The sequence below is a fragment of the Prinia subflava genome, chromosome Z (genome assembly GCF_021018805.1).
Source record: "Prinia subflava isolate CZ2003 ecotype Zambia chromosome Z, Cam_Psub_1.2, whole genome shotgun sequence".
NCBI classification, from domain to species: Eukaryota; Metazoa; Chordata; class Aves; order Passeriformes; family Cisticolidae; genus Prinia; species Prinia subflava.
Window position 1 is genome coordinate 8,141,516 of NC_086283.1, and position 144,179 is coordinate 8,285,694.

The 144,179-nt window shown below is 43.5% G+C and overlaps 1 protein-coding gene across 6 annotated transcripts; it reads right to left on the reverse strand.

Moving 5' to 3' along the window:
• Nucleotides 1–2,344: 2,344 nt before the first annotated feature.
• On the reverse strand, nt 2,345–51,473 carry NPNT (nephronectin). 6 transcript variants are annotated; one of them, XM_063422251.1, is made up of 13 exons: nt 51,232–51,459; nt 49,769–49,869; nt 42,304–42,354; nt 34,114–34,206; nt 27,226–27,345; nt 26,304–26,423; nt 22,123–22,257; nt 20,825–20,947; nt 18,545–18,910; nt 10,062–10,157; nt 9,585–9,683; nt 5,782–6,038; nt 2,345–4,280 (listed from the first exon to the last, which is right to left on the reverse strand). In XM_063422251.1, the coding sequence occupies exons 1-13, from the start codon at nt 51,300–51,302 to the stop codon at nt 4,185–4,187; spliced, it is 1,728 nt and encodes a 575-aa protein (XP_063278321.1). In that variant the 5' UTR covers nt 51,303–51,459; the 3' UTR covers nt 2,345–4,184. The 6 variants fall into 6 exon arrangements, with proteins under 6 accessions (XP_063278321.1, XP_063278327.1, XP_063278323.1 ...); XM_063422257.1 differs by lacking the exon at nt 5,782–6,038 and having other exon boundaries at nt 51,232–51,468; XM_063422253.1 differs by lacking the exon at nt 27,226–27,345 and having other exon boundaries at nt 51,232–51,465.
• Between the last annotated feature and the right edge of the window lie 92,706 nt (nt 51,474–144,179).

Consider the following 144,179-nt stretch of genomic DNA (forward strand, 5'->3'; position numbering starts at 1 on the left):
TGGAAAGCAGGATGTGGCTGTGTCATGGAGAGAAGCATCCTTACCTTGTGTGCCAGATGGATCTTGGCTTCCTTGCTCAACCACTGAATACAGGTCTGGAAGAGGTCAAACAAATGCACAAGGAGAATTGGTAAGAGCAGAGCCCCTAGAATGTGATTGGATTAATTTCAGGATTTACAATCCTGAAAAATTATGTGGGATTGGTTTCTGAAATATAGAGGTGGTTCAGTCTGTACTGTTGAAAACTTGTCTTTATGCTGCCTGCCGGTCTTTGATCTGTTGGCATTTTAAATAAATGGAGCATTGCACACATTCCAAATGCATTTCCTCATGTATCGCTAGGTCTGCTTATGCAGTGGGTCTGACAAAGGAATCTCCTCAAGCTTTGGAAGTTAATGCAGTGTTCTTTCAAATCATTAGTGAAACCTACCACTAAAAAGTTTTGCATTTCTTTCTCAAGCTGCAGGTTTACACCAATGCATTGTTCAACTTCTTGTTTTAAATTGATGTGGAAAATCTGAAGTCATAAAATGCTGTGTGACTACAGGATGTCAGGATAAAACAGCAGGTAGCATTTTAAACATCAGGAAAACATCAATAATTTGAGTGTGTATAGATAAAAACAAAAATTTGCATCATATTTAACTGGACCTCACTTGCTAATTAATAACTCTGTATGTCTAACATTCACAATTCAAATTTTTAAGGCAGCTATAGTTTCTTGTTGCAAATTTTTAAAGGCAGATTGAACAACTTTCAAGGTGAGTGTCACAACACATTACTAAAATCAAGAGACTTTGGATCAGGCTGTCTTTCTGATAAATACTGTGCTTCATTAGTAAGGAGAAATAACTTCTACTGGGGTGTACATAGAGAGACACCTGGCACATGGGTTAAAGGCAGCTGCTACTGTGGCAGCTTTTCTCCAGCAGAACAGATCAGGATGATGGAGGCTGTTGTCATAAATGTTCTTTCCAGGTTGTCTTCTTATGACTATCTGAGTCTTATGAGGGCAATTACTGGGATCTCCACCTATGGTAAAACCAATGTTGACCTCCAAGTCTCAGATGATCTATTGAAGGAAACCTAGGGAAGATTTTCTTCAGAATGAATTGGCTTCACTAAAAGCACTCACTAGTGATCTAGTGACATGGCTCTGATGAGAGATGAGGGCATTGTATAGAATGGAATTTAGAACCAAAAATCTTGTCTTGGTCCCTTCCACTCTACCGATTTTGATATCAGCTAATTCATAAATGCACACTGCCACTGGTCCCAGTACCTGTCATTTATAAAGAATCTTATTTTCAATCTCCTTGGGGAAAAAGAGTTGAACATGTCTTTTAAGAACATTCAATTATAAACTGGCAAGAGGTTAAACATTTGATAAATATTTTCATGTAATTTAGTGTCATTTCTTCTGCTTGCTTAAGTTTCTAAGCAGGAATTTCTATTACCTATTTACTAAATCCAAAACTATAATCTACTCCATAGGAAGACCTCAGGCCATATCTGCATGCCTTTCTTGAGGCTCATATGGAAAGGGCAGTTTTGGCTGAGGAGTTTGACTGGAGGGAGCTGCCTGAAAAACACCTGGAGAGCAAGAACTGGAGAAGGATCCTTACAACTGAACACTCCTGAGTGACCTCACCTGTCTATTTGAAAAATGGAGAAAAGGCAACACAGAGTCACAGCACAGCTTTGGAGGTGAGTGACCTAGAAACACAGCAGCTCCCCCAGAGCTCAAAACTACTGCTGAGCTCCTGTCTTGACCTGCAGCTGTTTACAAGTCCGTGTTTTATTGTAGTAATGAAATACATTGATAAAACAGAGACCTGAATCCTCCTCTGTCACCTGAGTACTTATTGCTGTCTACCTTCTGAATTATTTCAGATTCTGGGTTCTAGAGACCATTTATAAAATGGGCAAAAAACTCTTGACAGTCTTGCATCGACAGGGGTTCCATTTTAACTGAGGAATCTCAATTTCAGAAAACTGTAGTAATATGATGAACCAGACTAAAATATGTTAATCTTATATTCCTTGGCATCTACCAGCAGTTTGTGCCAGTTGAATCAGAGTGAGGAACTATGGCAGCTGGTCCTTCTTGTAAAACAGACATCTAATAGTGCAGAAGCTCTTAAATTACCTGTGAGACTTGTCTTAAAGTTAGGTTGAAAACTGTCATTCTTCCTTCTAAATAATAAATATAGTGTTCACTTCATATTATAGTGAAATGTATTTTGATTTTTAAAACTGGTAATTAGAACTATTTCACTCTGGGATTGTCATTTTGCAAAGAAAATGGTGACTTTCAATCTAGAAATGAAAACAAGATTCCCAATTAGTAGCAAGTAACAGTCTTTTTTACTGATTACTTTAAAATAAGGACAAGGTATTTAACTATTCACAGACATTACTGACATATCACAAAATAACATACAAGAAAAAGATCATACTCATATTTGAAGTAAAATAGTTTAAAATTTAATGTTTACAAACACATTGCTTTTTTCCTTTTCAAAATGTTTGCTGACACAGTTTTGCAGGAAATTTTCTGTTTGATCAGATACATTTCTGCGCTACACACCATGTTTTGTCCTGCTGGATAAATAGGAAAAATATTTTCAGCCTGGTACTTTGTCGGGAAGAGGGATTTGGAATATGACCTCTAATGATCTTGCAAATTTGTCTGTGAACTTTGCACAAGACTGAACATGCCATGTAGCTGATATTTTACAATATATTTAAGTATTCAAAAGAACTTGTGTATATATATATATATATATATATACACACATGTACTTGTTGTTTTTTTTTTAAGCTGTACCACTAACAACATTTTACCAATCTCTGGTAATTTTCTTAACTGTTACAATTACTTTTAGAGTTGCTAGCAGTGATTGCTACAATTACAATGTTAGAGTTGCTAGCAGCCATGATTATCCCCACTTAAAACCAAACAGAAGAATTCCCGGGCAAAATGCACAGCACACACATGATAGATAAGTATAAAATTAGTCCAAAGTTTTGATAAATACTTAGTTCCCACTAGAAGTAATAGTTGTTCTAGTTCTAAAGAATAAAATGCTTATTATATACAGAAGGTTGGGTGGAGTATAAATGTTTGACAAAGACCCCTCGAGGCATTTCACGGTCTGAATTGTTTGTACAGTGTTAATGCAGCTGCCCATTTTCCTCGTGCCACCTGTGGGAAGGGATCACTCCTGGCAGTGTCAATGGGCTCAACCTTACAACAGCCAAGTAATCTTCTCCGGGCTGCTCAGTTTTCAGCTGAACCAGGAGTTTCTTGCAGGACTGAGAGCCCTTTAGGGCTTGCTTGTGAGCTTGATGCAAACTTGTACAGCATTTTCGGATGCCAGTTTCCATCAGGTGAGTGTTTGGTCTTTTGCCTTCAGGACGTTACAAGATGAAAAACTGCACCAGCATTTTTCAATGAGCACCATTAACTGACTTTCATAATTTGGCATGACCAGCAGTATTGAAGAAGATGCTGAACTCCTGTCTTGTACAGAAAGAAAGTACAGCTGCCAATTCCCCTGCAACTACAGCCTGTAAATACTAAAAACATAAATATGTTAACCATATACATATACAGCAGTAGCAGTATTACAGGTTGCAATGACTACTCTCTATAGCTGTTTTGGTTACTACAGATGCAAGAGCAAAATAAATGCTATTTCATATATGAAAAACCTTCAAAGGTCCCTTTCTTCAAAGTTCAGGGCCCAGACTGTCACCAATCCAATGTCACACAAATTAATCAATGAAGGACAGCACTATGGCATGATAATGGCTGTCAGCTAACACTGAAGCTTTGAGATGGTGCTTTCTTTTACCAGCATTTTTAACTAATTCTCCCTTTTTCACAAGTGTTCCTTCTGTGAGCACTCACCAGACTTAAAAGGGGACAAAGTAATTGCATACCAAATATGATTTAGGGGTAAGGATTAATAGAAAGAACCAGCCTGAGACTGGATTTCCTCCATCCTGGGAGGTGATCCCCATGTATTTAAGTGAAATTTCCAAGAGATTGCACTTAGCAGACTACTAAGAAGTTGTTGCTCTCCCACTTTTTCTTCTTTCCATGCAGTTCTGTTTCAAGGTTTGGTAGGAATTGCATGAAGGTGAAGAGGAGATAACTGGTGGTCTCATTGTCTTGGCTAATACTCTTCAGAGCAACGTCCTCTCCTCAAGACCACATCATCTAGTCCAATATCCCCAGTTCTTCCTTTCCCTTTCTCACCTCTGAAAATAACCTGGAAAGAGAAATAGAACAATTTGAGTGGGGGATTAAAAAAAAATAATCACACAGAGATAATTCATTAAAAAGTGTGATGAAGGATTCTGGTCTTCATTCAAATTCTCCTCAGGTTTCCAGTAGGTCCCTCAAAAATCACTACCATTTAGTTGTTTTTGGGTTTTAATTAGCTAGAAAATAAAACTTCCACATTTCTTCCTGATTTCTCATTGGCAGAGGCCTTCCCTACTTACTTAAGAGTTTGCCCTCACTCCCTGATCTTTGGGTAAGTGGCCCAGTGATTCAGGTCAGCAACCCCAGCTGTCCATGGTGGCTGGAAAAGATCCCAAGCTCAAGTGTAGCATGAGACAGCTCCTGTCAGTGGTGTGATGGATGGCTGCCCATGCTGACAGCTACTGCCAGGGGGTCAGGAGAGGCACGGGACACGCAAAAGGACACTGACAGAAGTGATAAATTTAGGAAAAAAAAAGCTAAGAATATAGCAGATATATTGTTCACCTGTTGCAAATGTCCTCATTCTCAGCCTGACATTCATTTACAGCTAACAAAGTCAGGTGTCTTTGCTACTGGTGCTGAGGTAAACGTTGTAGAAAATTATCTTCACTAATTACAGCCTTAATATTCATTTTAGAGCTAGACACTATGTGTGTCTTGTAGCCTGCTCCCATCATGAACATTAGGATGTGTGAGCTTTTCAGAGCACCTGGCATTTAAGTCAAACAGGCCCTGAAATACCCAAGCCACTTCTTCAGATCTGAAATAAAAACTACTTTCACAGGTTGAAGAATAACACTGAGCTTTTGATACCAGTTAATCACACAATGTTTCTAGAATTTCTAGGTATTGGAAGATTCTCCATGGCACTTTAGGCAGCCTCTTTTGCTTGCACTAAACCATTTTGTGTTACAGGCATTTTTAGGTCATCATTCACCTCCTTAGCCTGATCAGCTGCAGGGATGCTAATGGACATAAAACTACATGTGATTGCGCATGTAATCTCCCTGTTTTACCAAAAATTACTTATTTTCAGTACCTTTGCCCTGGTTTAGCCAGTTACTAATCCACAGGGGATGATTCTTCCTGTTTCATGTCACTGTACTATTCAAAGAATTATTCATGATGCATCTTGATAGAGGCTTTTTTTTATAAAAGTCTTTACAGTGTATATCTCTATCCATGAGGCTGTTCTTTCCTACGTGGTGATTCCCTTAAAATGGGCTGTACCAGGTAGCTCAGGAAATGATACAATAGCAGCCTGTACTATGAGTCTGTTTCTGTAGCTGGGATTTCTTTTTTGTGCATAAAACTAATTTTAAAAAATGCAAAATAAATGCAATAAAATGAACAATCATCTGTATTGTGATTCCACTGGCAGAGATTAAACTAGTAAAACAGAGTGAAACTGAACCCAGAAGATGAACACTGCAGTGCTGCACCATTGAAGTATCTTCAGCTTTTCATGCAAAACCCCCAAAAGCAACACAATCATCAGTACTTACACTCTTGATACCTAGTCCTCGTAAAGTTATGTCTGTGTGTCTCCAGCCATGGCCACCATTTCTTCCCCAAACAGCTGGGCCTTGAGCACCGTTTTTCCTTACAAAGACTTGGAGGGCACCAGAATGCAGCCCGGGCACCTTATGCCTGAAGGACAGGCACAAATCTCCAGCCTGAGACATGTGACCCAATGGCAGGATAAGGTGTGCTACTCTCCCTTCTTTGCCCTTGGGATCGGAGATGGTAAGGTACTGCCCCCCTGCAGTGGAAAAAGCAGTTAGCTGGGGGGGGTTCTTTAGTTTTTTTGACACTACTAGGCTGCAGGGCCAAATGCACAAGAGTTATTGAGAATAAATAAAGGGGTCCACAAGGTCCAGGGAGTGTGAAATAAGGTGTACAGAACCATGATTAGTGCATCTCCCTCTTACAGGGTAAGAGTTACAGAGCTGCTCTTTTGTATACATTACTACCAGCTTGGGTGTTGCCCATCTTTTTTTTTTTTGACAAAGTAAACAATACCCCTCTCAAAAACTAAATCCTTGTGTATTTCGTCTTTTCTGACGAAATGGTCACTGTATGATTTTAAACTCACTGTGCAAATTAATGCACCTTTCAAGCTGCAATGTTTTGCAGTTGGGTAGATAACAGAGACCAGAATAAATGATAAACTAAACTATGGCTCTTTCCCTTTCCTTTTGTTTGGGAACTGAGTTAACAAGGTAAGTCTCAAGGTACAACCATTTGCAACCTTGATAGCCTCTTTTATTTAACTTTAATTTAAACTCTTAATCTGGATTAGATAGAGAAAACAAGAAGCACTAATGATTTCAACATGGCTGTTAACCCCAAATTCTAACAGAAGGAAGTTGTCAGTGAACATACATACTCAGTTTAAAACCCTATTATTATCTCTTATCATGTATGAAGTAAAGGTGCCTTCCAGAAAACACGCAGAATATGAGAAGCTAAGGATCTCAGGTATGGCAATATCCATTAAACCTAAAAAGAAAAAAGGCACCAACACTCAGAACTACCCTAAATGAGATCTCACATCTTGGAGAAAACCCAGACCTATTTGAGATATTTGTACTTTTCATTAAAGCTTTTACAAGGTGAGTGAAAAACCTTTAAAATCTGAAATTACCAAAGAGAAAAAAGTGTAAAAAAAAAAAGAAAAAAAAAAAAAACCCAAACCCCTATCTTACACTGAATCTAAGAATATTTTTTCTTTATGTGATCAGATTTTACGTCTTTTTTGAATTAAAAAATGGCACCTCTACCTTAAGTTAATTAAGAAAGTGGCATTTTTAGGCTCCTTAGTTTGAACAAAAGATTTAGAAATACTGGGGGGTTTTAGTATTGTTGGCATACAGTTAAACAGGATAGAAAAATATTTTTAATTGTCTCACTGCTACTATTCAAACAGAGCTTTATTTTTTGAAAGCTTCTCTTTGCAAGTAACAATGATTTCCCTCAAAGCTGTAAGATTTAATTACAATGCACCAGGGCTTGTCATACACTTAAAAGGAAAGCCAACTTTGTCTTCAATTCACAACTTCTATATAAGTTTTTAAGTTCTTTGGTCTGAATGAGGTTTAACAAAGCAAAGTATTATGCTGCTGTCTGGGCCCCTAGAACAGCATCTAGCCATGAAGTGGGATCTATTTGTCCAAGGATCTGTTAAAGCCTTTTGGTGGGTATTTTCTCAGGGAGGTTGTGTTTTGGGGTTTTTTTTTGTTTGCTTTTAGGTTTTGTTTTTGGTTTTTTTTTTCATTTTTTTAAATGCACTGCTTTTGCAGGAAGGTCACAAATTGCTAAAATAAGCATAATAGAATTTAAATAACTGTACCTGTTTGCTGAAGATATAATTACTATGAAAGTACTGGCTTATTAAGTGCATCGTTTTCAGATAGTTACTGTGGCAGAATCCAATCAATAGGAAACAGATTTTGGTAAGCACAAAGCAAACATATCTGTAGGCAAGCCCCTGCAGGAAAAGATCCCCTCAAATCAGCATTTTCTGCATGCAAGATAAGCTTATAATGCTTCAGCACAGCACCTTTCAAAATGCAGAGTCTGATAAACCAATACATAACAAACTTTGCAAGGTGAAAGCAAGCACTCAGGAACACACTGTGAAAACAAATCCTTCCCACAAGGTATTCCAGACTGGAGGGGTAAGTGGGTGGGTGAGTTCAAGGGACTAGTTTTAACAGGTTATGTCAACAGCAGCAGAACATACACATGAAATAAAAAACTGAGCTTGTCCCTGACTACTGGGAAGCAATGCAGGGAAAAAGTGTGACAAAGAACAGCCAGTTAAAAGTCATAGTTCTTAAAAAAAATCATAGTTCTGGAATTTCGTATGTATTAACATACTAATTTTACATACTAATTTAATGTACTAATTTTTGAGTACAGAATGAATATGCTTTGAGTGACTAACTTAGAAAAAACGGACTTTTAAATCTGTTACTTCAAAAAAGGTATGAATTATGTGTAGTATTTTTTTTTAAGTGCCACCCTGCAGGCAGGAGACAGTGGCCTGTTTTCTCACCTGCAGGAAAAATGAACTCTGCTCTCCCATTCATTCCCAAGGCTTTCCAAGTGTCACAAGGAGCTCCTGAGGCACTAGAGTAGCCTGCGTGGGGGGACCACTGCCCGGGCAGTGAAGACAGCACTTCCACTGAGCCAGCCAAACAGCCTGGAAAAGGTGCCAGGTCACCTGCTGCAGTGCCAAATGACGGCCCCTGGCCATCAAGGCCAGGCAGCTCTGACAGGGTGGTGCATGAGGAAAATGGCTCTCAGTGCCCTCACCCTCCCTCATCTTAACCTGCACCACTGTCCCGCCTCAGAGAGGTTCTTTCCTTCCCCAGGCTGCCATCCCTCACATAATGTGAGCTTTGTGCACTTCAAAGGCTGCTCCTTGGGGATGCAGTAATCCCATCATTACTGGGAGCCAGGGATGTGTGTCTAATTCCCAGCACTGTGGGGCAGGCACTGCTGGGGGAAGGGCAGGCAGGCCAGGGCAGCAACCTCTCAGTGCCACACCACAACCAACAGGGGACAAAATACACCCCACCTCCTGGGACTGCAGAGGTGGGAGACAGGGAATGGGTGCTCCTGGTGCTGACACCAGTCTCCCACCCAGCAAGTAGCTACTACACACTCCCCTCAAATGTTTGGTGTAATGTCGCTTTTTATCATCCCAAATAATCCCATTTTCGGAAGTTCTGTGTTCCAGCATTTAACTTGTCTGCCTTCCAGTTACTTCCATTTTTCCTATATACAGATTGATTTTATTGAATTCTACTCCACGCTACAGCAATCTGAGAGGTTAAACTAGAACATTGTACCTGGCAGCAAAACAAAGACTATTTCCAGTACTTTCTATAATTTTGCCAGCGACAGGGAAATAATTATGTATACACGGTAGTTTGAAAAATAAGCTTTGCTTTACCATAAATAAAAGTTGTTCTCTAGTCCACATTTTTTTCAGATTCCTTTAAGACAAACTTCTGCTGACTACTTTTACTACTTTACTGCTGCAAACTTTTACTACTTCTTCAGAGACATTCCTATTTTAAAGATGTCAGCTGTGATAAAGTGTAAATTTTCAATTGCTCTTTCACATTGGGAATCCTCAATTTTGCTTGCTATACACAGAAGAGGCATCAGTGTGAAATATATCCTGGAATTTAAGGGAAGAGAAGCCATGTAATTTGTCCCCATGCAGGAACGGTCATCAGCCTCAAGCCTGGGAGGTTCTTCAACTGCAGGATGTGACTGTACACAGATCACTTACCTGATGCATCTCTCACTGGTTCCCAGTGCAAGTCATCATCTTTGTCCTTGATCCATCCACAGAGTCCACTGTCAAAATCACAGCTATGCACCAGCACACCTGGCAGAGCAGAGCATGAGGTCACAGAAAAACCCAGAAGTGATTCAGACTGTTTTGGTTTTCAATTTCCTGTGTGGCTGACACTAGCAAGTATGAAAATTAAATGTAGAAGAAGAAGCCCTAGGAAAAGAATCTGCAAAAATACTAAAACAATAAAAAGGACCCTTGTATTATTAACAATTCATGCTATTTTTGTGCTAAATATTTTAGGCAATAAAAGTGTTAAGGTTCACACAGGCAAAGGATTGGTTTTACATGGTTTTATAAAGAATAGTTAAAAAAGGCATAAGAGGTAGGAGTCCTAAAAAACTGATAAACCCCCAAGAAATCTCAAAAACTCCTAAACCCTAGGTCCTGAATAGGAGACATGGTCTTTACCTGAGTCATCGTTTGCTTCAAATTCATCAGCTGTAATCCCTCTTTCAATTTCAAGTATTTCAAACAGATTATTGCTCACTCCAGGCTGGCGTGGAACTGTGAGAAGAAATGAACGAGATAAGGAAGTAGGTCACTAACTAGTTTTATCTCTAACTAAAACCAGCAGAGCAGCTCTGAGCATTGTGCTTTTCCTGGAGATTTCAATATATTTAATTACATTCAACATGAAGACTCATAAACTTTATGCCTACGTGATTTATGATTTGTGTAGTAACATTTACCTAAGCACTGTAAAAGGGGATTCTAAATCTCCTAAAGGCCCTTTGAATGAAAGCTCCTTTTTAACCAGGGGGAAAGCTTTAACCTTGAAGCACACTATTCCTCTCCAAATGCATTTTCAGAGATAGTGGTTTCTCAATAAAGCCACATGAAAGTCCTCACTCAATCCTTCCACAGACGTTTATAGCAGAACCTCGCCAGGAGGCAGCAGCACTTGGAAGAGGCCCCATGTGCACTTAACCTTTGAAATACAGCTGAAGGTACATCCATCTATCTGCAAAGGATTAGAGCTCCCAAAACAATTATCAGGATTGTACTGGGAGTTGAGAAGGAGGAGCTCTAGTGGAAGCTGGAATTCAACTGTAATTATACTTTTTGCTTTGCAGCACAGCCTGCCCTTCAGCTGCTGCTCGCAGCTGCAAGGAGAAGGAACAGCTCTTGGTGATTAAAAAGCCCAGAGGTTATTAAACATTCAGCATCCAGGACAACCTGAAATTTATGAGGTCTTTGTGGGAGTGACGGCTGCCAAAGTCAGGTGGCTACAAAGATTTCCACGTATTTCTGAAGACGCTGTGCCAGTCTGTGTAAGTTTCACATAGATTTCTTGCCTGTGGATAGCTGAATAGAGCTGTCTTGTAAAATTCCTTTTAGAGCCATGTCTAATGCATCATTCATAACAGTAGTAATGTGCTTCAGACATGTCCTCAGATTTCATAGGCACCTCTGACACCTAGATATTTGTAAGGGTCTTATCTATTAAAAACTTAACATATTTTCCATTTGCAGTGCTAAAATAACTATTAATGTCTCTATAGAACGAGTGAGAATGAGAAATATGAAGATAACTGAAAGGATTATTGTTTTCAGAAAATCAAATCAAAGGTTAAGAAGAAACTTCTTTTGCATTAGGTCAACATGAAAATAGCACAGCTGCAAGAGCTCCTTTAAAGACAGAGGACAGAGAAGAAAAAAAAGTTGAAATTAGGACAAAATAAGAAAACTTTAATGTATTTTTAAAATACTATTCTAGGATAGAGGTCTTAAATAAAAATTTTATACAACAAAAACAAGTAGTTAAAAAGCTTACAATTTGTAGGAAACCAATGAACCCCTAAATATAAGTCATTATTTAAATCATTATGTGTTCCCTCTTTTGTTTTCTTTTTAATCCTTTGCAGATTTTAGATTAAGTCTATTTGCTGTCTAAGATATTAATGCTCAAAATAGCTTCAGACTTCAGGCTGACTTGGGTATTAGAGGACTGTTAGTTTTTAAAGATACCTTGACCATAAATAGCATTTTCACTGCTTCATTTCACCTGGGCTATTTTGCTTACATTATTAAAAACTTTGAGATTTAACAAGAAAGGAACCTTACAAATGTGCACAGTCCACACCACCTAGGCCAACAATTGTCTTGCAGTTCATCTACACAAAAAAATTATATCCAGGCATATAAACCTGAATTCACCCTGAATTACGTAGGTGGGGCAGTTGAACAAGCATATCTATGCTGCACACCCAGGGAGCACCACCTTGCCTTTCCTCACCTCAGACTGTGCCAAGGGAAGAAGACACTTTGTTTTCTGTGCCATGGAGAACAAGTCAGAAGTTTGCTTCAGGAGTGCTGAGCACAGCACAGCAAGCACCAAAGGCTCAGACCACAGGTTCACAGGCAGGTAATTGTAAGGTTCTAAATAAGCACTGTGGCAAAGAGCATGAAGGGAATCCTCTACTATGCCCTAAGGTTTGTAGGATACTCAGGGGTCACAGTTTTAATGTCCTGTGCACCCTCTTCCCATCTGTCATAGTCTTTGTTTATGGGAAATACTGCAAAAAATATTAGGAACTTATCTTGTAAACTACTTCAGTTTACTCCTTCAAGCACCATTTCTAACGCACTAATGTTTTCTACAAACCTGAGTTACATCTGTGCACACATACAAGAATTCTCCAAATTCAAGTTGATACATCTACCTGTAATTAAAGCTCTGCAGAAGTACTTTTTTAAAAAATTCCCTGAGAATCCTTTCCAAACACTTCATGAACTTCTGGAAGAATGTGTGCAATGCTTTAATACAGTCACTTCAGTGCTTGGACCTAATTACAGGAATGCACGCTCAATTTGAAACAAGAGTTTCCATAAGAGATGCAGGACTCTGCATATGACCCACATGCACACTTCTTTTTGCCACGACAACCAAGATGTTGAGTGGTGATCGTGAGAGAAAGTATTTGGTACAACTATTTTCTGCAAGCTTTCCAAGCCCTTTCTGTGTATTTTATAGTGTATCAGTGTGCTTTTCACTTAACTTCAATGGTTTGATAAAGCTTGTTAAATAGAAACTTGGCTTCTTTTACTTGGGAGAGTTTTATAAGCTTTGAGTGAGCCAATACATCAACACTTCCATATTCTCAAAGTTCACAAGCTAACTTCTTAACAGATGCACAAATCTGTGGGGAAATATTAAACAGCTGTGATTATTAAATATTGAATAAGAGTGATTTCTATTCGGATTTTTTAACCTTTGGGAAAACAATAGAGCTTTTTTTTTATTTACTTGCTAATTGCTTAGATTGAGAGTATAAGAAAGTACATGTACATATATCAGCTTGTTTGCAATAAACTGAATAATTGCTGTTTTGGTGTTACAAAACCAAAACATGGGGTGCAACTTCATGTTACTAGTAATTGTTATTACCATTAATAATGTCGTTCTCTGGTTTACAGAAAAAAATGGTTTTGCACTGTAAGTACAATTCCACTCCACACAGTAATCATGACTGAGTTTCCCATTCACTAAAATCAACAATAAAAAAGAACAAAGATTTTTTCACTGAATAGTTACGACTGAAAGCTGTTAAATCCCACTCGCAAAAAATTCCCACAAGTGATGAGATCTCACACACAACTAGAAGAAAACAGCTAAACAGCAAGGGTAGTCCAGAGGTCAGTCAGACTGAGAAAACAAGAATAAGTCCTGTTTTCCTCCAGGGAAGATTTTGATATATGCTGGGCTAAAAAGAAGGGGCAACAGCGAGGTACATTTCACCCTTCTGTTCAGACACCCCCAGTGCTCAGGATATGTTTCTTAAAACTCTACAGATTCAAATTCTGCAGTAAAAATTATTTCAGGAAGTGCTTTCATGGACTGTGCCATCCTCTCCAGTACTATTTACATATGAGGGGAGACACAAGTGTCAGCATGCCACCACTCAGAAGTCCAATCTTGCATTTCTTGGGCAGTTACAAGGCTCATTAAGTTTTACTGAAATCAAGCACCTTGGTATTTATCTTTGCAGGTTTTCTGCAAAGTGACCTGCCTGCTTTTGTATCCCTTCAGGAAGTGCAGAGTGCCAACTGAGTTTCAGGGAAACACAGCTAAAACAAGGAGTGTACAGAAGCTCGCATATCAGATGTGGGGACAAAACCTGCTGGAAGATTGATTGAGGGTGAGACTTGTAAGACTCTTAGGTTTCATGACTGAACTCCAGGGTACCAACAGGAACAAAGCACCTATCGTAAATGCTTAAATATAGATTTTAAATTTTTAAAGGTGCCAGAACAATGAGGACAAAAGAAATGCTGTTGTAAAATAATGCTACTCTAATGATATCATGGAATAACAAACCCTCTGTCTCTGGCTTTTATTATTCCCCTTTTTTCAACAGCTTCAAGGATCACAAAACTGCACTTACAGCACTAGGGACTTCGCAGTCACTGAAAGGAAAGAAAGAATGCAGTTTTAATCCAATCTTTAAATTTTTAATAGCTGTTACGAGAAACATTTCCTAACTCAAATCTTTTCAACTCTACTAAGGGCTAAGAAGGAAAACTGCTGAACTGTCTTTTAATACAGATAATGGGGATTGTTCTTGCTATGCTGATATCTAGTATTATGCTTTAAGTTTAGGCTTTTAGTGCTTATCAGCCAGATCCCAATGACAGCAGAAATTCACCGTCTTATTGAGAAGTTTGCTCTATTTGTTAGATACTTATAACTAGACAAGATTCCTCTGTACTTGACTGTAGCTTGTATCAGTCCTGAAATAGTTAAATATTAAGCTATCACTGCATTCCTGTCTCATTGCCATTCCCCCCATATCCATATCAGGAGATTATCCTTGGTGCCAGATTCCACTGTCTGCATCTGAGTAAGTGGTTCAAAGGCCAAGTGTAGGAATTTCATGTTAAAAAATACAAATTTTTTGTTCTCTAAAAAAGCAGCTCCCCACAGTCACTGCAGACTTTTTTAGAAAAGGGGTAAAGCATCTAAAGAACAGCAACAACCCAATGCCTTTCGAAAATTGCAATGGCATTTAAATAACATTATCAGCATTTTTATCATTTGTGCTCTTTGTCGCTGCTGAACAGAGCAATTTCTCTGGTCCTCAGCTCATTTCAAGTTGAGCAGCACATTCAGGAGAGCCCTAAAGTGAAATCCCATGTCAAGTTTACTTAGCATGTGGAACAGCAGGTCAAATAACAACAAAGGGAGCAAACAGGGAGCAATGATTCACCAAGGGTACCCCAGGAAAAGGTCAACTAAGAAAAAACTACAATTTGAGAGATGCTTGCAGAAAAAAGTACATTTCCCCTAGCATGTCTCCTCTCCTGATGTGGACCAATCCAGGATTTGGTCTAGGACGCCTGTGCAGCAGCCAATGGCCCCTTTGCCATGGATTGCCTGACAGAAGTACCACCTATTCCATGGCAGAAAAAACCAGTGCTGCTTCCTCCAAGCCTGGCTGAGGCTGCAGAACCCCACGGGGAAAAAAAGAAAGGGAAATGTCCATGCATCACAAGATAACCTAGCTGAAAACACAACTCTGAGGTCTTTAGCAGATGCTAATGGCTGGGAGCACAGAACTGCCAGTGGTTACTGAGTACAGTGCTCTCTATGCTGGGTTTTGCCCATCTCTGTGTGATAAACCCGTACATTTTGTGGCTCTTTGGAATACAACAACCCTTGGAGACACAGGAAGAAACAGCCACCTAAGATGACACAAATTCTTTTGAAGATTTATAAAACTGAAGTTAAATCCTACTCCAATCCTACTGAATGGATCTAACATCAATTTTATCCTCTATTTTCCAAGAAAATAAGAGTTCCAAGACTACTAATTTCTGCCTGTATTCTCTAGAGGGAAACAAAGAAAGGCAGCAAGAGCAAGACTTTTTCTTCTCTTTCCAGACAGGCATATGGGGACCACAGTGCAAATTAATTTTTGAGAACTGGCTTCTTTGCTGCCTCAACTGGAGACACAGTTGATGTGGGGAAATAAACCTAAAGAAGCTCAGTATAGGCAAAACAAAATCAGCTTACATCCACAACCCAGGAATATTGCAAAGATGTCTGATGTAGGTGAGAATGAAATAGAAACAGCTTTAAAGAAGCTGAAGGAAATAGTTCAAAACTCCCCTTACCTGAGGAAACACAGAGGCAAGAGAAAAATCCACAAATGTTTTTGGAGGTGGGGAGGGTTTGGCACATCCCCACAGCAGCTAAGAAGGAAGTCGAAGGTTATATAAATGTTACTAGTTATTCCAGTTTGACATCCTGTATTGTCTTAACACCACGGTTGTTAACACTGTGCCTGGCTGTGAGGAATGATTTTGGAGAGGCACTGGCTTACCCTCAGTGGGAGTGCTGCTGCCCTGAGCTTGCAGTGCCTCACAGAGCCAGACACTGTTCTCCCACATGCCCAGAACAGGGGCAGGAGTGGCCAGCAGGAACCTGAAGCTCAACACCCCATCTGTAAGCTAACGTGAAAGGTGTTTCAGCTAACGCACCTCACCTCGCATTTACTGTGGGCCAAGAGCACTCATGCAGCCGGGTCTGCAGCCCAGCTAACGCCCAGAAATGCAGCACCTGGCATAATGCTCCCATGCTGCTGAGCCCCCGCTGTGATGGCACCTGGGGATGTTCAAGTGTCTCTGTGCCATCCTTACAAGTGCAGTACTGAGGAGAGGCAGTCCCACACTCTGTGCATCCTGCTGTGGTAATGTATGTGGGCTATAACTTTTCTACCTGCTGTTCTAGATGTCCCAAATGAGGAAATGTAACTTCTGCTCTTCCCCACAAACTCCTGCAGCAACAGGATTCAACAGGTGAAGAAACACCTTATTCTTCCTTTGAGAAAGTAGCATATTCTTCTGAAATGGAACTGTTTTGCACTCGACTGTAGCTTTTAAATCCTTGAAAAATGCTTTTTGTGCACTCCTAACACAAATGCTTCTAGACAGAAAGTAAGAGAGGACTCCAGTGACCACTATCTAGATGATACTTCCAAAATGTCCAGAAGAAAAAAAGAGAAAAATAGAGCAGAAAGCAGAGTGGAAAGGAGAGAAAAAGATGAGAGAGGAGGAAAACAGACATGAGATCATTAAAAATCACACTACTAGTATCATCTGGAGCACAAGCGGAGTATATTTCAGGCACACAGTTACGTCACACACACATGTGTATCAAGTATGTCTCTTGCAGGGAATCAAAAAAGAAATTATATGGGATTGAAGAGAGACATCTGTTGACTTGATCTGAGGACTATGTCTTTTTGTTACCTGCTGAGACCAGGAACAGCTGGTGCTTAACCCATTTCAGTCCTACTGTGCACTGAAGCCTTTGAAGCTATGCATGTATATCACAAACCTCAGAGTGTGGTGGCTGACCTAAACCAATAGTTGATAAACACTTTGCAAAGGCCCTGTGTTTGTTATCTGTGCCATAATGTAAGCTGCAGTCAGACTAAACCAAACTTAAAAGGCTTTTACTTTTCCTATTTTCCAAACTCCTGTATCCAAAGCACATGTATCGAAAGCATTAGAAGCATTAGCTTCAAAACCCCTCTGGGGACAATACACAAAGACCAACTGTAAATAATAAGCTTTACACAGAGGATTCTTATGACTTCATGAAAATAGCTGAAAACTATTCCTCTGCTTTAGTATTCCAGAGAACACTTGCAACATGAGACAGACACCTGGGAAGCACAATGCTGAAGTCTACAGTAATTTCCACAAATCTGTATTTTTAACTGTGGGTTCCCATTAGATTAAGCTTCATAAATCTTTATTGTATTTCCTTTTAGAAATATCACTTAAACATATCTCTGTATTTTTAACTGAGTATGAAACCAGAAGTAGATTCTACTAAGCAGTACCAGGATTTGTCTTCTAACTTTTGTCAGCTTCACTCTCCATTTTCTAACAGTCTACAAAAGATAAAATGTCATAGGGAAAACTCTTTTACCAGGAATAAAATATTGCACTGAGTAATGATCTAGAACAACAAAGCCCAAGAAATCACCACACAGATGCCAAAGCAACCACAAAAAACACTCCCACATTGCTTGTGCACCTGCTCTGAGACAGCAAACTTTTCCTCCTACTACCCTGCTTCAGTAGCTTTATTCTACAAGCTGAAGAGCTGATCCAACATACCCTCCCTGTCTCTAAAATTAGCCGCAGAACTAAAGATGAAATCGGGTGTTGAGTATTTCTTGGCAGATATGCACAGCTCTGTAAGTGCCAGTAATGTCTCCTGTGGTATGCACTAAAGCTGGCACAATGGTGCTGCAAATTTCAGAGGAGCTCTTAAAGTTACATGTGCTCATGCTATCAGAATCTTTACTATCTTCAGCTTGTCATGTATCCCCTTCCACAGACATGGTCCATAAAATTACCCTTTATGCTATTTTTATACATTTTTAGTCACGAACATCTGAGACTATTTGAACCCATGCAAAAAAGGTCATAGAGAAGTCTTAAGGTAATCAAGCATGATCCATTTCTTTACCATTCTTAAAGGTATGGTAATACTTTGTTTAGGAGGGACTCTCAACTCTCTGAATTTAATTCCACTGACTATTTTATGAGCTATGTTGCACTTCAATACTTTTCAATAAAACATCTTTCATTTTCCTAAAACCTTCATCTGAAGGCATAATTAAGTACTTCTACAGGACAATATACTGAGTAATTTCAGGGGAAAAAAGAAACACTTTTTTGATTAATTGATTCAGAACTTCCATCCCAAACTTTGTTAGGTAATAAAATCACCTACTTGTGCAGCTTTACCATACAACCTTTCTCAGTTTCATGTCTCTGTTCTCAATGGTACAGTGTTCCAGAAAACCCAAACAGTATAGTGCATGCTTTCATTTACAGCTTTGATAAACCAAGACATATAGAAGATTACTTACTGAACACATCTCCTCGGGGTTTCTGAGGATCTGGCTGGATCCTGTTGTCATCTGTAACTCCTTGGGAAGATGTAGTTTCAATGGGAACATGTGATGGCTCTTCAGTTGTTACCAGAGGAGTTCTTTGTGGTGGTAGTGTAGCTCTTTCTGTTGTAGGCTGAGGCATTGTTGGAGGTGGAGGCTTCATCATCGGTGTCGTGACTGGCCTTGTCACTAGCACATATCTCGTGGTTGGCTTGGGTGTCAGTCGAGTTGTTCTAGGTGCGGGCTGAGTTGGCACAGGCGCCGGACGAGTTGTCGGCACAGGCGCCGGACGAGTTGTCGGCACAGGCGCCGGACGAGTTGTTGGCCTGGTCACTGGCCTTTCTGCAACACAAGCAGGTCTGATGTATCAACAGACCACTGTTGTGGTCAGTTGACAATCTGACGACATCACGTCAGCATCAACAATCCTACTCATTCTGCCACTGCCTCCCTCAGGGAGAGTGCAATTGGCCTTGAATATGTGATATGGTTCAATCGTAACAATAGCAATAACTGCAAAGAGAACCAAAATGGGACCAAAATTGACATCTCAGCCTCTCACTCCAGAAACTAAACAATCTATTTCATTATGACTCAGAGGGACTTGGATGAAATAAATTTTTCTTCCTCTGAAGGCTTCCATTAGTTAGAAACATACTTTAGCATCAGCACTGCTATATTATCACACCCCTTTAGGTTGTACTTGGCGCTGCAGCAGTTTAGAGATAATTTAGAGTGACTGAAGGTCAAGACACATCCCACCACCTCTCAAGCATCAAGCCTCTTTCAGAGTTGGCAAAACCTACACAAAAGCACTGCTGGTTAAAAAAGCGTGGGCAGGAAGCCATGGGTTAAGCAGCCCTCTAAACTCGACAGTTCATAATCAGGAATGGGAGTTTAGTAAGACCGCGATGTTACAACCATTTTGATCACAGATGGGCAGATACCTTTGGTTTAAGAAAGCTCTTGTAGACCTTTCCTTCTAAACGTTTTTCCTTGCCAATAAATACTAATCATTATAGAGACTGAACCAAGCCAGCCTTCATTTAGATCCTTCCTCTTACTAAACACCAGGAAACTAAGTAAATGACATTTTTCAGGCTTCACAGAAATGAGATGTTGGACTGAGCACCACTTTGAACCCAGTGACAGTGCCCACAGTAACATCTCCTCCAATGTTTCATAAAGGACAACAAATTTTAACTTCGTTTTACAAGGAGAGTTTCTGAAGACATAAAACACAAGAATATTGTGTTATGTTATTTTCTGTTGGTTAATAAGCGTTCTATATTTCACTGGAGATTTTGAAAGGTTCAGTAAGAACTCTAGTGACATATTTTGTGTACAAGCATTTCAAGTATAACACACTTAAAATGAAGAACTACTGTTTGCTAATCAGTGAACTGTTTGATGATGGCAGGTAAGAGGGTTTTTCCTCTTACCACTTTTTTATTACTATCCCTTTGAATACACTACAGTTTTGACATTTATAGTATATTAAAATATAAAACACTCCTTAGGACCACGTCCCAGTAAGACACATGAAATGTGCCCACATATACTTGCAAGCACTCAGGATGTGACAGAACACTCTTCACCATGACAGCTACAGCCGAAGGGAAACAATGCTGCTGCTCTTTAAAGAGATCAGGGAGCCACCACAGACCAGATCCCACAAAGGAATGCAGGATCAAAAAGATCCAACAGATGTCACAGACCCGCACAGTCCTGTGGGATGTCAAATATGGGAGAGCTCCAACACCTTATTCTGCACTAAGAGGGTGGCTGCTTCTCCCAAGAGAAAGGTGGCCAAGGGAATTTTCCAATAGCAAATCCTTCCAGAGAAATCCTCCCTCCTGGCTCTTCTCACATCTGGGAAGCAGCAGGGAGTGGATGAGGTGAGCTGCTGAAACAGGCCAGTTGTAGAGCATACATAACAACAGGGTATGAGTAATATGCACTGTTTGAACAGACCTACCCTGCTTACTCAGTTGTTCTCATCCTGAAGCAATCTCTAGAATCAAGCTGTGAATAGGGAGAGGTCAATTTCTTTCTAATTATGAAAATGTCTCAGGCAAAGGTATTTTTACCAAGGCATGCTAAGATCTAGAAAACTCCAATTACATTCCCTGGTCCCTTATTTAGCATTAAAAGTAGTTAAGAGAAACTCAGCCTGATAGTGCTGTACCTTAAAAACTTTACAAATTGGGACACATAAGTTTTCAGAATCTCTAGTTTAAAAGGAGCATTACATACGTATGCAGTTTGTTCCATTGTCTCTGAACCCTTCTTTACATTTGCATTTGTAGGATCCTGGAGTGTTGTAGCAGTGTGAAAAACTACCACACTGATGGTGGCCAAGGGAACATTCATCTATATCTGCAACAGAAAATTTACATTAAAAAAATCGTTTGCTTCAAAGAAACCTGACTTTATGCTTATCCCTGCAAAAAGCTCCAAACATTATTACAATTTCTATTATTTGAAAAAAAAAAATAAAGCTTTTAGCAGTGTGAAAAGGAAAATAGACAGTCACAAATCAATGTGGTGATAAAAACATTAGGGGAAATAGGGATTATTGGGCAACTTTAGTATTGCTCAGTTTTTACCTTAGCATCAGCTTCAGACATGCCTCGGGTAGATTGCAGCTGAGATCATTAAGATCACAATTTTAACAACCACTTCTTACAGGCAGCAGAATAAGAAAAAAACAGAGTGTAGGAATATACTCGTTTTTCTTCATAAAATTCTTCCTATATTATACATCTGTATAGGTGTTTCTACATCAAGTAGAAACTCCTGGAAACATTTCATGTGGCATAGCCACACTTATTGTCAGTGATGCAAGCAAAATCTCCAAATTCCGGTGCTCTGAATACAAATTTCTCTGAAAAAAAAACTTAAGCAAAAATAAAGCAATGCCTCATTATCCCCACATGATCTTTTTTTCAGAAAGAATCATAACCAGTTGAGACCTCGCAAAACTAAGGCAGAGAGACTTGGGAATATCATTGTTGAAGGGCATACACCAGCTGCATTCCAACCTCATTCCAACCAGACAAAAGCAGGTTATTTCTCAACTCCTGTCTCTTCCCCACCTGTCTTCAGAGGAAGGAAAGTTGGGCAGCCTGGGCTGGGAGGAAGTAGAGTGTGCACATTTTCTTATCTTGGATCTTAGGACATGCTATGGAGCACACCAGTGTTACATCTCAGACACAGCCTAAGCTCAGACACTGCTCCAAGCCTACAACTGCCAGTGACAGTGAACCTTGCAGACAAAACAGCTTTGGAAAGGAATTCCTGGGGTCATCAGCTCTGCTCTCCCCACTAGCTTCCACACAAGAACCAGTTACAAGAATGTGGGCCATATATAGGCCTTCACTTTCACAGTCTATTTCTATAATTCATCTCTTTCTTCCTGAAACACTGAAGCACTGTAAAACTATCTGCTTCACATTTCAGCCATAATAAAGAAACATTCCTCTTTGGGCCATTAATTTAGTTTTCAAACATGCAGCTCTCTTACATGCACGTGAGAAATAGCTTGTTATTACCATGGCATTGGTATTTGCCTCCAATGTACATCAGATCAAAGCCTTTATGACACCTGCAAATGTAGCTGCCGAAAGTATTGACGCAGTGCCTAAATCGTGGGCAGAGAACCCTCCCGGTAGCACATTCATCAATATCTGTGGAAACAAAGGAACTGTATTATTCTCAGTAACAGTTAAAACACAATGTATGCTGTCTAAATGAAACTGGGTTTGCATAATTAAAAGCTAAAGAATAGCCAAAGTATTTTTCATAAGGGCCCTTGGTCAGCCAGCAGTAATACCTGAGCACTTCTTCTGGCTGTGCCCTCCAGTTCAGCTCTGGGTCACAGGCAGATGCCCAGGGAGCAGCTTGTGCTCACCCACTGCTGCTCTCCCTGCCTGGGGAACTCTCAGACGAGGTCAGGCTGACACACAAAAGCTGCCTGCCTACCACTCACCCTGTAGCCCTTGGAGCTGAGGCTGCTGAGTGCTCAAACACTAATGCTCCACTGAGGCAGAGACCTGCCACGCACGGCTGCTCCTGACGCACGCAGCTCCTCGTGTTTGCTGGTTATCTACAGGGCACAGTTCAAGCCTTTGCTCTGCAGCTCTCTCAGGCTCTTGATCTACGGGAAAGCAAGATTTTGCTCTCCATGCAGTTCTTTTCCCAAAAGGAGCACTTCAGCTGCTGATGTCAAGAGCGCAAAACAAAGCCAAATGATTGATGCCCTACTGCTCTTGTGAAAGAGGCCCGAACAAGGCAAAGTCTCTTCCACTGCACCGAAAAAATGTTACCACAAAGCTGCTGGTTAGTTAGGGCAGCTACCTGAGGTGGGGGAGATGGAGCTTCAGCTTCTCTCCAAGCTGTGTTCCCACAGCCAAAAGAAGTGACTTAAAGCCATGAATTACTGGCCAGATGGGTTGTCCCAGTAGCTCCTGCTGGCACTGTCCCACTCCGCATGAAGAATTACTGAGGACAGGAGGGATTCAACCCCTGAGCTCCCACACTCCTGGCCTGCCTGACTGCTCTCTCTTTCCATCAAGAGCATTACTGGAATGGTGCAGTAAAGGCCTCAGTGAGAAAGAAAACAAGGCCAATACCGGGCAGCTCTCCATAGGTTTGAATCTTCCCATAAATCTGTCTCTTGATCTGAATTTATTGTTAACATTTTAGGCTTTTAATATGCTACTAAGTTTTACAAACTCTACCATGATTCCTATTATAAATTAATCAACAATTTTCTACTCTTTATTAGACTATTATTTCAAGGCTGCAAGCTTAAGACTCTTGATTACTAAGAGTTAGTTGTGTTCTTTGATGGTTTTGGTTGGGTTTTTTAATCTTTAAGCCACATCTTCAAAAGGTAGTTCAGTAAGAGCAAGATTAGCTACTGAATACACTTCGTCATGGTGTGGCTTATGATCTTTAAAAACTTAATGTAGCATGTCCTGCTTTTTCCTGTGTACATATTCATATTAATTTAGATTTTTGCAAATTCACATAAGGCAAAAATTACATTATATTGTGGCAGCAGTGTAGTGGTAGGCAGTTGTATGACCTAGAGATACAGGACAGAACTGTTCATGAATACAATATTCAAAACTGATGCAAAAATATGTTGCAGCCTTCCATTTGCATATAATGAGAGGTGTGTGGGTGCTGAGGGGAAATACACTTTTTGATCTGCAGCCACAAGATGATATGCAAGCAATTAGTTTCCTGCAGCTCTCAAACAGTACAGTGACTGTGACTTCTTTCAAGTCAATCCACACCTGGACCAGAAGTTGTAGAGCTGTTTCCCTTTGCCTGCTGCAATATGCTGTAGTTCATACTTGCTTCCTACGAAAAGCAGGGCATGGAGGGGTGATTTGGTGTCTCACCTCTGCTCCAGGGAGCTGCTCCAAAGGCACATGAGGCAGAGTGATGGTCAGCACCTAATAAGTGTGATGGTCAGTGTGCACCAGAAAAGCAGTATTGCTTCTCTCTCTTGCTGCAAGTATGACCAACTCAAGCACAAAATAACTGAGACTAATTTTAAAACAACAGGATTTTTAAGTCTACAGGGCTGTATTTTCAATTTTCTAAACACACACAGACAAAAAGAATTAATTTTATAGTGAAAAATCATTATTTGCAGCCCTCAAACAATTTCAGAACATCTGAAGCTGAAATGTGTATATGGCTCATTTTATTAAATAAAAATCCCAATACAAAAACCTGGCAAGACTGATTGCTTTATTGATTCAAGGGTCATTAATGAATTAATTAGCCATTTAATTCACACTTTCACTGAATACTTTGCTGAATTATTTTTTCACTTTGTTGTGGTTTAGTTTATACGATTTGCCTTTATAGTCAAATTGGTGGCTCTTTGCTGATTGTCTGAAAGGAACATTTTAAACAAGAGAATGATCAGCAAGTGTTAAGCTAATAATAGAATAATGCTGAGAGGAATTTCCACCTGTGCTAAAAATAGGCATTGCATTCTCAGCTGTCTTTCAAACTCTCCTCAAAGATTCACGAGCTGTAGCCAACGCACACTTCAATCTTCCTACCACCACCTACACTTCTATTTGTACTGCAGCATTATCCAGACCTTTGCTGGAGCCAACAACTTCCCCAACAGTGACAAGCTTGTACAAATATGGGGAAAAAGCATAGCCTTAGTCCCAAGTAGCTTCAATTCTTTGAGGTTTTTACTGCAACTCAAATTTGATAGTGACACAGAAAGGGGGCATGTCACAATCACTTCTTACCAAAAAAGGGGAGAACAGTGTGTTACGATGTGGGAAGAACAGACACCTCTTGCTGTAACTATTTTCTCTCTATTCTACAGACTGCTCTGAAATTCTTACGGAAATTTTAGAAATAGGTTATGAGGTCATTTGGAATGATGAATACCCAACTAAAATGTGAGTACACAGTTCTTAGCCTTTCTGGAGAAAAAAAAAGTGTTTTTTTGAAAACTGCACTGAAGAACTCCAAGAGCTTCAAGCAGCTTCAGTGTTAGTCTTTGGCATTAAAGTCCACTTTGTTTGTTTCAAAGTACGAAGCTTTCCTGAATGGAAAATTGCACACTAGAAGAACAGTGTAAGCATTTTTTCTAGCAAATTTCTCTACTTGGTGTACCTTTCTTGAATTTGAACTTAAAATCACTCAGCTCTCTATGGTATGGCACAAGTATCTTCTAAAGATCTCTCTGCCATAATATCCACAATGGGATTTATCACAGCTTCAGCATGTAGCAATGGTAGGTTTCATTTCTCCTGTTCTTTCCATTTTTTCCATACACAAATGTGCCAATCATGCACTTCAGAAAGCCTCTGACTTGGTTTGGAGCCTGCTCTTCTCATCAGAAGATCTAGAGTTTGTCCCTTCCTCTGCCAACAAATTCTTGGTCAGCGTGGGTCAGGCACTTGGAAAACCACCTACCCCATGGACAGCCAAGATACCCAAAGGGATGATTAGGACATCCCCATTTCCTTAAAGTCTTTCGGTGTTACTGGTTATGGAATTGTAGCACTTCATCGAATGTAAATAACAAAATCACTGGAGCAGGATGTATAGTTAACGACTGATGAAATCACACGTCACACTGTTCTTCAGACCGCAGTACAGTCTGATTAACCATAAGCACCTTTTCCATGTTCATAAACATGGAACAAAACATTTCACTTTTATACAGTTTAATTTAACTTGCAGTTTTCACAGTTTGGAAGAAGGACAACGCATTCAATCCCACTAATACTGGGAACATGCACAGACCTTCACCTTGCTCCACTATGATTTAAATGAATTTTACAAATTATCCCTCCACTCATTGAGCTAGGCATGACCTTGTTGGGTATGAGGGAAAGGTGATCTCACCATTCCTTTTTTTATGCAGGTATTTTGGAGTTAGCAATAGTTTAAAATGACCCAATAGCAGGAGTGGCAAGGGCCAAGGGCTTGGATACCAAGGAATCTGCATGGGCTTTAGGCAGACAATGAAACTTGTAGGACTGGGTGAAAACACTGGCAATCTCTGACACAAGGGCACCTGAGCAACAGCCCTATTACTACTCTCATTATTAACAACTTCAAACGGCCTGTTCTGTGCATTCTAAGTACATCTGAAACTCTCTTGAACTGCATTCTGTGTAAGGATAAAAGCACTCTGGAGAAAAAAAAATTGAAATTAAATCTACATTTGTTCACCTACCAACACAAGTCCTGCCATCAGGCCCAAGCTGCAGCCCTGGAGAAGGACAGCGGCAGCGCACCTCCCCTTTCAGTATGTCACAGCCATACTGACAGTTTGCCATCAGGCAAGAAAGGGCATCTGGAGAAAAATAGTTGAACATAGATAAAGACTGTGATCACTACTAGAAAATGACTGAAAACTTTGGAGAATTAAGACATCACATATTTACAGTAAAAATGGGGAAATGCTTGTTGAGCTTCACAGGTATCCTTCATGTAGGAAATACACCTGCTAGTAAAATTTTTTGTTCTACAAAGTACATCTCTAAGAAACTTAACAAAAAAGAGAAAACCACCACAATTGTAGTAAGTTGTGTTATTGAATGCAGTCCTCAGAACAGAAAGCCTAATATGCACTACAGACTCTCCTGGACAGTACTGCCATTTTAAAAATGGGGTATCTCTAATTGAAGGTAATTTCTCTCCCCTTCTCTCTGTCCAGATATTCAAAGTAACTGTTTTTATGGGAACAAGTAGGAACCTGATCTCCAGAGAGATGGCAGTACAATTTTTATATCAGTCAAACAACCAGCATCTGCAGTGTTGAAGATTTTAAGGCCATAAGGCAGCAGAAATGCAGATGACTTGCAGCAAAGAAAACTGCAAGCACTTGTACTCCAAGGCCAATTAACAGTGATTTATAGCGCTGAAGAATGCTTTGGGGGAAACTTCCAATAAAACTAATAAAACTAGAACAATTGCTCTTGTTTTTTTCAGCCTAATTTAACTAGAAAAAAAGGAGCTCATCTTGTGCAGCTGCCTGATTTCCAGCAAGATCAGTCTTTTACTTCAGGACTCATCCTCATTTTACAGTTTTCTGGGGCAACTCGAGCAGAGATTTTGAGGAGCTGGAAAAGAGCAAGCACCAAGGCTGGCCGTACTTGAGCATGTTCCATCTGGCATAAGCATGTAGCCATTCAGACAGTAGCACTTGTAGCTGCCGTAGGTATTCATACACCGGTGTTTGCACGGCCGCGGCTTTAGTCCACACTCATTCAGATCTGAAATGAAGGGCACAAGAGAAGAGGGTGGGAAAAGAAAACACACAAGGCATGCATGGCAAAACTACCAGTTCAAGCTGCTGGAGAGGGAAGGAAAAATACAGCAATTAGCTTTCTGTCTGCAGTTCAGCTGATAGCAAGTGTTCAAAACATCCTGCACAAAGCGCCGTCCATCTGTCCAGCCAAGCAGCGTATTTGGGTTGGTTTCACAGATATCTTTTCAAAAATGACAATATTAGCATTAGATGAACTGCCAGCTGCTTCATTAGGCAACACACAAGCTCAGGCTGCCCATATCTTGCCACTATTCATGTTGATGCCATGTCCAGGACCAGGCAGCACTTGGAAGGAAGAGGAGAGAGAAAGCAAATATCACGCTGCAGTCACTATCAGTGATTCTGATAGCAATTCAGTGATTCACTATCCTGCTTCAAAATTAGTGGCAGAGGAAAGCAGGAAAGATGATGACAACTTACTTTAAACAATCTCACTTAAACAATCCAACTTATTTTAAACAGAGAAAATTTATCCCTTATCATCTAGAAAATACTAAAAGAAAGCATCTGATATCAGCTATATTTGTCAAGGACTATCCATGAGGGCTACCATTTCTGATTTACAATTTAATAGAAAATTCATGGCTTGAACTGAAAATATTCAGCCTACAATTTCCATGTTAGTAGACAGAACTTCAAACAAGATGATTTCCTTCAGAATCCTCTTCCAAGAATATGTGTTGATTTTTTTGAGTAAACCAGAATAATTTGTTACTTATTACTGTACTTAGATATTTGTATAACAATGAACAAAGATGACAACAAAGATGAAAATAATAAACCTATTCACAAATCCAGCCAGCAAGAACTTTAAAAAAATGAGTTATCAACCTTCGTGTCTAATATTCTACAATGCTGTCTGGAGGTCTCTCGCAGACAGGGAATTGCCATTTTTTCCAGAAGTTTTCAAAGAGCCATCTCCCAGTACTAAGCATTATCTTATCAACTGTCACTCAATTCATGTGGCAGAAAAGTAAGCCTTGAGTCTCCCATTACATCATAAATACACACACAGAGCAGCCACTTCATAAAATGCCAGCTGAGGAGGTGACAGATGCCTCCTGTGGACTCTAGAGGCAAAGGCCCCAGGTTAAGATGCTGAACCAGAAAGATAAATACACCTCCGGTTACAACAAAGTCAGTAATTCATTGATTGCTTTTCAGAAGTAAAGCAGAAAACTTAGATGGGTCTATGTAGTAAATGGAGTGAGAAAAGGTATATTCACTGTAGAGGTAAAGTTAGAGAAAACATTGATTCTACACAACTACATCTGAAATTTCACCAGCTCTTAACGTTTGGATTTTAAATTTGTCGTGAAACTCTGTAATCCCTTAGGTTTTGAGTAACATTCTTCAGCTTACTCTTTTCAGGCAAAATATTTTTAAATGGTGTTATAAAACTGAGAAATCCATTCCCTTTCATTTTGACCTGTAAAATGCCAGCCATCAAGGAAAATACACATATGACACTACAAGTCACTGGCCTAACCCAAACTCAGCTGTGAGGATGTCGCCTGTTACGCCACTGCTGCTCCTGAGAGCTCCTAACAGTGTTTATGTGTATCATAAAACTTGCTGTCTTCTGACCTACTTTGTTTCCATCTTCATGGGGTCAAGGAATAGCAAGCATCATGTAGACATGGCCCTCCCCAGAACCCTTCCCCTTACTTCATTTTCCAAGGTCTTGGGAAGAACAGCATGTTTAAGGACAAGAATACCTCCTGCTCCCCTCTTAAGCAAGAGGGTAGTAATTTCCATTTCTTCCTGTGTAAGACTGAACAAGATATTTCCAGGAAACCTGAAAGGGAGTATTTTCTCAAGTAGTGAGGAAGATCAGGTGAGCCTAAGCAGGACTTCAGTGAGGAAAGATTCCCACAATAAAGGCTGGAACTGTGCATGATAAAGAAGGAGTGATGACCATGTCTGCAGTCCTCCTGAGGATTATGTGCTGCAGATACAGCAACCCTTTTCAGCTCTCACTCTTTGTCAGTTGGAAAAAGTTTCAACAGTTGCAAGGAAAATAGATTTCTCACAGCTGGCACCAATGCCAGACTCACAACAAAGTACCTGCTGGGTTTGCAAGGAAACAGCTGTAGAAGAAAGTATATTTTGCCCTGAAAGCAGAATCTTCTGCTAGGAGTTGTGACTATAGGTATATGCCTAGGCCAAATGGAAATGCAGCAGATGATTATGCTAGATGGCAAGGGCAAATTTTCATTGTGGAAACTTTTGTGTGAGAAAAACTTTACAGAAAAATCTCCAATAATAAGCAGATGAAAGCTCACATTTTGAAAGGCAAACTTCTCTTGGCAGCACAAAAAGAAAAAAAGTTGTTTTTTCTTTTTTCTGTAAAACACAGCCCAAGTAGGCAGTTCCTGACAGATGTTATAGTTGTATTAACGTATTTATTACACATGCAATGTGTCTGTTAAAAAAGTAATTGTTACATTCAAAAACTCTGTTAGCGTTTGATTTCAATTCACAAATGTATTCCCAAGGAACCCATAGTATTGAATTTACTGAGGTTCACTGACAATCATCATTTTGAAGTAAGAGGAAAAATAGTTCTCTTAGTCTAAAATATCTGTATTCTTCCTCTTTTCTATAAAAAGCATCACTTTACAAAATAAAGGCATAACAGAGCTAAGAATGAAATACTTAACTTCCCCCTAGAAGTAGGGAGAGAATAAGGAAAAGTAACACTGAAATTAAGTTGGCAGGGCAGATTTCAGCAGTGCCTTGTGTTAAGTTCTAGTGATTAAATTCCTCTGCACTTCAGCTCCTAAGTTTAGATACTCCTGATGACTTATGAACTGTGCACTTACTTCCAGAGTTATGACCACAGACTCAAAGCTGAAAATAAGAATTTATGACTGTTCTCAGTATATCACCCTGCATAGAGTATAGATTACATTATGAGTATTAAAATACTGGATCCTTCTATTGGACTCTGAATTCTACACCACCACTTAATACTAAGTATTCTTAGTACAGAAATAAAAGCTCTGGTACTGGCAAATAGACAGCTATTAGTAACATTCTATGAGAATAGTAACATACTATGAGAACAGTAAAAAGTTTAACAAATCCCTTGAATTTCTTTGTGGAAAGGACCACTCATTGTCCTGCCTTTGAGAATTTCATTGTTCAGTCTTTTAATTTCCCACATTGCCTATGACTGCATCACCAATGCAAAGCCAACATTCTTGATTTCACAGTTACACAAGGCAGTGGAGTACACAAAAGCAGATTGAGTGTTTTGGCCACTATGGAAAGCAGGTCTACAACAAATACAAGCTGCTGAGCACAGGTATTTTATATCTAAAGAAATGAAATGAAATGTGATTGCAAGGAAAGGACAAGAGAATTATGCTGGCAAACCCAGATGTGACTCCTTTGCTGCACTGCACCACACATGATCTTGGACCGACTTCAGTGCACACCCAACAATGAGCCACTTATTTCTAGGCAGATTCAATGCACTCTGCTTTTTTTAATTAGCTTCTGCAGACTTCAGCACTCAAGACTTTTTCTGCCTTTTCTTGCCTATCACCTGACTGGGATCAGGCAACACTGAAGTTAAATATCCAATATCACATTTACCCAACTCTGAAAATAGAAAGCCAAGGATCAGAAATCAAAATTAAACTCTTATTACCATACTATAAACAGTAGATCAGCTTTTATTTCCAGCAATTGCAATCACACTACCAGGTCAGCCTCATAAGAGATTTGTATCACCTGAAGAGTTTTGTTCACTTAGTCTGATTAATCAACAGCTGCCAAATTCAGAATTTTTTTAACCCTCATTTTCTACAACTTCCAACTCCATCTAAATCACAGTTTTGCCTTTATCTAACCTGAAAAACAATTTCTAGCACTATCCCTTTACAAAGCAACTTAGAAAACAGGCTCTGAAAGAAGAGCAGAGGAAATAAACAAAACATGACTTTGGTAAAGACTCAAAACTTTGCAGAATACATATAGCAGCACCAACGAAATACAACAAATTATTTGCTCTGCATGCTAAGGGCACGCTGCAGGTTCAGCTTTCACATCCCAGCCGCTGATAGGTCTCTGAGCCTCCATCTCCTTTCCAAGAAATTGTCAGCCTGTTCAAAGCCGTGCAGAAAGGAGGAGCACAACACCTGAAACACAGGACCCCCTCACCCCTTGCTGCTACATTTCTTGCGTGATGATCCAAGGGGTGGAATACAAGAGCTTCACTTCTCTGACCAAGTGGACTTGTGTACAGCTGCACATCTTCACAGGATAGAGAGAAGGCACAATAAAGATATGGCCATATGCATTACTTCATTTCTAAATTAATAAATATACATATATATCAAGTGCTGACTAGAATTTCAAGCACCGAACCTTGCATCATTTTCCTAGAACAAACAGAGTAAGAGAATATAAAGTTACAGAAAAGCAGCCTTGTATTTTTTTGGATAAAGACAACCTTTCCCAGACAAAGAAAGTTAACCTGTATGTGCTTCAGATTGCTAGTAAAAATTACAACTATTTGTAATTTGTCTTACTGAATATTATTTGTATTTTCTTCAAGAGCAGCTACCAATTTTCTGATGAACACATTTTGAAAGTGTGAGTTCTGTTATTATCACTATAAATTAAGGGAGGTGGCAGAGGGTATTTTTTCTCAAGTTGCTCTGTTTGTTTCTTCACTGCTTACAGCTGTAAAGCTGGGATCAAAAAGCTGGAAGGGAAATGCTAAAGCCATTCAGGAGATATGAATGCTGTGGGGAGAACACATGGTTAGCTCTTGTGCAGTCACTGCAATTTGATTGGTGATGAAACAACATAATTAAAATGTATCAGGTAGTCTTAACTTCTGAGTGACCTAAAGTGAGGTATGGATTGTCACAGCAGAGGCAGTGCCACCGGAAAAGGACATCCAGCATCATCACACAGTCAGGGCTGAACAGTTCTGCTGTGAGGTGGGGTTGATCTCTTGGATCAGTCCCAGGAACAGAGCCTGATCCATTGGGCACATCAACAGATGAGATGTAAAGCCTATTTATCAGAGCTTGTACACAAAGAACACATTTCACCAAGAATATGAGCATACTTTACAGCCCACAAACATTCACACATCCTAGGAAGACTTCCATCTCTGCAGGGAACTCCAACATTTCCTCTGCCAACACTATTACTTCTGTTACTATTCTAGAACAGGATTGAGAAAATGGGCCACAGACTGAACAGGGCAGGTGCTGCCTTAAGGTGTAACAACATAGGTCAACATTTATCCTGTGCCATTTCAATCTCCTCCCAGCAAAAGCGGACTCTGCATTCACTGTGCACTTTCAAGTCTCATCCAACCACTGAATCAGCACACGGCAAGAACACAAATCATGACCCCAGGAACAGCTTAAGGGTGTCACCATGTGAGCAGAGTAGCAGCAGCCACCTGAACTTCTGGTTCACCACATTTGGGGCACCACAGTCAGCTGGCATCAGAACCTCATCTACATCTGCCAGGACAGCTTTGTCACCAACACCATGCAAGAATATTTCATAAATACTGCCTTAAAGTGCTTCTTTTGATAACCTATCACATTTTTTCCTTTCTCAGGATTTACTGGCAAGTAAATAGTTTAGTTCAAGACTGAAGCTTCCAGTAATTTGCGAAGCATTCTTTCGAGATTTGTATTTACTACAAATAAAAACTGTTACACATACGTGTAACTTTTAGTTCACTGCACCGTTATCTAAAAAAGTTTTGGATTGACTAAAACACATGGTTTAAAATGTCAGCCCAGAATAAGGGGGAAAAAAACCTGGGATAATATACGATACGATAGAAACTTTTGAGAAACTGAAAAACAACACACGTTTCTACATCAGTTCGGGAAGGATTAGTAAATATGAAAATAAATATGTATCTGTTTTTAAAGAAAATAACTCAGTCTAAACATCCACATGTCATAAGAAATTGAGCAGCATCAGGGTACATCCTTGAAGAAGAAAGTAATTCTGAAAATCCCATTTTTCTACCATATTTCCTCAGCATTAGAAAATGCACACATTCGCCTGTAGGCTGAGACAATTGCAAAAGAGATATAATTGAAATATCTTTGTATGTGAACATGTCTTAGCCTTCAAAGCCTAAAAATCACATATTAAAATTGTCTAACTGTTTATACTCTATGATCTTTATGACATTACATGCTCTGGATGTAACTTTTGACAAAAAAATCCAAACAATGAAACTTGATAATCCAGTAAGAGAAACTTCATCTTTGCAGCAACCCTTTAGTAGTTTAATGAAACCTAGTTAGTTCAGGATTAGAAACATGAAAACGAGAATGTACGAATTATGAGGTTTTTAATTAAACAAATATTATTTCACTATTCAAACATAAAAACTGTGACTATAAAAAACAACAATTTTGACCATAAAGTTTAAATAAATTGTTTGCGATTAAGGAGAGCAGATAACTACAATCCTATATACTAATCTCATTGATTTCTTCTGAATGGATGAAACCAACTTTTCCCCTGTGTCATCCCACTGCAGACATCAATCCCTCTACAATCGTCAGTCCAAATATCAGACTTGCTGCAGCAGCAACAGAGCTGGTATATGAGTTCATTACTCTATAAACACAGGCGACACACACAGCTTTGGTGGAAGAGGGCAGAGAGATCAACAATACTTCCATGACTCCAAAAAGAAGTTCTTTCTTACCTTGGTTGCAAGTTTTTCCAGTGTATCCTGGGTGGCACTTACACTTGTTTGGCCCAATGCATTCACCGTGTTTGCACCCTGGCTGGCATATAGCTGCAAATAGAGGAAAACTCATTATCTCTCCACTCCAGTCACAGCTGACAGTGCTTTACTTTGAAATAAACACCAGCTACCTCATAAATAGTAGCTCTATGTTATATTCAGAAACTAAATACAAAATTCCAAGAAATAATAGAAAGCCATTTTTTGATACCTCTCTCAATAAGACACACAAAAAAATTCATAAAACAACTCTCAAAGCTTCAATAACAAAAGCATTGCTCTTGAAGAAATGTAAGAATTGATGCACAAATATATTTTTGCTGATGCAGGTTTAGCCATCAGGAATATTTTCCTGCCTAACTGAAAAACGTGTGACAGAGGAAGATTTTAAACAGCATTTCTAAGTCTTCTGAATTTAAAATGTTTTTCTGTTATTAAACCTACTTGAAAAATGCAGTATTTACTATGCTCCAAGATATTAGTATATAACAAAACGCAGATACGCAATCCTGCTGAGCTCTCTGCGAAAGCAGGATAGACACAAAATAGACAGAAATCAGATGGTAGCATAACTTGAATACCCTGTAATCAGGATATATCTATTTACCCCAGCTTAAAATTCATTTTCTAAAGTAACAGTATAATTTGGAATTTGCAAGTAACTGACTAGATCCAGCTGCAATATTAATCTGAAAAGAAGGGGCTGTATCATAAAACTGGATGTATCAAGGATGTAATTTAACAGAAATCTGCCAGAATGCACTCAAAAATGTAATTTGCCTTCTAGCCAAGCTGTTTAACAGGGTTGAATTACATAAAATTTAAAAAGAAACAAGATATTTGTTTTCGTTGTAGAAGAACTATCCAAATACATCTTTGATGTTCTGAAAATCTTCTCCATAAGTCTCAAAGCATCCAGAACTGACAATTCCCACAAATATATCCAGAGAAGTAACTGTTAGCATAGAATGAGTTTGCTTGATTTTTAGGACTGTCTTTATTTAGGACTGTTTTAGGACTCCCTTTATTATCGGGCATGTTTTTTGTTTAGGCATAGTATGTATAATCAGTGATATATTCTTACACCATAAAACCTTGTTTTATATCTACAGCTCTGCTCCTGATGGATCTTCCTAGCATGATGAAGTCTCCTTCCAAACAATTGTTAAGGAGTATTTTAAAAGGCAACAGAAATGCAAGATTTTTATTCCCTCCCCCCCCCACCCCCCGACCTCCTCCTTCCCCCAACAAACACTGTCTGGAAACAAAGAAATGAGACTCCTATCTAGAAACACCTCTCAGTGGAAGTGTTAGGGAAAGGAGCTTCTCAGACTACTAAAAGAGTATGTTTAAGGAAGTAAATCCTTGGGTAATGGACAGGTCTGACTGAAGAGCAACTGATCCATCATGAGACACTTCTGGAACACTGTCCTTGAAAACACATACTGCATTTTTAGTCACTATGGCCATAAACAGGAAAAAAGGATCTCCTTTGTTAAAAGTTCATTTAGATGCTGAGATTCTTATCTTCCTGGCATCACAGACCCAGGTCTAATCAGAGGTGATAGTAGCAAACTGAGAACTAAGAAGACCAACTTAATGACTTCAAGGCCACCAGGAAAAAAGAAAGTTGCGATCTAAACTACAGCAAAAGGAAATTACTATAAATGTTTTTGAAAACTTGTTTGTATTTTTAAAGTGAAGTGGGATACACTTATTTAAATCAGTACTTCTTCAGAAGTAAGAAGTAACATGGGATCACTTCAGTAGCTGAACCTGTCGCAACTTTAGTTTAGCTGGGTTTTTTAAAGTCTTGGCCTCTCCCTCAATTGCACAGATTTCACATTAGCAGCAGCTCAGAAAGAAAAAAAAAATCTCTTACTTGAAGACAAAAATCTCTACTACTCCAAGGAAAGCTTCCTAATGACTAGCAAACCACTATCCATAAAGTCAAAGCCATCATAAAACACTGGGGGTTTTGCACATTAAATGGGTATCTGGAAACCTTTGTTTGCTGCCAAACACTGTTCTTGAAAAAAACCTGTTTATTAAAGTACATTCTAGGAACTTGGGCTACTTCAGCATTATGAATCTTATTTTGGCACAGCTGAAATTCAATGTATTATCAGAACTGAAGAATTTCTATACACAGGAGAAAAATGCTTTGCAGTAGGCTTAACATCTGTAGCTCAGCCAACACCACAGATAAATCTGATGGCGTTTCCTATCAGGAATCAAGCCACCCGCAGGATAAAACTTGTGTATCTTCCTATTAACTTTATCAGGGCTTTGCAGGGTGCTCAGGACTGAAGAATCATTTGGTTCAGCCAAGTCTGCATGCCTGGCTGGGGTCCCCACTGAGCCCTACCAGAATAACCAGGCACAGAGAGGTGGGTCACTGCCACCTCTGCCATCTCCAGCACAAAAATCCTTATTCAAAGGAGAAGTTGCCCATACAAGGCAGTAAATCCACTCCCAATGAACTCTATTTGAACACTGGCAACAACTAGATGCAGGTACAAAAATAAGCTTAAGCCAAACTTTCAGCATTTCTTTTAATAGCAGACAACTATTTCAGCTGTTTGGCATGCGTCTGAGCATACACTATATGTGCTCATGTGACTGGATGTTCTAATTCTCCACTCTACTTGTTTTCTTGCAAAGCTCCAGATAGAACAGAATAGAATACTTCAGTCACTCCATTCAAACGTAGACAAATGGAGTTTCTGCCTTTTTTTGAAAACGAGTAGATTCACAAGTAAGGGAGGAAAAAAAGTCTCCCAATTACTATTTTTGCCAATTCTCCCAATTTTCGTCTCTTGAAAATTTAAAAATTTCTCCACAGGCAATAAACCATCATTTGTTTCCAAGTCACCCACATTTACAACGACAGAAATAACCCATGTCCTGGGATTTCAGCCTGTTATGTAACACTTGTTTCCCTGCTTGAGAAGAAGGAAATGTAGACGGAAGAGTTACACCAGGCTGAGAAAGTCACTCTCTAATGAACACAGGGCAGTGAAATCCAGAAGAGTCTGAAAAGGGCTGCCAAAAATCAGTAAAAACTTTCTACTCTTTATAACAGTAATTGTTGTAAACAAAAGTTAAAATTATACTTGCATAGACAAGTGCCACTCAAAATGAAACTGCTAATTGACTGTTGAATCAGTATCAAAACAGACCTACCACATCTCCAAGGACTCCTCTCTGAAAGCTATTAAGCTCCACTTCCCATTGGGTAGGAATGTGAACTGACACAGACAGAAAAAAAATCCTAAGCACAGCAATTTTCATCTTTAGTCAAGTCTTGCTTTTTTATCTGTGCCATAGAATTAACTATACCTAAACTTTCCTTTTCACTTTATTGACCAATTTGTGCAAGAGATAATCAGCAAAAACCCCTCTGTCTCATGATTATTCATTTTAGTTGGATCATTTTAAATTTCTTTTTTTGGGTCCAATGTGAAGATTTGCTCTCAGTTCCCATTAACTTCAAGGAGGTATCCTAGAGCCTTTTATTTGGCCATAAATATGAGTACCTATTTCCACAGCTGGCAAGAACTGCCTTTTTCCTCAAAAAATAAGGTGACGAATACCACATTTTGTCTCACTTAAACTTCAGGACAAATTAAGCTCCCTGTAAAAATAACACAAGAAATTGAAACGTGAATGGGTAGTTTGGGTTTATGATTGGTTGTTTGTTTTTTCTTTTCTTCAAGTGTGAGAGAGTGGAAGAAAGAATTTCTGGTGAAATGCACATGCTGTTAGCACATACAAAATCCACAAGCCACAATCTTGTGAGCCGCTGCTTGCTGTTGGTGGTATCCAGACATGACTCAATCATTCTGACTTACTCTTTTTTAATTGTTGCAAAAATACAACAAACGAAAAACACGTTCAACAAATTCATTATGGGTTTGTAATGCTGGGTTGTTTTTTTTTTCATTTCATCTGTATTTTCTCACTGCACACAGTTCCCTCAGAAGTACCCTTCCCTCAGTGCTTTGGAAGTACCCCTCAGACTCAGTCAGTTCCTCTGCACTAAGCTGCTCACTTTTGAGGGCATGGTTGACTACCACATGCTGTCCCCTCTATTCCTTCTCATCTAGAATCAAACCATTAATGATCTATTTGTTGACTACCAAATACTGTTTGGTGGAGACGTAACCAGAAGATTGCACTGTCTGGTTCCTACCTAATTCCTCTTCATTTGTGGCCAACAATGGAAATCCCTGGGCTTTCTTAATGAACTATCTCTGGTGATCAAAATTCTCTTTGGTTTTCCAACACTTATGGTTATATTTTTTCATTAAAACAGCATTGGGTATAATTCATATATTCTTTTTCTTTGTTTTGCCTCACAATTTCTGATTTTTTTTCATCTCACTGAAGTATAAAATTATGCACAGAAATACCTGTAACTGAAACAAACTATGCTAGCTATCTGCCTGAATGGCAGTGTTTCTGCCCTCTCTTCCAGAGTAACACACAGTCCCCTCTTTACTCTGACTACAGATCCCAGCTCCTTAAAATTCAATTTGCTCAGACACAGCAAGTAGTTTGTGCAGCAGCCCAGAAATGATTACATAATGTATTCAGCTTCACAAACCTTTGCTGGATCCTCTTACACTGCTGATTGCAGAACACATTTCCCATCTTCAGACTGTTTCTAACATTCCCCCCAGTGCCAGCTTTCTAACAAGACTTGTATTTTGGTGAAAGAAGTTTCCTCTACACTGCCTCCTTCACCTGAACCTGGCTGCCTTTCTCCTGTGGTGCTCACAGACCACAACACCAAGTTCTCCCTCAGGGTCAGCTGCAGCTCACATCTCTCTCTGTTTACTTTTTCCAATTCTTTGTAAATTATGCAATTACATAAACATGCTCAGGAAAATGAAACTGCCTTAATCACAGCAATTCTGGTCTAGGATCCCAAAGGTATGAGCTAATTTGTAAAATAAATCTTTGTAGATCTTTCAGAGTTACATGTTTCTTTTTTGTTCAACTACATACTTCAATTACAACTGCACAAAGAGAATGCACAAAGCTTATCCCACCTCAAAGTTACTAGCAGGTGGTAAAAACACATCATAGCCATAACTCACATTAGAGAATTACTTCTGCAAAAATGACTTTGCTTCCCCAGTGAGTGTATAAATCACAGAATATATCTCTGCAGAGATTAATGGGCCTGACTGGGCAACTGGGTATTAATTTTCTGATAATTTCATCTGCACAACACTTCTTACTCTTTTTTTTTTTTTTTTTTTTGGAAGATAATAAATGTCCTTGACCAACTTCTGTAAGTAGAAACTGACAATAACTTCAGACAAAATGGTAGTATCTAATCCCTGAACATTTTTTTAGAAATGTTTTGCCTTTATTTGTGACATTCATTTTGTCAAAATGCATGCTCAAGTTTTTATCTGAAACATTCCTTCCATTAAGTAAGAGGCTCCTTATTTTTCATGCACAACTCCAACACTCACCCGAGTAAATCAGTTACTCAGTTTGCACATATGATTCTGGTAACAGCACATTAACATGACAAACTGCAACCAGTGTGGGCCATTCACTGCAGTGAATTCTTGGCTTGGCTATGACTGCTGCCAAATGTGTTTCTAAACCACACAGAAAAATCCAGACCCTGGTTTATGAATGTCTTGCTATTCAGAACAGCACTACACAGCATGCATAACTTAAGCATGGGTAACACTGAAATCAATAGAATTTAATGAAGTCAGTAGAATTTAATCTAATGCTTATACACTTAAATACTCCTTTTTAAAAATCAGCAAAAGTCTGATCTAACACATGCAAAATTAGAAAAGCAAGAAATATTTCATTCTTTGTCAAGCTTTGTGTTTGCATTTTAAGTGGTTCACTAAAACTGCTTAAAGAATGGTGCTTATCATCTCAAATGCCTGTTTGTTACCTGAATTTTTCTGTGTCTATGGAATTCCAACAGGTAGAAACAAGACAGCATGAGTGTCTCTACCTGGTGACTGAAGACAAACTGGATCCTACTGATATTTTGTTTATTTAAATATAAAACATCCACTGGCTTCAGCAGAGTAACTTCTGTATGATAGTAACGAAGCCAATTTCACTTGGACAGATGAATGGCTGAGTGCTTTGCTCCTCCCTGTCTGAGACCAGTGTGTCTGCCACAGGAATATGCAAACAGAATCACAAAATCACACAGAATCATTAGGCTGGAAGAGACCTTCAAAATCATCGAGCCCAACCCATGCCCAAACACCTCAACTAAACCATGGCACTGAGTGCCACATCCAGTCTTTTTTTAAACACATTCAGGGATGGTGACTTGCAGGGGAAAATTTCAGTGATTCCACCACCTCCCCAGGCAGACCATTCCAACTTTTTATCATCCTTCCTGTAAAAAACTTTTTCCTAATATCCAACCTGTATTTCCCTTGGCACAGCTTGAGGCTGTGTCCTCTCGTTCTGTCAGCTGCTGCCTGGGGAAAGAGACCATCCCCCACCTGGCTACAGCCACCTTTCAGGAGATTGTAGATTGATAAGGTCATCTCTGAGTTTCCTTTTCTCCAGGCTAAATAATCCCAGCTCCCTCAGCCATTCCTCACAGGATTTGTGTTTCAAGCCCCTCACCAGCCTCGTTGCCTCCTCCGGATGCGCTCAAGAGTCCCAAGGTCCTTCCTAAACTTAGGGCCCAGAACTGGACACAGCACTCAAGGTGTGGCTTCACCAGTGCCCAGTACAGGGGAAGAATGACCTCCCTGCTCCTGCTGGCCACACCATCCCTGATCCAGGCCAGGATGCCCTTGGCCTTCTCGGCCACCGGGGCCCACTGCTGGCTCATGTTCACTGCTGTCACCAGAACCCCCAGGTCCCTTTCTGCCTGGGCACCGTCCAGCCACACCATCTCCAGCCTGTAACAGTGCAGGAGGTTATTGGAGTCAAAATTCAGGACTCGGCACTTGGACTTATTAAACTTCACCTTGTTGGACTCTGCCCATCCCTCTAACCATTCCAGGTCTCTCTGCAGAGCCCTCCCACCTTCCAAAAGATCGACACACGCTCCCAGGTTACTGTCATCTGCAAATTTACTAATGAAAGACTCAACACCCTCATCCATGTCATCAATAAAAATATTGAACAGAGCTGGCCCCAGCACAGCCCCCTGAGGGACACTACTGGTGCCTGGCCCCAGCTGGATGCAGCGCCATCACCACCTCTCTCTGGGCTTGTTCCTAACCCAGAAAAGCCAGTTCCTAACCCAGAAAAGAGGACTCCTGTCCAAGCCATGGGCTGCCAGCTTTTCCAGGAGTGTGCTGTGGGAGACAGTATCAAAGGCCTTGCTGAAGTCCAGGCAGACAACATCCACAGCCTTTCTTGCATCCACCAGGCGGGTTACCTGGTCATAAAAGGAGACCAGGCTGGTCAAACACGACCTACCCCTCCTAAACCCCTGCTGGCTGGGTCTTATACCCTGGCCATCCCATAAATTTTGTGTGATGACACTCAATATAAACTGTTCCATTATCTTGCCAGGTACTGAGGTCAGGCTGACTGGTCTATAATTATATAATTATAATTTAATTCCTAAGCAGCAGCAGATTACAGCCCTGGGTAGCAAAGTAAACTATGTTGATTTCTTTTTACGCTAACATGCTAGGTTCTACACTTCTGGAGAGCATGGGCCGTAAAGCTTCCCTGTTCTGGGAAGGACAACCTGCAGTGGAAGTGCAAAGCAGGCAGCGGGGGGGAATAAGTGCCTCAGCCACCCCAAAATAACTTCCCACTGCACATGATTCAATGCCATGAAAGCAAATTAGGCCTCCTGACAGCTTGTAAATGCATTGCTGGGAGTACAATTTGCAGAAAGGGAAAAATATTGCCAAGGGCTTGAGGGTAAAATAATGAAAACGAGCAAAAAGGGGAAAAGTGTAGTATTTTAGAAAATACATGTATCATTGTACAGGCATCTGGGATAAAATAGCCCTATTAATTTCTTTCCCCCCTCATTTTCCCCAAATCAAATGCTTAAAAAAATAAAAAATAACCAAAAATTATCTTCTTGTCACATATTATAATTTCTAGGTAAACTTATGACTTCAAGTCATAACCTTGCCAAAATTACTTCAAGAAATATGTTCAGCTAACCTTTGGGCTGGCACCTTAGGCTGGCTATTCTCTGCCTTAAGACGTAGAACGCTGCAAAACAAATATCCAAAAGAGAAATTCCAGCTTTTTTTTTTTTTTTTCTCTGCAAGGAGGATGGACTTGGCTGTGGTTTTTTATCAACTTGTTACATTCCTGGAGAATTACATACATTCAACATTCAGAGCTTCTCTGAAATAAAAAAAAAACTGGTACACATTTAAAAATGGAAATACATCAGTATTTCATTATGAGAATTAACAAACACATTTTGATACAAAAGAGTAATTAAATATAATGACGTGATGCTATTCTTATTCAATCAGCTAAGGAACTACACTTTGTCAAGTTTCATACAGTAAGTAGTTGTAAAAATTCTCATGTTTCATGGTTCAGGTTCAAAGTTTCCATCAAGAGAACACAAATGCTTTTCTTAAAGACACAGTATCCTTTTATGTCAGTATGAGTATATATTTTAAATTTAATGCTGTGTCTCCACAGCTCAAACACAAAGGCTTAGCATCTGGATGTTAATTTGAGAGCAATTAAAATTACACCCATTTATATGTATCTGAACATCTTCAATCAATAAACATTTGGCATACAAATTTACTGGTCATTTTTATAATGTTTAAAAATGTAATGTCATCTAAATTAAAAGTAATACATACAAACCTTTCCAGCTCTTGCTACCACATGAAACAAGATATGCAACAAAACTTAAATAAGATGAAAACACAGATATATGTTCAGGCTATGTGAAATCAGTTTAGTTGCCAATAAATTTAATGTTAGCAGCATGGCTTGTTAGGCTACACAGCCTTGTGATAGCAGGCTGGGACTTGAGCAACAGGAGCTCTTTGTTTCTTAAGCAGTGTGTAACACAACACTTAGGAGTTTTCTATGATTGCAACTTACACTAGTTTAAGTTAGTTTTAACTAGAAAACCCCTTAACTTTGGTTACAGTGGAAAGAAGCTCCTCAGGTTGTTACTGGGCTTTCAAGGATGATGTAATTAAGAATACACTACAGTTGTAATTGGTCAAATCATGTTACTGATGACATTTCTGTAGAAAAAAGTGGGCTGCAAAACTACTAACCTGCATATGAAGTGCATGAGGAATGCAGTAGTGAAATGGAAAAGGATACTGTATCTTTAACACAGTAAAGTCATGCTTTAAAGGCATAAAGGTTCTAAACTGCAAAAAAATCTGAATAAAAATAGCAAAACCTCATTTTTATTCTTGAATAGCGGTGTAAAGCAGTATAGCAATTCTGTATAAAATGTCTTTTCTTTGAAAAGTACCAGGGATGCACAAAAATATCAGTCATTTTACAAGAAGCAGACATGCTTCATATCAGTATTTATTAAACACTGCCAACAAAACGCACTAATTCAGACTGTGATCTTGCAACCACAAATTCAGTAGCAAAACTCTTACTGACTTTAGGGATGCTTCTGATAGCGGATCAGCCTCCTAGAATCCAGTATTTCCACAGCTTGGTATTGACACAATCACGGTTTTATTTTTGTGCATCATGGACTATACAGAATTGCCATTTCCACTGAAAGCAATGTTATGTGCAGGAAACAGAAGTCCTAAGCAGCCCATGGCCTTTTCTCCCATTGATGTGCTGGATGATTTATATGGGAAAACTCCCATCAATTTCATTGTTAGCTCTACAAAATCTCCTTCTCTACATCAGTGAGAGCACAGCCACTGCTTCCTCCCCCTCCCACCACCTCACACCCCTGTAGGAGATGGCACAGAACAGGTATACAGCCTTAGAGCTCATTAGGACAGGAGCAGCAGCACAGACACTGCAAGAGCCTTCCCAAGGGTTGTGAGAAGGCAGCAGCATGCAACAGTTCCCAGCAAAGCACTGAGTCATGCCTGCATCTGCTGTACATCAACTTGTACAAGTCCACTTTAGAACTTCTAGAAATCATATGCTTTCTACTAGGTTTGGCTGAATCTAAACGTGAGCCTGACATCCTTCCATTAACACTTTTTTAATAATGCAAAGCTAAGGGCAGGTGTAAACTGATGGTTTGACTTTATCTATTCTTGACTGTTCTGTCCCTAGGCCTTAAGCCAACTGTGGTGGAAAACTACTTTGTTGACCTGTTCTGGGTCTGCTTCCTAGGTAAAACCCTCCAACCTCAGCACGGGAAGGTAACCACATGGAGTTACAACCAATGGGCTCTCTGAAAGAGCACACTCATCTTCACCACCCCTTCTGGAGACAGACCACACAGATTTTCTTACTGTTTAAGGAGAATAACCCACAGAAATGGGTGAAGTCATCAAATATCATGGCTTATCAAACCCACGTTCAGTTTAAATTTTTATTCTTGTTGGTGAACCTTTCTATCCGTCAGACAAAATCTGCTGACTCCAACAGTCACACAGATTCCAGTCAGCAGAGGATCTGACAGCAGATCTGCATTTGTTTATAGAAGCTACAGATCTAGTCTGCTCTTCTGTACCTATGTTAATACAGCAAAAGGAACCATTTTTGTCATCACCTCTAGCAAAGGAGTTGTCCAAACTGTAAAGCAGAATGAGAATTCAAGCCACTTGATGTTGCTTTTCTTTTAAAAATCCTGCTTAACCTTTTGAATCTATGTTAAAGTATTATCTCTTTCTACAGTTTTTTGCTATTAAACTGAAACTAAAATTCTGAAACAATCTTTACATCTTTACCTTGACTACATATCACTGATGTACAAATAAGTTACAAACAGATACACAGCCAGGTTCAAAGCAGGAGTATTTTGTTTATGAAAGACACACACAGAGGCAGAAACCATTTTTATAGCTTTTGAAAGAACTACAGAGATATTTCTAAGCCAGCAAAAAAGAGGCAGACAGACCATTAGTTTTAAGTATAGTTTTGAGGCAATCTGGATAGATGAGTGGCAAAAATACCTACAAAGAATTACGTTGTGCATTTGTGCAAGATGCATGTCCTGACTTGGTTTTCCCTGTGTCCTTTAAAACCCCTTGAATGGGCTCTGGGTTAGGACAACACATTCAGTACCACAGTACCTTACAATGCAAAAACATTTAGGAATTAAAAATGCTCTACTGAAACCTGCTTTCAAAAATACTCTATCATAGGAAATCACCTCCCCTGCTCTACAAAAAGAAATCCAGAAGAAACTCCTTCCACCCTCACATTTGCTCTGGGTTATGGCTTAGCTGCGTGCACAACAGTAAGACACAAAGGAAGACAACAACAACCCTATTTTTATACATTTTACATTTTTCATAAGGTACTTTATCAACATACCATCTTTCACAGAGATAAGCTTTTGTGTGATTACTCCCTTTTACAGTTATTACTCCCACTCCTACTAATTAAAGTGCAAGTAAATCCCGCAGGCTGGGCAACAACATTTTTGGACTTATTTCAAGTGGGATATTAAACATCTAACTTTAGAGCATTGATGCTGTGAGTCCCTCAGTGTAAAGGATCAACTCTATCAATGATGAGAGCACTTCATGTGAGCTAATAGTTGGTGTTTAAACATAATTTGTGTTGCTTCCAAATAATGTTGGTGTTTAAATGTAATTTGTGTTGCTTCCAAATTAGCCTTTCTACACACTAGGTTTAATTAATTAATCTGGTTTACATACCAAATCAAAATCTACAAAAAGCTACTTAGTTATGTTAATGATGGAAGATACGCACAGTTCTAAATTTAAGCCGCTAAACAAGTGTGGATGGATTTTCAATTTACAAGAACTAAGAAATGCCAATGAATTTGAGTTACATTTGTTCAGACCCTTTGAAAACATGCCTATATTTTTATCAGTCTCAAAATTCATCTAGTTGTCTAAACACAGATCTCACTTGGTGTTCAAAGCCTGCAAGGAAGAAAAAACATCCGATCTGTTTCAAAGTTCTTGATTATTTCAGTTTGAAGGACACCTTCTGAACGCATTTAGTGGAAATTGAAACGGCACTTGAAAGGGAATTTCATGTCACTGCAGAGTGAATATTTCTACTGGCTGAGCTGTTACAGCTGACACCAACAGGCTCTGGAAGCAAGTTTACAGACAGATCACACCTATGTGCACAAGTCTTGATCGGTGTAAAGAGGAGACACAGGATGTAAAGAAAGTAGTGTAAATTAAAGGATGGCCCTATTTCAACTTCTTCCTACATGTTTATAAGAGCAGAAGACAGCTGAATTATGCTGAGTGGGGTTGCTAAGCGGCACTAAACATTATTATGCTCCACATGCACTCCTTTGCCAGTCAAAGGGACATAAAAGGAAAAACTTCACACTTCACAAAGCCAAGTTTAGCTAACACAGCTCAGTTTCCCTTTGTAACTCTTTGGATGGATTATGGATGGAAGATCAGGAGCACAGAGCCACCAAGGCTTATGGCGCTAATGACACTCATCAGCTCCACCACACTCCTGCTCTGTTACAGCTGACATATCCAGGTTTAAGCATGTCCCAATTAAACCATTACCTTAAATCACACAGCTGGTTGAAACAAACACCTTTTTTTTCTCAATAGCTGTGGGCAGAGGGCATGCTTGGTTGAGCAGCTCAGCTGGACAGCAGAAAACATATCCAGGTGTATGAGTGACCATTTGCCCTTGGCTCATCACAGCTCAGAGGTATCTGCAAACTGGGACCACCCTGTCACGTATCTGTGTGCCTGCTCCACTGTGGCTCCAGCATGGCTCTCACCTTATATCTGCTGTCAGAAGGATAAATTCTGAGATAATTAGTGGCCACATGGTCAATTATGCATAAATAAGCAGATGAGAGTCCAAAGGTGCTGTTACAGTTGCAGGCATACCAAGGATGGCTCAAGTTGGTTTGAAAAATAGCAGTTTCAACTCACTAATAAAGAGCTCAGCATTACTACCTATATATTTGAAGCTTCTTTTTTGGAGACATTTATAAACTGGGTCTCACTCCTAATTTTTAAGCCTGACTCTATACTTGTTTTCCTTGTCCAAACAAAACTTATACTAAAATACCCAAGAAAATGTACACCTAGTAGAGAAAGTCTGACATCTATTTATGCCACTCTCTTTGGGGACAGGGCTAAGAGCTTGATCTTTGACCAGAGAGAAAGCAGATGAAATAATCATGCACTTGGCTTTTTGGAAAATTTTCAGCAATGTTCCTTTGTACAGTAAAATACCCAAGTTTTCCTTTGAGGCCAGGAATGTTGCCTTCTGTGCCAGGTTAATCCTTCATACTGGGTGCCACATTCTCAAGGTGGAGAGTTGACTACAGATTTTCTATTTGGCTGCAAGCACTAAAGAGATTCACTTTCATTTAGTGTAATCTCCTACTCTGTGATATGTCTGGAATTTTTACCACCTGCAGCTGGGGCAGATTTTCATGTTTAATTTTGCCAGTATTTTGTCTCCCATTTAAAACAGAGAAGGAGTTTTAGTAAAATTTCCACCTAGCTATCTCAGACTCTTCTGATCCAACAATTCAAAAATTATCAGTATGTAAAGAAAAAAAAAAGGGAGAAATGCTTTTTGACACTTAAGTGGTAACTGTATTCTTTTGAAAGTCTGGTTCCAATTACTGGAGATAATCCCAGAAAATACCTATCTACATGTCTTTTAAATGTATATGGAGACAAATTTGTGAATAATGGACTAAAATGCAGTGGAAGGAGATGAGAATCCACCTACCTTTAGCCTTAAGGGAAAAAAAAAGCATTTATAGTATCTGAAAAAGCTAGCACTAAAATTATCTTACTGACAAAATTCAAAGAACAAAAAATAAATTATACTTTTCTGTGTATTATTACTTTTGTCTCATTTCCGATTATTAATTACAAATCTTTTGATAGTATCACTTTATGCTATTCCTGTCTCCCAAGATCATAAAATTGCAAACACAGATTAGATTTGGTAATAATGAGAAACTGATTTCCACCTAAACATGAGCTGTAATTTATGGCCACAACATGGGAGACAACTTGTCTAAGAAAAGGGCCACAGTGACACAGCAGTCTGGACTCTTTTGGGTTTGGGTTTTTTTGAGGGGTTATTTGTTTTGTTTTGGGTTTTTTGTTTTGGTTTTTTTGTGTGTGTTTTTTTTTGTTTTGTTTTTGGTTTTTGTTTTGGTTTTTTGTTTTTTGGGGTTTTTTTTGTGGGGTTTTTTTTAATACAATGCAAATTATTGGTATTTACCAGTTAAGCCTTCATATCCTCAGACATTTAAACACACCATAATTTCCAAATAAAACTGCATCATGAAATGTGGACATAGATCCTATTGCCTTTGGAGTTGCCTCAATCAATCTACTAGATATTCTTCTTCCTTCTTCATAAATATTCATGCCAAGGAAAGGACTACTTGTTATCAATTAGAACCCTAAACCCCAAAATTATTCATGGTATGGCCTGAGAGGTATCAACCTGAGAACTCTGCATCAAAGAAACAGGGATGTTGTATTCCAGAAGTACTTTCCATAGCTTTTTACTAGTCATTTTATCTATCTAGTAAGACTTGTGGGCTTCTAATATACTTACGAAGAGAGAAACCAGTCTTGCCATTTACAGATTTGAACAAAACCTTTGCTGAGAGTTGCATTTCCAAAGCTTTTCCTATCTTTTGTCAAAGATTTGCCCTGCAGACTACGAAACCTACAGCATTTAACACCTGTTCTACTTTGAAAATGGCTGGGCAGAGAATTATCTTGTCCACATATGTTTGTGTTTAAATAAAAAAAAAAAATTTAAAAAGCTAAGGACCAGTTTTTATATACTTGCTCCTGCAAAAACTTCAGGAAATTCCTCATGTATGAGTGTTAAACACATGAGTAAGCATCTGCAATATCAAAGGTTGTAATATTAACAAGCTGAGGTCTCTACAACACTCCTAACAACTTTAACTTCTACACTAGCTGCCTCCACAGAATTCCCATTGAAGGTGTAGTTAATTATGAAGACTTATCTACTAGTTTATCCTGTAGTCATATCAAAGAGTCTAGATGTGAGAACCTCAGAAACGTTTCTCTTCATGTGTGACCCAGTAAAAGGATGCTGTCAGGCAGATTTATTCCCTTAGGTTGGGGTTGCTTGAGCTTAATACTTAATTGGAACATTTCCACCAATTTTCTAATTAATTCTGGTTTCCTTCTTGGATGCAAATATTATCGTCCTGCAGTGCCCGTAACATGACACAGTGTAGTTACACCAGGTTATCAGATCAAAGCACGAAAGGAAGCAGAAACCAAAAAGAAATTTCCAAACTCCATTTTACCTTACTTGACAGCAGTCGTTTTTAGCAGTGCTAAAAACAGACAAAATTTTAACATGACAGCATCCTTCTATGTCAGTCAGGCACACACGTGCAAAAGCCTATCCCTGCACTGTAAAGGATGTATGTGAACACGTGAAGACATGACTAGGTGTGTACAAGCTTTCTCTACAAGTGACTAGAAGCCCCAGCAGCAGTGATACTCACGTTGGCACTGGCCCCAGGCCACTCGGGCCCAGCCCCAGCAGCAGTCAATTCTGCTTCCAAAGCGACACAGTCCTGCAGACGAGACTATTTGTCTGGGCCACCTGCACAAGACAGTTCAACAAAGTCTGGTGAAACACTTTGAAAGTAGCTACAATCATCCTAGAGTAAAAAAAAAACCAAAAAAAACCCCAACAAAACCCTACCAAGCAACTAAAAACCCCAAAAGACAAAGAACAGCAAAAACGTCTTCAGCATAGAGAAATATAATTTTTTTTTCTTTTTTTTTGAAGAGAGTAACTGCTCTCAGCCAAGCCTGGGATATTTCTGTCATTAATATTTTGTTTAGTTCAAAAAATGCAAATGACAATAAGTGAAGAGGAGAAAAGGTAATTACAACAACTGAGCAAAGCCTGAAAAAGCTGACATGCTTTGCATTACGCTCACTGCTGCCACTCCCAGGCTGGCACTAAACAGAAGTTCAGAAGTCTGAAACAATTTGAAGTATGGAATAAGCGTCATCATAAAGTTTAGGCATTGTTTTAGTTCACAATATATGGCAAAATTTTCTCACTGATACGACCGAGTTCTGCAACTGAAACATTAAAGGAAAAAAACAATGAAAACAAAAACTTCTTGGACTGTTAAACCGAGATTAAAGATAAAAGGAGAGCAATAGTCTTCCCTTGTTCCAAGGAAACGATACCACGGCCTCACGCAGTTATAAATTATTGACACGAATCAGTAATGTCTTTTAACGACAGGCTGAAATCCCGTGAGCGCTGCATCTGAACAAATCCTATTAAAAGCGAAAGCAGCGCTGGGGAGGGCGGGGGTGGTGCTGGCCGCCTGCCCCGCACGGCGCGGTGCCCGCTCCCTGCAGCGCCGCCGGTCGCGACACCTGACACGACACGGCGCGACACGGCCCGCGGGCACACGCGCCCCGAGCTTCGTGTTAAAACCTGAACCGCGATCTCCGCCGCCGTCTCTTTCGAGTGCCTTCGGGCGTCAGTAAGCTAATTTTATCTCTACGGCACACGCGATGCGCTTTGTTTTTAATTCCCGCGGGACGCAGCGCCCCCGGAGCAATAAACTTTTCTTGTGCCTAAGGCCGTGTTTAGGCTGCCGAGCAAGGCGCGGTACTCGGCGGCGGCGGGAGGCTCCGGGGGCCGGCGGGGTCCTGCCGCGGAGCCCCGGGACGGCACCCGCGCCCCCACCTGTGCCCCCCGGTCCGTGCCCTCAGCGGGGATCGGGAGCGCCACACGCGTCCGGCCGAGGGCTCCGGCCGCCCCCGCCTCGCCGGGAGCCAGCCCCGGGGGCCGGTGCCAGGCAGGAGCCCGGGGGCCACCACAGCGCCCCGCGTCGAAAAGGGGAGAGCCCGGGATCTCCCCGCTCTCCCTGAGGGCACGCCGACTTGGCCCTGCCCGACCGGTCCCGGCCGCCACCCCCGCTCTCCCCGCGCCTACCTTCTGTCAAATTCCCCGGCCGCCCCCAGTGAGAGGCAGGACGCCAGGAGCAGCCGCAGGGAGAGCTCCATGGCAGGGGGTGCTCCGCTGGCCGCCGAGGCGGCCTCGGGCGGGCAGCGGTGGCGGAGGCGCTCCCGCTGCAGGGCGGGCGGGCGGGCGGGGGTCCGGCTGCCGCCCAGGCCCGTCGCGCTGCCACAGCTCCGGGGAGGCGGCGAGCTCGGCGCCCGCCCTTCCCCTCTCCTTCTCCCTCTCCCGGTCCCTGACCGCCCGCCTGGCTGCCAGGCGCGGGAGGCGCGGCGCGGGGAGCGGCAGCGCCGCCCGCCCCCGGCAGAGGCGCCCGCGGCCCACCCGGGCCGCCTCCCCCTGCTAGGGGCACCTGGCGTGCGTGGGGCACCTGGGGCGGGAGAGAGCGGCAGCGGGCCCAGCTGCTGCGGACAGCGAGGCACCGGCCGCGGTCTGGGGGCTCTGGGAAGGGTGGGCTTCCTTGTCATGAGCTTTTGTATCTTGAACTTCCTGAAGGAAGATGGTTACGCCCTCCTCACTGCAAAGCTCCCGTCTAAAGAGCGTTATGATTTGGCCGCCTTTTAGCAACCAAACCTCCCCAACAACAAAGCTCTTTGAAAGACTTACAAGGTGTATATGTTTTTTTCCTGTCTCAAGCACTCCTACTAATAGCTGTCAGGTGTTGGGGTGTGTGTGACATCAGGTGTCCCAGCCCTTGTCCAGAACAAAAACGGACAAGTTTAAACACTTAACTACACTGCACGTAATGTGCTTGCACCACTACAGACAGCAATGACTGCATCTGTACCACCACTAACATGTTTAAATACAGCCCTTATTTTTGTTTGGTTTCTACAAACTACAGCTTTGGGACTTACCTGAGGACATTTCTAATAGCAGCCTGTCACCAGTTCAGGGTCAGAGATGTTGTGACATCTCTCTGATTACAGACAGATGGGGTCAACCCCTTGGACTGGGTTGCAGCATTTGTTTGATTTGTGCCTACACAAGGCTAAAGCTCATCAGCTGTTCCTACAAGGGGTCTGGCTGTAGCTTAGAAGCAGAAAGCAAGGATTTTCTCTGGTTTGTGCTGTAACACAAAGCCAAACCCTTCAGGAAGCAGTTGGATGCTAACCACGACTTAAAGCTTCAGATTTCAGTGGGTAGTTCTGTGCAGAGCATTTTCCACCCTCAAAACACAGATAATTCAAGTAATACTGCACAAGGGTGGCCATTTTTTACACAAGATACAAATTCTGCCAGTAAACCTTTAAAACCACACCTTTCTTCAGATCGGTTTTACTACTTTCTGCTCAAGTTTGAGCAGAATGCCCCCCCAGTGCTCCTTCCCCTCTTTTTTTCATCTTTCCATGACCATACAATCACCATGACAAGCTTTCTGTCCACAGCATTAGCCCAGAAATTTTTAGACCCAGAGAAAAAACAACTGTAGAAACTCCAAGGCGATGATTCTGCAAGGTGCTTGTACCTGTGCTCAGATAACATGCAAGCCCTCTTAGAGGACTCAGATATAAAAACTGCACTGAGGACCAAACCTGGTTCCCTCCATTCACATGAGAAGCTGATAGCCAAGCAGTGAGTGCAATAACACGGTGCTGTTTGGGAAAGACAGAAGAGCATCTGGCTTGTGTTAGATCCTTGCTGAAATGTACAGCTGATTGCCAGCTCTTGACTGATTGATAATTGGTTGTTTTTTCACTTGGATGTGTGATGTGGTATAACAGACCATGCATAGTGAAATCACTGTCAAGATTTAATGGGCAAAAGGGGAGATAGCCTATTTGTGATAACCACAGGGATTTCTTTCTGGTAACAGCATCTGCATGCATCTTTCCAACTTGTAGAAAAAGACTGTCCACAAATTACACCACAGCCAAGTCCAGTATAAGTGCCAAAACCAACATTTGATCATCACTCTGAATTAAGGTCTAGGGCAACCTGACACTTTCCCTCTCATATCTGAAGAGACATGTCATAAAATCAATTCCTTTAATGCAGTGCTGCATAATGGTACTTCATGTACACAGCAGCTTTAAAGCACACACTATTCCTTTAAAACCTGTTCTCTCATAAATGGCAGTAAGATCATTTAATCTCTCCAGACCGCACTGAGTATTTAAGACTTCCTCAGCAGCCTGTTGGGTTCTCCTGTATGTTACTACTAGTGTACTGGTCAGACATGGTGCCTACTCTAATTAAGATTGTCTGCTCTTGGTTAACTTCTGCTGCCTTTACAGTTTGTTTTGGAACATCAGCTCAAAAAACCAGTTACCCAGTCACTGAAAGATCACATATTATGCTTTCATACCCATCAGTGGAACTGAACATTCACTCACTTCAAATTCATTTGTTTTGGCACTGGTGTATCATCACTGGTAAAGTTTTATTAACAAGGCATTTTCTCATATCCACGACAATAGAAGGATTACTGAGTGAGATGTCAAAGAACCAGATCTCTTGACGAGTTAAAGGTGTATTTATTTATGTGGGTATGGATGAAGATACTGTCTATATATGGACAAGATGGAGATGGAGAAGTTGTTTGCAGTATAACAATAAAAAACACTTTCATGCCTTATGTTTAGTGAAGCAGTATGAAAGTCAGGCAAAATCCTGATGCCATTGAGTGGACTGACCCGATGTCCAGCAAGACTTAACTAACAATAGAAGTGCGGCAGCTGTGCATCAAGTATTCAGATGATTGACTAGAACAAGTGTCCAAGAAAGTTTCTTTAAAGATACTGGTAAGACACTTGATTAAGCATAACATGATAGTCAAGTTTTTAGCTGCAAATTAGCAACAATTAAGCAGAAACACAGAGGAAAATAATATTTTGAACAGCAATGCTGCTATCCTTGTGTATAAAAAAGAAGTAAAAACTCATAGGAAAGTGAATTTTGCCTGAAAAGGTGTTCATTTTATGCAAGCATTGTGATCATTCCTGCTTTTTTAACCTTCTCCATTCTTCCATAATTATATTTATGTGTCTTGTACCAAAAAACTACACTATCAGTCATGCTCTTCATCTCAGACTTCTAGTCTCACAGGTATATTGAGCTCAGAATGAGACCCTTCTATGCAAATCAAGACCCTGAACTTGATAAGATACACTGCGTTGAGAGCAGAGGAAGAGTTGAAGATACTTGCAGCTGAAAATACTTGCAGCTGACCATGCCATTAGCAAACCCATTAGGTTCTGAATTATCTACAATTTCCCAGGGAATGAAGTCCCAGGTATATGTTCTATTCCTGTATTCCGCACCGTAAGTGATGAAGGTACATCTGACTGCACACAAATCTGAATCCTGGTGAAAAGGCAGCAGAGAGTGAAGAAATGCCTTGAGAGAGAGGCTTGCTAGTTCTGTGGCAAGGAGGGTAAAAGTGGTGAGGGCAACTGCTGCTTCTGGGATGGTGAGTGTGACAGAGTGACATCTGGCACATTGCAGTTTAACTACACATGCAGGAATGTGTTCAATGCACTTCTCAGGACAGCAGTGATGTTTTAAAAATCCTCAACAGTTCAGTGCAGAGTATATTTGCAGCATATATTCCATTAAAGAATCAAGAATCACTGTCACGAGCCATACATATAACTGGTAATACAAGGAACATCAACTAAAAACACATGTAAACCATAGGCAACCCAGTTCTAAGGAGGCAAGCTTGTTTACAGTTGTGTCTAGTGAAACGAACCTTCCTTGTGAGTGTGGGACCTGCTCCTCTCCAACACTACCACTTACTTTTAGTTCACCTGGAGTAGGCTGTGCCCAGCAGTCTTGTGTTCCAAACCTCTGCTGCAGGATGAAGTTCAGGTTTTTGTATGCTCTTTGTTGCTGTAACCATTCCTGAGGGGGAAAACCAACAGAACAGAAATGGTTTCTGGAATACTCCCTGGCGTCATCTGGACAGGCAATATTAAAAAAAAAAAAAAGAACTATAAAGATGCAAGTGACAGATATTGTAGTCTAACAGATATTGGTAAATATGGTGATGATAGAATATGGTAGACATGACAGAAATCACATAGAAGGAACTTTAAAATTTATCTTCATTGTTACGCATATCTATGAATTGGACATAAACACACCAATATTGCTTTCAGGGTATTCTAAAGCCAGGTAACTTCTCTTTGAGGACGGTATTAAAGAAGTTCTTTTAAGTCCACTTTCCTAATACTGACTTCCTCCTTGTCTTAAAGCATGTTATGAACGTTAATAAATCAAGTCCTCTTTTCAGCAGAATCAGTCAATAACACTCCCATTTACATAAGCAGAAATTAAGGAACAGAAAATTGCTTTTCCTCAAATCAAATCTTCTGTCATCAAACCAGGTACAGATGTCCTGTTTTCCAATTTCGTACTTAAACCACAAATCCATCCTCCCTCTTTTCTAGGTATTTCACCCTCATTGAGGCTGAGAAAGTTGACCACAAATCCCACACTATCCCAAGTCACTAAATCACTCCACGACTTGGGGAAAAACCACTTGATTTGCAGTTAATGGCAAGCAGGATCACAGTCTGCATTTGTGCTGCTAATGTAACATGTATACCTCTTACGAAGTGGAACAGAAGGAAAGAATCCAAGTCCAAATTGTCTGTGAGACTTTTGATGTCGCTACTTTTCCTCTAGGGCTATGCAGTTCTGTGGTATATTTAAAAGAAACATTTATTAAGTAAATATTATCTCTGTCACATGGCAGGTAAGAATTCTATGACTCCTGTGCTAATAAGAAAACTATAAGGTGTCAAGGAAATACAGCAATTCAATCAGCTAAATCACTCTTGTACTCCAGCTTTCTCTAAGTTAACCTTCTTGAAAGAGTAAGAAAGTCATCCAACCTGTCAGACACTGAAGTATCCAATTATCTTCTACACAGATAAACCCTGTGCTTTGGATACTAGTTCAAAAGCTTCCAAATGCTTTTTCTGCATGAAGTCTTCCAAAATAATTTGGGGTTTTTTTCCAGTAAGTTTTTTTCCACACATACTTAATCCTTCTTTAAAAACTATGAGTAGTATTTGTATTGAAGTTTACTGCATTTCATTATAGTGCAAAGAAGTTCTCTTCCCCTGTAAATAAACAATAATTTGCCTTTCAAAACCCTGTAAAATTTCATATGAATGAAATATGCATATATATAGTTAAAAAAAATTCTAGCTCTCCACATTACCAATTTTGATACCAAACATATTTTGCACAGGGGATCAGAATGATAATCCCTCAAGTCTAAAATTGCCCTGTTGGTTAGGGAGTCAGTCTACTTTGCCTTACCTTTTTCCATGTAATTTTTGGAAGATTCTACTGTTCCAGTAATACACTGAGTCCAGTACAACTCCTATAGCTTTACAGCATGTGTTTTTCAGATCATGCTACAGCTGTTCATGTCTAGTTTTACACTGTGCAGCCAATGCCTGATGCTGTCTCCTTTCCTCAGGAAGGCAAAACACAGGAACACCGTACTATACATCAATAGTACTTTGTCAGTTAAATCATGATCATCTCCATGGGCTGCATGCACGTGCATTTAGCACTCAGAGGGATGAGACCAAAACTGAGACATAAGCAAGATGTTCAGCCTTAGTGGAACTTACTAAAGAAATATTACTTATATGGCCAGAAAATACACACTCAGCAACACTTCATATCAACAGTGCACTGTCTTTTTCATGGGCAAGAGTGCATAAAACCTGGTGTTGAACAACATTAGAGGCAGAAGACAGAATCTTAAAAAAAGAAAAAAAACAAACCCTGAAACCAAAAATGTAATCACCAGATTACTCTCCATAAAGAAATAAAATATAAATAAAATAAAACAGGAAAAGATTCACACATGTCATGCAGAAGATAACTATTTAAAAGCTTTTAAGACTCAAAACCCACAAATATGAGAGTTAAAACCAAACTTAACCTCACAATTTCTGCTATAATTTCAACAAGAGAAAAAGTAACATTAACAGAAGGGATTTGCATGAAGACATGTTTTTTATCATAATTCTAATAGGAATTGTATTGAATCAAGAAGGCCACTAGTTCTGTATATTACCTGAAAAAAATATGGGCTTCAGCTAAGTTTCTCTTTCATGATCAGAAACTGCAAGCTAGGACTTCTTAAGATGCATAAGAATTTTAATATATAGGGAAGAGCCATAAATCAACCTGAAAAGTTACAAGAATTGTCTTTATGACAAAAGCAGCAAATAATCTGGTGCAGCATGGATTCAATTGTTCCCGGTAATGAATTATGGTCCTTACAGCAAGAAATATACTGGGAGATGCAGAACCCGAAGAAAATTATTTACAACTGCCTAAGGTACCAGCTTAGACTGTCAAACAGTTTTCATAATTTTGTTTCTCCCTGTGCCTTGGGCTCATTGCCAATACTGGGGGGGAAGGGAGAGGGCAAGTATGGGTATGCTGCCTAGACTTCCTATATAAATTATAAATTATGACAATGCCTTTCCAGAGAGAAATTATTAAGCACTACTTTAATCTGATTCTTTAGGCTGTTTTATTTTTTTCATAATGAACCTGAATCTCTACATAAATTCTAGCAAAGATGGAGTAAATTAGCTGAAAATAAATAAATCATTCTTGGTCCTGGTTTTCCCTCAGTTTCATTTGGTTTCAGGTGCTGTATCTTTGCTTGTCTAAGCTCAGCTATAGTTGTGTAATGACATGCATCCTCTGGTACTGGTTGCTGATAAATTGATCTAGAACTGCTTATATAAATTAGTCCAAATTGTTATTCACAAGGGGAAAATAGCTGTGTCTAATGGAAGTCTTTAATTTCAATCTTTTTTTTGACATACAGAAAGTTCCTAGTATATATTGAGATACCAAGGGGGAATAGTAGGCAGGAAAACCTACTGCAAACGCTCTGTGGCAGAGTTTTCATTTAGTTTTGATATTGTTGACCCAGCTTCTCTGTTCAACTTTATATTATCTGCAAACTCATAAAGAATAGTTGAGAGTGAAAGGGATCTCTGTTGGTCACCTTGTTCAACCTCCCTCCTCAAGCAGGGTCACCTGCAACTGGTTGCCCAGGACCTTGTCCAGGTAGCCTTTAAAATAGTTCCAAGGATACAGACCCCTCAACCTCTCTAGGCAACCCATGCCAGTATTCAGCCACCTTCACAGTGAAAAAGTGTCTCCTCACATTCAGGTGGAATCTCCTGTTTGAGTCCATAGCCTCTTGTCTCATCACTGGACACTATTGGCAAGTACCTGGCTCCATCTGCTTTACACCGCCTTCTTTTCAGTTATTATTCCACATTGATGAAATTCCCCCCAGGCCTTCTCATCTTTCAGGCTAAAGAGTCCAGTTTCTCTCAGCCTTTCCTCCTGGGAGAAATGGTATTGTCCTTTAAACACTTAGTGCTCCTTTGCTGGGCTCCTCTCTAGTAGCTTTGTATCTCTCTTGTATTTGGGAGCCCAGGGCTAGACCAAGAAATCCAGGTATGGACTTAACAGGGTTGAGTAGAGGGGAAGGATCACCTCCCTTGACCTGCTGGCAGCAATCCTGCTAATGTAGCCCAGGATATTGCCTTTGCAGCATGGCCATTCTGCTGGCTCCTGTTCAGCCTGGTGTCCATCGGGACCCCCAAGCTCTTTTCTGCAAAGCTGTCGGCATGCAGTGCATGAGCTCATTCCTCTGCATGTGCAGAAATCTGCACCTTCCTGTGCTGAACTGCATAGAACACTTGCCAGCCCATTGCTCCAGCCTGTCAAAGTCCCTCTGGATGACAGCATGACCCTCTGGCATGACAGCCACCCTCTTCGGTTTGGGGTCACCAGCAAATTTTCTGAGGGTACACATGCCACATCATCCAGTCCAGTAACAAAGATGTTAAACAGATCAAGACCCAGTGAAACCTCTGTGAAACTAGAAATTTATAACAATGAAATGGTCATATGTTTTCAGTCAAAACAAGCAAACAAGATCTCATAGAAGTAGTGTATTAATAGTTAGTGTAGTAATAGATAGATAAAGCATGGGACTGGTATGATGATTAGTACACAGAGAGCTGCTTGGGAACCTTTAGATGCCTTTCAGCATTACAGATTTTGTCTGTGGCTTCCATTAGGTAGTATTTGAGAGACTAGGATGTGCATGAACTTCACACTTTCAGAATACACTGAGAGACAAGAGGATGCAAGAGATTTAAGATAGGTTTAAGTGCTGAGCGTGAAGGGTAATTAAGCAGTTTCAGGGTTGTCTGCAGGATTTGGTGGACATTTACTGGTTATTTTATATTCTACTAAAACAATGCAGTAGCATTCAATTTTATTTCATACTATATTCATTTTGAAGCTGTATATTCAAAACCAGTAAATACAAATAACACTCTTGAAGACTTCTATGAGTTTTCAGGGATATCTTGTGGTAGGAGACACTAAGTACTGTGCTTCATTTAAAATGCAATCTAACACGTGCCTGAACTGTTGAAATAAACTGCAATTCTCCGGAACTGCAATTTTCTTAAGGCAGAAAATGAAACAGTTCTGACTTAGACTGGGAGCACGAGACTAGAAGATTTCTCCATCAGTAATGAGGAGACTCTATGGAAGATGAAATGAGAAAATTTCTCAGAAAGAGTTGTAATGAGTATCATTAAAGGAGAGGGAAAAATCTAAAAAAGACTGCAACAAATCTACTGACAATTTTAAAAACTGACTTTCAGACTATATCAAAATGTTCCAAGATTAAATGAAAATAGTCCTGCAGAGCTCTACAGAATCCACAGGTAACAGACTTAGTGACAGAATTAACAACCAGTTCTATGGAGAAACAGAGGGCTGCAAGTGCACACTGATGAGCTGTGTTGAGCTTCTCATCCACCAGCATTCCCAAGTCCTCCTCAGGGCTGCTCTCAATCTATTTTTCACCTAGCCTGTATTTGTGCTTGGGATTCCCTTGACCCAGGTGTAAGACCAGGTGCAAGACCAGGCACTTGGCCTTGCTGAATATCATGGGGTTTTCATGGACCCTCCTCTTGAGCCTACTAAGGTCCCTTTGGGTGATATCCCTTTCCTCCAGCGTGTTGACCACACCACTCAGCTTGGTATTGTCAGTGAACTGTCTGACAGTGCACTAAAATTCCCACGTCACAGACAAAGGCGTTAGAAAGTCCCAGTCCCAACACCAACCCCTGAGGAACACCTCTTGTCACTGCTCTCCACTTGGGCATGAAGCCATTGACTAGGAGTCTTTGAATGCAACCATGTAGCCAATTCCTTATTCATTTAGTGGTCCATCCATCAAATCCATGTCTCTCCAGTTTAGAGACAAGGATGCTGTGTGGGACAGTGTCAAATGCTTTGCACAAGTCCAGGTAGCTGAGACCAGTTGCTCTTCCTTTACCAACCATGACTGAGAACTATGCTTGGTCAAGAAGGGAAACGATTACAGTTGAAAAGGTAGGCAGGAAAGTGTCTATAGAAAGGTCAACCTTCCTCCAAGAACCACAGCCTGAGCTGCTCTAAAATATTTTGCAATAATCTGAATAGTGTAAAAGATACATCTTTAAAGTGACTGTCAGCTCTCAAAGGCGGAGGGAAACTATCTAGTTAAATGAGCTGTCATTTTTCCTTTAAGTGCAGTTAAAGTCAGCTGCCCATCAGAAAACCAGACTACCAGGCTTGTATAGTTGTCACCCTGGTTTTGAAGACTTTTCTAAGCCTTCTGTAATGTTCTTCATATTGGAGTCAGAAATTTCACCATATCACACTTTCTACTATAAACACTGGCCATGTTTTGCTAACTGTCTTTCATTGTTTACATATTTCTAGGTGGGAGGAGAAAGGTGATTGACAGTTAGCTTGATCAATGTGGATTGAGAGGTGGAATTCCATCCTCCAATCCACAGGCCCCATAGGAAACGTATAAAACTGAGTTTTGTAAATAAACTCGGCCTTTTTTTCCTGCTTCGCTCACCAGCGTGTCCTTGTGTGGTTCTTTCCGTGTCCACTGTGACATATAGTACTCAGTTTCTACTTTCACTGAAAGGGAAGGCAGTGATCTCCTAAGGAAAAATGAATATATTTAAAGCATGGTAAATCAGGAAGGAACCAAAAGCAGTCCACTTAAAGGCTCGGGTTTGCTTGATCTGTAAGTGATGATGAAGATGCTAATCTCTGGTTCTTGGCTCCCAGAAGATTACGAATTTTGGATTCAAGCAAACAAACAGGGAAGCCAAACCTAGTTGTCCTGTACTTTTAATTAATTTAGTTTATGAATCATTTCTCCAACATCAATAGTATTGATGAATGAAAAATCAGGTGTGCTCACTTTCTAGGGCAACTTGATACAGTATGTGCAGCCCCAAGGAATACTTTATCAGAGTGCCCTAGGGACACCTCTGATAAAAATTTCTGCAGATTCCTTCTGCAACTCAAACCTGATTGAGTTTCTCACTCCTCACACAGTGACAGCACAGCAAGGTCTAGAGCATTGATTAGAATAAAATTAGTTCCTTCTGGCATTTAATGCTTTGAGTAATTTCTTCTATTTGGTTTCATGGTTGTCAAATTCAGCTGTGATTTTCTTGGTTCAAAATAACAAATTATCAAATAAAAGCATTTTCTACTCTTTCTCAATAAATGGAAGGTGCATACATACAACTAGGAGAGTCAGACAACAATTATAGAAACCTCCTGTGCTTCATATAAGAAATTATTGTAGTGGATTTGATCATCCAGACAGAAAGCACTACTTCAAAAATTCAGTTTGAGAACACCTGAGCTGAAAAGTTTATCTTACTGTCTTCTGCACTGCACTGACTCTTCTCTGTAGATGAAGATAAGTATTAATTCCTAGCAATTTTGTGCATGTGTGCCTATATTTTCATGGCTAACAGGTCTTCAGAGAGGCACTAACATTCTTCATGATTAGATTCACAAGGAAAAATGCAAAACTGTGTTTTTCAGCAATCTCCACACGGAGTAGCAAATTCTGTAGATGCAGACAAATTCTGTCTGATGGTAGACACAGAATAGTACTGTGTTGTCCTCAGACCTTGAGTGCTCCCACTTCTCTCAGGTAAGGTAAGTGCTATCATCAAATAGATCAGCTGATTTATGTCTGTCAGGTTGGCAGAGTACATGCCAGTTGTGTTTATTCTTGTAACAGTAGCTATAGTGTATACGAATAGTACGCAATATCCTGCGAAATGCAAACTTATCAAAAGCTAAAAACAACTGCATTTGCAAGTTCTCTCGGTAAGGATTATTCAGCTGGAACATGTTTTACTTCAGAGGGCTTTTTGGTATTTACTACGGAGCATATAAATATAATCCAATTGTAGTAAAGATACATCAACTAACCAAAGGTTTCAAATTGCACGTTTGCTTCAGATCACTTTGAAAAGGATTTTCTTTTCCAGAATCGCACTTTGAATGTAAAATGTTACTCCAACATGGATGAGGTATCTATTTATAACCAAATGTTTGTGTGCAATGGTCAAATCCAAAAGAGAGGAATTAAATGTTTATTTTAGTCTTGATTTTCTTCCAATATCTTGTGCCATTTATCCTGAAATTCTAATTATATCCCCCTAATATAAACACTGCAAGTATGAAAACTGAAAGGAAGTGTATTTGCTAGAGCTTTTTTCCTCCTTTTTCCAAAGTAAAGAAATGCTTGTGGTCAAATTACTTAATGAAAAGAATTCAGTGTGTCAGCGATCATCCCAACAAAGAAAACATGTCCATTTACAGTACTGTTTAACTATTTCTATAGCTGGTGACCACATTAAATGGGTATTTGAATGGAAGCATGCCAGATGAATAAAAACAACCTTCAGGGGTGCCAAACATTAGCTCTTTCTACAAAAGTAGCTAAATGTGTGCAGAATTTCACACACCTATTATAACTCCTGACGTCTTGGGCATCTCAATAGTCTATATCTGATGCGATTTTGTTTAAGAGAACAATGCCAATAAAATACACCGGGAGTTATTATCAGCCCGACATGTCATCATCCAAGCTTATATTGAACCATAGCAAAATATATGCATTACAGCTAGGGAACTGTAACAGTGCAAAATGGGTATAAAAACAGGTATCTATGCTTGAGAGAATCTACAGTTTAAGCTAAAAAGTAATGTTAGCTGGACAAACCCTATAATAACCAGAAGCTCAGCAACTCTACAGCCTTTTCATTGTTGCAGAATAAAATTGAATAAAAGGTAATTTTAGGAAGTCAACCATTGCAGACCTCAGTTGAAGGAGGGTGCCTGGGATTTGCAATAGTGAATCAGAACTTTGATCCTTCTGGTTGCCAACAGTGATCTGGACTGGACACTTCTGAGAAAGGAGCAACAAAGTTTGTTATGAGTAGCAGTTGGCTCAAAATTCTTGGCCTAAGTTCTAAACCATGAGGCTTCCATTCCCCATGGTCCATCCCTATCATCTATTTTAACTACCCATAACTTCATCCCCATATTTAAAACCCCCTCTATTTAAAACCCTAATTTAAAACCTGGGTCACTGGCAGTTGTTGTGGGAAATTCCACTGGCTAAATACAAATACCACAAAGAAATATGCACATTATCAAATGCAATCACTTGAGTTTGCAAACCTATTGGCACCCTGAGAGCTCTACAAGGACTTGGTTATGATATCCCAGACCACCATTTTTGTATTTTCTTTGCAAAATAGCAGGATTCTTTGCATACAAGCTATTAAAATCACCTACATTATTTTCTTCAGCATATGCTAGTGTTTTAATGTGTATTTTTTATACAGACTGAATGCAACCAAATTGGAGATCTGCCTGTCACAAAAAAAAACCCCACTCAAACACCACATAAGCAGCTCTTAGCTCTATCAACTCAAACAGCCACAGATAACCCAGAAATGGTCCACAGTCCAGAACATTTAAAACTTTTAAGTCCAGATTAAAAACTTTTCTACAAACATATGGCAGGAGAGGGAAAAATTGCTAGAGGGAGAGTTCCACAGCTGGAGTGTGCCAAATAACCATGGTCCATTCAGCTCACCCTTCCCTCTGCACATTTATACCTCACTGCTCCTCTCCACATGCCTGCACGAGAAGTACCCCAGCTATCTGGAGAATACCAGGCTAAAACATCTGATTGGTAGGGTAGCCACTTGATGGGACTTTCATCTTTTTTTTTTTACCCAAATAAGTTTAAAATTACATTTTTCTCTTATTCCTGTTTATTTCAGAATAATAATATTTCCCCATTTCATCCATGTTTGCCATTTCCCATCTTACCACAGCCACAGCTTCTTTTCCCCTACTTGGGCACAGTTCTCTAACTCATACAAGTCCATAGGAGTAGATAGAACCCATTTGAGAGTCCTGCCAGGGTTGGTTGCTGTCATCATGAGGCTGCTGCTTATTGTTGTTGAAGGTTGTGAGGCCTGGGGAAGTTTCCCAATAATTTCAGAAAGGTAGATACTTCAGCCAGGACAACTCAAGGACCTACATGAAGGTGACTCTTATTTCCACCCTTGGGACAATCAGAGGAAGGTTTCTTGGAAGCTCTCTAACCCAATAATCTATTATTTCCATCTAAATCTGCAGCTCCCTTGAGAAATGGGTATCACTCCCCATGTAGACTCTGCCAAGGCCTTTGAGATGCTACTGTATAAAAGTGAACAAAATTACAGAAATCTAAAGGGAAAAAACACTAAAACTGAGAAAGACATAAAAAAATTGGCTTCAAGACAATGCTGGAAGTAAGGAAAATTTAGTTTTCACTTTTGTGTTTCAGGGCACAGTGAAGTTACTGTTGCATTGTATACCTGAGATCTGCCCTTGCCTCTTTATTACTTTTATAAAACAGAAGTAGTTTTCTTTCCTTTCCTATGTCCAGTTATTATATCTCTGGATAATTGCATTTCTTTTCAATGTAACTTGGGATTATAGTGCTGTAACTGAAGGCACTGGAGCTACCACACAGTTGTACTGCTAACAGCTCCAAGTCAGTAACCAACTCCATCCATTCAAAAGCCTCCAGACTGTAATTCTAATGAAACCTTACAACACTAAATGCAGCAGTTTGTTTATGTGCCAGTTATTCCCAAAACAAAATGCTTTCTTTGGACGTGTGCACAACCTGCTCCTCTTTCCACCTTCTGAGCAATGGAATCCCGACATTTTCACCAAAGCATCCACCAGAGTCTGGCCTGAGAAATGGAACCCCTCACACCCCAAGCAGGGCCGGTTTCTTTTTCCCCGTACAACACACGCTGGCCACAAGAACTACAAAGCTTATGGCTTTAGCACCTTTCCCCCAAATCAATGACTACAGTGTGATGAAAAGAATGAGCTGCTGACTGCTCAAACCAAGAGCCTTACTTCCACCTCTCCAACATCTCTGTCTCTCAGCCGAGTCCAGCACAGAAGTGAAATAAATCCTCCTTTAATCCCTCTGAGGTTCCAATGTTACCTCAGGCCTTAGAAAGCTTTGGAGGAATATTTCAGGGACAGGATAAAGGACTCCAAAAGAGGCTCTGACCCCCAGCTGCAGATCAAGACCTTTATTCCAGGTGGTGTCCAGAGGGAAAGCGGGCATGCACAGAGGAACAGGGTGTTTTCTTAGCTCCTGCCAGGGAGGGACACTTTGGGACACAGCCAATAGGGTCAGAAAGGGGAGGAATGGTTAAACTATATGGCTACCAGCCCTAGGGGTCCCTGAGGGGGGAGAAACCATTCCCACAGGGGAACGTAATATCGAAGAGCAGACCAACTGTATTTAAAGCAACCAAAACTTTATTTATAATTGAATTCAGCCAAAATGAAACTATATAGAAGAAGAACTACATACAGGAAGAACTATATACCTAAAGAAACAAATCTCTACACTGCCTGTTCTCCAAGATTGGTCTGAGTCAGTCTGGAGAAGCAGAAGCACTCATATAAAAATGGGAAAATACAGATCAGAAGTAAGTTCCACCCTGCAAGTTGGGCACAAGCCAGCAATCTTCAGGGCATTAGGGAGGCACTCGCTGCAGAAGACATGGCCACAGATTGTTGCCAGAATCAGTCGTCCGCTTTGCACAATCTGGAAGACAGAAAACCACAACATGCATTGGGAGGAAAGAATTTGAGTTTGCTGCTCCATTGGCACCAGGCAAATGAGACTGGGATCAGAATAATGAGCGCCCCACAGCTCTGCCAGTGCCATCTCGGCAAGGGCTTCTCCCTCTACGTTCACCACCAAGAGGTGACTTGGGGAGCTTCCCAGCAAGGGCTGTGCTTCCCGCCAGCTGCCCACAGCATCCCACGTCAGCCAGCTGACTTGTGCAGCTCCCCTTCTGGCTTCCTCCTCCTCCTCCCACAAGGCAGAAAGGATGACTACAGGTGGATCCTTACCTCTGATTAAAAATCCAAGCAAATTTGGCACCTAATGACAACTCCTTGCTGTGCACTAGAGGGAAGAGAACCAGAAGGAATGTGCAGCTGTTAGTATCACCACACTTCAATGTTTATTGATACATAAAATCCCACATAATCATGCAACTGCACTGACTAGCCATGACATGCTTCTTTTGAAGAACCCTGCTGTCTTTAACTCTGTGGCATGTAATGAGGAGTTGGATTCTCCCTGCCCTGAGAGGAAGAGTGTCCTGGTTTTCACTGGAAGAAAGGTGTGGTCAGTCACCCAGCTATGGGATTTGAAGCAGCTAGTCCCCATGCTTTGCCACATCCCCACACTCAACTCTAAAGTTCTGTGCAAAGTCTTTCATCTTCCTTGGGCTGCCTTTTTCTCCCAAAATGCAAACGGTATCATTTGATCATCATGCAACATGGCAGAAGAGGGAAATCAGTAGGGAAGGCTTCAAAGATAAAACAGGCATAGCAGTGTAACTTAGTCCTACAAAGAAAAGAAAAAAAAGGCACAAAACTCCATGGTGGCTATGAGCCATACGTACTCTGAATGTGCAGTTCCCTCCGCTGCTGCTCCCTGTTGCGCAGCCACAGATGCATCGTTGGCTCCTGTTCCATTACCAGAGCCATCCACCTGTTCGCGTCTGTGCAGGGTGTCAATACTCCTTTTCTGTTTATAAACTGTAATTTAATTTTCTTAGGTTATACATGATGCAAAATGTCGAATATGTAAAAGAGTTCTGAAGAAAGAATGCTCTCTCTATTGATATATTTGATCTTTGTATACTTTCAAGCCAAATCAACTGCAAGGGAGATTTAATCCACTCAATAGACAGAAACTAAAAACAAGCTCTAAGTGATGCCACTGAGGCAGAAAAACAAATTCCTGGTTGGTAGAATTGCCTTGATAAGGTTCAGGGCTTGATACACTTCAGAGCTAGGAGAAGGTTACACAAGCTTGGGGAGAAAGATGCCCACTGCAAGTGGACACAATGAATGCAGAACTGAGGGGGCAAAAGCACATCTGGCACAACTTCCAAGATAAGGAAGAAACGAAGAAACCCAACTCTCCTGCAATCCGCTCTGACTGCTAAGAAGTAATTCCTGCAGGGGGAGACTACAACTACCAACTCATGGAACAGCAGCTCAAGAAACTCCCCAGCCCAAAAAAAGAGAGACTGAGCAATGGACAGAGTGGACTAATTACAGTGAGAAGTGAGACAATCACTAAGCAAAAGAAGACGAAATACTATCTAATAAGAAAGCCATGTCACTTGTAACTAATTAATACTAATTTCTTTCTTTGTTAGAATTTAGAAATAATAAAAGTTTCAATAGTTAGTGTGTCTGATTTGTCATATACCACTGAACACCCAGACTTGTGCAACACTGAAATAAGCAATCAGTGTCCCTCTCAAGTGTATAATTATTGACCTGTTGTACGCCAATAACAGATCCAATTTTTGTGGGCAACATATTGGCCAAGTTACAGGGAGAGCAGTTTTTAGTGGCCTGGTCTGTAAGAGCCAAAGGGTCAAGAAATGCTGTTTGCTTTTTAACTCTCAGAAACAACAGGCAACAATGACCTCTCCAACGCCAGTGTCCATGTGACAATAATCAATCGCTAATCCATTAAAACTGCAGAAAGAGTTACCAAATTAAAGTTATTTCTGCATAAGTATTCAGCTACAACTTCTATTGCAGGGATTTTCCACTGTGACTGACACAGGCCATCACACACACATTGGATCCATTCTCTTTAGCCCTGTCCTTTGCCTTCTGCTAAAGGCAGTTTCAATCCCTGCTGCTCAACTTTCTTGCAAAATAACAAAAATGACTATTACACTTTCGATTAAAGTCTCTTACCAACTGCAAAACATCAACTCACCTTCAGCAAGCTTCCATCATTGTACATGGGAAGGGAGAGAAAAGAAGATACAGTTAGCTTGGTTGAGCCCCCCTGTGCTGCATGCAACCCTCTGCCCAGAAAGCAGTTAAAGCAGAGCAGGTGAAGAAGTGTTGGGTATCACCCTCTCAGTTTGGTTAAGAGCATTCAAAGCAGTAGCACAAAGAGCTGCTGCCCTGAAAACAAAGAAGTGGGAGCTGCTGATTGTGCACTCACTGCTGCAACTGGGTAGAAACAGAGGCAGCTTATGAACCACCTGAACACCCTCTTCCCTCCTCCCCTGTTCCTGTCCCCTATTTCCATTTGACCTGGAGCTGTTTCTTTCCCTGGTTCTCCCTCAAACTGGCAAGTTCTGCTGTAATAACCCTAAACACTTCACGTTAGATGAACAGCTGCTGAAGAATGGAAACCACAACAGAGATTCAGGAGTAAATAATTCTATCAGTCAATCTTAGATCTACAGGGAACACAGAGATGTGTCACAGCCATCCTGGCAAGGGCTTCTCCCTCTACAGACACCACCAAGGATGGACTTGGAGGAATGTGCAAGTTGGAGCTTCCCAACAAGGGCTGTGCTTCCAGCCAGCTGCCCATAGCATCCACCTCAGACAACTGAGTTGTGCAGCTCCCCTTCTATCCCCTCCCCTCCCAGAAAACAGAAAGGATAACAACGTGTTGATCCTTACCTCTGCATTGTCATCCTCCCAATCTGGAGGACTAGGAAGGCCTCCTGCTGGTTCACTAGAGGGAGTAGAACCAGAACAACATGCAGCCATCAATTGCACAGAGCACAGAGGGTAACCAAATCATATAATTGCAGAGATTGAAATAACCCCTTGTTCTGATTCAGCAACATCCCAGCCCAGAAACACAGTCTAGTGCAAGTGTTTTAGGTACTGCAAGCATTTCAGTATCTCACAATCTGTAATGTAAGAAACATTCAATATTGACTTCCTGACAGAGGAAATGTTTACTCCTGGATTTTACTAGTTTTTCGGGGTTTCTTCCCCACTAGTTCCCTTCCAGACAGGCCACTATAGTTCAAGTCAGAGTTTGCCAAACAGAATCAAGTAGAACCCAAAAGATTGGCAAAAACCTGTGTCTACAGTACAACACAAATTACACTTTGGAGAGACGGACGCTTCATCTGTCACATACTCATTGTTATCTCTTGGTTCCTCTTCACTGTCACTCGTCCCTAGCTCAGCTGAATTCTCTGCCTCTCTGGAACCAAGTGGGTACTGCTGGCTCTGCTCGTTGTCCTGCACCTCTGTGTCCTCATCCTCGCTAGTTGGAGTACTAGCAGGACCTGCTGGCTGTGCACTAACAGAGATCAGAACCAGAAAGAACATGCAGCCATTTGAACTTGGAGCAAATAATTTCAATAGGGACAGAGAGCTAACAACACATAACATCTATTCTGATTAAGAAACATCTCAGTCCTACATCACACTTGTTCCCTGAGCTGCTATGTACTGCAAGCATTTCAGCATGTATCAAGCCACACTGTCTATAAATATTCAACCATGATTTCCTGAGAAGAGGAGAGGAGATTCGATGAGAGGAGATTCGAGGAGAGGAGATTTGAGGAGAGGGGTACGGAAAGGGGACGGGAAAGAGGAGAGAGGAGGGGGACGGGGAGGGGGAGAGGGAAGGAGAAGGAGAAGAAGGAGAAGGAGAAGGAGAAGGAGAAGGAGAAGGAGAAGGAGAAGGAGAAGGAGAAGGAGAAGGAGAAGGAGAAGGAGAAGGAGAAGGAGAAGGAGAAGGAGAAGGAGAAGGAGAAGGAGGAGAAGGAGAAGGAGAAGGAGAAGGAGAAGGAGAAGGAGAAGGAGAAGGAGAAGGAGAAGGAGAAGGAGAAGGAGAAGGAGAAGGAGAAGGAGAAGGAGAAGGAGAAGGAGAAGGAGAAGGAGAAGGAGAAGGAGAAGGAGAAGAAGGACAAGGACAAGGACAAGGACAAGGACAAGGACAAGGACAAGGACAAGGACAAGGACAAGGAATGAGGAATGAGGAGTGAGGAGAGAGGAGAGAGGAGAGAGGAGAGAGGAGATTTGAGGAGAGGAGATTCGAGGAGAGGAGATCCGAGGAGAGGAGATTCAAGGAGATTCGAGGAGATTTGAGGTTCGGAGAGGAGAGGTTCAGAGAGGAGAGGTTCAGAGAAGAGAGGTTCGGAAAGGAAAGGAGAGGTTCGGAAAAGAGAGGTTGGGAAAGGGGAAGGGGAGGGGAAAGGAACAGATAAAGATAAAGATAAAGATAAAGATAAAGATAAAGATAAAGATAAAGATAAAGATAAAGATAAAGATAAAGATAAAGATAAAGATAAAGATAAAGATAAAGATAAAGATAAAGATAAAGATAAAGATAAAGATAAAGATAAAGATAAAGATAAAGATAAAGGAAAAAGAAAAGGAAAATCAAAAGGAAAAGGAATAGGAAAAAGAAAAAGAAAAAGAAAAAGAAAAAAAGAAAAAGAAAAAGAAAAAGAAAAAGAAAAAGAAAAAGAAAAAGAAAAAGAAAAAGAAAAAGAAAAAGAAAAAGAAAAAGAAAAAGAAAAAGAAAAAGAAAAAGAAAAAGAAAAAGAAAAAGAAAAAGAAAAAGGAAAAAGAAAAGAAAAAGAAAAAGAAAAAGAAAAAGAAAAAGAAAAAGAAAAAGAAAAAGAAAAAGAAAAAGAAAAAGAAAAAGAAAAAGAAAAAGAAAAAGAAAAAGAAAAAGAAAAAGAAAAAGAAAAAGAAAAAGAAAAAGAAAAGGTTTCAGCTGGATTTGGCTACAAATTTTTTTGGATACTTTTACTTACTTGTCTGCCAGACAGGCCACTATTTTCCCGGTCTAAAGTTTCTGTGCAGACTTTAGGAGAACGCAGAAGCTTGGCAAAAACCTGTTCCTACCATATATCAGAAATTAGAATCTAGAGAGACATTTTACTGTTACATACCCATCATGTCTTGGTTCCTCTTCGTCAGGAGTTGTCAGTGGCCCAGCTGAATTCTCTGCTGATCTGGAAAGATGTGATGGCTGCTGGTTCTGCTCCCTGTCCTGCAGTGGGGTAAAGATAAAAACAGATTAGGAACCACTCAAAACAACTCTGCCCTATTTCACTGTTTCAGCTCCCTGACTGGATTTGGGCTAGAACCTTTTCTTTCCAATGTTTTTCCTGAAAAGTGAAGCTTCTGCAGGCATAGCCCTAAACATTTCATGTTGGATGAACAGCTGAAAAACGGAAACCCCAACAGGCATTAAGAGGAAAGAATTCCAATTTGCTGCTCTATTGGCGCCAGGCAAACTGAACTTGGAGAATGTGCAGTCTGTCACTCCATGCTAGAACTCCAAGGAACACACAGACGTGCCACAGCCATCCTGCCAAGGGCTTCTCTCTCTATGGACACCGCCAAGGAGGGACTAAGTGGAATGTGCAAGCTGGAGCTTCCCAGCAAGGGCTGTGCTTCCAGACAGCTGCCTGTACCACCCCACTGGACACAACTGAGATGTTCAGCTCCTCCTCTGTCCCCTCCCCTTCCACAAAGCAGAAAGGACAAGAACATGTGGATCCTCACCTCAGAGTCCTCAGCCTCACTGCTAGGAGGTCTAGCAGGACCTGCTGGCCATGGACTAGAGAGAACAGAACCAGAAAGAACATGCAGCCATTAATTTCACTGTGAACCAAGAGTTACCAGGACACAAACTGTCAGTAATTGCAGCATCCCTTACTCTGATTTTGCAATATCCCATCCCAACAACACAATCATTCCAAGAACTTTGATGTACTGCAAGCATTTCAGTGTGTATGAAGCCATTCTGATCAATGGCTTTATGAACAGAGGAGAAGGTTTCTGCTGGATTTTGCAGGTTGGCTTTTTTGTGGTGTTCTTTTTTTGTTCCGTCATAGTTGTTGTTGTTTTTATTATTACTTTTCCAGACAGACCACTCTATTCCAATCCTGGAGTTCTGGCACAGAATCAAGCAGAACACAAAAGTTTGGCAAAAAACTCTTTCTGTTATGTATCAGAAATCCGAGTTTAGAGAGTCAATTTATCTGTCACATACCCATCCAAAACAATTAGCAAAAAATCTTCTTCATCATCCCTTGCCAGTGGCTCGGCTGAATTCTCTGATGCACTGGAAACAGGTGGCTGCTGGCTCTGCTCCCTGTCCTGCAATGGGGTAAAAAATGGAAGCTCTTAGGAATCACCTGAACACACTACTTTCTGCTCCCCCATTCCATTTTCCCATTGCCTTTGGGCCTGCAGCTGTTTCTTTCCCTCTTTCTCCCCCAAACAAGCAAATTCACTGTGGTATCCAAAAATATTGTGTATTACATTAACAGTTGCTAAAGAGAGAACCCCAAACCCAAACCCACTCTTGCTTTTGACGGAATTGGAGCTGGGTCATGAAGGCTCTGTTGTAAAGTTTGAGGCCTTTCTTTTGCAAAGGCTCAGGAATAGTGCTGTCAGGAGGGTCCCTTGATGCTACGCCTGCTGCATATTCTGCTTTGCTTGGCAGCAGTAGCATCCCCAAACTGATGGCATAAACTACACTTTGGGCTGGATGGAGAAGTATTCTTTCCCATTGGAGGGGAAATGAAAAGAAAAAACAGTGACTTTTTAAAGACTTCCTGGATTAACAAATATACAACTAGTTTGTGTGCCCGTCACTACTTACCACAGCAGACTCATCATCACTGATAATGATGACCTCAGGCTCAGAAGATTTGCCTGTGAGATCTATGACTTCATCGACTGTGAGATCTATGAATTCTGCACCAGCTGAAAAAAGAGAATGTTGGAATCAAGATCAGAGACTGCAGAGGAATGGAATGGGCTGCCACAGTGGAACAGGCTGTGGTTGGATGCACTATGCCCTAGGTCTCTCTGTTTCAGGAATGTGTCCAACATTCCAGTCAAGCTTTGGCCTCAGCCATCCAAAGGGAGCATTGCTAGCCCTGTCCTCAGAAGGGGCAGCACAAGAGGAAGAGCAGCTTAACTCCTCACAGATTCTGCTGGATGAACCAGCTTATGGGAGGTTCACATCAATAGATGATTCATCTCACATAGGGGAATGTTTAACACACAGAAAAAAAAACCCAACCAACACTACAGGGGATCCTAATTTTATAGTACCATGCTGTACATCTTCCCCTGAAGGATGGGCCACAGCTGATGACCAATTTTCCTTCTCTTTGTCCAGCTTGGGACATCCCCAACTCAGCTTGCCACCCTTCACTGTGGCAACTGCAGTGACTGCCAGCTTATCAGAACACACATTCAGGTGTTTGAGCAGCACTTGAGGACCTTTGCTACACACCTCACCCCCCACTAGCAGCCAGTGTATCCAGCTCAGTAACAAAGCAAAACAGTTGTCACAAGGCTTGTTGTGTAGGGATGCCATACCAGGCTCTCCCTCAAGCCCAGGCTTTCCCTTCCTCCCTGCTAAAGGGCCTGGCAAGTGGCAAGAGCACATGGCCAGCAGGTCCTCACGCCCAGAAGCAGTTTCTGTTCTTACCAGGCTCCAGAGCAGCGGTGCCACTTGGCTCAAGGTCTCTTGGCCGTGTGTGCGAAGTTGCAGCCGCGCTGGAGGGCAGCAGCCTGCTCCGCTTCTGAGCTGGTCCGGAATCAACTGCTCCTCCAGGGCGCTTTCGCTGGCGCTGAGAGAGAGCAAAGCCTTAGCATTTCCTGTGGCAGTAAGATTAACACGGCCCTTGTTCTCTGCAACACCAATGACTTCTGCTCCACCATTCCCCACTTTTCCATTGGCTATGGGCCTGCAGCTGTTTCTTTCCCTCTTTCTCCCCCAAACAAGCAAAGTCACTGAGGTATCCAAAAATATTGTGTAGTACATTAACAGTTGCTAAAGAGAGAACCCCAAACCCATTCTTGATTTTGACGGAATTGGAGCTGGGTCATGAAGGCTCTGTTGTAAAGTTTGAGGCCTTTCCTTTGCAAAGGCTCAGGAATAGTGCTGTCAGGAGGTCCCCTTGATGCTACGCCTGCTGCATATTCTGCTTTGCTTGGCAGCAGTGGCATCCCCAAACTGATGGCATAAACTACACTTTGGGCTGGATGGAGAAGTATTCTTTCCAATTGCAGGGGAAATGAAAAGAAAAAATAGTGACTTTTTAAAGACTTCCTGGAGTAACAAAAATGCAACTACTTTGTACCCAGTCAGCTGCAGTTGCGATTGGCACCTCAGTGACAGGGGTACCTTGAACTGATGTTGCAGTGAAAACACTTCTTACTGAGGAAGTCAAAGACTTCCTGTCCTCTCCCTTGCTTTTTCTTTACATCACTGAACCAACAACCTCTTTCAGATTACTCTCCACCCCTCTGCAAGTGATACTCAGAGAGAGAGTTGGATGCCAGAAGACAGGCCCGGGAGCTCAAACTAATTTGACTGCAAGATTGAGAGAAGTGTGCCCGTCACTACTTACCACAGCAGACTCATCATCACTGATAATGATGACCTCAGGCTCAGAAGATTTGCCTGTGAGATCTATGACTTCATCGACTGTGAGATCTATGAATTCTGCACCAGGTGAAAAAAGAGAATGTTGGAATCAAGATCAGAGACTGCAGAGGAATGGAATGGGCTGCCACAGTGGAACAGGCTGTGGTTGGATGCACTATGCCCTAGGTCTCTCTGTTTCAGGAATGTGTCCAACATTCCAGTCAAGCTTTGGCCTCAGCCATCCAAAGGGAGCATTGCTAGCCCTGTCCTCAGAAGGGGCAGCACAAGAGGAAGAGCATCACAGCTCCTCACAGATTCTGCTGGATGAACCAGCTTATGGGAGGTTCACATCAATAGATGATTCATCTCACATAGGGGAATGTTTAACACACTGGAGAAAAAAAAACAACCAACACTACAGGGGATCCTAACTTTATAGTACCATGCTGTACATCTTCCCCTGAAGGATGGGCCACAGCTGATGACCAATTCTCCTTCTCTTTGTCCAGGTTGGGACATCCCCAACTCAGCTTGCCACCCTTCACTGTGGCAACTGCAGTGACTGCCAGCTTATCAGAACACACATTCAGGTGTTTGAGCAGCACTTGAGGACCTTTGCTACACACCTCACCCCCCACTAGCAGCCAGTGTATCCAGCTCAGTAACAAAGCAAAACAGTTGTCACAAGGCTTGTTGTGTAGGGATGCCATACCAGGCTCTCCCTCAAGCCCAGGCTTTCCCTTCCTCCCTGCTAAAGGGCCTGGCAAGTGGCAAGAGCACATGGCCAGCAGGTCCTCACGCCCAGAAGCAGTTTCTGTTCTTACCAGGCTCCAGAGCAGCGGTGCCACTTGGCTCAAGGTCTCTTGGCCGTGTGTGCGAAGTTGCAGCCGCGCTGGAGGGCAGCAGCCTGCTCCGCTTCTGAGCTGGTCCGGAATCAACTGCTCCTCCAGGGCGCTTTCGCTGGCGCTGAGAGAGAGCAAAGCCTTAGCATTTCCTGTGGCAGTAAGATTAACACGGCCCTTGTTCTCTGCAACACCAATGACAGCACACACGCATACAGGAAACACTCCTGCAAAGGCTGCAATATGCATCCAATGCTGCTACAGGCCATTCCCACCTGAGCACACGACTGCAGGGAACAGACATCACCCCTGATCTCTGACAAGCCGCCTCACCAAGAAAGAGCCTGTCCCAGTGGCTTGAGAATCAGGACAGCAGTTCACAATTCTATCAGGTTGCGGCTCACACTGTAGGCATTTTTGGACTACTGCTAACATGCACAGAGATTCAAAACCTTCCATATTCCAGAACATCAAGTTACATGAAGTTTTCAAAGGTTTCTGCTCATGTGCATTTGCTACAAACTCTTGAAATCCCTTCTAGAAGTACGCTGGAAAATGTTTCAAGAATCAGATTTGCATTGAGTAGCAAAGTACTTACTGAGCTCATGGTGTTTTGTGATCAAAATCCACCGCCAAAGTAAGTGGGACAAACACCCACAAAGGAATGTCAGGGATGTGATCAATCCCTTTGGTTCCTTTAGGTAGCCCACTGCAGAATTTTTGGAGATACAGAAAACTGCTCTTGCAAACCTATCAGAAAAGTAGAGGGGAAATTATCTATTTGGAATGCCACTTTTCTTGAACACCCCCATGCTGTAAGGCTCCCCTTCCAAAGCCTCCAGTCCAAAGCTAGAGGGGGAGTCCACACCTTTGGCACTTGAGCCCCCCTGCAGCCCATGCTGCAGCCCAGCCCAGCCGCTCAGCATCAGAAGCCTTTTCCAGAACAGTCTGCACTCACCTCTGCAGTCAGTCCAGAGTTTGGCTCGCAAGTGTCGCCAAATCGCTCTCTGTTCGCAAGCGGGACGGAGAAGACGGATGCTCCACGTCTGCTGCGCAGCAGAGAACCCGTCAACTGGCTCAACAGACTCCGTGCCAACAGAACCTTGGGAGCGGGAGTGCCCCTGGCAACCGGGGCCAACATTCCATGCCCAGGGAACAGGTGTCCGCTTTGCTCACCCATGGAGTTCCAGCACGCCACGGAGGCACCTCAACCATCACTCGGTGCTGCTGCCACCCACTAGATCAGGGTGCTCAGGGCCCTGTCCAGCCTGGCCTGGAACGTTCCAGGCACGGGGCACCCACAGCTTCTCTGGGCAGCCCGTTCCAAGGTCTCCCCATCCTCACGGTGCTTCCGAACATCTGGTCCCAATCTTCCCCGTTCTGGTCCCAAGCCCTTCCCCTTCCCCCGTGCCTCTCTGCCCCCTTCAGGCATCGGGAGGCCGCAGGGAGGCCTCCTCGGGCCCTGCTCCCCTCCAGGCTGCTCAGCCCCGGCTCTGCCAGCCTGGCTGCACAGGACAGGGGCTCCAGGCCTCCGCACATCCCCACGGCCCCTCCGGCCCTGCTCCACAGGCACATCCTGCTGCTGCTGGGCACTGCCAGGCACAGCTCTGCACATGGAGCCTCACGGGGCACAGAGGGCCAGAGCTGCACCTCCCGCCGCCTTCAGCCTGAGGAGTCTGAGCGCCACTGGAGCCTCCCTGTGCCTAAAGAAACCCCACCAGAACACTCCTCCCCAAGGATAAAGGAAATTTAAACCCTTCCTTCACCCCCCCGCCCCTCCAGGTTTATTTGTCTACTGCTGTTTTAAAACTTATGGGAGTGTTTAACTCTAGTAAACAGCAATTAAAACACAATCAAAGGTTGTTGGTTTTTTCCCAAACTGTTGAAACTCTAACAGTTCAGATCCTTAGTTCAAGTCTCCAAAGTCTTGGCATTTTCAGGTGTCCAACTACTCCTCTAGCAGGAATTCCCAACACAGGGTTGAGGAGGTTTGCTCTGCTCCTGGGGACAGCACCTTCCTCCTGAGGCCCTGCTCTGCTATGAAAGTGACGCAGCAGAAAACGCAGCATTAATATTCCCTTTTCCTTCCAGCCAGTCTGCCATGGGGCCTGTGTCCACAGGGATGGTCTGGGGATCCTGAGAGCAGCAGGGAACCTGTCTCAGCCCTGCCACATCCAGGGATGCCCCTCAGGCCCTGTTCCCGTTGGGTGCTCTGCGGTGTCGGCAGAATGGTGGAAATCGATGCGGTGCTGTGGAGAGCACAAGCACATGTTCAGCTCATGCTCTGCATGAGGAGACTCATTTCTTACAGAAATTTCTCTGTTATCACAATTCATCCTTTTGAGTAATTGACAACATATTGAGTGTTAAAGAATGGGTGGGGATTACTTTTCCAACTTTTCCATTGTTTTGAAAAAACCTAAAAGAGTTGTTACGCTTTGAATAAAAATGCTAAGATGCTAAAGCAATTCCAAATATACATTTAATAGATGAATGATTAAGCACCTTGTATGAGTCCCAAAGCACAGATTATGAGAAATGAACAATGCAAATAAGCTGTTTCTCTGGTCTGGGCTTCGAAAGCTCAAAAAACTCCAGTTCCTCTATGCCTACAGACCAATGATGGAATGAGCTGAAAATGTGCTTTTCCGTCTGCTGACAACTATGCACCAAGACCAAAACCACTGCTTCAACCATTGCTACCTTTTGCTAATCAATGCTTTCCTAGATCAATACTTCTAAAAATTTTTTATATATATACCCATTGAGAGGGTTAATTACTAACCCTAAACCAAATTTTTAAAAGAAAATTGCCACAGCTGATGGTTTTGAGCCAAACTAAGTTTGGGTTAAATGTATTATAAAATCAGCTGACTGCCATTTTGTTGCAGGTTACTGAGGATCAAACCAACCTGACCATAAATGGTTTCTTTAAATGCTCTTCTCATTATTCAGAATACCTGGCATGGCATGTCACCTAGGAATATTGCCACTTAAAAAGACATTTCTGCTTAATGTCATTGCATCCACCAAGTATCTAGAAGTCTAGCAACAATGAGAAACAGAAAACATCGGTCTAATATTTATGACCATCCTTTGCTAAATCATTTTATATGTGTCTATTAAAGGATTATCTTGGAGTAATTTTGACAATTCATGTAGTTTTCATTAAAAACGAAAATCAGAAGATCTCTTTATCAGGCTAATACTAATGTTTTCATTTTTTTTTATTAAGATCAAGCCACATAAAAATTAGGTGGCTTGATGAATAAATGAACCTTTTTTATTACTACCTCTGCCTAAATATGGCAGTTCTAAGACACCTTGAACTATGACTGAGGAAGCAGATAAATAACACAATAAAGAAAAAAATAAAAAACCAAAAGTAAGGATATATATCCACACAGATGACAAACTTTAACACACAGAGGACCTCAGCTCAGTTTGGTCATCTGAATTTTCTTTTTCATGGCACAATGAAGTTACTGTTGCATTGTATACCTGAGATCTGCCCTTGCCACTTTATTACTTTCATAAAACAGAAGTAGTTTTCTTTCCTTTCTTACATCCAGTCATTATAATTCTGGATAATTGCATTTCTTTTCAAGGTAACTTAGGATTATAGTGCCGTAATTGAAGGCACTGGGGCTACCACACAGTTGTACTGCTAACAGCTCCAAGTCAGTAACCAACTCCATCCATTCAAAAGCCTCCAGACTGTAATTCTAATGAAACCTTACAACACTAAATGCAGCAGTTTGTTTATGTGCCAGTTATTCCCAAAGCAAAATGCTTTCTTTGGACGTGTGCACAACCTGCTCCTCTTTTCACCTTCTGAGCAATGGAATCCCGACATTTTCACCAAAGCATCCACCAGAGTCTGGCCTGAGAAATGGAACCCCTCACACCCCAAGCAGGGCCGGTTTCTTTTTCCCCGTACAACACACGCTGGCCACAAGAACTACAAAGCTTATGGCTTTAGCACCTTTCCCCCAAATCAATGACTACAGTGTGATGAAAAGAATGAGCTGCTGACTGCTCAAACCAAGAGCCTTACTTCCACCTCTCCAACATCTCTGTCTCTCAGCCGAGTCCAGCACAGAAGTGAAATAAATCCTCCTTTAATCCCTCTGAGGTTCCAATGTTACCTCAGGCCTTAGAAAGCTTTGGAGGAATATTTCAGGGACAGGATAAAGGACTCCAAAAGAGGCTCTGACCCCCAGCTGCAGATCAAGACCTTTATTCCAGGTGGTGTCCAGAGGGAAAGCGGGCATGCACAGAGGAACAGGGTGTTTTCTTAGCTCCTGCCAGGGAGGGACACTTTGGGACACAGCCAATAGGGTCAGAAAGGGGAGGAATGGTTAAACTATATGGCTACCAGCCCTAGGGGTCCCTGAGGGGGGAGAAACCATTCCCACAGGGGAACGTAATATCGAAGAGCAGACCAACTGTATTTAAAGCAACCAAAACTTTATTTATAATTGAATTCAGCCAAAATGAAACTATATAGAAGAAGAACTACATACAGGAAGAACTATATACCTAAAGAAACAAATCTCTACACTGCCTGTTCTCCAAGATTGGTCTGAGTCAGTCTGGAGAAGCAGAAGCACTCATATAAAAATGGGAAAATACAGATCAGAAGTAAGTTCCACCCTGCAAGTTGGGCACAAGCCAGCAATCTTCAGGGCATTAGGGAGGCACTCGCTGCAGAAGACATGGCCACAGATTGTTGCCAGAATCAGTCGTCCGCTTTGCACAATCTGGAAGACAGAAAACCACAACATGCATTGGGAGGAAAGAATTTGAGTTTGCTGCTCCATTGGCACCAGGCAAATGAGACTGGGATCAGAATAATGAGCGCCCCACAGCTCTGCCAGTGCCATCTCGGCAAGGGCTTCTCCCTCTACGTTCACCACCAAGAGGTGACTTGGGGAGCTTCCCAGCAAGGGCTGTGCTTCCAGCCAGCTGCCCACAGCATCCCACGTCAGCCAGCTGACTTGTGCAGCTCCCCTTCTGGCTTCCTCCTCCTCCTCCCACAAGGCAGAAAGGATGACTACAGGTGGATCCTCACCTCTGAGTAAAAATCCAAGCAAATTGGACACCTAATTACTCCTTGCTGTGCACTAGAGGGAAGAGAACCAGAAGGAATGTGCAGCTGTTAGTATCACCACACTTCAATGTTTATTGATACAAAAAATCCCACATAATCATGCAACTGCACTGACTAGCCATGACATGCTTCTTTTGAAGAACCCTGCTGTCTTTAACTCTGTGGCATGTAATGAGGAGTTGGATTCTCCCTGCCCTGAGAGGAAGAGTGTCCTGGTTTTCACTGGAAGAAAGGTGTGGTCAGTCACCCAGCTATGGGATTTGAAGCAGCTAGTCCCCATGCTTTGCCACATCCCCACACTCAACTCTAAAGTTCTGTGCAAAGTCTTTCATCTTCCTTGGGCTGCCTTTTTCTCCCAAAATGCAAACGGTATCATTTGATCATCATGCAACATGGCAGAAGAGGGAAATCAGTAGGGAAGGCTTCAAAGATAAAACAGGCATAACAGTGTAACTTAGTCCTACAAAGAAAAGAAAAAAAAGGCACAAAACTCCATGGTGGCTATGAGCCATACGTACTCTGAATGTGCAGTTCCCTCCGCTGCTGCTCCCTGTTGCGCAGCCACAGATGCATCGTTGGCTCCTGTTCCATTACCAGAGCCATCCACCTGTTCGCGTCTGTGCAGGGTGTCAATACTCCTTTTCTGTTTATAAACTGTAATTTAATTTTCTTAGGTTATACATGATGCAAAATGTAGAATATGTAAAAGAGTTCTGAAGAAAGAATGCTCTCTCTATTGATATATTTGATCTTTGTATACTTTCAAGCCAAATCAACTGCAAGGGAGATTTAATCCACTCAATAGACAGAAACTAAAAACAAGCTCTAAGTGATGCCACTGAGGCAGAAAAACAAATTCCTGGTTGGTAGAATTGCCTTGATAAGGTTCAGGGCTTGATACACTTCAGAGCTAGGAGAAGGTTACACAAGCTTGGGGAGAAAGATGCCCACTGCAAGTGGACACAATGAATGCAGAACTGAGGGGGCAAAAGCACATCTGGCACAACTTCCAAGATAAGGAAGAAATGAAGAAACCCAACTCTCCTGCAATCCGCTCTGACTGCTAAGAAGTAATTCCTGCAGGGGGAGACTACAACTACCAGCTCATGGAACAGCAGCTCAAGAAACTCCCCAGCCCAAAAAAAGAGAGACTGAGCAATGGACAGAGTGGACTAATTACAGTGAGAAGTGAGACAATCACTAAGCAAAAGAAGACCAAATACTATCTAATAAGAAAGCCATGTCACTTGTAACTAATTAATACTAATTTCTTTCTTTGTTAGAATTTAGAAATAATAAAAGTTTCAATAGTTAGTGTGTCTGATTTGTCATATACCACTGAACACCCAGACTTGTGCAACACTGAAATAAGCAATCAGTGTCCCTCTCAAGTGTATAATTATTGACCTGTTGTACGCCAATAACAGATCCAATTTTTGTGGGCAACATATTGGCCAAGTTACAGGGAGAGCAGTTTTTAGTGGCCTGGTCTGTAAGAGCCAAAGGGTCAAGAAATGCTGTTTGCTTTTTAACTCTCAGAAACAACAGGCAACAATGACCTCTCCAACGCCAGTGTCCATGTGACAATAATCAATCGCTAATCCATTAAAACTGCAGAAAGAGTTACCAAATTAAAGTTATTTCTGCATAAGTATTCAGCTACAACTTCTATTGCAGGGATTTTCCACTGTGACTGACAGAGGCCATCACACATACATTGGATCTATTCTCTTTAGCCCTGTCCTTTGCCTTCTGCTAAAGGCAGTTTCAATCCCTGCTGCTCAACTTTCTTGCAAAATAACAAAAATGACTATTACACTTTCGATTAAAGTCTCTTACCAACTGCAAAACATCAACTCACCTTCAGCAAGCTTCCATCATTGCACATGGGAAGGGAGAGAAAAGAAGATACAGTTAGCTTGGTTGAGCCCCCCTGTGCTGCATGCAACCCTCTGCCCAGAAAGCACTTAAAGCAGAGCAGCTGAAGAAGTGTTGGGTATCACCCTCTCAGTTTGGTTAAGAGCATTCAAAGCAGTAGCACAAAGAGCTGCTGCCCTGAAAACAAAGAAGTGAGTGCTGCTGATTGTGCACTCACTGCTGCAACTGGGTAGAAACAGAGGCAGCTTAACGAACCACAGGAACACCCTCTTCCCTCCTCCCCTGTTCCTGTCCCCTATTTCCATTTGACCTGGAGCTGTTTCTTTCCCTGGTTCTCCCTCAAACTGGCAAGTTCTGCTGTAATAACCCTAAACACTTCACGTTAGATGAACAGCTGCTGAAGAATGGAAACCACAACAGAGATTTGGGAGTAAAGAATTCTATCAGTCAACGTTAGATCTACAAGAAACACAGAGATGTGTCACAGCCATCCTGGCAAGGGCTTCTCCCTCTACAGACACCACCAAGGATGGACTTGGAGGAATGTGCAAGTTGGAGCTTCCCAACAAGGGCTGTGCTTCCAGCCAGCTGCCCATAGCATCCACCTCAGACAACTGAGTTGTGCAGCTCCCCTTCTGTCCCCTCCCCTCCCTGAAATCAGAAAGGATAACAACATGTGGATCCTCACCTGTGAGTAGCAACCCATGCAAAGCACGCAGAGGAGACTTCTAGAGGGTCTTTTGCTGTAGAAGAATATGCAGCCATTAATTTCAACATGCATAACAGGTTACTGATACAGAAATGCCAAAAAATAAAATATCTCTTATTCTGATTTAGCAACATCCCAGCCGAACTGCACAATAATTTCAGTTAAGTTCATGTACCTCAGGCTCTTCCTTGTCCCTCAAGTACTACTGAAGTATGTATTTAATATTTAATCAACAGAGAAGAAAAGCCATAAAGCTCGGCAGAAAACTGTTGCAACCATATATCAGAAATTAGACTTTGGAGGGATACTTTATCTGTCACATACAGTTCTATATCTTGTGGTTCCTCTTCATTCTCATTTGCCAGTACTTCAGCTGCATTCTCTGCTCCTCTGGAAACAGGTGAGTGTTGCTGGCTCTGCTCCCAGGAATGGGATAAAAATGGAGACAGACAAGAAAGGAGCTACCTGAATATTCCTGAACAACCTGCTATCTGGTATCAGTTCCCTAAGTGGATTTGGCCTGGAGTATTTTCTTTCCCTCTTTCTCCCGCAAAAGGCCCAATGATTAGTCCAAACACTTTGTGTTAGATGGACAATTGCTAAACAACAGAAACCCTACAGGCATTTGGAGCAAAGAATTCCAGTTTGCTGCTCTATTGGCACCAGGCAAACAGAACTTGAAGTATGTACAGTCTGTCACTCAATGCTACAACAGCAAGGAACACACATCTGCCAGTGTCATCCTGGCAAGGGCTTCTCCTTCTATGGACACCATCAAGAAAGGACTTCTAGGGACGTGCAAGTTAGAGCTCCCCAGCAAGGGCTGTGGATCCTTACCTCTGTGTTGTCATCTTCATAAAACAGAGGACTGTCGAGAGTTTCTCTCCAAGCACTAGAGAGAGCAGAACAAGAAGAACATACAGCTCTCAATTTCACAGTGCACAGAGGGCCACCAAGACATAAAATGGCAGAAATTTAAACAGCCCCTTATTCTGATCTAGAAACATCCCAGCCCACAAACACAATCTAGTGCAAGAGCTTTTATGTACTGCAAGCATTTCAGTGTGTTGCAATCCATAATGTAAGAAACATTCCATATTGACTTCCTCAATGGAGAAGAAAGGTTTCTCCCGGTTTTTCGGGTTTTCTTCCCCATTAGTTCCCTTCCAGACAGGCCACTATGGTTCAAATCAGATTCCCTCACACAGAATCAAGCACAATCCAACAGTCTGGCAAAAACCGGTGTCTACTGTACATCAGAATTTTCACTTTAGGGAGACGCTTCATCTGTCACATACTCATCGTTATCTCTTGGTTCCTCTTCACTGTCACTCGTCCCTAGCTCAGCTGAATTCTCTGCCTCGCTGGAACCAAGTGGGTACTGCTGGCTCTGCTCGCTGTCCTGCACCTCTGTGTCCTCATCCTCGCTAGTTGGAGTACTAGCAGGACCTGCTGGCTGTGCACTAACAGAGATCAGAACCAGAAAGAACATGCAGCCATTTGAACTTGGAGCAAATAATTTCAATAGAGACAGAGAGCTAACAAGAAAGAAAAGGTTGGTTCTTAAAGCATCTCCAATTCTGATTAAGAAACATTCCAGCCCAGAAACACAATCATTGAAATAATTTTTATATACTGCAAGCACTCCAGCGTGTCAAGCCATAGTCTTACATTCAACATTAGATGTAAAACTTCTAGGAAGCTAAGGCTTCACAAACAGAGAAGAAAGGTTTCTGCTGGATTTTGCTGGGTTTATTTTAATTCTCTTCCAGGCAAGCCACTATATTCCAGGTCTGAAGTATCTGCACAGAGTTAAGCAGAACCCAAAAGCTTGACAAAAAATCTAAGTATTTTGATAGACACTTTCTCTCCCACATACCCATCATCTTCTCTTGGTTCCTCTTCACCATTGCTTGCCAGTGTCTTGGCTGAATTCTCTGATGCTCTGAAAAGATGTGGCTGCTGCTGGCTCAGCTCCCTGTCCTGAACCAGGGTAGAAATGGAGGCGCTTAGGAACCACCTGAGCACTGAACTTCCTGCTCCCCTGTTTCAGCTCTCCAGCTGGATATGGGCTTGAGCCGTTTCTTTCCCTCTTTCTCCCTCAAATTGCCAAGTTCACCTGTGGTAGCCTGAACATTACTTATTTTAGGAGGAGCTACTGAAGAGGAAAAACGCCTATACCAAAACCTGCTCTTGTGTTTGGTGCAAGCGGAGCAGGGTCACACAATTTCTGTTGTAAAATTTGAGGCCTTTTCTTTGCAAAGGTTCAGGAACATTCCTGTAAGCTTATAACTCCCATGCTATGTTTGCTGCATGTCTCTGCTTTGCAGAGCAGTAGTGGCATCCCAAATCTGAGCAGATACACAGCAGTGTGGCAGCATCAAAGCATGCTCTTTCAAAATAGTAGGGGAAAATGAAAAAACCTCGAATGTGGCCCTTTTAAAGACTTCTTGGAAAAAGAATCAGAATTAGTGTCTACTCCAGTCAGCTGCAGTTGCATTTTACATCTCAAAGGCAGGGGTACCGTAAACTGATGTTGCAGCTAAAACACTTCTAACTTGGGAAGTCAAAGACTTCCTGTGCTCTCCTTTAAATCACTGAAGCAACAACCTCTTTTAGGTTGTTCACCCACTCTCTGCAAGCAATTCTCAGGCATGTGGATGTGTTCATGAGTGTGCTTGGCCTAGACTGGGAGCAGTGTACAAAGTGGTGAATCAGAGCTATCTTTCAACCTTTGAGGCCAGGGTACTTAGTAAGATTTCAGAAGACAAGCAACAAAACTGATTTGACTGAGGGGTAGAGAGGAGTGTGCCCGTCACTACTTACCACAGCAGACTCATCATCACTGATAATGATGACCTCAGGCTCAGAAGATTTGCCTGGGAGATCTACGACATCTTCACCTGGGAGATCTATAAATTCTGCACCAGGCGAAAAAAGAGAATGTTAGAATCAGGATCAGAGATTGCAGAGGAATGAAATGGGCTGCCACAGTGGAACAGGCTGTAGATGGATACACTATGCCCTAGGTGTCTTTTTTTCAGGAATGTGTCCAACATTCCAGTCAAGCTTTGGCCTCAGCCATCCAAAGGGAGCATTGCTAGCCCTGTCCTCAGAAGGGGCAGCACAAGAGGAAGAGCAGCTTAACTCCTCACAAATTCTGTTGGATGACAACAGCTTACAGGAGGTTCACACCAAGAGATTTATCATCGCAAATGGCATGGTTTAGCACAGAAGAGGGGAAAAAAAACAACCCAACACTAGAGAGGATCCTAACTTTATAGTACCATGCTGTACATCTTCCCCTGAAGGATGGGCCACAGCTGATGACCAATTCTCCTTCTCTTTGTCCAGGTTGGGACATCCCCAACTCAGCTTGCCACCCTTCACTGTGGCAACTGCAGTGACTGCCAGCTTATCAGAACACACATTCAGGTGTTTGAGCAGCACTTGAGGACCTTTGCTACACACCTCACCCCCCACTAGCAGCCAGTGTATCCAGCTCAGTAACAAACAAAACAGTTGTCACAAGGCTTGTTGTGTAGGGATGCCATACCAGGCTCTCCCTCAAGCCCAGGCTTTCCCTTCCTCCCTGCTAAAGGGCCTGGCAAGTGGCAAGAGCACATGGCCAGCAGGTCCTCACGCCCAGAAGCAGTTTCTGTTCTTACCAGGCTCCAGAGCAGCGGTGCCACTTGGCTCAAGGTCTCTTGGCCGTGTGTGCGAAGTTGCAGCCGCGCTGGAGGGCAGCAGCCTGCTCCGCTTCTGAGCTGGTCCGGAATCAACTGCTCCTCCAGGGCGCTTTCGCTGGCGCTGAGAGAGAGCAAAGCCTTAGCATTTCCTGTGGCAGTAAGATTAACACGGCCCTTGTTCTCTGCAACACCAATGACAGCACACACGCATACAGGAAACACTCCTGCAAAGGCTGCAATATGCATCCAATGCTGCTACAGGCCATTCCCACCTGAGCACACGACTGCAGGGAACAGACATCACCCCTGATCTCTGACAAGCCGCCTCACCAAGAAAGAGCCTGTCCCAGTGGCTTGAGAATCAGGACAGCAGTTCACAATTCTATCAGGTTGCGGCTCACACTGTAGGCATTTTTGGACTACTGCTAACATGCACAGAGATTCAAAACCTTCCATATTCCAGAACATCAAGTTACATGAAGTTTTCAAAGGTTTCTGCTCATGTGCATTTGCTACAAACTCTTGAAATCCCTTCTAGAAGTACGCTGGAAAACGTTTCAAGAATCAGATTTGTGGTAATCTATTTAAATGGTTTATCCATTTTCTCCCTGTTAATGGTTTTGTCCTGGTGTCACTCAGTTAAAAGAGTTACTTTACCCCACTCCCACTGTTTGTCCATCCCCCAGAACCAAGCCCAGCTTTTTAGAACGTTCTCCCCAGTTTGATGTTTCATAGGCTGGCTCGTCCCAGCCACTCCCCTGTTATGCCCTGATTAGTTCATCCCTATGCCTGTTATTCCCTTCCTCCTCCCCTTATGTTATGTGATTGGCCCAAGAATGTATCCTCTTGTCTGTACCACCCCTGATCAAAAAGGCTATGCAAGCCTCTGTCCCTGGCCTGTGTAGCCTGGTTCCCTTTGGATAATAAAGTTGGTCCGGAATTGCCAGCACGCTGGTCCTGTGCAATCCTTTGCCAATCCTCATCTGTGCAGCCACTGCCTGGAGATCTTAAGGACCTTATCACTCCCCTCCTTCTCCCTGGAGCTAGTCGGAATCAGAAGGAGAGGACAGTGATACAGATTTGTATTGAGTAGCAAAGTACTTACTGAGCTCATGGTGTTTTGTGATCAAAAACCAGCGCCAAAGTAAGTGGGACAAACACCCACAAAGGAATGTCAGGGATGTGATCAATCCCTTTGGTTCCTTTAGGTAGCCCACTGCAGAATTTTTGGAGATACAGAAAACTGCTCTTGCAAACCTATCAGAAAAGTAGAGGGGAAATTATCTATTTGGAATGCCACTTTTCTTGAACACCCCCATGCCGTAAGGCTCCCCTTCCCAAGCCTCCAGTTCCAGTCCAAAGCTAGAGGGGGAGTCCACACCTTTGGCACTTGAGCCCCCCTGCAGCCCATGCTGCAGCCCAGCCCAGCCGCTCAGCATCAGAAGCCTTTTCCAGAACAGTCTGCACTCACCTCTGCAGTCAGTCCAGAGTTTGGCTCGCAAGTGTCGCCAAATCGCTCTCTGTTCGCAAGCGGGACGGAGAAGACGGATGCTCCACGTCTGCTGCGCAGCAGAGAACCCGTCAACTGGCTCAACAGACTCCGTGCCAACAGAACCTTGGGAGCGGGAGTGCCCCTGGCAACCGGGGCCAACATTCCATGCCCAGGGAACAGGTGTCCGCTTTGCTCACCCATGGAGTTCCAGCACGCCACGGAGGCACCTCAACCATCACCCGGTGCTGCTGCCACCCACTAGATCAGGGTGCTCAGGGCCCTGTCCAGCCTGGCCTGGAACGTTCCAGGCACGGGGCACCCACAGCTTCTCTGGGCAGCCCGTTCCAAGGTCTCCCCACCCTCACGGTGCTTCCGAACATCTGGTCCCAATCTCCCCCTTTCTGCTCCCAAGCCCTTCCCCTTCCCCCGTGCCTCTCTGCCCCCTTCAGGCATCGGGAGGCCGCAGGGAGGCCTCCTCGGGCCCTGCTCCCCTCCAGGCTGCTCAGCCCCGGCTCTGCCAGCCTGGCTGCACAGGACAGGGGCTCCAGGCCTCCGCACATCCCCACGGCCCCTCCGGCCCTGCTCCACAGGCACATCCTGCTGCTGCTGGGCACTGCCAGGCACAGCTCTGCACATGGAGCCTCACGGGGCACAGAGGGCCAGAGCTGCACCTCCCGCCGCCTTCAGCCTGAGGAGTCTGAGCGCCACTGGAGCCTTCCTGTGCCTAAAGAAACCCCACCAGAACACTCCTCCCCAAGGATAAAGGAAATTTAAACCCGTCCTTCACCCCCCCGCCCCTCCAGGATGATTTGTCTACTGCTGTTTTAACACTTATGGGAGTGTTTAACTCTAGTAAACAGCAATTAAAACACAATCAAAGGTTGTTGGTTTTTTCCCAAACTGTTGAAACTCTAACAGTTCAGATCCTTAGTTCAAGTCTCCAAAGTCTTGGCATTTTCAGGTGTCCAACTACTGCTCTAGCAGGAATTCCCAACACAGGGTTGAGGAGGTTTGCTCTGCTCCTGGGGACAGCACCTTCCTCCTGAGGCCCTGCTCTGCTGTGAAAGTGACACAGCAGAAAAAGCAGCATTAATATTCCCTTTTCCTTCCAGCCAGTCTGCCATGGGGCCTGTGTCCACAGGGATGGTCTGGGGATCCTGAGAGCAGCAGGGAACCTGTCTCAGCCCTGCCACATCCAGGGATGCCCCTCAGGCCCTGTTCCCGTTGGGTGCTCTGCGGTGTCGGCAGAATGGTGGAAATCGATGCGGTGCTGTGGAGAGCACAAGCACATGTTCAGCTCATGCTCTGCATGAGGAGACTCATTTCTTACAGAAATTTCTCTGTTATCACAATTCATCCTTTTGAGTAATTGACAACATATTGAGTGTTGAAGAATGGGTGGGGATTACTTTTCCAATTTTTCCATTGTTTTGGAAAAACCTAAAGGAGTTGTTACGCTTTGAATAAAAATGCTAAGATGCTAAAGCAATTCCAAATATACATTTAATAGATGAATAATTAAGCACCTTGTATGAGTCCCAAAGCACAGATTATGAGAAATGAACAATGCAAATAAGCTGTTTCTCTGGTCTGGGCTTCGAAAGCTCAAAAAACTCCAGTTCCTCTATGCCTACAGACCAATGATGGAATGAGCTGAAAATGTGCTTTTCTGTCTGCTGACAACTATGCACCAAGACCAAAACCTCTGCTTCAACCATTGCTACCTTTTGCTAATCAATGCTTTCCTAGATCAATACTTCTAAAAATTTTTTATATATATACCCATTGAGAGGGTTAATTACTAATCCTAAACCAAAATTTTTAAAAGAAAATTGCCACAGCTGATGGTTTTGAGCCAAACTAAGTTTGGGTTAAATGTATTATAAAATCAGCTGACTGCCATTTTGTTGCAGGTTACTGAGGATCAAACCAACCTGACCATAAATGGTTTCTTTAAATGCTCTTCTCATTATTCAGAATACCTGGCATGGCATGTCACCTAGGAATACTGCCACTTAAAAAGACATTTCTGCTTAATGTCATTGCATCCACCAAGTATCTAGAAGTCTAGCAACAATGAGAAACAGAAAACATCGGTCTAATATTTATGACCATCCTTTGCTAAATCATTTTATATGTGTCTATTAAAGGATTATCTTGGAGTAATTTTGACAATTCATGTAGTTTTCATTAAAAACCAAAATCAGAAGATCTCTTTATCAGGCTAATACTAATGTTTTCATTTTTTTTATTAAGATCAAGCCACATAAAAATTAGGTGGCTTGATGAATAAATGAACCTTTTTTATTACTACCTCTGCCTAAATATGGCAGTTCTAAGACACCTTGAACTATGACTGAGGAAGCAGATAAATAACACAATAAAGAAAAAAATGAAAAACCAAAAGTAAGGATATATATCCACACAGATGACAAACTTTAACACACAGAGGACCTCAGCTCAGTTTGGTCATCTGAATTTTCTTTTTCATGGCACAATGAAGTTACTGTTGCATTGTATACCTGAGATCTGCCCTTGCCTCTTTATTACTTTCATAAAACAGAAGTAGTTTTCTTTCCTTTCTTACATCCAGTTATTATAATTCTGGATAATTGCATTTCTTTTCAATGTAACTTGGGATTATAGTGCTGTAACTGAAGGCACTGGAGCTACCACACAGTTGTACTGCTAACAGCTCCAAGTCAGTAACCAACTCCATCCATTCAAAAGCCTCCAGACTGTAATTCTAATGAAACCTTACAACACTAAATGCAGCAGTTTGTTTATGTGCCAGTTATTCCCAAAGCAAAATGCTTTCTTTGGACATGTGCACAACCTGCTCCTCTTTCCACCTTCTGAGCAATGGAATCCCAACATTTTCACCAAAGCGTCCACCAGAGTCTGGCCTGAGAAATGGAACCCCTCACACCCCAAGCAGGGCCGGTTTCTTTTTCCCCGTACAACACACGCTGGCCACAAGAACTACAAAGCTTATGGCTTTAGCACCTTTCCCCCAAATCAATGACTACAGTGTGATGAAAAGAATGAGCTGCTGACTGCTCAAACCAAGAGCCTTACTTCCACCTCTCCAACATCTCTGTCTCTCAGCAGAATCCAGCACAGAAGAGCAGACCGACTCTATTTAAATCAACCAAAACTTTATTTCTAATTGAATTCAACAAAAAATTAAACTCTACACAGGAAGAACTATATACCTAAACAAACAAGTCTCTACATTGCCTATTGTCTAAGATCAATATGAGTGTGTCTGTAGAAGCACTCATAAATAAATGGGAAAATATAGTTCTGGACTGAGTTCCATCCTGCAGGTTGCGCATACAGGAGAAGTCTCCAGGGCAACAGAGAGGCACTCGCTGCAGAACACATGGCCACATGTGGTTGCTACAAGCTGTCGTCCACAGTGCATGATCTGGAAGACAGAAAACCACAACATGCATTGGGAGGAAAGAATTTGAGTTTGCTGCTCCATTGGCACCAGGCAAATGAGACTGGGATCAGAATAATGAGGGCCCCACAGCTCTGCCAGTGCCATCTCGGCAAGGGCTTCTCCCTCTGCGTTCACCACCAAGAGGTGACTTGGGGAGCTTCCCAGCAAGGGCTGTGCTTCCAGCCAGCTGCCCACAGCATCCCACGTCAGCCAGCCTACTTGTGCAGCTTCCCCTTCTGGCTTCCTCCTCCTCCTCCCACAAGGCAGAAAGGATGACTACAGGTGGATCCTTACCTCTGAGTAAAAATCCCAGCAAATTGGACACCTAATGACAACTCCTTGCTGGGCACTAGAGGGAAGTGAACCAGAAGGAATGTGCAGCTGTTAGTATCACCATACTTCAATGTTTATTGATACATAAAATCTCACATAATCATGCAACTGCACCGACTAGCCATGACAGGTTTCCTTTGAATAACCCTGCTGTCTTTAACTCTGTGGCATGTAGTGTGGAGTTGAGAGGAAGAGTTGTCCTGGTTTTGACCAGAAGAAAGGTGCAGTCAGTCACCCAGCCATGGGATTTGAAGGAACAGCAGTGTCTAGCACGGCCAGTTTGTGTGTGACAATACTGACTTCCAGCAGGTCACCAGTAACAGCTTGTAACTACCACATCCAGCTGGGATCCAGCCACATCCCAGTCCTCTGGGAACTATTCAGCCCAGAATATTGATTCCAGGACCCAGTTCTAAACTACAGAATTGTTGCCTGGCTCTGGCAAGATCAGCCCCAGGAAGGAGCCTTTAGTCAATGTTCAATGCTGCAGCCCTGAGCTCTTTCAGCCTTACCTAAACAGAGCGGTTACATTCAGTAACTCAGAAGCTTGAGACTGCAAGAACAAAGTATTCCTTTTTTATATTAACCTAGTGGTGGGATTTGTTCACCTAGAGACTTAACAACCAAACTTAAACATCTACAAATTCACTGGCAAAATGCAGTATGGTTTAGAATAGTAGAAGCCCTTTAGGTGGCCTATTTAAGACCTGACACCTCAAAGTTCCATGCTCAGGTTCTCTCCTTCACTGCCTTTCCAAAAGGCTCAGAGCACACCAGCTTCATTAAAGCCTGTGTTTTCCCTCCGACCCCAAAAAACCACTTTAGAAAAGCTTCTACCATAATTGTCATGTCTTTGTCTTCCCTAGTGACACAGACCCCTTGTTTGATTGAATCAGTCTAATGCATTGCATTTTTCTTTTACTGGTGAGTGCTCCTACAGCAGAGCTTTCCTGTTTCTCTGCAGAATGAGGATTTTATTGTGCAGGCACCCAACTTGAACTACAAGGTCTCCATCACAGAAGCAAAGGAATCACGGCTGGTGGCATCCAGCACTGGCCATAGAAGTGTGACCTCTACAACTGCCCGTGTGCAAGGCCACCCTGGGGAGAAGGGCTCCAGCTCCAGGAGAACAGCAGCCAGCTGGCACCATTCCAGCAGGGAATCTCTGCTGCAGTTTGCCTGGCTGCAGCCTGCTGGCCCCATGATGCCAAGCCTCATTGATAACAATGGCAGTATTTCCATATCTAAGATCGATACTAGAGCTTGTCAGAAAAAGCAAAGAAGTGCAAATGGTATCATTTGACCATCATGCAACTTGGGAGAAGACAGGAAATAAGCAGAGGATGGGGAGGCTTCAAAGATAAACCAGGCATAGCAGTATCACTTAGTCCTACGCAGAAAAGAAGAAAAGGCACAAAGTTCCGTGTTTGGTAGGGCAAGAGCCGCACGTACTCCGAATCTGCAGTGTCCTCCTCCTCTGATCCCTGTCCTGCAGGGGCTGGGCCAGCCACAGGTGCATCGTTGGCTCCTGTTGGGTTACCAGAGCCATCCACCTGTTCCTGGTTGTTCAGCGGAACATTTCTCCTTTCTCGTCCACACACTGCAATTTAATTTTCAGAAGTTACATCTACTATTCTTTCTCTCCATAGAGCTATATTTTAACCGAGTTAAATAAATAGTCACTAATGGTTCCTATTTTAAATGGACTCTATTCAGCTGGGTTAAAGACCATCTTAAACTACTTTCCCTAATACTAAGGCTGAACCCTTCCACATATTGTGACAATTCTGCTACGAACCAACACAAAATATTTGCTCTATTGCTCTGTTAAAGCCCTGCCCTTTGTCTTTTGCTAAAGGCAGTTTCAATCTCTGCTGCTTGAGTTTCTAGAAAAATGAAAAATCTAAGAAGTAACATTACATTTAGGACAATTCCATTACCAACTGTAAAACATCAACTCACCTGCAGGAAGCTTCCATCATTGCACATGGGAAGGGAGAGAAAAGAAGATACAGTTAGCTTGGTTGAGCCCCCCTGTGCTGCATGCAACCCTCTGCCCAGAAAGCACTTAAAGCAGAGCAGCTGAAGAAGTGTTGGGTATCACCCTCTCAGTTTGGTTAAGAGCATTCAAAGCAGTAGCACAAAGAGCTGCTGCCCTGAAAACAAAGAAGTGGGAGCTGCTGATTGTGCACTCACTGCTGCAACTGGGTAGAAACAGAGGCAGCTTACGAGCCACAGGAACACCCTCCTGCCTCCGCCAGTGTTTCTGTTCCCTAACTGGATTTGAACCTGTAGCTGTTTCTTTCCCTCTTTCTCCCTCAAAAGGGAAATCTCAAATGTGAAAGCCATAAACACTCTGTAGAAGGTGAACTGCTGCTGAAGACACGAAACCACAACAGGTATTCAGAGTAAAGAATTCCTGTTTGCTGCTCTAATGGCACCAGGCAAACAGAACTTGGAGAATGTGCAGTCTGTCACTCCATGCTAGAACTCCAAGGAACACACAGATGTGCCACAGCCATCCTGCCAAGGGCTTCTCCCTCTGTGGACACCGCCAAGGAGGGACTTAGAGGAATGTGCAAGCTGGAGCTTCCCAGCAAGGGCTGTGCTTCCAGACAGCTGCCTGTACCACCCCACTGGACACAACTGAGTTGTGCAGTTTGTCCTCTGTCCCCTCCCCTCCCACAAAGCAGAAAGGACAAGAACATGTGGATCCTCACCTCAGAGTCCGTATATGCCGTATGTGAAAAAATGAAATTATTTCGTAGCCAATTACTAGAGAGAACAGAACCAGAATTAAAGCAGCCATTTAAACATGCAGCCATTTCTTTCACTGGGCACCAAGGGTTACCAAAAGGAAAAAAAATTTGGTACTTAAAATATTCCCTATGTTGTTTTAGAAACCTCTTAGCCCAGCATTCCCAGATCTTACATACTCCAAGCATTTCAAGCCATACTGAAGAAACATTCAGTAATGGCTTCATGCACAGAGAAGAATGGTTTCTACTGCATTTTATTTGCTTGTTTTGTTTTTAATTGCTTCTCTTTCTGCCAGGCCACTCTATTCCAATCCTGGAGTTCTGGCACAGAATCAAGTAGAACACAAAAGTTTGGCAAAAAACTCTTTCTGTTATGTATCAGAAATCTGAGTTTAGAGAGTCAATTTATTTGTCATATACTCATCAAAATCCCTTATGTCTTCATCATCCCTTGCCAGTGGCTCGGCTGAATTCTCTGATGCACTGGAAACAGGTGGCTGCTGGCTCTGCTCCCTGTCCTGCAATGGGGTAGAAATGGAAGCTCTTAGGAACCACCTGAACACACTACTTTCTGCTCCCCCATTCCATTTTCCCATTGCCTTTGGGCCTGCAGCTGTTTCTTTCCCTCTTTCTCCCCCAAACAAGCAAAATCGCTGTGGTATCCAAAAATATTGTGTATTACATTAACAGTTGCTAAAGAGAGAACCCCAAACCCATTCTTGCATTTGATGGAATTGGAGCTGGGTCATGAAGGCTCTGTTGTAAATTCTGAGGCCTTTCCTTTGCAAAGGCTCAGGAATAGTGCTGTCAGGAGGGCCCCTTGATGCTACGCCTGCTGCATATTCTGCTTTGCTTGGCAGCAGTGGCATCCCCAAACTGATGGGATAAACTACACTTTGGGCTGGATGGAGAAGTATTCTTTCCCATTGGAGGGGAAATGAAAAGACAACATAGTGACTTTTTAAGGACTTCTTGGATTAACAAAAATGCAACTACTTTGTACCCAGTCAGCTGCAGTTGCGATTGGCACCTCAGTGACAGGGGTACCTTGAACTGATTTTGCAGTGAAAACACTTCTTACTGGGGAAGTCAAAGACTTCCTGTCCTCTCCCTTGCTTTTTCTTTACATCACTGAACCAACAACCTCTTTCAGATTACTCTCCCACTCTCTGCAAGTGATACTCAGAGAGAGAGTTGGATGCCAGAAGACAGGCCCGGGAGCTCAAACTAATTTGACTGCAAGATTGAGAGAAGTGTGCCCGTCACTACTTACCACAGCAGACTCATCATCACTGATAATGATGACCTCAGGCTCAGAAGATTTGCCTTTGAGATCTACAACATCTTCACCTGGGAGGTCTATGGCTTCATTGCCTGTGAGATCTATGAATTCTGCACCAGGTGAAAAAAGAGAATGTTGGAATCAAGATCAGAGATGGCAGAGGAATGGAATGGGCTGCCACAGTGGAACAGGCTGTGGTTGGATGCACTATGCCCTAGGTCTCTCTGTTTCAGGAATGTGTCCAACATTCCAGTCAAGCTTTGGCCTCAGCCATCCAAAGGGAGCATTGCCAGTCCTGTCCTCAGAAGGGGCAGCACAAGAGGAAGAGCATCACAGCTCCTCACAAATTCTGCTGGATGACAACAGCTTACAGGAGGTTCACATCAATATATGATTCATCTCACATAGGGGAATGTTTAACAAACTGGAGAAAAAAAACCAACCAATACTACAGGGGATCCTAATTTTATAGTACCATGCTGTACATTTTCCCCTGAAAGATGGGCCACAGTTGATGACAAATTTTCCTTCTCTTTGTCCAGCTTGGGACATCCCCAACTCAGCTTGCCACCCTTCACTGTGGCATCTGCGTGGATGTCTCCACAGCAGAAGCTCTGCAAAGCCATGTTTACCATCAATTTTCTGATCTGTTCATTTGGAAACATGAGTCCACCTGTGGTACATCATTTTAATAGTGGTAATCAGTTCAAATTGTCTCAGCGTCCACTGATTTTGATTATGGATCCTGAAACTTGGGAAACCAAAGATTCCTATGAGCTTGTGACCTGGGGTCGTGGCTATGCATGTGTGGCTACTCCCTCAGACCCTTGGTGGATTCCCCAGAAATGGGTGAAACCTTTCGTCCCCAAAAATCCAGCTCCAGCAGAAGGGGATAAGAAGCAAGTAACCGATGCTTCAAAAAGAAGACGCCGCCGGATGGAAGAGAAAGAATCCTCCTAGGTGTGGATTCCTTCTGGCAGAAACAGGAACATGTTTTAAAAATGTTTATTTTTCCCTTCTAGAGAAAACCTACCACCCACTCAACCCTATGATGAACCCCATCCAAGTTGTCATCCTGCTAATGCTGAACAGTCTGGCAGCTGCATGGATCATCCCTCAACGACATCAGAACATCTGGGTAACCATGGCACAGACGCTTCAGCAGGAAAACATATGTTTGTCCACTGCTGCAGCTAAGAACCCTATGTCCAGCTGTCTGGTAGGAATTCCTTTGCAGGCTGGAGAATTTCCAGCAGGTTTGAACAAATACAGGTCCAATGAAATTCCAGAGTCACACACCCTCCGACCACACAAGGATCACCAAAATCAAGCTGTGGTGGCCATGAACCCCTTAGAGGAATGGGTGCGGAGTTTGCCCAAGGTAGCTCATGAACCCCAAGAGTTAGAACTATTGGATTCCTCCCCTGCAACATACTGCATCCATTTTTCTGTCATCCCAAAACCTTCTAGCACTGACAAGCACCGCCTCATAAGACAATTCCGGGGCAAGTTTACTGCAAAGAGGTGGTGTCATAATATAAGCCACATTGCAGCAGACAACCCATCTTACTCTAGCCCCAGAAGCCTCCCTAGGGCATTGTTCTTGGTTTGTGGGGATCAGGCATGGGCAGGGATTCCATCCCAGCTTTTAGGAGGGCCACGTACCATAGGGCAATTGTCTGTATTGACACCCAACCAAACTTTAATTCGCAAATGGACTCACAAAAACAAATCAGCAAACAAAATTCAAAAGAGGAGTACTGATAATTTGGACCCAAATTGTAATTCAGAAATTTTTCATTGGGCAAAGTCAAAAAGGGTTGCTGTATCCCTGTTCCTTCCATGAGTAGCAGCAGCCAAAGCTCTAGGTGAATTGGGCCATCTAGAGTGCTGGGTGGTCAAACAGGCAAACTTAACATCCATCACCATCAGGTCTCCTAGAAGACGAGGAAGTGACCAGACAGGCTACCATCCAAAACCGCGCCGCTATTGATTTTCTCCTATTATTGCATGGACCTGAATGCCAGGAATTTGAAGGACTCTGTTGCATGAATCTGTCCTCAAAAGCTCCAAACATCCATGCTGCCCTCCAAAGCATAAACAACATGATTGGACAAGCAAAACAAGAATCTGAAGACTGGATCAAGGAACTGTTCAAGGGCTGGGGATTCACAGGGTGGTGGACTTCTGTAGTTAAACAATTTTGTTACTTTTTGTTATTCTTTTCCTTGTAACAATAGCCTTTGGGATCCTACGCTAATTGATTTTCAAGGCTATTAACAGCCTCATACCTTCTACCTCAGAAGTCAACCACATAGTGTTGGCAAATCTAAAGCGGTCTGATTTCCCTACCAATCATAAGTGATGGGAAAACCCACACTCCATGTCAAAATGAACTTGATGGTTTTTCTTGGTATCTTTTTAAACAAAAAAAGGAGGAGATGTTACATTCCCCTGTGGGAATGGTTTCTCCCCCCTCAGGGACCCCTAGAGCTTGTACCATGTAGTTTGACCCTTCCTTCCCTTTCTGACCCTATTGGCTGTGTCCCAAACTGTCCCTCCCTGGAAGGAGCTAAGAAAACACCCTGTTCCTCTGTGCACGCCCTCTTTGCCTATGGAGACCACCTGGAATAAACATCTTGATCTGCAGCTGAGGGTCAGAGCCTCTTTTGGGTCCTTTTTCTATGAAATATTCCTCCAAAGCCTGAGAAGGCCTGAGCTAGATTGGAACTTCGGAGGGGTTAAAAAGGAGGATTTATTTCAGTGAAAGGTCAACCATATGGCCTCAAAGTGGACATTTGGTCATTTGGAGTAGTGGGAATGGAAATGGTGGAATGAGAATTTCCTTACTGCCATAAAAGTAGTCGCTCGGTAAGGGGCAAACACTCTCTGATCCCGCTGTCTTCCTCACCTATCCCACATTCTGTGTGCCATTTGACAAAATCCCAATCACTTCCAGCCCGGTCCTCTTCTAAAAATGTCCCTGCAGCACATCAGCATCTGCTGTAGCTTTGGTTGCACCAGTGGGGGAACTCGAGCCTTACTGTACACAAACAATCTCCATTCTCAGACAACATTTTGCTTTCACTTCTAAGGCATTCCAGCTCTTTTGGCTGTGCCAATGGCCCTAGTAATAGGAAACAAGCATCTCGGAACTGGTGTTATCTTTCCTGAAAAGAAGGCAAGAAACCCAAACCCAACCAAGTTTCTAAAACAGTGGTTTTGAGAGAAGAAGTGCACCCCCATTCTTCTCACAGGGAAACTTGCCTGAAACGTGGCCACGAGGGTGTCAAGGCCAGAGTCTCTTGGGCTTCTTGGGCAGCATTGCTGAAACACTCAGTAACCATGTTTCTTCCATAACCCAAGCCACTTTCTCCATGTCACCAAGCTGAAGCCTGGTGATGTGGAGAGCCTGCCAAAAGCACCCCTTTGTTTCCTGGCCCTTTCTGGGATGGGCATAGCATTAAGGCATTGACTTGAGTGTCCAAGTGGGCAGAGGGCTACCGTAGGGACGGCGCTTCTCCTTTTTCTGAGTTGACCATGGAAAGGTTTCCTTTTGCCACAGAAAGGAAGCTGAAATTTGCAGTCAGCTGAGAGACAGAAGTGCAGGTGTTTCCTGTGTGTCCAAGCAGGCATTTTCATCCCAGTACATCTGTGCAGGCATCTTAATGTGTCTGTGTTGAATGTGAACTTCTAAATGTTTGTTTGTTGTTTGTTTCCTTGCCTGAGGAATAACTTTCCATTCCAGACTTCCAATTGCCGTTGTTTTCAAGAACAAAGCAAAAGGCAGGATGACTTTTGGTTTATGGCAGCCGTGCTTAAGGGGCCAACAAGCACTGCAGAGATGCCTTTCATGTAGTAATGCTTGGAAATAGAGTTAGTTACTGTAGCAAGGTCCCTCTTCCAAAAAGCCTGTTGAGCTGGTGTCAATCGTCAGAGAAGGAAAGATGCTTTTACTGATGTAGTTGCCACTAACTAGGTCAGTCAATGAAACCAGCTGCCAAGACAAGATCTGCTGGATGTTGGAAATGCTGCAAGTGCACTGGAGTTTGGGGTTTTGTTGGTACAGGAGAGTCACCTCTGCGTCTCTGCCAGGGCAGAATCTGCCACTGCAGAGTGCACTTTAAACAAGGGAATCTGGGAGGGCATTTACAAATGTGAAAGCAGCCGGTGAGAGACTGGGGTTCCCTTTTTCTCCAGGCTGAGTACCTGATAACCACAGCAGGGATGCCACAGCTGTGCGAGCACCACCTAATGTCGCCTTGGCTGCATGACTTCCTGCAGTGCTGCCTGCAGACAGACGAGGCGCGGCGCTGGTCTGCCAAGGAGCTCCTGCAGGTAGAATGCCAAGGGGCTGCAGGTGAAACAGTGCCCGAGGGATGGGCTCCTCCTCCACTGAAGTCCAAGGCATCAGATGAGTGCCCCCTCCTCTTCACCTGCTCTCTTGGTGCTGTTCAAATGAAAACAGTGATCATTTCTAGACTGGGCTGGGCTGTCTGCGAAGCAGGGACATCTTTAAAGAGATCAAGATGGTCATACATGAAATATTTCCAGTGGTGGGGCACTTACCACCTCTTGCAGCAAGCTGTGCCACTGTTGCCCCACGCTCCTTAGACCTTCTCTGACTCAATCCCCTTTTCATTGAAAAAACATTGCCCTGCCTTTGAAACTCTTAGCCTGGAAAGTAACGGTTTGTTGTGGTTTTATTTCCCTTTGTGCAGCATCAATTTGTAACGTCAGCCAAGCCTGCAGCCAGCCTGATACCTCTGATCATTGCAGTGAAGAAGTGGAAGGAGAAGAGAAGGATTTGAAAAATTCATTTGAGAACTGTTTTCTCCATCACCACTTTAGAGTAGCATTGTAGAGTAGGATCGTAGCTAGGATTGTAGAGTAGGATGGTAGCTAGGATTGTAGAGTAGGCTTGTAGCTAAGATTATAAACAAATAAAGTTTCTGACACCTCAACTCATTTGGAAGATTCCTCTCCATCTGATCCTGTGAGAAAGCTCAACATTTCCTTCTGAATTGTCAGCATTTTCTTAGAGGTGCAAAGGGACATTTATGACTTCTTTCTAGTGCTTTGAAAGTGGGGAAGGCTCTTCTTCAGTCATCCTCTCCAGACCATACTGCCTTTGGAATATGGCCCGCTGGCTGGGTTTTACCCGGCTGTGGCATTTCCAATTCGAGGCAGAAAGGGCAATGGCATTTGCAGGCAGAACCAAAGGAAGCGTGGGGTTTCCCAAACATCCTGTGCACATGCAGGCCTTGAGCTCTGACTCGAGAGCATTTGGGTTCCTGCCGCGTGGATTTGTATCCCTAAGTGCAATCGCTTTGGCTGCAGGAGAGTTTTGCTCATCTGAGAGAGCAGAAAGATCTGAAAGGTCACCTGTGGTGCCGAGCTGTCAGTGAGTGTGAGGTGAGAGCAGCCCCAGCCTTGCCCAGGGCGGAGCTGCAGCAGAGCCCTGGCAGAGCCCGGAGCAGCCTGAGGCTGGCAGAGGCAGGCTGGAAGGAGGCCCGTGGAGCTGCAAGAGGCAGCAGCCCGGCCTTGGGTGCCTCTTCCTGGGAGTGTCCCCCCTCTTCTTTAGCTCAGCAGCGAAAACCTAGCAGGAAAAACCCAAACAATTCCTAAGACATTAACAACAGGGACAACAATAACAACTAGAGCAACTTTTCAAAAACTGTAACACAGGCATATAACATTGTGACTATATAGCCCTGGAATCAGGAAGATGTGACAAAAGGCCGCACACACCCTGAGGGAATTCACTTCACTTGGGTGGCCTCTAGAGAGACAGGCATAACCTCTACCCCATGTCAATAAAGTCTGGTGGTCCTTTCCATTCTCCAGTCAGTAAGTCCTTTATTATCACAGGAGGTTTGGGATGAGCCTTTGTGTCAAAGGAATATTGCCTTTCACATGCTGTTTGGCCTGTCTCATCACAATTTCAAAAACTGAGGGCATAGAAGGCCTTGGCTAGCCTATTGTGAGGGTACTCCAATTGCTCCCTTTTTTTTGCTCTTCAAGCCTGGTTTTTCAACTTTGATGGGTATGCTCTACTATAGCTTGCCCTGTGGACGAGTGTGGAACGGCTGTATGGCGAGACACACCCCACTGCTGTGAGAAGTGATGGATTGGCTCTGAGGTGTGGGCACGTCCATTGTCAGTTTTGTTGGTATGTGGAAGGTCTAGAGTGGCAAAACAGGTGAGCCAGTGTCGGATAGCGTCACGGGTCTTCTCTCCATGTGAGCAGTTGCCATCAGGAAACAGGAACAGGTCTCAATGGAAACATGAGTATCTTTTAAACAACCAAATTCTGGGAAATGGCTAGCATCAGTTTGCCAAATGGATTTATCTGGTAAGCCTTGGGGGTTAGTCCCCTCTGCTAAAGGAGCAGCAGCAACCCCACGGCAGGAGGGACGAGACAGCAGAATATCATGGGCCAGTGAGGAGATGAATTGAAATTGTTTAAAAGGAGAACGAGCATTGTGGAGGAAAAAGTTGTGAGATCATTTGGCCTGTGCAAAAGTACTGGGCACCACACCTGCCACGACAGTGATGTCTGCATAGTTGTTACGCTCTGTTATAGGCCCTGAGTGGGAGCAAACATATAAGACATAAAAATCAAGCTGCCGGGCGTTAATCAGAGCCCAAGGCCAGCGTGAGGCAGTGACAGCTTGTCAGGTCACATCTGCAGGAGCCAGTGCCTAGCACAGCTCTGGCAGGAAGCGCCTGCAATCCTGGGCTTCTGCACTGAGAACAACAGAATGCTGCTTTTTATTGCCTTTCCCAGCCCAGGGCAAACCGTGTCCTCTTTCCCTTTGGCTGGGGACTGGGGAACTTCTATTCTCTCCCGACCGCCTACTTCTCTGTCCCCTCCCCTCTTATCCAACTTCCATTTTGGTCTGGTCTTCAACCCGGCCCCTCTGTCAGCCTCACAGCAATACCCCGTAAATTTACGAGAACAAATCCAAACCGTAAATAACAAGACCTGGAACCAACAACTTTCATTCATTTTTTCTAATCATCTTTTGGCTGCAGCAAATTTTTGCCTCATATCTCACAGAGGGAATCAGGGATGAGCCTGTGGTTTGTGCTTCAGCAGTGACCTGATTTGGAAGGGAGCAGACAGGTTTCAGTAGGCAATTTGTGCTTTCTTGATTAATTCCTGAAAGAAAGGCACAGTGTGGTTTCAGCCAGCAAAAACATTTTCAAGGTGCATTGATGAAATTCTTGGGAACAATTCACAGAGAAGGAAGATGTTGAGATAATGCTTAACAAAAGATGCATTCCTTTAGCATTAACAGACAGTGTTGAGCCCTCTCTTCCCCCAGTGCAGGGATTAATGTGTGCAAGTGACTACCTTAGCCTTGGGAATAGAGTAGCCCTGCTAAGAAGGCAGCTGGAATGCATTCAAGGAGAAGGAAGTGGTTGTAGGAGGCTCTTGACCATCAGAGGAGTATTTGAGGAATGGGATGTTCCCCAATTGACCACCAGAGACCTTCAAGAGAGCCCTACCCTCCGATCAATAACTTCTGAGAAGTGATTTAAATAGGTCCAAAAACTGGAGGGATTGTTTAGCCTGGGAGTTGCAGCAAAGTAATGACTATGTCTTATTTGCATGGTTACAAATTAGTAGGTGAGATTTCTGCATATGCACGTGTTAGAGAAGGGATTCCCCACTGCAATCAGGTAATGCCTCCTTTCTCACCCTGAGGTGGCACCAGGGATCAGGCCCTGCTTGGGAACTTTCACTTCAGTCACTTCTACTGAAAAGTGAAAATGAAAACTTCTCCATCTGTTTCCTTCTGGTCTCCCTTTTTGGGGGCCAAAGCTCTGTGCTGCAGGTGGCGTGGGTGTGTGCAGAGCAATGCGGCCTCCACAGACCCCTTGGTTTTCCCACAAGTCGTCATGACTGGTTCCCAGGTGTGCCCAGCTCTGGCGGAGGAAAGAGCCTGCAGCGCAGTGGGTGCCGTGTCCTGCCCAGCCGGGGCTCTCTGGCACAGAGCAGCAGCAGTGCCAGCACCTTTCAACCCACTCCTGCCTTGGCTTCACCTGGGACACAGAAGCCTCTGGAAATCAGCACTGCCAGACCTATTCCCAGCTTGGAGCAGCTGCTGCTCCAAGGCTGCTGCTCCAAGCTGCTGCTCTGGTGGGCAGATCCTGCCACTTCTATTGCTTCCAAATAGGAGTCAGGGCAGTGGTAGAGATGGACATACAGAGAAGCCCTGGGCTTGTCCAATAAATGGGCAAATGTAGGGGGGAACGCGTTAAGAAACATTTCAGCTTTTATGCCAAATCTGCCTTCTCTCCTTTTCTCTCTTCACATTACCTGTTCATTTCCCTCTCACATTTCCACCCCTTCCCCCCCACAATTCTCACAGTTTTCCTCTCATGTTTCCCACCCAGTTTTTACTCATTTCCCCCCCCTTTTCAGCTCACTGTCCTCACACTTTACCTCTCACATTGCCTCACTGTCCCGCAGCATCATGGGTTTTTTTTTCCTCACATTTCGCACAATTTTTCCCTCACCTGTCCTGCTCTTTTCTCCCCTCACATTTCTCTCCTTTTCTCAGTCATTTTTCTTGAAGTTTTCTCCTCACGTTTCTCACTTTCACCCTCATGTTTTTCACCCTTTTCTTCTCCCTTTTCCCACACTTTCCCCCTCATGTTTATCATTCTTTCCCCATTGTGTTCCTTATACTTTTCCTCTCAAATTTTGTGCCCTTTTTCACTCCTGTTTTCTGCCACTTTTCTCATCAGAGTTCACACCCTTTTTTCCCTCATGTTTGCTGCCTTTTTCTTCCCTCTGGGTTCTCACTCTTTTCTTCACAGGATTCTCACAATGTTCCCTTCACATTTTCTGCCTGTTTCTCTCTCTTTGACAGGAAAGTTGCTCACTCTCTTATCCTTCATATTTCCCTCCATTTTTCCCCCCATGTTTCTCACCTTTTTCCGCTCATGTCTCTTAGAATTTTCCCATCATAGTTCCTACCTTTTCCTGCTCTCACCTTCCTCTCATTTTCACTCCTATTTTTCACCATTTTGCCCTCAGTCTTCTTAGCCCTTTCCCACTCAGGTTTCCTATCCTTTTCTTCCCTGACAGTTCTCTCCTTTTTTCACTCACTTTTCTCACACTTGTCATTTCATGTTTGCTGCCTTTTTCCCCCTCATGTTTGTTAACCCACTGGTTCCCGTCTCTGACGCTTCCTCTTCTGGAGTTGATGGGCTTCTCTTCATTTCTCCTGCAATCCCTTACTCAAAATAATGGGTGCCAGAGCAGTGGTCCAAGCAGCTCCTTCCTGTGTGTTTGCTGAACAGAATGCCTGTGCTCAGCTTGAAGAATCTCCTTAAGAACAACCTAGACTGCACTGCACTTCCTGCTGCAGTTTTGGTTTGTATTTCAATTCCATATAGTCTTCATAGTGTTCTACATAAGGCGGTACACTGAGGGATACACATCGCAGGTGAGCAGCCACTGCACCATCCGCCTCAAGCAGATCCCATCTCTGTTTTCATCACCTCACATCACCATGACTCCTGAGTTGGCAAAACCACTTGTGATGCTTCTTTATGCTAAAGGAAGTCTGTCCGCATAGGAAATGCTTTTGGCCCTCTTTTGGGGGGGAAAAAAAAATCTTTTGAAACATTCAATCCCTGGAGTTTCTTCCTATTTTCACCTGTTTGAATTGCTTCGGCATCAAAATACTGCCAGTCAATGTTCCAAACCTGCTGGTCTGTGTTTGTGTGCACAGACCAAAGGAACCACCACCCAGGACGGCAGTATGGTCTGGAGAGGACGAATGAAGATGAGCCTTCTCCACTTTCAAAGCACTAAAAAGAAATCATAAATGTCCCTTTGCACATTTAAGAGACAACTGACACTTCAGAAGGAAATGCTGAGCTTATTCACAGGGTGAGAAAAAAATAAATCTTCCAGATGAGTTAAAGTTTCAGAAACTTTATTTATTTAAAATCCTACTCTATGTTCCTAGTCTACAATCCTAGTCTACAATCCTACTCTAAGCTGGGTACGGACAGAAAGTCTTGATATGATTGTCATATTCATGTCACCTTCTTCTACTTCTTCATTGAAATGATGATGGGTGCCTGGGTGGACGCTGGCTTGGCTGATGTTACAAACATGCACTGTCCACACAAAAAAACCAAGAAAAATCAGTCAGCCATGATTTTCTAGCTGAGTGCTTCACAGGCTCAATCAGCATTCCTCTGGTTCCTAGAAAGACCCCGGTATACGACCAATAGGTCCATCTGTGCCTCCATCTTCGTATGGAGGACCTTTCCATCACAGGCATACCTGGCCCAGAATCCACTCATCTGTTTATTCTGGTGTCTTCTTGTCACTTTTGCCTAGCCAGGGCTCTCGAAATGGTGCTTTCTGTCCCTGGGGTTCCTTCTTTTCATGAAATTCCAATGGCTCACATAGGTTTGTCCCTTTGAAAGACAGGCACCGTCCTGATTTCCACAGGGACACACAACAGTGCCTACCTTTCCATGCCCTGACCCTCCTGTGCTGGGTGGCACCTTCCTTCCCAGCAGGGACAGCCAAGTGGCACTGGGTCCTGCAGTTCCCTCTCTGCCACATCACCTGGCAGTAACCCTGGGGTAGTTCCTGTCAGCTTGACTGTGCCAGGCAGCAGATGGGGCTGGGACAAGTCCCTCTCAGCTGTCCCTCTTTGTGTGACAGAAACCTCCAAGAATGGGACTGGGGGCACAAACCCAGGGCCCCTCAGAGACCCCCCAGCGAGCTCCCCACCGCCCCTCGTTCCACAGCCAAATCTCTTCTGCTTGGCTGGAATTTCCTGGGTTCCTCGTTTCCTTGGGTTCTTCCACCACCATTTCATGCCTCTGTACTCTGCATTGCTCTACTTCAACTCTTTTGCCATGAGATAAAATGGAACACTTCACCAAATTACAAAAGAGGGCGACAAAATCAGTCAGAGGACAGAGCGCCTCTCCTCTGAGGACAGATTGAGAGATCTGGAGTTATTCAGCCTGGAGAAGAATAGGCCCCAGGGAGACTTTACTGCCACTTTCCAAAACTCCAAAGTGGCTCCTGAGGGAGTGCAGACACCTTTTTTAACAGGTCCAGTTCCAATAGGATGTGGGCTAATATATTTACACAAAATGGGGATTGAGTCAGATTAGGTCTAACGAAGAACCTGCTTACTTGGAGCATGGTGCAACCCTGGCACACATTGCCCCAAGAGCTGGTAATTGCTCCATCCCTGGAACCATTCCAGGTCAGGTGGGACAGGGTTCAGAGCAACCTCATCTCTTTAAGGTTTCTCTGCTCATAATGCAGGGCACTTCACAGGTCCCTGTCAGCCCAGCCCACTCTAGGATTCCTCAGTGTTTTCATTTGAACAGCACCAAGAGTGCAAGTGAGGAGAAGAGGGGCTCATCTGATGTCTTGGAGGAGGAGCCCATCCCTCGGGCACTGTTTCACCTGCAGCCCCTTGGCATTTTACCTGCAGGAGCTCCTTGGCAGACCAGTGCCACGCCTCATCTGTCTGCAGGCAGCAGTGCAGGAAGTCATGCAGCCAAGGCGAGAATAGGTAGGGCTGGCACAGCTTTGGTCTCGCTCCTGTGGCTATCAGGAGTTGAGGCTGGAGAAAAAGGAAACACAAATCTCTCACCTGCTTCTTCCACATCTCTACATGCCCTCCCAAATCCCTTTGTTTAAGCTCCACTCTGCAGTGGCAGTTTCTGCCCTGACAGAGATGACTCTCTTGTACCAACAAAAACCCAAACCCCAAAGCCACAGCTTTTCCAACATCCAGCAGATCGTGCCTTGGCAGCTGATTTCATTGACTGACCTACTTAGTGGCAACCACATCAGCAAAAGCACTTTACCTTCTCTGAGGATTGACACCAGCTTGACAGGCTCTTTGGAAGAGGGACTTTGCTATTCTAACTAACTCTACTATTTCCAAGCATTATTACATGAAAGGCATCTCTGCAGTGCTTCTTGGTCCCTTAAGCACAGCTACCATAAAACAAAACTCATCAGGCTTTTTTTCCCATTCGAGAAAGCAATGGTAATTGGAAGAAAAGAAAGGAAATCCACCAGGTATTCCTCAGGTAAGGAAGCAAATATTTGGAATCTCATATTCAACACAGACACATTAAAATGCCTGCACAAATGTAGTGGGATGAAAATGCCTGCTTGGGCACACAGCAGCCACCTGCAGCTCTGTCTCTCAGCACTCTGCAAGTTTCAGGTTTTTTCCATGGTCAACCCAGAAGAAGGAGAAGTGCCATCCTTACGATATCCCTCTGCTGATTTGGATACTCCACTCAATGCATTAATGGTGTGCCCATCGCAGAAAGTGCTGGGCAAAAAATGGGAAGTTTTGGCAGGCTCTCTGCAGGACACCAGGCTCCAGTCTGGTCTCCATAAACATGCCCATCACAATACCAACAGCTCTGTGCTGGGGGCACTGAAATAGCTGATGACCAAAGACACTTTGTTACTGTCCTCTTCATTCCAGAGAAAATTTCCAAGCCTAAAACAGTAAACACACTCCCCCTGAGTACAAAGAATGATGGTCGCTTTCTTTCCTTTTCACACTCCACCAGAGGTCACAAAGGGGATTTTGTCCTGTCCCTCTGCAGCTGAGCTCAGCCCCTGGACATGGTGGGGAGCTGGAGTCCTCACTGTCATTAGAACTGTGCAGCCCAGGGTTGTCCCTGCTCCTACGGCAAAGGAACAGCACAGTTGTCAACCACACACCGGAGACCAGCCCCGGCACTTGACTGCAAGCCCATCACCTTGTTAAAGTACCGAGAAACAGCCAAGGGTGCGGCCTACAGTTCGAGCTGCAGTCAGAGAAAAACACATCCTAAACTTATCCAGGCCACCCATGCACCTGACCAAATGATGTACAGGTGATTTGAAAGCCTAAAAGCTTGGAAGGCCCACAGGATTTGAGAAAGATGTTACAGTTTGGAAGAAAATTGTTGTGCTGTTGTTAACAAAGGACAAATCAAGCAGAACTGCTTTAGGATTGCTTTGGTGGTTGTTCCTTCCTTCCCTTTTCCCTTTTCCCTTTTCCCTTTTCCTTTTCCTTTTCCTTTTCCTTTTTCCTTTTTCCTTTTTCCTTTTTCCTTTTTCCTTTTTCCTTTTTCCTTTTTCCTTTTTCCTTTTCTTCTCCTGCTCCTGCTCCTTCTCCTGCTCCTTTTCCTTCTCCATTCTTTTTGGTATTTATTTTTCTTTTGGCTTCTCTTTTGCTTTTTAGTTTGCTTTTGCTTTTTACTTTTTCTATAAAGCTGAAACTGCAAAGATTAAACCTCCAGCTGGAAAGGTATTTTTAACACATCTAAACATTCCACTGAAAAAATTCCTCTCCTTCAGAGACAGAGCTCCAACAGTGTTTAAAAAGTCAATGGGAAATGTCAGGCATGGCTGAAGGCCCAAATGGCAGGTTTCTGAACTGCTTACCTGCCCCTTCCCTTCTGATACAACCAAACCTACAGCACCTGCTGATGTGCTGCAGGGACATCTTTGGAAGTGGAGCTTGGTGGAAGCGGTGCCAGCAATGGCAATGGGATTTTGTCCAACGGCACAGAACGTGGGATAGGTGAGGAAGACAGCAGGATCAAAGAGTATTTGCACCTTCCCAAGAGACTACTTTCATTCCGGTAAGGAACTTGTCGTTCCACCATTTCCATTCCCACAATTCCAAAAGACCATCTGTCCACTTTGGGGCCATAAGGTTCACCTGTCACAACTGCAGGCGCCATCCACCCAGAAGTGCCAGCCACTGAGCTCCATCTGCTCTGCTCAGTGGAGAGCTGAGCAAAGAGGCCAAAATCAGCTGTGAAGAAAACATCACACAATGAAAGCCAGCTCAAATTAGCAAAACCAAGCAAAAGAATTCCCCACTCTCAGTCTAAGAATGTGCTGTTAATTCTTCTGGAGAACTGTCCACACTTGGTTTCCTCGGGGCTTAAGCCAAGGAAGTATGGTATTGGCCACTTCCAAAAAAGCCCAGGTTTTTAAACACTGCTCATAGCAGTGCCCTTTATTGCCCTGAAAGTTTTGATTGTAGCTCTTTCCCTCTGGAAGGGACACAAACACACACGCAGAAACCAACACCGCTCTTGACTCCTTGTGGTTCCTTGTCACACCTCTGTGTATGTTGCAATTGTGCCTTCAGCTTGCAGCAGGGGCTCCTTCACTCCCACTAGCACCATTTTTGGGGAGCTGGCAGTCACTCAAAAGCAGCCCCACACCCCAAATCCCTGGAATGCTGCACCTGACCAAGAATACACTCACCCAGCTTGACAGAGCCGTCCGTTCTGAGAAGGATGTTGGTGCTCTTCAAATCTTGATGGATCACGTGGTTCGAGTGAAGAAAATCCAGTCCTTGCAGGCACTGAGAGAGAAAACACAAACAGGAGGGCAAAAATGAGTGCTGTGATTTCATTACACAAGACAAGAAACAGCTCTAAAAATTCCCTCTCCGGGGAATGGGGACTCATGGCAGAACACCGTGCACTGAGAGGAAGACCTTGCTGCTCCAACACTAGCAGAGCAGCACCTTTTGAAGGAGAGGCGTGCCAGCTTTGGAAAGAGTAACAGCAGCTGCTGTTGTAGACTGTCTCCTGCAAAGCAGCCAGAATGACTGCTGCGGCAGCGGATGTGCTCAGAAGCAAAGAGCACTTTAGCGGCACTAGTGAGCTTTTCAGCTGAGGACTGTGAGAAATGAGTCTCTCTTTTTTCTTTGCTCTTCATTTCAAATCCTACCACCAGCACCTTTGCTTTTACAGGCAAGGAATGTAGTGCAGACAGTCTTGAGGTAAACATTTAAAGAGGCAAGGTGAAGAACAGCAAATACAAGAGACAGAGTTAGAATACCCCAGCAGGAGCTAAGAGTAAAGGAACAGAGGACAGTGAGTGCAGGGGCCCTGGCAGGCAGTTCATTTAAGAGGCTTTTACTTGCCCCTAGCATACCAGCAATACAGAAACAAAGCCTGGCACATGGAATCACTTCAGTTCTGAGCCCCAGTTTCCCAGACAATCCTGCCCAAGGCCTCAGAAGCACAGATGGGATTGCTGACCTCCCATCTGATGGCTGCAATCTCCACACACATAGGTCTTGCTGATGAAATCACTCAGAGTGTCTCCATCCATATACTCCATAACCAGCCAGAATTGCCTATCCACAAGGCAGCTGAAAGAAGGAAACAAGGGCCTGGAGATCAGCATGCATGGCTACATTGCTGTTTGGAAAAGACAAGGGTTCGTTCTTGTTTCCAGATCCCATTGAGACAAAGACAGAATAAAAGCAATAGACATTTCATCTTGGCTGGGTAGCGTTTGCAGTCTGTGCAAACTCAGGGGAATGGCCTATTTTCAAAAAAGGACATGTCATAGATGGCTGGCAAGCAAAAAGTGCGGTTTAGTAACTATTCTTTAGTAATACAATCTTGGCACACACGGTATTCCTGGAAATAAGCACCTAGTCTTCCTGGCATGCAAAGCCATGGAAAGAGGGGACATAATCCAAGGGAAATCTTTGTTAGTTTATTTGCACCCGAGAAGACACTTGAAAAAAATCAAGCCCCAAAACAACATGATGGCAGTGAACTTACAGGCTATTGATTTACTTAGATACAACTGATTGAGGTTTTTGAGATACTTTTAAACTAGGGTGCCAGGGAAGGCTCGTGCACACAAGATGCATTCTCTTCCCATCCATTGGAGATGAGCAGAGCTGTAAGAATTAACCAATAATTAACAGCTCTATTTTCTGCCAGTGACCAAAGAGGGTTTTTTACCTTGCGTGTTTGCAGCTTGTAAACACTCATGGCACAAAAGCACAACTCATCTGTCTAAACAGCTGACCAGGTTGGGATTCCTATTCATCGTCATGACCCAGAGTTCACTGAAGGTTAATTCCTTCTTCCTCACTCCTTGGAGACTGATTTTCTTTATGGCCACCTAAAACATGACATTGAAAAGCAGTAACTAGAGAAGTAGGTGGCACGAGACCATAAGGCACATGAAGTGAGTGATTTTGGAATGACACAGCTGAGCTGTGCCAAAGTGCCTTATGATTAGACAAAGGACTAATTAGGAACTGACATTCCAACAGCCCATTTCTCTGCTCCTCTGAAGCTCAGTTACAGGATACGTGGCCACTGATATTTTGTCTTGTCCACTTGGTAACAAAAGTGTCTCAGCTACCACCCACAAACCTCTGACCACACTCTTTGCTGCTCTGCCTGGCATTCAGAGGTAATCCACCCCTTAGTATTCTATGGATACACCTTGGGCTATGGGCAGGGTTTAGGGCTCTGAGGGACGCCTTGCAGATCTCTCCCTATGGGCAGTTCCCAAATGCAGGTGGCTAAGGAACTTCCAGGAACCTTCAGATGTATTTGCTGGCAGCCAGAAATGAGAATTCAGGACTCAAGCTGAGTAGCCCCAAAGAGCACTGAGATGCTCTAAGAGGCACCACCCTTGTTTTAGCAATTGAACGAGAGTGAGCATCCTTCTCTGAAAGGAACCGCTGCCCTCCTTGCCTTCCTTCTGGCAGCTGAGAAGGACAAAGACTGCCATCATGGCAATTTACAGGCTGGCACCAGGCCGTGCTTCTTGTGCTTCTTCTTTTCAGCACAGCTCTACCCAAAGCTGCCGCCACAACTCCCACCACAGACAAAAGCCCTCAAGAGCAGCAGAGTCTGTAGGGGCTGTTGACATTTACCTCCTGTCCTGTTGGAGTGTCAAGTGCTCTACACACAGCTCCAAAAGCCCTAGAAACAAAACAGCAGCAAAGAAAGGAGAAGCCCTTTAAATCTTGGAGTGAAAGACAGCCCAGATAGATGAGATATGCTGGAGAAATGCCTAAAGCCTGCAGGGTGCATGAGGCGTCTGTGAGAAGGCAGAGGATGCATTTTCCTCTCAAGTGCATGCCCACTGGGCCTGTTCCTGAAGCGCTGGGGTTTACTGCCTCAGCTCAAAAAGAGAGCTTATTCTTTCTTCTCAGGTTTCAGTTTCTAAACTGTGCAGTTTCTATCCTGACCATGGAGGATTTCCTTCAGCATACTCTTGGAAAGAAATGTTCCTGAGAACTGCTATCTCACAGCTATCAGGGACTAGGTTGCTCTTTCAGGCAGGCAAAATTTTTCTTTTCACAGTGTGGCCAGTTGATTTAGAGATATGGAAAAATGCTAAGGAAATTAACACAGAGCTGTCCCACATTTGAGAGACCAGGAGATCTACTAGGTCCTTTTCCTTGCTGCAGGCAAGACCTTGGCAGCATGGAGATGTCTTTGACCATGCTCACCAATTCCGACCAGTACTGAGAGATGGGACAAACTATCCTCAGTGTCTGAATATGTTTGCAGCTTACTTGACTTCAGACTTGATAGATATTGCACCAGAAAAACATCTGGCCCATGGTTGTGTAGAAGTCACTGTGGTTGGACTCACACACTGCCAATATTTTCCAGTTCCATGGATTTTGTCATGGGATTTTCCATGGTCACAATTCCCCCTGAAGTTAACAAAATGCAAGATGCTCACTTGAAAACAGAGATTCCAGCTTCCAGGAGATAAAAATGGCAGCCCCATTGCCTGGGGCTCTGAACCTTTTGTGATCAGTTGGCTAACAACGACAACAACGTGAACAACAACAACCAGACAGACAGCTCTGAAGCACAGATGGCCAGCACAGACTGGTTTTCCACAGAAGATCCTGTGGGGAGTCCTAAATGTCCCTGTGACACCAAACTGAGGAGGAACTTTGGCTCAGCTGTGCTGACACGCGCACACAAGACACTGTCCCTCAGACAAGACATACCCAGTAGCTGCAGGCAGTCATCCTTGATCTCCTGTTGCGGACCAGCAGCTGTGTGAGCGCCACAGATGTACCAACTGCCCGGCCTCCACTTCTCAGCTTGGGCAGCAAAGGCTCCTAGACACAATGCTGCTGCAGCAGGTTTGGTGAAAGAGCCTCTGTGGATCTGGGAGAAGAAATGTGTTTGTATGAGAAAGGTGGCTGGCAGAGATTACGTCGAGATCCCTTTTCAAATGCAAGCCCTTAGAGAGATGCTGCCAGACGCATGCACCGCTCTTAAATGCATTTTTTCTGATGTCCACTTGTCAAAGTGGATGGGTCAAAACCAAAGGCTGTTTTTACTCACGCTCATGGCCAGATTCAGGTTCCACTTTCTCCAAAATCAATTTTCATGGATTTTTTGAAAGATGACTGCCACAATGACCATTCCACACCCTCCCAAGGACTCTTTTACCCCCTCCAAGTGCTGCAGACACATTTGCAGCTCCTTGTTCAAATGTTCTGCCTCCTTCCACCACCTTCAGTCCTCTTTTCCACCACCACCTTCAGGTCATGCTCAACCTACAGCACTTCTGGTAGAGACACTTCCTGTGCCTCACACCCATCTTGGGGCTCCTTATTGCCAGTCACTTGCTGGCAATCTTTGCTGGCCGCCGGCTGAGATGTCAACACTTCCACCTCAAGTCAAACAGAACAAAGCAGTCAGAGACTACAGCTTGTCCCTGTCAGCCAAGAGTCATTGACTGTGAGGAAAGGGGCAGGACCAGATTCACAAGAGATACACAGAGCTTGTTTCAATCCTGCACCTGAGTCACCATGTTGCACTGTAAAAACACCTCAAGAAACAAGGAGAGCAGGAATCCATTTGGGTGACTGCTGGCCAAAGGGCCAAAGGACTAGTTCCACAGTCCAGGGCAGCAGTTGAGATTCAATTTACCAGGAAATGTCCTTCACAGTGGCTGTGACAGACACTACCGCAGGATGGCACTCAGAGGTGTCACCCCACCCCCCTGCTGCTCTGCAGTGGAAAGGCAAGAAGGGCAGAAAGCACCAGTCTGGTGACTGCGGTGGCTGTCGCTCTTTCACTCGCTTACATTTTTGCAACCTGCTTGTGGAGATTAAGTATCTCTGGGATGCTTTTCATTTCTTCCTCCAGCCTCTTCTCCCTTGCATTGATCCTAGCCTCAGTTTCCTGCAGCTCTGCCTGCAGCTTGATGTTCTGTAAAAAACAAGAGAGAGGATGTTTCGTGAGTGGAGTAGCTACCACTCTTTCACTCACCTGGTTTTGTTGATTGCCCCTCTGCTCAGGGAGATTCATCTCTTCTTGCATATTTCTCATCTCTTCCGTGTTCCTGCTCTTCGCTGCCTTGATGTCGCTCTGAGCTTCGCGCAGCTCTGCTTGTGGCTCTGCCTTGATGGTCTGTACACACAAATGCAGAGCAAGTGACAGGGAGCTGCCATCAGGCTCAGCTTTCCCTCTTTCAGCCCCAAAATCACATTCATTCAGCCACTTCTTTCTGCTTCCCTGCCCACCTCTGCTTCCATTGTAACCCTCCTTTCCCAGTGCTGATCTCTGCAGATGACAAGGCTCTGTGCTTACAGTGCCTGTGGGACTCGTGGCCTCCTCAGTCCCAAGAGCTCCATTTTATGACCCTCTTCCTGCCCTTCACTCTGTCCCCTGGTGAGCCAGGCTTACCTGGCCCTTCTCCTGGGGCTCTTCCACCTGCTGCCTGAGCTGCTCTTCCTGCTCTCGGGCTGGGAACAGCTCTCCCTGAGTCTGGCATGGCATCTCTGATAAAACAATCTGCCCATGCTCTTTGTCTGGAAGGAGCTGCACAGAAAGTAAGAGAAGATGAGTTTCAACTTCCCATACAATATTTGTGGGGCAAGAGTTGAAGACTGATGGGCACACATGTTCCCAAAGCACAGTGCTGCTGCTCTTCTGGGTCATTCTCTGCCCATAGGAAGGCAAAGATTTCAGAGTGACACTGGCAGGACAATCAGGGTCCATCTGGGGCTGGAGCTCCAACAGCCTCTCAGGCAGCTGACAGGGAAGCTGTGATATTTCTCAAGGCTCTAGTGAGGGCCTCCCTCTGCTTCTGCTGTGTCCTGTTTGTCTTTCTGTTAGTGACTGACAGCCAGCCCTTTCCCACAGCTCCATCCTGACTTTGCAGGTGACTTCCTATGTGAGCTCATTCCTTGTGAGAGACACTTCTGGACTTGATGTTGTCTTCAGGCCTGCACCACCTTTCCTGCCTTTCTGACATCTATGCTCTTGTTTTAAGTAGTTTTGTTGTAAATCCCAGTCATTCAGGAGATAAGGATGCATGCAAAAATCCTCTGATGGAGGTCAGAGAGCCTCTACGACCACCTCAGTATATGGAGGAGGACCAAGGAGTTTATTCTCCTTCTCTTGTCAACTGAGAATTCTGACCGGCAGGAACACAGACCCACGTTAGGCCCCGTCAGCAAATTAACTTGCAAACACCTGAGGATGCCAGGGGAGGCAATGATGATCCATGTCATGCATGTATGACCAGAATCACCAAATATCACCAAACCCATGGAATTTTTCCACCTTGATAGGAGAGGCAGAAATTTAAAGACTTAACTGGGGGCTTCAGGGAAGAAAAGGCTGGAAAAGGAAAAAACTCCGAGGGGAAAAAAACCCCCATGTCTACAGGGGGAAACTTCTCTGCCTGCTCACAGTTGGTCGATGGAACCTGTCTCTCCTCTTCATCTGAAAGGGGTGCCTTTAGATGAGCTTTGCAGCTCCAACTGCTTTGCACTAGAGCTGGGAAGATTCAATTATATAAATGATAAATAGATAGATAGATAGATAGATGGATAGATAGATAGATAGATAGATAGATAGATAGATAGATAGATAGATAGATAGACAGATAGATAGATAGATAGATAGACAGACGGATAGATAGATAGCAGATAGACAGATAGATAGATCGATCTCACTACTATAATCTCTCTCTTACTATCTTTTTCTCTTGGTACATGCATCAACACTCAGTAGCCAGTGCCCTGATATGCAGCAATCCTGAACTTGCTCTCCTGTTGATTCAATAAACCCCACTGTTGGGGATTCTGGAGTGTGTAGGATCTTTTGAAATGGGATCAGACCCAGAGCACTGCAGTGGAAAATGCACCCTTTGTGTGTCTGTGCTCAGGAGAGTTCTTCTCTTGGACTCGACCACCTTGGCAGTTGAAAAGTGGCTGTAATCAGAAATGAAGACCAGGCCCCTCCCAGCTCCTCTGATCTCTGAGGACCAGCTGGAATGCCAGGGCTTTGATTTCCTGCCCAATTCCCAAAACCAACAATTACTGATAGCCTGGGCTGCCAAAAGGCATGAACGTTGTTACATTGAAAGTGATGTGCAAGCCTTACTGCCTGCCCTGAAAACACAACAGTTCCATTTGCACCATCATCACTGGCCTCTATTATATATTCTCATGGAAAAATACTGCATCCTCCAGAATTACTACCTTGCACACTAAAATTCTGGCAGAATCTCTTCCCTTACTGAAAAACGATGGGAAATCGGGCACTAAAGCATATTTGGATCCAGGAAAAAGGAAAGAAAACAGGACATCTGCACCTACCAAGCCAACATTCCAAGAAACAAAAAGTGAAAATACCACCTCCTCCAGTACCTATAGACTTGGAGGCAGTGAGGAGATGCTGAAAGTCAATCATGAGACTCTTTTTTCAAGCTTAAAAGTCCATCTCTAACTCATAATTGAACTGCTCCTTAACATCCTTCCCCAAACCCCTGAGGCAGCTCCTCAGGAACAGAGGTGCGCACTTGATTTGAAAGACAGAATCCCCAGTATCAAGATGTCCTTCCTCTTCTGGGCAACACAAGACAACACTCAAGGCCTTGCAGCTCCACCCCAGCTAAAGGCTTCAATGCAGTTTTCCAGACTGCAGAGTTCACTGCAAAATGAATCCACAGAAACATTCTGCTTCTGCTTTTGGCCTCAGAAGAAGGATTCCAAAGTAGGCAGTTTGTTTCTTTTGCCACACGGGGCAACAATGGCCCCCCACAGCGTCATGGACAGCACAATCATCTCCTTGCAGCTTCTCAAAAGGCAAGAGATAGCTGGGCCAAAAGACTCTCTGCGAGTGAGCAATGACTCCAAAACACTGCAGCACCCTTCCACAAGGCTAACACACGTTTCCCAACAGGGAAAAGAAACAAACTGGTCGTCTGAATTTTCTGTTTCATGGCACAATGAAGTTACTGTTGCATTGTATACCTGAGATCTGCCCTTGCCTCTTTGTTACTTTTATAAGACAGAAGTAGTTTTCTTTCCTTTCTTATGTCCAGTTATTATAACTCTGGATAATTGCATTTCTTTTCAATGTAACTTGGGATTATAGTGCCGTAATTGAAGGCACTGGAGCTACCACACAGTTGTACTGCTAACAGCTCCAAGTCAGTAACCAACTCCATCCATTCAAAAGCACATTCTTTCAAAAGCCTCCAGATTGTAATTCTAATGAAACCTTAGAACATTAAATGCAGCAGTTTGTTTATGTGCCAGTTATTCCCAAAGCAAAATGCTTTCTTTGGACGTGTGCACAACCTGCTCCTCTTTCCACCTTCTGAGCAATGGAATCCCGACATTTTCACCAAAGCGTCCACCAGAGTCTGGCCTGAGAAATGGAACCCCTCACACCCCAAGCAGGGCCAGTTTCTTTTTCCCCGTACAACACACGCTGGCCACAAGAACTACAAAGCTTATGGCTTTAGCACCTTTCCCCCAAATCAGTGACTACAGTGTGATGAAAAGAATGAGCTGCTGACTGCTCAAACCAAGAGCCTTACTTCCACCTCTCCAACATCTCTGCCTGTCAGCAGAGTCCAGCACAGAAGTGAAATAAACCCTCCTTTAATCCCTCTGAAGTTCCAATGTTACCTCAGGCCTTAGAAAGCTTTGGAGGAATATTTCAGGGACAGGATAAAGGACTCCAAAAGAGGCTCTGACCTCCAGCTGCAGATCAAGACCTTTATTCCAGGTGGTGTCCAGAGGGAAAGCGGGCATGCACAGAGGAACAGGGTGTTTTCTTAGCTCCTGCCAGGGAGGGACACTTTGGGACACAGCCAATAGGGTCAGAAAGGGGAGGAATGGTTAAACTATATGGCTACCAGCCCTAGGGGTCCCTGAGGGGGGAGAAACCATTCCCACAGGGGAACGTAATATCGAAGAGCAGACCAACTGTATTTAAATCAACCAAAACTTTATTTATAATTGAATTCAGCCAAAAGGAAACTATAAAGAAGAAGAACTACATACAGGAAGAACTATATACCTAAAGAAACAAATCTCTACACTGCCTGTTCTCCAAGATTGGTCTGAGTCAGTCTGGAGAAGCAGAAGCACTCATATAAAAATGGGAAAATATAGATCAGAAGTAAGTTCCACCCTGCAGGTTGGGCATACAGGATAAGTGTCCAGGGCAACAGAGAGGCACTCGCTGCAGAACACATGGCCACAGATTGTTGCCAGAATCAGTCGTCCGCTTTGCACAATCTGGAAGACAGAAAACCACAACATGCATTGGGAGGAAAGAATTTGAGTTTGCTGCTCCATTGGCACCAGGCAAATGAGACTGGGATCAGAATAATGAGGGCCCCACAGCTCTGCCAGTGCCATCTCGGCAAGGGCTTCTCCCTCTACGTTCACCACCAAGAGGTGACTTGGGGAGCTTCCCAGCAAGGGCTGTGCTTCCAGCCAGCTGCCCACAGCATCCCACGTCAGCCAGCTGACTTGTGCAGCTCCCCTTCTGGCTTCCTCCTCCTCCTCCCACAAGGCAGAAAGGATGACTACAGGTGGATCCTTACCTCTGAGTAAAAATCCAAGCAAATTGGACACCTAATTACTCCTTGCTGTGCACTAGAGGGAAGAGAACCAGAAGGAATGTGCAGCTGTTAGTATCACCACACTTCAATGTTTATTGATACATAAAATCCCACATAATCATGCAACTGCACTGACTAGCCATGACATGCTTCTTTTGAAGAACCCTGCTGTCTTTAACTCTGTGGCATGTAATGAGGAGTTGGATTCTCCCTGCCCTGAGAGGAAGAGTGTCCTGGTTTTCACTGGAAGAAAGGTGTGGTCAGTCACCCAGCTATGGGATTTGAAGCAGCTAGTCCCCATGCTTTGCCACATCCCCACACTCAACTCTAAAGTTCTGTGCAAAGTCTTTCATCTTCCTTGGGCTGCCTTTTTCTCCCAAAATGCAAACGGTATCATTTGATCATCATGCAACATGGCAGAAGAGGGAAATCAGTAGGGAAGGCTTCAAAGATAAAACAGGCATAACAGTGTAACTTAGTCCTACAAAGAAAAGAAAAAAAAGGCACAAAACTCCATGGTGGCTATGAGCCATACGTACTCTGAATGTGCAGTTCCCTCCGCTGCTGCTCCCTGTTGCGCAGCCACAGATGCATCGTTGGCTCCTGTTCCATTACCAGAGCCATCCACCTGTTCGCGTCTGTGCAGGGTGTCAATACTCCTTTTCTGTTTATAAACTGTAATTTAATTTTCTTAGGTTATACATGATGCAAAATGTAGAATATGTAAAAGAGTTCTGAAGAAAGAATGCTCTCTCTATTGATATATTTGATCTTTGTATACTTTCAAGCCAAATCAACTGCAAGGGAGATTTAATCCACTCAATAGACAGAAACTAAAAACAAGCTCTAAGTGATGCCACTGAGGCAGAAAAACAAATTCCTGGTTGGTAGAATTGCCTTGATAAGGTTTAGGGCTTGATACACTTCAGAGCTAGGAGAAGGTTACACAAGCTTGCGGAGAAAGACGCCCACTGCGAGTGGACAGAGTGGACTAATTACAGTGAGAAGTGAGACAATCACTAAGCAAAAGAAGACCAAATACTATCTAATAAGAAAGCCATGTCACTTGTAACCAATTAGTACTAATTTCTTTCTTTGTTAGAATTTAGAAATAATAAAAGTTTCGATAGTTAGTGTGTCTGATTTGTCATATACCACTGAACACCCAGACTTGTGCAACACTGAAATAAGCAATCAGTGTCCCTCTCAAGTGTATAATTATTGACCTGTTGTACGCCAATAACAGATCCAATTTTTGTGGGCAACATATTGGCCAAGTTACAGGGAGAGCAGTTTTTAGTGGCCTGGTCTGTAAGAGCCAAAGGGTCAAGAAATGCTGTTTACTTTTTAACTCTCAGAAACAACAGGCAACAATGACCTCTCCAACGCCAGTGTCCATGTGACAATAATCAATCGCTAATCCATTAAAACTGCAGAAAGAGTTACCAAATTAAAGTTATTTCTGCATAAGTATTCAGCTACAACTTCTATTGCAGGGATTTTCCACTGTGACTGACACAGGCCATCACACACACATTGGATCCATTCTCTTTAGCCCTGTCCTTTGCCTTCTGCTAAAGGCAGTTTCAATCCCTGCTGCTCAACTTTCTTGCAAAATAACAAAAATGACTATTACACTTTCGATTAAAGTCTCTTACCAACTGCAAAACATCAACTCACCTTCAGCAAGCTTCCATCATTGCACATGGGAAGGGAGAGAAAAGAAGATACAGTTAGCTTGGTTGAGCCCCCCTGTGCTGCATGCAACCCTCTGCCCAGAAAGCACTTAAAGCAGAGCAGCTGAAGAAGTGTTGGGTATCACCCTCTCAGTTTGGTTAAGAGCATTCAAAGCAGTAGCACAAAGAGCTGCTGCCCTGAAAACAAAGAAGTGGGAGCTGCTGATTGTGCACTCACTGCTGCAACTGGGTAGAAACAGAAGCAGCTTATGAACACCCTCCTGCCTCCTCCCCTGTTCCTGTCCCCTATTTCCATTTGACCTGGAGCTGTTTCTTTCCCTGGTTCTCCCTCAAACTGGCAAGTTCTGCTGTAATAACCCTAAACACTTCACATTAGATGAACAGCTGCTGAAGAATGGAAACCACAACAGAGATTCAGGAGTAAATAATTCTATCAGTCAACGTTAGATCTACAGGGAACACAGAGATGTGTCACAGCCATCCTGGCAAGGGCTTCTCCCTCTACATACACCACCAAGGATGGACTTGGAGGAATGTGCAAGTTGGAGCTTCCCAGCAAGGGCTGTGCTTCCAGCCAGCTGCCCATAGCATCCACCTCAGACAACTGAGTTGTGCAGCTCCCCTTCTGTCCCCTCCCCTCCCTGAAATCAGAAAGGATAACAACACGTGGATCCTCACCTTTGAGTAGCTACTCATGCAAAGCACGCAGAGGAGACTTCTAGAGGGTCTTTTGCTGTAGAAGAATTTGCAGCCATTAATTTCAACATGCATAACAGGTTACTGATACAGAAATGCCAAAAAATAAAACATCTCTTATTCTGATTTAGCAACATCCCAGCCGAACTGCACAATAATTTCAGTTAAGTTCATGTACCTCAGGCTCTTCCTTGTCCCTCAAGTACTACTGAAGTATGTATTTAATATTTAATCAACAGAGAAGAAAAGCCATAAAGCTCGGCAGAAAACTGTTGCAACCATATATCAGAAATTAGACTTTGGAGGGATACTTTATCTGTCACATACAGTTCTATATCTTGTGGTTCCTCTTCATTCTCATTTGCCAGTACTTCAGCTGCATTCTCTGCTCCTCTGGAAACAGGTGAGTGTTGCTGGCTCTGCTCCCAGGAATGGGATAAAAATGGAGACAGACAAGAAAGGAGCTACCTGAATATTCCTGAACAACCTGCTATCTGGTATCAGTTCCCTAAGTGGATTTGGCCTGGAGTATTTTCTTTCCCTCTTTCTCCCGCAAAAGGCCCAATGATTAGTCCAAACACTTTGTGTTAGATGGACAATTGCTAAACAACAGAAACCCTACAGGCATTTGGAGCAAAGAATTCCAGTTTGCTGCTCTATTGGCACCAGGCAAACAGAACTTGAAGTATGTACAGTCTGTCACTCAATGCTACAACAGCAAGGAACACACATCTGCCAGTGTCATCCTGGCAAGGGCTTCTCCTTCTATGGACACCATCAAGAAAGGACTTCTAGGGACGTGCAAGTTAGAGCTCCCCAGCAAGGGCTGTGGATCCTTACCTCTGTGTTGTCATCTTCATAAAACAGAGGACTGTCGAGAGTTTCTCTCCAAGCACTAGAGAGAGCAGAACAAGAAGAACATACAGCTCTCAATTTCACAGTGCACAGAGGGCCACCAAGACATAAAATGGCAGAAATTTAAACAGCCCCTTATTCTGATCTAGAAACATCCCAGCCCACAAACACAATCTAGTGCAAGAGCTTTTATGTACTGCAAGCATTTCAGTGTGTTGCAATCCATAATGTAAGAAACATTCCATATTGACTTCCTCAATGGAGAAGAAAGGTTTCTCCCGGTTTTTCGGGTTTTCTTCCCCATTAGTTCCCTTCCAGACAGGCCACTATGGTTCAAATCAGATTCCCTCACACAGAATCAAGCACAATCCAACAGTCTGGCAAAAACCGGTGTCTACTGTACATCAGAATTTTCACTTTAGGGAGACGCTTCATCTGTCACATACTCATCGTTATCTCTTGGTTCCTCTTCACTGTCACTCGTCCCTAGCTCAGCTGAATTCTCTGCCTCGCTGGAACCAAGTGGGTACTGCTGGCTCTGCTCGCTGTCCTGCACCTCTGTGTCCTCATCCTCGCTAGTTGGAGTACTAGCAGGACCTGCTGGCTGTGCACTAACAGAGATCAGAACCAGAAAGAACATGCAGCCATTTGAACTTGGAGCAAATAATTTCAATAGAGACAGAGAGCTAACAAGAAAGAAAAGGTTGGTTCTTAAAGCATCTCCAATTCTGATTAAGAAACATTCCAGCCCAGAAACACAATCATTGAAATAATTTTTATATACTGCAAGCACTCCAGCGTGTCAAGCCATAGTCTTACATTCAACATTAGATGTAAAACTTCTAGGAAGCTAAGGCTTCACAAACAGAGAAGAAAGGTTTCTGCTGGATTTTGCTGGGTTTATTTTAATTCTCTTCCAGGCAAGCCACTATATTCCAGGTCTGAAGTATCTGCACAGAGTTAAGCAGAACCCAAAAGCTTGACAAAAAATCTAAGTATTTTGATAGACACTTTCTCTCCCACATACCCATCATCTTCTCTTGGTTCCTCTTCACCATTGCTTGCCAGTGTCTTGGCTGAATTCTCTGATGCTCTGAAAAGATGTGGCTGCTGCTGGCTCAGCTCCCTGTCCTGAACCAGGGTAGAAATGGAGGCGCTTAGGAACCACCTGAGCACTGAACTTCCTGCTCCCCTGTTTCAGCTCTCCAGCTGGATATGGGCTTGAGCCGTTTCTTTCCCTCTTTCTCCCTCAAATTGCCAAGTTCACCTGTGGTAGCCTGAACATTACTTATTTTAGGAGGAGCTACTGAAGAGGAAAAACGCCTATACCAAAACCTGCTCTTGTGTTTGGTGCAAGCGGAGCAGGGTCACACAATTTCTGTTGTAAAATTTGAGGCCTTTTCTTTGCAAAGGTTCAGGAACATTCCTGTAAGCTTATAACTCCCATGCTATGTTTGCTGCATGTCTCTGCTTTGCAGAGCAGTAGTGGCATCCCAAATCTGAGCAGATACACAGCAGTGTGGCAGCATCAAAGCATGCTCTTTCAAAATAGTAGGGGAAAATGAAAAAACCTCGAATGTGGCCCTTTTAAAGACTTCTTGGAAAAAGAATCAGAATTAGTGTCTACTCCAGTCAGCTGCAGTTGCATTTTACATCTCAAAGGCAGGGGTACCGTAAACTGATGTTGCAGCTAAAACACTTCTAACTTGGGAAGTCAAAGACTTCCTGTGCTCTCCTTTAAATCACTGAAGCAACAACCTCTTTTAGGTTGTTCACCCACTCTCTGCAAGCAATTCTCAGGCATGTGGATGTGTTCATGAGTGTGCTTGGCCTAGACTGGGAGCAGTGTACAAAGTGGTGAATCAGAGCTATCTTTCAACCTTTGAGGCCAGGGTACTTAGTAAGATTTCAGAAGACAAGCAACAAAACTGATTTGACTGAGGGGTAGAGAGGAGTGTGCCCGTCACTACTTACCACAGCAGACTCATCATCACTGATAATGATGACCTCAGGCTCAGAAGATTTGCCTGGGAGATCTACGACATCTTCACCTGGGAGATCTATAAATTCTGCACCAGGCGAAAAAAGAGAATGTTAGAATCAGGATCAGAGATTGCAGAGGAATGAAATGGGCTGCCACAGTGGAACAGGCTGTAGATGGATACACTATGCCCTAGGTGTCTTTTTTTCAGGAATGTGTCCAACATTCCAGTCAAGCTTTGGCCTCAGCCATCCAAAGGGAGCATTGCTAGCCCTGTCCTCAGAAGGGGCAGCACAAGAGGAAGAGCAGCTTAACTCCTCACAAATTCTGTTGGATGACAACAGCTTACAGGAGGTTCACACCAAGAGATTTATCATCGCAAATGGCATGGTTTAGCACAGAAGAGGGGAAAAAAAACAACCCAACACTAGAGAGGATCCTAACTTTATAGTACCATGCTGTACATCTTCCCCTGAAGGATGGGCCACAGCTGATGACCAATTCTCCTTCTCTTTGTCCAGCTTGGGACATCCCCAACTCAGCTTGCCACCCTTCACTGTGGCAACTGCAGTGACTGCCAGCTTATCAGAACACACATTCAGGTGTTTGAGCAGCACTTGAGGACCTTTGCTACACACCTCACCCCCCACTAGCAGCCAGTGTATCCAGCTCAGTAACAAACAAAACAGTTGTCACAAGGCTTGTTGTGTAGGGATGCCATACCAGGCTCTCCCTCAAGCCCAGGCTTTCCCTTCCTCCCTGCTAAAGGGCCTGGCAAGTGGCAAGAGCACATGGCCAGCAGGTCCTCACGCCCAGAAGCAGTTTCTGTTCTTACCAGGCTCCAGAGCAGCGGTGCCACTTGGCTCAAGGTCTCTTGGCCGTGTGTGCGAAGTTGCAGCCGCGCTGGAGGGCAGCAGCCTGCTCCGCTTCTGAGCTGGTCCGGAATCAACTGCTCCTCCAGGGCGCTTTCGCTGGCGCTGAGAGAGAGCAAAGCCTTAGCATTTCCTGTGGCAGTAAGATTAACACGGCCCTTGTTCTCTGCAACACCAATGACAGCACACACGCATACAGGAAACACTCCTGCAAAGGCTGCAATATGCATCCAATGCTGCTACAGGCCATTCCCACCTGAGCACACGACTGCAGGGAAAAGACATCACCCCTGATCTCTGACAAGCCGCCTCACCAAGAAAGAGCCTGTCCCAGTGGCTTGAGAATCAGGACAGCAGTTCACAATTCTATCAGGTTGAGGCTCACACTGTAGGCATTTTTGGACTACTGCTAACATGCACAGAGATTCAAAACCTTCCATATTCCAGAACATCAAGTTACATGAAGTTTTCAAAGGTTTCTGCTCATGTGCATTTGCTACAAACTCTTGAAATCCCTTCTAGAAGTACGCTGGAAAACGTTTCAAGAATCAGATTTGTGGTAATCTATTTAAATGGTTTATCCATTTTCTCCCTGTTAATGGTTTTGTCCTGGTGTCACTCAGTTAAAAGAGTTACTTTACCCCACTCCCACTGTTTGTCCATCCCCCAGAACCAAGCCCAGCTTTTTAGAACGTTCTCCCCAGTTTGATGTTTCATAGGCTGGCTCGTCCCAGCCACTCCCCTGTTATGCCCTGATTAGTTCATCCCTATGCCTGTTATTCCCTTCCTCCTCCCCTTATGTTATGTGATTGGCCCAAGAATGTATCCTCTTGTCTGTACCACCCCTGATCAAAAAGGCTGTGCAAGCCTCTGTCCCTGGCCTGTGTAGCCTGGTTCCCTTTGGATAATAAAGTTGGTCCAGAATTGCCAGCACGCTGGTCCTGTGCAATCCTTTGCCAATCCTCATCTGTGCAGCCACTGCCTGGAGATCTTAAGGACCTTATCACTCCCCTCCTTCTCCCTGGAGCTAGTCGGAATCAGAAGGAGAGGACAGTGATACAGATTTGTATTGAGTAGCAAAGTACTTACTGAGCTCATGGTGTTTTGTGATCAAAAACCAGCGCCAAAGTAAGTGGGACAAACACCCACAAAGGAATGTCAGGGATGTGATCAGTCCCTTTGGTTCCTTTAGGTAGCCCACTGCAGAATTTTTGGAGATACAGAAAACTGCTCTTGCAAACCTATCAGAAAAGTAGAGGGGAAATTATCTATTTGGAATGCCACTTTTCTTGAACACCCCCATGCCGTAAGGCTCCCCTTCCCAAGCCTCCAGTTCCAGTCCAAAGCTAGAGGGGGAGTCCACACCTTTGGCACTTGAGCCCCCCTGCAGCCCATGCTGTAGCCCAGCCCAGCCGCTCAGCATCAGAAGCCTTTTCCAGAACAGTCTGCACTCACCTCTGCAGTCAGTCCAGAGTTTGGCTCGCAAGTGTCGCCAAATCGCTCTCTGTTCGCAAGCGGGACGGAGAAGACGGATGCTCCACGTCTGCTGCGCAGCAGAGAACCCGTCAACTGGCTCAACAGACTCCGTGCCAACAGAACCTTGGGAGCGGGAGTGCCCCTGGCAACCGGGGCCAACATTCCATGCCCAGGGAACAGGTGTCCGCTTTGCTCACCCATGGAGTTCCAGCACGCCACGGAGGCACCTCAACCATCACCCGGTGCTGCTGCCACCCACTAGATCAGGGTGCTCAGGGCCCTGTCCAGCCTGGCCTGGAACGTTCCAGGCACGGGGCACCCACAGCTTCTCTGGGCAGCCCGTTCCAAGGTCTCCCCACCCTCACGGTGCTTCCGAACATCTGGTCCCAATCTTCCCCGTTCTGGTCCCAAGCCCTTCCCCTTCCCCCGTGCCTCTCTGCCCCCTTCAGGCATCGGGAGGCCGCAGGGAGGCCTCCTCAGGCCCTGCTCCCCTCCAGGCTGCTCAGCCCCGGCTCTGCCAGCCTGGCTGCACAGGACAGGGGCTCCAGGCCTCCGCACATCCCCACGGCCCCTCCGGCCCTGCTCCACAGGCACATCCTGCTGCTGCTGGGCACTGCCAGGCACAGCTCTGCACATGGAGCCTCACGGGGCACAGAGGGCCAGAGCTGCACCTCCCGCCGCCTTCAGCCTGAGGAGTCTGAGCGCCACTGGAGCCTTCCTGTGCCTAAAGAAACCCCACCAGAACACTCCTCCCCAAGGATAAAGGAAATTTAAACCCTTCCTTCACCCCCCCGCCCCTCCAGGATGATTTGTCTACTGCTGTTTTAACACTTATGGGAGTGTTTAACTCTAGTAAACAGCAATTAAAACACAATCAAAGGTTGTTGGTTTTTTCCCAAACTGTTGAAACTCTAACAGTTCAGATCCTTAGTTCAAGTCTCCAAAGTCTTGGCATTTTCAGGTGTCCAACTACTCCTCTAGCAGGAATTCCCAACACAGGGTTGAGGAGGTTTGCTCTGCTCCTGGGGACAGCACCTTCCTCCTGAGGCCCTGCTCTGCCATGAAAGTGACGCAGCAGAAAAAGCAGCATTAATATTCCCTTTTCCTTCCAGCCAGTCTGCCATGGGGCCTGTGTCCACAGGGATGGTCTGGGGATCCTGAGAGCAGCAGGGAACCTGTCTCAGCCCTGCCACATCCAGGGATGCCCCTCAGGCCCTGTTCCCGTTGGGTGCTCTGCGGTGTCGGCAGAATGGTGGAAATCGATGCGGTGCTGTGGAGAGCACAAGCACATGTTCAGCTCATGCTCTGCATGAGGAGACTCATTTCTTACAGAAATTTCTCTGTTATCACAATTCATCCTTTTGAGTAATTGACAACATATTGAGTGTTGAAGAATGGGTGGGGATTACTTTTCCAATTTTTCCATTGTTTTAGAAAAACCTAAAGGAGATGTTACGCTTTGAATAAAAATGCTAAGATGCTAAAGCAATTCCAAATATACATTTAATAGATGAATAATTAAGCACCTTGTATGAGACCCAAAGCACAGATTATGAGAAATGAACAATGCAAATAAGCTCTTTCTCTGGTCTGGGCTTCGAAAGCTCAAAAAACTCCAGTTCCTCTATGCCTACAGACCAATGATGGAATGAGCTGAAAATGTGTTTTCCGTCTGCTGACAACTATGCACCAAGACCAAAACCTCTGCTTCAACCATTGCTACCTTTTGCTAATCAATGCTTTCCTAGATCAATACTTCTAAAAATTTTTTTATATATATACACTCATTGAGAGGGTTAATTACTAATCCTAAACCAAAATTTTAAAAGAAAATTGCCACAGCTGATGGTTTTGAGCCAAACTAAGTTTGGGTTAAATGTATTATAAAATCAGCTGACTGCCATTTTGTTGCAGGTTACTGAGGATCAAACTTACCTGACCATAAATGGTTTCTTTAAATGCTCTTCTCATTATTCAGAATACCTGGCATGGCATGTCACCTAGGAATACTGCTACTTAAAAAGACATTTCTGCTTAATGTCATTGCATCCACCAAGTATCTAGAAGTCTAGCAAAAATCAGAAACAGAAAACATCGGTCTAATATTTATGGCCATCCTTTGCTAAATCATTTTATATGTGTCTATTAAAGGATTATCTTGGAGTAATTTTGACATCTCAAGTAGATTTCACTAAAAACGAAAATCAGAAGATCTCTTTATCAGGCTAATACTAATGTTTTCATTTTTTTTATTAAGATCAAGCCACATAAAAATTAGAGGGTACCATTAACCTTTTTTATTACTACCTCTGCCTAAATATGGCAGTTCTAAGACACCTTGAACTATGACTGAGGAAGCAATAACACAATAAAGACAAAAATGAAAAACCAAAATTAGGGATATATATCCACACAGATGACAAACTTTAACACACAGAGGACCTCAGCTCAGTTTGGTCGTCTGAATTTTCTTTTTCATGGCACAATGAAGTTACTGTTGCATTGTATACCTGAGATCTGCCCTTGCCTCTTTATTACTTTCATAAAACAGAAGTAGTTTTCTTTCCTTTCTTACATCCAGTTATTATAATTCTGGATAATTGCATTTCTTTTCAAGGTAACTTAGGATTATAGTGCCGTAATTGAAGGCACTGGAGCTACCACACAGTTGTACTGCTAACAGCTCCAAGTCAGTAACCAACTCCATCCATTCAAAAGCCTCCAGACTGTAATTCTAATGAAACCTTAGAACATTAAATGCAGCAGTTTGTTTATGTGCCAGTTATTCCCAAAGCAAAATGCTTTCTTTGGACGTGTGCACAACCTGCTCCTCTTTCCACCTTCTGAGCAATGGAATCCCGACATTTTCACCAAAGCGTCCACCAGAGTCTGGCCTGAGAAATGGAACCCCTCACACCCCAAGCAGGGCTGGTTTCTTTTTCCCCGTACAACACACGCTGGCCACAAGAACTACAAAGCTTATGGCCTTAGCACCTTTCCCCCAAATCAATGACTACAGTGTGATGAAAAGAATGAGCTGCTGACTGCTCAAACCAAGAGCCTTACTTCCACCTCTCCAACATCTCTGTCTCTCAGCAGAATCCAGCACAGAAGAGCAGACCGACTGTATTTAAATCAACCAAAACTTTATTTCTAATTGAATTCAACAAAAAATTAAACTCTACACAGGAAGAACTATATACCTAAACAAACAAGTCTCTACATTGCCTATTGTCTAAGATCAATATGAGTCTGTCCGGAGAAAGCAAAGCACTCATAAATAAATGGGATGGTATTCATCTGGCCAGAGGTACTCCCTGCAGGTTGGGCACACGTAAGTAGTCTCCAGGGCATTAGGGAGGCATCCACTGCAGAACACATGGCCACACGTGGTTGCCACAAGCTGTCGTCCACAGTGCATAATCTGAAAGAAAGAAAACCACAACATGCATTGGGAGGAAAGAATTTGAGTTTGCTGCTCCATTGGCACCAGGCAAATGAGACTGGGATCAGAATAATGAGGGCCCCACAGCTCTGCCAGTGCCATCTCGGCAAGGGCTTCTCCCTCTACGTTCACCACCAAGAGGTGACTTGGGGAGCTTCCCAGCAAGGGCTGTGCTTCCAGCCAGCTGCCCACAGCATCCCACGTCAGCCAGCTGACTTGTGCAGCTCCCCTTCTGGCTTCCTCCTCCTCCTCCCACAAGGCAGAAAGGATGACTACAGGTGGATCCTTACCTCTGAGTAAAAATCCCAGCAAATTGGACACCTAATGACAACTCCTTGCTGGGCACTAGAGGGAAGTGAACCAGAAGGAATGTGCAGCTGTTAGTATCACCACACTTCAATGTTTATGGATACATAAAATCTCACATAATCATGCAACTGCACTGACTAGCCATGACAGGTTTCCTTTGAATAACCCTGCTGTCTTTAACTCTGCGGCATGTAGTGTGGAGTTGGGGGGAAGAGTTTTCCTGGTTTTGACCAGAAGAAAGGTGCAGTCAGTCACCCGGCCATGGGATTTGAAGGAACAGCAGTGTCTAGCATGGCCAGTTTGTGTGTGACAATACTGACTTCCAGCAGGTCACCAGTAACAGCTTGTAACTACCACATCCAGCTGGGATCCAGCCACATCCCAGTCCTCTGGGAACTATTCAGCCCAGAATATTCATTCCAGGACCCAGTTCTAAACGACAGAATTGTTGCCTGGCTCTGGCAAGATCCAGCCCCAGGAAGGAGCCTTTAGTCAGCGTTAATTGCTGCAGCCCTGAGCTCTTTCAGCCTTACCTATACAGAGCGGTTACATTCAGTAACTCAGAAGCTTGAGACTGCAAGAACAAAGTATTCCTTTTTTATATTAACCTAGTGGTGGGATTTGTTCACCTAGAGACTTAACAACCAAACTTAAACATCTACAAATTCACTGGCAAAATGCAGTATGGTTTAGAATAGTAGAAGCCCTTTAGGTGGCCTATTTAAGACCTGACACCTCAAAGTTCCATGCTCAGGTTCTCTCCTTCACTGCCTTTCCAAAAGGCTCAGAGCACACCAGCTTCATTAAAGCCTGTGTTTTCCCTCCGACCCCAAAAAACCACTTTAGAAAAGCTTCTACCATAATTGTCATGTCTTTGTCTTCCCTAGTGACACAGACCCCTTGTTTGATTGAATCAGTCTAATGCATTGCATTTTCCTTTTACTGATGAGTGCTCCTACAGCAGAGCTTTCCTGTTTCTCTGCAGAATGAGGATTTTATTGTGCAGGCACCCAACTTGAACTACAAGGTCTCCATCACAGAAGCAAAGGAATCACGGCTGGTGGCAACCAGCACTGGCCATAGAAGCGTGACCTCTACAACTGCCCGTGTGCAAGGCCACCCTGGGGAGAAGGGCTCCAGCTCCAGGAGAACAGCAGCCAGCTGGCACCATTCCAGCAGGGAATCTCTGCTGCAGTTTGCCTGGCTGCAGCCTGCTGGCCCCATGATGCCAAGCCTCATTGATAACAATGGCAGTATTTCCATATCTAAGATTGATACTAGAGCTTGTCAGAAAAAGCAAAGAAGTGCAAATGGTATCATTTGATCATCATGCAACTTGGGAGAAGACAAGAAATAAGTAGAGAATGGGGAGGCTTCAAAGATAAACCAGGCATAGCAGTATCACTTAGTCCTACGCAGAAAAGAAACAAAGGCACAAAGTTCCGTGTTTGGTAGGGCAAGAGCCGCACGTACTCCGAATCTGCAGTGTCCTCCTCCTCTGATCCCTGTCCTGCAGGGGCTGGGCCAGCCACAGGTGCATCGTTGGCTCCTGTTGGGTTACCAGAGCCATCCACCTGTTCCTGGTTGTTCAGCGGAACATTTCTCCTTTCTCGTCCACACACTGCAATTTAATTTTCAGAAGTTACATCTACTATTCTTTCTCTCCATAGAGCTATATTTTAACCGAGTTAAATAAATAGTCACTAATGGTTCCTATTTTAAATGGACTCTATTCAGCTGGGTTAAAGACCATCTTAAACTACTTTCCCTAATACTAAGGCTGAACCCTTCCACATATTGTGACAATTCTGCTACGAACCAACACAAAATATTTGCTCTATTGCTCTGTTAAAGCCCTGCCCTTTGCCTTTTGCTAAAGGCAGTTTCAATCTCTGCTGCTTGAGTTTCTAGAAAAATGAAAAAACTAAGAAGTAACATTACATTTAGGACAATTCCATTACCAACTGTAAAACATCAACTCACCTTCAGCAAGCTTCCATCATTGCACATGGGAAGGGAGAGAAGATACAGTTAGCTTGGTTGAGCCCCCCTGTGCTGCATGCAACCCTCTGCCCAGAAAACACTTAAAGCAGAGCAGCTGAAGAAGTGTTGGGTATCACCCTCTCAGTTTGGTTAAGAGCATTCAAAGCAGTAGCACAAAGAGCTGCTGCCCTGAAAACAAAGAAGTGGGAGCTGCTGATTGTGCACTCACTGCTGCAACTGGGTAGAAACAGAGGCAGCTTAACGAACCACAGGAACACCCTCCTGCCTCCTCCCCTGTTCCTGTCCCCTATTTCCATTTGACCTGGAGCTGTTTCTTTCCCTGGTTCTCCCTCAAACTGGCAAGTTCTGCTGTAATAACCCTAAACACTTCACGTTAGATGAACAGCTGCTGAAGAATGGAAACAACAACAGAGATTTGGGAGTAAATAATTCTATCAGTCAACATTAGATATACAAGGAACACAGAGATGTGTCACAGCCATCCTGGCAACGGCTTCTCTCTCTACAGACGCCATCAAGGATGGACTTGGAGGGACGTGCAAGTTGGAGCTTCCCAGCAAGGGCTGTGCTTCCAGCCAGCTGCCCGTAGCAGCGGAGACAACTGAATTGTGCAGTTTGTCCTCTGTCCCCTCCCCTCCCACAAAACAGAAAGTACAAAAACATGTGATAAGAGCATGATCCTCACATCTGTAATGTCATCCTGCGACGTCCGAGGGCTCTCAAAACGGTCTGGCCATTCACTAGAGCTAACAGAACTAAAAGAACATGCAGATTAATTTCACAGTGCACAGAGCGTTACCAAGACATAAAATTGCAGAAATTTAAACAACCTCTTATTCTAATTTAGAAACATCCCAGCCCACAAACACACTCAGTGCACGAGCTTTTATGTACTGCAAGCATTTCAGTGTATTGCAATCCATAATGTAAGAAACATTCCATATTGACTTCCTCAATGGAGAAGAAAGGTTTCTCCTGGATTTTGCTGGTTCTTAGGGGTTTCATCCCCACTAGTTCCCTTCCAGACAGGCCACTATAGTTCAAGTCAGAGTTTGCCAAACAGAATCAAGTAGAACCCAAAAGATTGGCAAAAACCTGTGTCTACAGTACAACAGAAATTACACTTTGGAGAGATGCTTCATCTGTCACATACTCATTGTTATCTCTTGGTTCCTCTTCACTGTCACTCGTCCCTAGCTCAGCTGAATTCTCTGCCTCTCTGGAACCAAGTGGGTACTGCTGGCTCTGCTCGCTGTCCTGCACCTCTGTGTCCTCATCCTCGCTAGTTGGAGTACTAGCAGGACCTGCTGGCTGTGCACTAACAGAGATCAGAACCAGAAAGAACATGCAGCCATTTGAACTTGGAGCAAATAATTTCAATAGAGACAGCGAGTTACCAACACATAACATCTATTCTGATTAAGAAACATCTCAGTCCTACATCACACTTGTTCCCTGAGCTGCTATGTACTGCAAGCATTTCAGCATGTATCAAGCCACACTGTCTATAAATATTCAACCATGATTTCCTGAGAAGAGGAGAGGAGATTCGATGAGAGGAGATTCGATGAGAGGAGATTTGAGGAGAGGGGTACGGAAAGGGGACGGGAAAGAGGAGAGAGGAGGGGGACAGGGAGGGGGAGAGGGAAGGAGGAGAAGGAGAAGGAGAAGGAGAAGGAGAAGGAGAAGGAGAAGGAGAAGGAGAAGGAGAAGGAGAAGGAGAAGGAGAAGGAGAAGGAGAAGGAGAAGGAGAAGGAGAAGGAGAAGGAGAAGGAGAAGGAGAAGGAGAAGGAGAAGGAGAAGGAGAAGGAGAAGGAGAAGGAGAAGGAGAGAGGAGAGAGGAGAGAGGAGAGAGGAGAAGAGGAGAGAGGAGAGAGGAGAAGAGGAGAGGAGAGCAGATTCGAGGAGAGGAGATCCGAGGAGAGGAGATTCGAGGAGATTTGAGGTTCGGTTCGGAGAGGAGAGGTTCAGAGAGGAGAGGTTCAGAGAAGAGAGGTTCGGAAAGGAAAGGAGAGGTTCGGAATAGAGAGGTTGGGAAAGGGGAAGGGGAGGGCGGGATCAAATGAGGAGGGTAGGGGAAGGGAAAGGAAAAGATAAAGATAAAGATAAAGATAAAGATAAAGATAAAGATAAAGATAAAGATAAAGATAAAGATAAAGATAAAGATAAAGATAAAGATAAAGATAAAGATAAAGATAAAGATAAAGATAAAGATAAAGATAAAGATAAAGATAAAGATAAAGATAAAGATAAAGATAATAAAAAAAGAAAAAGAAAAAGGAAAAGGAAAAAGGAAAAGATAAAGAAAAGGTTTCAGCTGGATTTGGCTACAAATTTTTTTGGATACTTTTACTTACTTGTCTGCCAGACAGGCCGCTATTTTCCCGGTCTAAAGTTTCTGCGCAGACTTTAGGAGAACGCAGAAGCTTGGCAAAAACCTGTTCCTACCATATATCAGAAATTAGAATCTAGAGAGACATTTTACTATTACATACCCATCATGTCTTGGTTCCTCTTCGTCAGGAGTTGTCAGTGGCCCAGCTGAATTCTCTGCTGATCTGGAAAGATGTGATGGCTGCTGGTTCTGCTCCCTGTCCTGCAGTGGGGTAAAGATAAAAACAGATTAGGAACCACTCAAAACAACTCTGCCCTATTTCACTGTTTCAGCTCCCTGACTGGATTTGGGCTAGAACCTTTTCTTTCCAATGTTTTTCCTGGAAAGTGAAACTTCTGCAGGCATAGCCCTAAACATTTCATGTTGGATGAACAGCTGAAAAACGGAAACCCCAACAGGCATTAAGAGCAAAGAATTCCAGTTTGCTGCTCTATTGGCGCCAGGCAAACTGAACTTGGAGAATGTGCAGTCTGTCACTCCGTGCTAGAACTCCAAGGAACACACAGACGTGCCACAGACATCCTGCCAAGGGTTTCTCTCTCTATGGATACCACCAAGGAGGGACTAAGTGGAATGTGCAAGCTGGAGCTTCCCAGCAAGGGCTGTGCTTCCAGACAGCTGCCTGTACCACCCCACTGGACACAGCTGAGATGTTCAGCTCCTCCTCTGTCCCCTCCCCTTCCACAAAGCAGAAAGGACAAGAACATGTGGATCCTCACCTCAGAGTCCTCAGCCTCACTGCTAGGAGGTCTAGCAGGACCTGCTGGCCATGGACTAGAGAGAACAGAACCAGAAAGAACATGCAGCCATTAATTTCACTGTGAACCAAGAGTTACCAGGACACAAACTGTCAGTAATTGCAGCATCCCTTACTCTGATTTTGCAATATCCCATCCCAACAACACAATCATTCCAAGAACTTTGATGTACTGCAAGCATTTCAGTGTGTATGAAGCCATTCTGATCAATGGCTTTATGAACAGAGGAGAAAGGTTTCTGCTGGATTTTGCAGGTTGGCTTTTTTGTGGTGTTCTTTTTTTGTTCCGTCATAGTTGTTGTTGTTTTTATTATTACTTTTCCAGACAGACCACTCTATTCCAATCCTGGAGTTCTGGCACAGAATCAAGCAGAAAACAAAAGTTTGGCAAAAAACTCTTTCTGTTATGTATCAGAAATCCAAGTTTAGAGAGTCAATTTATCTGTCACATACCCATCCAAAACAATTAGCAAAAAATCTTCTGCATCATCCCTTGCCAGTGGTTCGGCTGAATTCTCTGATGCACTGGAAACAGGTGGCTGCTGGCTCTGCTCCCTGTCCTGCAATGGGGTAGAAATGGAAGCTCTTAGGAACCACCTGAACACACTGCTTTCTGCTCCCCCATTCCATTTTCCCATTGCCTTTGGGCCTGCAGCTGTTTCTTTCCCTCTTTCTCCCCCAAACAAGCAAATTCACTGTGGTATCCAAAAATATTGTGTATTACATTAACAGTTGCTAAAGAGAGAACCCCAAACCCACTCTTGCTTTTGACGGAATTGGAGCTGGGTCATGAAGGCTCTGTTGTAAAGTTTGAGGCCTTTCCTTTGCAAAGGCTCAGGAATAGTGCTGTCAGGAGGTCCCCTTGATGCTACGCCTGCTGCATATTCTGCTTTGCTTGGCAGCAGTGGCATCCCCAAACTGACGGGATAAACTACACTTTGGGCTGGATGGAGAAGTATTCTTTCCCATTGGAGGGGAAATGAAAAGAAAAAACAGTGACTTTTTAAAGACTTCCTGGATTAACAAATATACAACTAGTTTGTGTGCCTGTCACTACTTACCACAGCAGACTCATCATCACTGATAATGATGACCTCAGGCTCAGAAGATTTGCCTGTGAGATCTATGACTTCATTGACTGTGAGATCTATGAATTCTGCACCAGGTGAAAAACAGAATGTTAGAATCAAGATCAGAGACTGCAGAGGAATGGAATGGGCTGCCACAGTGGAACAGGCTGTGATTGGATGCACTATGCCCTAGGTCTCTCTGTTTCAGGAATGTGTCCAACATTCCAGTCAAGCTTTGGCCTCAGCCATCCAAAGGGAGCATTGCCAGTCCTGTCCTCAGAAGGGGCAGCACAAGAGGAAGAGCATCACAGCTCCTCACAGATTCTGCTGGATGAATCAGCTTATGGGAGGTTCACATCAATAGATGATTCATCTCACATAAGGGAATGTTTAACACACTGGAGAAAAAAAAAGCAACCAACACTACAGGGGATCCTAATTTTATAGTACCATGCTGTACATCTTCCCCTGAAGGATGGGCCACAGCTGATGACAAATTTTCTTTCTCTTTGTCCAGCTTGGCACATCCCCAACTCAGCTTGCCACCCTTCACTGTGGCAACTGCAGTGACTGCCAGCTTATCAGAACACACATTCAGGTGTTTGAGCAGCACTTGAGGACCTTTGCTACACACCTCACCCCCCACTAGCAGCCAGTGTATCCAGCTCAGTAACAAACAAAACAGTTGTCACAAGGCTTGTTGTGTAGGGATGCCATACCAGGCTCTCCCTCAAGCCCAGGCTTTCCCTTCCTCCCTGCTAAAGGGCCTGGCAAGTGGCAAGAGCACATGGCCAGCAGGTCCTCACGCCCAGAAGCAGTTTCTGTTCTTACCAGGCTCCAGAGCAGCGGTGCCACTTGGCTCAAGGTCTCTTGGCCGTGTGTGCGAAGTTGCAGCCGCGCTGGAGGGCAGCAGCCTGCTCCGCTTCTGAGCTGGTCCGGAATCAACTGCTCCTCCAGGGCGCTTTCGCTGGCGCTGAGAGAGAGCAAAGCCTTAGCATTTCCTGTGGCAGTAAGATTAACACGGCCCTTGTTCTCTGCAACACCAATGACTTCTGCTCCACCATTCCACTTTTCCATTGGCTATGGGCCTGCAGCTGTTTCTTTCCCTCTTTCTCCCCCAAACAAGCAAAGTCACTGAGGTATCCAAAAATATTTTGTATTACATTAACAGTTGCTAAAGAGAGAACCCCAAACCCAAACCCACTCTTGCTTTTGATGGAATTGGAGCTGGGTCATGAAGGCTCTGTTGTAAAGTTTGAGGCCTTTCCTTTGCAAAGGCTCAGGAATAGTGCTGTCAGGAGGTCCCCTTGATGCTACGCCTGCTGCATATTCTGCTTTGCTTGGCAGCAGTGGCATCCCCAAACTGATGGCATAAACTACACTTTGGGCTGGATGGAGAACTATATTTTCCAAGTGCAGGGGAAATGAAAAGAAAAAATAGTGACTTTTTAAAGACTTCCTGGAGTAACAAAAATGCAACTACTTTGTACCCCAGTCAGCTGCAGTTGTGATTGGCACCTCAGTGACAGGGGTACCTTGAACTGATGTTGCAGTGAAAACACTTCTTACGGGGGAAGTCAAAGACTTCCTGTCCTCTCCCTTGCTTTTTCTTTACATCACTGAACCAACAACCTCTTTCAGATTACTCTCCACCCCTCTGCAAGGGATACTCAGAGAGAGAGTTGGATGCCAGAAGACAGGGCCGGGAGCTCAAACTAATTTGACTGCAAGATTGAGAGAAGTGTGCCCATCACTACTTACCACAGCAGACTCATCATCACTGATAATGATGACCTCAGGCTCAGAAGATTTGCCTGTGAGATCTATGACTTCATTGACTGTGAGATCTATGAATTCTGCACCAGGTGAAAAACAGAATGTTAGAATCAAGATCAGAGACTGCAGAGGAATGGAATGGGCTGCCACAGTGGAAAAGGCTGTGATTGGATGCACTATGCCCTAGGTCTCTCTGTTTCAGGAATGTGTCCAACATTCCAGTCAAGCTTTGGCCTCAGCCATCCAAAGGGAGCATTGCTAGCCCTGTCCTCAGAAGGGGCAGCACAAGAGGAAGAGCAGCTTAACTCCTCACAGATTCTGCTGGATGAACCAGCTTATGGGAGGTTCACATTAATAGATGATTCATCTCACATAGGGGAATGTTTAACACACTGGAGAAAAAAAAACAACCAACGACTACAGGGAATCCTAATTTTATAGTACCATGCTGTACATCTTCCCCTGAAGGATGGGCCACAGTTGATGACAAATTTTCTTTCTCTTTGTCCAGCTTGGCACTTCCCAAACTCAGCTTGCCACCCTTCACTGTGGCAGCTGCAGTGACTGCCAGCTTATCAGAACACACATTCAGGTGTTTGAGCAGCACTTGAGGACCTTTGCTACACACCTCACCCCCCACTAGCAGCCAGTGTATCCAGCTCAGTAACAAAGCAAAACAGTTGTCACAAGGCTTGTTGTGTAGGGATGCCATACCAGGCTCTCCCTCAAGCCCAGGCTTTCCCTTCCTCCCTGCTAAAGGGCCTGGCAAGTGGCAAGAGCACATGGCCAGCAGGTCCTCACGCCCAGAAGCAGTTTCTGTTCTTACCAGGCTCCAGAGCAGCGGTGCCACTTGGCTCAAGGTCTCTTGGCCGTGTGTGCGAAGTTGCAGCCGCGCTGGAGGGCAGCAGCCTGCTCCGCTTCTGAGCTGGTCCGGAATCAACTGCTCCTCCAGGGCGCTTTCGCTGGCGCTGAGAGAGAGCAAAGCCTTAGCATTTCCTGTGGCAGTAAGATTAACACGGCCCTTGTTCTCTGCAACACCAGTGACAGCACACACGCATACAGGAAACACTCCTGCACAGGCTGCAATATGCATCCAATGCTGCTACAGGCCATTCCCACCTGAGCACACGACTGCAGGGAACAGACATCACCCCTGATCTCTGACAAGCCGCCTCACCAAGAAAGAGCCTGTCCCAGTGGCTTGAGAATCAGGACAGCAGTTCACAATTCTATCAGGTTGCGGCTCACACTGTAGGCATTTTTGGACTACTGCCAACACCCACAGAGATTCAAAACCTTCCATATTCCAGAACATCAAGTTACATGAAGTTTTCAAAGGTTTCTGCTCATGTGCATTTGCTACTAACTCTTGAAATCCCTTCTAGAAGTACGCTGGAAAACGTTTCAAGAATCAGATTTGTGGTAATCTATTTAAATGGTTTATCCATTTTCTCCCTGTTAATGGTTTTGTCCTGGTGTCACTCAGTTAAAAGAGTTACTTTACCCCACTCCCACTGTTTTTCCATCCCCCAAAACGAAGCCCAGCTTTCTAGAATGTTCTCCCCAGTTTGATGTTTCATATGCTGGCTCGTCCCAGCCACTCCCCTGTTATGCCCTGATTAGTTCATCCCTATGCCTGTTATTCCCTTCCTCCTCCCCTTATGTTATGTGATTGGCCCAAGAATGTATCCTCTTGTCTGTACCACACCTGATCAAAAAGGCTGTGCAAGCCTCTGTCCCTGGCCTGTGTAGCCTGGTTCCCTTTGGATAATAAAGTTGGTCCGGAATTGCCAGCACGCTGGTCCTGTGCAATCCTTTACCAATCCTCAGCCGTGCAGCCACTGCCTGGAGATCTTAAGGACCTTATCACTCCCCTCCTTCTCCCTGGAGCTAGTCGGAATCAGAAGGAGAGGACAGTGATACAGATTTGTATTGAGTAGCAAAGTACTTACTGAGCTCATGGTGTTTTGTGATCAAAAACCAGCGCCAAAGTAAGTGGGACAAACACCCACAAAGGAATGTCAGGGATGTGATCAATCCCTTTGGTTCCTTTAGGTAGCCCACTGCAGAATTTTTGGAGATACAGAAAACTGCTCTTGCAAACCTATCAGAAAAGTAGAGGGGAAATTATCTATTTGGAATGCCACTTTTCTTGAACACCCCCATGCCGTAAGGCTCCCCTTCCCAAGCCTCCAGTCCAAAGCTAGAGGGGGAGTCCACGCCTTTGGCACTTGAGCCCCCCTGCAGCCCATGCTGCAGCCCAGCCCAGCCGCTCAGCATCAGAAGCCTTTTCCAGAACAGTCTGCACTCACCTCTGCAGTCAGTCCAGAGTTTGGCTCGCAAGTGTCGCCAAATCGCTCTCTGTTCGCAAGCGGGACGGAGAAGACGGATGCTCCACGTCTGCTGCGCAGCAGAGAACCCGTCAACTGGCTCAACAGACTCCGTGCCAACAGAACCTTGGGAGCGGGAGTGCCCCTGGCAACCGGGGCCAACATTCCATGCCCAGGGAACAGGTGTCCGCTTTGCTCACCCATGGAGTTCCAGCATGCCACGGAGGCACCTCAACCATCACCCGGTGCTGCTGCCACCCACTAGATCAGGGTGCTCAGGGCCCTGTCCAGCCTGGCCTGGAACGTTCCAGGCACGGGGCACCCACAGCTTCTCTGGGCAGCCCGTTCCAAGGTCTCCCCACCCTCACGGTGCTTCCGAACATCTGGTCCCAATCTCCCCCGTTCTGGTCCCAAGCCCTTCCCCTTCCCCCGTGCCTCTCTGCCCCCTTCAGGCATCGGGAGGCCGCAGGGAGGCCTCCTCGGGCCCTGCTCCCCTCCAGGCTGCTCAGCCCCGGCTCTGCCAGCCTGGCTGCACAGGACAGGGGCTCCAGGCCTCCGCACATCCCCACGGCCCCTCCGGCCCTGCTCCACAGGCACATCCTGCTGCTGCTGGGCACCGCCAGGCACAGCTCTGCACATGGAGCCTCACGGGGCACAGAGGGCCAGAGCTGCACCTCCCGCCGCCTTCAGCCTGAGGAGTCTGAGCGCCACTGGAGCCTTCCTGTGCCTAAAGAAACCCCACCAGAACACTCCTCCCCAAGGATAAAGGAAATTTAAACCCTTCCTTCACCCCCCCGCCCCTCCAGGATGATTTGTCTACTGCTGTTTTAACACTTATGGGAGTGTTTAACTCTAGTAAACAGCAATTAAAACACAATCAAAGGTTGTTGAAAGGTTGTCCCAAACTGTTGAAACTCTAACAGTTCAGATCCTTAGTTCAAGTCTCCAAAGTCTTGGCATTTTCAGGTGTCCAACTACTGCTCTAGCAGGAATTCCCAACACAGGGTTGAGGAGGTTTGCTCTGCTCCTGGGGACAGCACCTTCCTCCTGAGGCCCTGCTCTGCTGTGAAAGTGACACAGCAGAAAAAGCAGCATTAATATTCCCTTTTCCTTCCAGCCAGTCTGCCATGGGGCCTGTGTCCACAGGGATGGTCTGGGGATCCTGAGAGCAGCAGGGAACCTGTCTCAGCCCTGCCACATCCAGGGATGCCCCTCAGGCCCTGTTCCCGTTGGGTGCTCTGCGGTGTCGGCAGAATGGTGGAAATCGATGCGGTGCTGTGGAGAGCACAAGCACATGTTCAGCTCATGCTCTGCATGAGGAGACTCATTTCTTACAGAAATTTCTCTGTTATCACAATTCATCCTTTTGAGTAATTGACAACATATTGAGTGTTGAAGAATGGGTGGGGATTACTTTTCCAATTTTTCCATTGTTTTAGAAAAACCTAAAGGAGATGTTACGCTTTGAATAAAAATGCTAAGATGCTAAAGCAATTCCAAATATACATTTAATAGATGAATAATTAAGCACCTTGTATGAGACCCAAAGCACAGATTATGAGAAATGAACAATGCAAATAAGCTGTTTCTCTGGTCTGGGCTTCGAAAGCTCAAAAAACTCCAGTTCCTCTATGCCTACAGACCAATGATGGAATGAGCTGAAAATGTGTTTTCCGTCTGCTGACAACTATGCACCAAGACCAAAACCACTGCTTCAACCATTGCTACCTTTTGCTAATCAATGCTTTCCTAGATCAATACTTCTAAAAATTTTTTTATATATATACCCATTGAGAGGGTTAATTACTAATCCTAAACCAAAATTTTAAAAGAAAATTGCCACAGCTGATGGTTTTGAGCCAAACTAAGTTTGGGTTAAATGTATTATAAAATCAGCTGACTGCCATTTTGTTGCAGGTTACTGAGGATCAAACTTACCTGACCATAAATGGTTTCTTTAAATGCTCTTCTCATTATTCAGAATACCTGGCATGGCATGTCACCTAGGAATACTGCTACTTAAAAAGACATTTCTGCTTAATGTCATTGCATCCACCAAGTATCTAGAAGTCTAGCAACAATCAGAAACAGAAAACATCGGTCTAATATTTATGGCCATCCTTTGCTAAATCATTTTATATGTGTCTGTTAAAGGATTATCTTGGAGTAATTTTGACATCTCAAGTAGATTTCACTAAAAACGAAAATCAGAAGATCTCTTTATCAGGCTAATACTAATGTTTTCATTTTTTTTATTAAGATCAAGCCACATAAAAATTAGAGGGTACCATTAACCTTTTTT

What these genes read in the sequence shown, in the direction of transcription:
- NPNT (XM_063422251.1), bottom strand. Translation starts at nt 51,302, where the DNA reads ATGGAGCTCTCCCTGCGGCTGCTCCTGGCGTCCTGCCTCTCACTGGGG. An exon ending in GCCAGATGGAACATGCTCAA is followed by an intron (nt 26,424 to 27,225) that starts GTACGGCCAGCC and finishes ATTTTTCTCCAG; the next exon opens with ATGCCCTTTCTTGCCTGATG. An exon ending in TGAAGCAAACGATGACTCAG is followed by an intron (nt 9,684 to 10,061) that starts GTAAAGACCATG and finishes CTGCTCTGCCAG; the next exon opens with GTGTGCTGGTGCATAGCTGT.